The sequence below is a fragment of the Biomphalaria glabrata genome, chromosome 14, assembly GCF_947242115.1.
Source record: "Biomphalaria glabrata chromosome 14, xgBioGlab47.1, whole genome shotgun sequence".
In the NCBI taxonomy this organism is placed as follows: Eukaryota; Metazoa; Mollusca; class Gastropoda; family Planorbidae; genus Biomphalaria; species Biomphalaria glabrata.
The window spans coordinates 15,935,394-16,079,572 of record NC_074724.1 but is presented as its reverse complement, the minus strand read 5'-3'; the positions used below and the strand labels follow the sequence as shown (position 1 = coordinate 16,079,572).

Below are 144,179 nucleotides of genomic sequence, written 5' to 3'. Positions count from 1 at the left end.
TATGATCGACAGTACAGTCACTAATAGCGCACAGTTTCTATGATCGACAGTACAGTCACTAATAGCGCACAGTTTCTATGATCGACAGTACAGTAACAAATAGCGCCGTTTCTATGCTCGACAGTACAGTAACAAATAGCACACAGTTTCTATGCTCGACAGTACAGTCACTAATAGCGCACGTTTCTATGATCGACAGTACAGTAACAAATAGCACCGTTTCTATGATCGACAGTACAGTAACAAATAGCACACAGTTTCTATGATCGACAGTACAGTAACTAATAGCACACAGTTTCTATGATCGACAGTACAGTCACTAATAGCACACAGTTTCTATGATCGACAGTACAGTAACTAATAGCACACAGTTTCTATGATCGACAGTACAGTAACTAATAGCACACAGTTTCTATGATCGACAGTACAGTAACTAATAGCACACAGTTTCTATAATCGACAGTACAGTCACTAATAGCACACAGTTTCTATGATCGACAGTACAGTAACTAATAGCGCACAGTTTCTATGATCGACATTACAGTAACAAATAGCGCACGTTTCTATGATCGACAGTACAGTAACTAATAGCACACAGTTTCTATGATCGACAGTACAGTCACTAATAGCGCACAGTTTCTATGATCGACAGTACAGTCACTAATAGCGCACAGTTTCTATGATCGACAGTACAGTAAGAAATAGCACACAGTTTCTATGATCGACAGTACAGTAACTAATAGCACACAGTTTCTATGATCGACAGTACAGTCACTAATAGCGCACAGTTTCTATGATCGACAGTACAGTAACAAATAGCGCACGTTTCTATGATCGACAGTATAGTAACAAATAGCGCACGTTTCTATGATCGACAGTACAGTAACAAATAGCGCCGTTTCTATGCTCGACAGTACAGTCACTAATAGCGCACAGTTTCTATGATCAACAGTACAGTAACAAATAGCACACAGTTTCTATGCTCGACAGTACAGTCACTAATAGCGCACAATTTCTATGATCGACAGTACAGTAACAAATAGCACACAGTTTCTATGCTCGACAGTACAGTAACAAATAGCGCACAGTTTCTATGCTTGACAGTACAGTCACTAATAGCACACAGTTTCTATGATCGACAGTACAGTAACAAATAGCACACAGTTTCTATGCTCGACAGTACAGTAACAAATAGCACACAGTTTCTATGCTCGACAGTACAGTAACAAATAGCACACAGTTTCTATGCTCGACAGTACAGTAACTAATAGCACACAGTTTCTATGCTCGACAGTACAGTAACAAATAGCACACAGTTTCTATGCTCGACAGTACAGTAACTAATAGCACACAGTTTCTATGATCGACAGTACAGTAACAAATAGCACACAGTTTCTATGATCGACAGTACAGTCACTAACAGTTTCTATGCTCGACAGTACAGTCACTAATAGCGCACAGTTTCTATGATCGACAGTACAGTAACAAATAGCACACAGTTTCTATGATCGACAGTACAGTCACTAACAGTTTCTATGCTCGACAGTACAGTAACAAATAGCACACAATTTCTATGATCGACAGTACAGTCACTAATAGGACACAGTTTCTATGATCGACAGTACAGTAACAAATAGCACACAGTTTCTATGATCGACAGTACAGTCACTAACAGTTTCTATGCTCGACAGTACAGTAACAAATAGCACACAGTTTCTATGATCGACAGTACAGTCACTAACAGTTTCTATGCTCGACAGTACAGTAACAAATAGCACACAGTTTCTATGATCGACAGTACAGTCACTAACAGTTTCTATGATCGACAGTACAGTAACAAATAGCACACAGTTTCTATGATCGACAGTACAGTCACTAACAGTTTCTATGCTCGACAGTACAGTAACAAATAGCATACAGTTTCTATGCTCGACAGTACAGTAACTAATAGCGCACAATTTCTATGCTCGACAGTACAGTAACAAATAGCACACAGTTTCTATGATCGACAGTACAGTAACTAATAGGACACATTTTCTATGATCGACAGTACAGTCACTAATAGCAAACAGTTTCTATGATCGACAGTACAGTCACTAACAGTTTCTATGCTCGATAGTACAGTAACTAGTAGCACACAGTTTCTATGCTCGACAGTACAGTAACTAATAGCAAACAGTTTATATGATCGACATTCCAAAAGTCAATGTAAAGAAACACTTCACTATATACTGATGTCAGATATCAGTATATGTTTCTTAGTTGATGTCAGACATTAGTCAGCTTGTGTTAGTTGATGTCAGACATCAGTCAGCTTGTGTTAGTTGATGTCAGACATAAGTCTGCTTGTGTCAGTTGATGTCAGACATCAGTCTGCTTGTGTTAGTTGATGTCAGACATCAGTCTGCTTGTGTTAGTTGATGTCAGACATCAGTCTGCTTGTGTTAGTTGATGTCAGACATCAGTCTGCTTGTGTTAGTTGATGTCAGACATCAGTCTGCTTGTGTTAGTTGATGTCAGACATCAGTCTGCTTGTGTTAGTTGATGTCAGACATCAGTCTGCTTGTGTTTGAACGAGAAGACATCAATCTTTCTTTTACGACTTTTGTTTCATTTTGTCTGGACGTGTTCTACTTTACCTGGATGCAGATACCATCGACAGTACAATAACTAATAGCGCACAGTTTCTATGCTCGACAGTACAGTCACTAATAGGACACAGTTTCTATGATCGACAGTACAGTAACAAATAGCACACAATTTCTATGATCGAGTGTACAGTCACTAATAGGACACAGTTTCTATGATCGACAGTACAGTAACAAATAGCACACAGTTTCTATGATCGACAGTACAGTAACAAATAGCACACAGTTTCTATGATCGACAGTACAGTCACTAACAGTTTCTATGCTCGACAGTACAGTAACAAATAGCACACAGTTTCTATGATCGACAGTACAGTCACTAACAGTTTCTATGCTCGACAGTACAGTAACAAATAGCACACAGTTTCTATGATCGACAGTACAGTCACTAACAGTTTCTATGCTCGACAGTACAGTAACAAATAGCACACAATTTCTATGATCGACAGTACAGTCACTAATAGGACACAGTTTCTATGATCGACAGTACAGTAACAAATAGCACACAGTTTCTATGATCGACAGTACAGTCACTAACAGTTTCTATGCTCGACAGTACAGTAACAAATAGCACACAGTTTCTATGATCGACAGTACAGTCACTAACAGTTTCTATGCTCGACAGTACAGTAACAAATAGCACACAGTTTCTATGATCGACAGTACAGTCACTAACAGTTTCTATGCTCGACAGTACAGTAACAAATAGCACACAGTTTCTATGATCGACAGTACAGTCACTAACAGTTTCTATGCTCGACAGTACAGTAACAAATAGCACACAGTTTCTATGCTCGACAGTACAGTAACAAATAGCGCACGTTTCTATGCTCGACAGTACAGTAACAAATAGCACACAGTTTCTATGCTCGACAGTACAGTCACTAATAGCACACAGTTTCTATGCTCGACAGTACAGTAACTAATAGCGCACAGTTTCTATGCTCGACAGTACAGTAACAAATAGCACACAGTTTCTATGATCGACAGTACAGTAACTAATAGGACACATTTTCTATGATCGACAGTACAGTCACTAATAGCAAACAGTTTCTATGATCGACAGTACAGTCACTAACAGTTTCTATGCTCGATAGTACAGTAACTAGTAGCACACAGTTTCTATGCTCGACAGTACAGTAACTAATAGCAAACAGTTTATATGATCGACATTCCAAAAGTCAATGTAAAGAAACACTTCACTATATACTGATGTCAGATATCAGTATATGTTTCTTAGTTGATGTCAGACATTAGTCAGCTTGTGTTAGTTGATGTCAGACATCAGTCAGCTTGTGTTAGTTGATGTCAGACATCAGTCTGCTTGTGTTAGTTGATGTCAGACATCAGTCTGCTTGTGTTAGTTGATGTCAGACATCAGTCTGCTTGTGTTAGTTGATGTCAGACATCAGTCTGCTTGTGTTAGTTGATGTCAGACATCAGTCTGCTTGTGTTAGTTGATGTCAGACATCAGTCTGCTTGTGTTAGTTGATGTCAGACATCAGTCTGCTTGTGTTAGTTGATGTCAGACATCAGTCTGCTTGTGTTAGTTGATGTCAGACATCAGTCTGCTTGTGTTAGTTGATGTCAGACATCAGTCTGCTTGTGTTAGTTGATGTCAGACATCAGTCTGCTTGTGTTAGTTGATGTCAGACATCAGTCTGCTTGTGTTAGTTGATGTCAGACATCAGTCTGCTTGTGTTAGTTGATGTCAGACATCAGTCTGCTTGTGTTAGTTGATGTCAGACATCAGTCTGCTTGTGTTTGAACGAGAAGACATCAATCTTTCTTTTACGACTTTTGTTTCATTTTGTCTGGACGTGTTCTACTTTACCTGGATGCAGATACCATCTTACAAATCCTGATTCTCAAGCTGTTTTATCCAAACAGTGGAGAGAAACTAGGGCAGTTTCAATAGAGCTTAGTACAGAGATTTTGTTTCAGCACTGATTGGCAGATTTGACTTTTGACCTGAACTTATTTGGAAAATGCTTTAAAGAAAACCTCAAAAATCGCAATTTAACGTTCAGAATACATTTTGTGCTTGTGTATGCAAAGCAAAAATTGCAAAATGTATACGCCTCTTTAGCCACGTCTATGATTGTTTTTATTATTTAATGGTATTGCGACTAACATATGGGAGTCTAGACTTCTGACATTGGAATTAGAATTTTAGATTGATTACATTTAGTACATATGTATAATTAAACGCTTTTATTTAGTTTTAGAAAAGGGAAATAATCTTTAAAAAAAATTACTAAAGATATTGTTATAAACCTGGTGGTGGCACTGAGAGGGGTAGTGGTGTGTGTGTAGTCAGCCGACGCAAATCGCCCCCAGGCCAGCGCTAGACGAGCGATCAAGCGTGACGAGTTACGACTGTCAGCCGAGTCGAGCGTCAACAGGACAGTTCGGGAAGGATCGCCGACGTGAACAGAGCTCAGGAGCGTCACGAGAGTTATAGTCATCTGACCACCTAGAAACGTCGATGGGCGTTCTGTCCGGTTCGAGAAGGCCAGTAGGGACCCTATATAAGAGAGGAGGTGTCGCAGGGGCTCAATACAGCAAGGTTCACGGCAGGGGTTCAGAGCCCGGTTCACTACAGTCCGGTCGACTACAGCACAGTTCAGCGGTGTGGTTCTGTACGGAGCATTACGACGGTTCAGTGCGGAGTACTATCAAGTACAGTTGAGACGAACGGCGTCTTGATCTTGGTCTGTGATCGAGTCCGACACAACGAGCCTAGTGTGTGAAGTCAGTCCTGAACTGTTGAACCCAGTGAAAGCCCGGAACGAGACGGAGAGGCCAGTGCAAGAGTTGATACGGCGGAACGGTGTTATCGAAGAGGTATTTGTACGGTCTTGTGTTACGTGCTGCCAATTGTACAGTATTGGCTGTTATTTCTTCAACTATTAAAGTGTTACGTTACTTTGGAGCCCTGAGTTGTCAAGTTCTTTAAGTTGGTGGTGTATGGTGCAGTTTGCAGAGAGCCTGGATAGTGAGATTCGTAACAATATGTTTTCTCACTAGAAGAAAAGCCTTCGTATATTAATGTAAGTTTATAAATGTTTATTAGTTTTGTTAATTATTTTACAGCATGTGTCCAATTAAAAGATAATAAAGTATTATAAATTGATTTTTAAAATGAAACTAAAGAAAACATGTTTCATAGCCATCTATAAATAATGTACAAAATTAGTTTGTATTTGACTATAGACATCTCTACCATAAGGGCCACACCGAAAGGCACGCATTAAACAATGGTGGACAAGACATTTTAGCTGCCTAGCATGTTTCTTAAGGTGGATACGAGGAGCTCGAATTATGTTTGAAAGGACAACAAATCGTTTGCGGCAATGTAAGGAGGAAGAAAAGTTTATTAAAAGACACGTACTTAAGACCTTCAAGAATTTATACTGGTTTTAATAGTGGCGTCTGCAACAAGATCAAACTCTTTTTTTTGCTAAACACATTTCATTCTATTATTTCAGCAGCAATTAGTCTATGTAGTTAGTTATGTAATATGTGTTTTTATTTCATATTTGTAAACATTTATTGTCTTTTGTTATTGAACTATATTTAGTATATAAATATTCATTAGTTACGTAAGGCATATAATTCCAAATATAAGATGAAAAACAAAGTTTCATACTATTTTCCGAAACTGGTCATTCATTAGTCGATTTTCTGAGTCCAACTTCCATGTTAAATATTTTATTGAAAACTATAAGAGAGCCTAACATATAATAATGACATTGTGTAATTTAGAAATCTAAAAAATGTTTAGTTTAATAAAATGTTTGTTTCACTAACTTTTATATCTTTGATAGTACATTTGGATTCATTGTTGTAACATAGATATCTATATATATAATTCTCTTCCTCCCTCAAGAATTTGGTCGAACAGTAAAGGAAACATAAATCTCTCTTATTTCTACGGATAGTCCACGAGAAAACAAGGGAAGGGGGGGGGGGTAGAACACGTAGGTATTCACACGCCGCTGGACTGTCAAACCCTGCCCGCTTCGTCTTGCTGGAGGTTTGGACTAAAATAATCTTCAACTCTGAAGGAACATCCGAAACATGTAAAATATTTTATAAACAAACATTTATTTACAAACACTAAATAGCAAGGCCAGACTTAAGCATTGTGGGGCTCTATTCGAAACGGATTTTGAGGGGTCACGTTTGGGTAGGAAAGCGGACAAGAGTGAAATTTAAGAGTCAGTATTAGAAAATAAATTCGTCTTTGCATTTTATTCAATCTTTAATACAGAATTACTTAACGAGCCTTGCGTGTAGCAAATTCATACAGTATATCATAATACTTCTGTTTCCTATATAGATCCCGCTCTATAGCAAGAATTACCAAATGTTTTCAATCTATCTTTGAGAATTGTTGATCTCAAGTAATTCTTCATTAGTTTGAGGCGCGAGAAGCTTCTTTCACGTGATTACTCAATTACGGCTGATGCATAATGCTTATTTATCGCGGGTAGGATTGGCGTTTTCCGTATTGAATGACACCCCAAAATGTCAATTTTTTCTATGTATTTCCGTATATTTTAAGGACTTTTTCGTATATTTTGCAATTTCGGGAGATTTCCAGGAGCTCCTGGTAAATCGACAGGAGTGCGCGGGAAATCTGTTTTAAGTTATAAATGATTTAATTTAATAATTTATACACCTTGAATTAGCGCGGGTTCCATAAAAGTGCGGATCCTTCGGTCACATAGGTTGCAGTGGCCTAAGACCGGCCCTGCAAAATAGCGGCGTATGCTATGCATCCGGCCGACTAGTATATAATATATATATATATATATATATATATATATATATATATATATATATATATATATATATATATATATATATATATATAATTCTCTTCTTCCCTCAAGAGTTTAAACGAGAAGTAAAGGAAAGATCACTCTCTTATTTCTACGGATAGTCCACGAGAAAACAACAGTAGTATTCACATTACGGATGACTGGCTGCGCGCTTGACTGTCGTTTAAATTTATCAAACCCTGCCCGATCCCACCCCCCTTTGTCCAGCGGTGTCATGTATCAGTTTTAGAACCCCTGTAATATTTGGTGACTAGTAGTCACTTAACTATTCCGTGCGGTCAACACGAGATTTTGCTTGGTCAAGTAACTGACCACGAGGTGGACACCTCAGTTGTTTTATGACTCTTGTAAATAGAGGAGCGTATTTATCTCCTCAGGTATGTTATATGAGCACTGAGTAATTATTATGTAGTGTTCTGTTCTATTTTATTGTCCTCCTTTGTTAGGCTTTGTCTATTTTATTGTCTCCTTTGTTAGGCTTTGTCTATTTTATTGTCCTCCTTTGTTAGGCTTTGTCTCTTTTATTGTCCTCCTTTGTGAGGCTTTGTCTATTTTATTGTCCTCCTTTGTTAGGCTTTGTCTCTTTTATTGTCCTCCTTTGTGAGGCTTTGTCTATTTTATTGTCCTCCTTTGTTAGGCTTTGTCTCTTTTATTGTCCTCCTTTGTGAGGCTTTGTCTATTTTATTTTCCTCCTTTGGGTTTGAACGTGTCCGGTAAGCCTTAGTGTGGTGGGGGTTATTCAACGTAAGATAATGTATTAGAAATGTTGGAAGTGCGATAACACTTTTACAAAACGTGTATATGGTAGACGAGCCTTTCCTTTGTCGGTAGATTTGTGTTATTCTTATCTAACGTATTACACTTTTTGTCATTGAAGTATTGCTCATTTCATGATTTTTTTTTTACAATTAATATTTTTTAGACAAAATGATCAGATGATGAAAATAACAGGGGTAGAAATGACCAGGGGATGAAGTGACTTGGGATGAAATGACCAGGGAATGAAATACCGGGGATGAAATGACCGGGAACCCGTAATTACTTTTTTTTTAAGTGGACATATTCATTTATTTCAAACCTTATTGGGGCTACTTTAAAAGTAAATGTTTATAAATAAACTTAGACTTTCGGTTGTGGCGGTATACTTTTAATTTAGTTTAACATAACTATTTTAAACCTATTCACTTTAGGTCAGTGGCGTAGCTAGCCGTGTGCGGGTGGTGCGGGCCGCACAGGGCATCACGTGATGAGGGGCATCAAACTGAGCACAAAATTTCTCAGTAAAAACTGCACACCTTGTACATACGGTACATGAACAAACATAAACTACTGTATTTGGTTTTAAAACATTTTTTATTTTGCCAATCTGTTAATATTATGGGCGATGCTCAAAATTGATAAGTATGGCTGGCGCTCATAGTGCTAGCTCAGACGAGAAATTGTCTTCTCTGGTTAAAATGGTTGACGGCAATGATCAAAGGAACCTAAAGGTAAAAATCTGATATTTAAACGAATCTTGGATATCATTCCTTCTCTCTCAAAACAGATTCTGGCCCTCAATGGAAATTAAGAACGAGTTGAAGAAGAATTGTAAAGTAGGCGGATTGTTAGTTGCTATGCAGTCTTAATTTTCTCACTTAGTTTGGATTCTTGGCCCCTGAATTAACTGAAATAAACGACGGGTAAGTCTAGCTTTAAAAACAATGATCGTCAATTCGAGACTGCGCACTTTAATAGAAAACATTAAAACATCGATAACTACTAGTCGGAAGGGCTACGCTGAAGCCATTATTACCTTCAGCGAAAGTATGTGCTCTGATCTGAGGATTAATGCAGAACATCAAAGACGTATGGCCACAATAAAAAGAAGCCAAGCGAAAAAGGTGAAGATACTGTATAAACACATAAGAACGAGGTACGGATTGAGATTTAATCTTCCTAGGACGTGATAGTTCATGAAACAATCACCCAATTTGATAATATCATGATGTGGTAGATGAATATGAATTTTGTCGCTATCCCAACTATTAAATCATCAGATTGAAATCAATCTCGATGGTGCTCATTGACGAAAACAAATTTCATCTGGAGCGAAAGAAGCCTTTGAACTTTTCAAACAAGGACCCGTTTGAAATCTTGATTTTTTTAAAAATTAGAGATATCAGAATGCTACTAGATGATACAGTCCTAAATAATGTCTAAATATACGTGATTATCAAATGCCAGATTCTGCTTTGAGAGAAAAAATAATTATGTCCAAGATTCTATTCAGGTAGCTTTATCAGATTTTTACTTATCAGATTTTAACATATTTCTGACAATTGCGGTAAGTATAGCTTTATGCGAGCGTTTTTTTTTTGTTTCAGACTTAATTAAGTTGATCAAGAATTAATACCAATCAGCGATGCGTTTCACTAACTTGGACATTGGTGGAAAACAGATTTGGATAACATTATTGATAGTTTTGTGACCAAAAATGCTCGTTATATTTATTTGTTTTTGTAGTATATTTGGTTATTGTATAATAACATATCTTCAATGTTTTATACCCGAGGGGGGGCATCATGAGGAGATGCTGCACTGGGTATCAAATACCTTAGCTACGCCACTGCTTTAGGTCTCAATGAGAATTTATCGCTTGAATCTGACACTTACACTTTTACATCATTGACATTGTCCTCACCCACAAACCTCGTTGTTATGGAGTGTGTGCATGTGTATGTATATACTTATTATTAGTCAATGTTACCCTAAAAGACCCGTACATTGACCTTTGAATTATGGTATTTCGTCTTATAAAGTGGAAAACTATCAAATAGTTACTTTTATTAAGTATATAAATAATAATTATTTTTCTCATTACAGGTCAGGGACAACACAGAAATAATAAATCATTATGACCTAGTCTATAAGTCCATGAAATGTATTGATTAACGAAGTAATACAATACGACTGCCCTCCTAAAATGAAACTCACACACATACTTTTTAAAAGATTTTAAATACACAAATGCATCAATGAGATTAACTAAAATTATGACCCATTTAGCACAATCAGGCCACGCATTAGCCAATCCGTTCCTCAATCCTTACCCACGACATCATTGCCCAATTGCTCCTTCACCTTCCTTGGCCCTGTCTATTTCCTTCCTCCATTTTCCTCCCGTGATAATAACTTCATCAATATAACGCTGTTATCCATTTAAGGAAAAAGCCATGGCATTTAAAAGTTTTATTTCTTGCATTAATTTATTGGTTTATGGGATTTTTTTTCTTCAATAATTTAAAGGGCTTATAAAATATATTTGGGGTCAGCTTCTGCCTTGCAATTTATATTTTCTCTGATGTATAATGTTATTTAATGAAAATAGGTTTATATTCATATTTTAAATAATTGGTCATTCGCGTTTTAGAGAATGTACTAGAACGAAGCAGGAGCTTTTCACATTAAGTAAGTGCCTCTGAAAGCAAGATTTTTTTTAGAAAAAAAAAGTTGTTTTTTTTATATTTCATCTTGCTTTTATTCTGAAAAATATTTAATATGTATATTGTTTTGAGTTTGTGAAAGTTAAGTCCCTTGGTAGATGCACTGTCCTAAATCCGGAGCTGTATTTACTTATTCCAAGCATGCTACAAGCCTACTGCCATACACTTCTTAATCACATTTTTTGTCAGACGTAAACATGCGAAAACAAAAATATGCATATGAAAAAATTTCTGACCAGTCAAAATTCGAACTTATTATTATCTCTTTCTTAGAGGCTCGTTGTAGAGTCCCCTGGGCTGTAGCCCCGATTGCCCCGCTTAAATCCGGCCATGATTAGACTGTATGCATGCATATCGTCTCAATACTTGTTTTTTGTTTTTAGCTATTTAAAGTAGCATGTTTACGGTGTAACTATTTAAAGGGAGATGATCGTACTAAAAGAATATACATATAATTTAAATTGCAAAAAAGTTTCTGTAGTATTTTTTTTTCGTATTTTAATTTTTTAATAACAAAATTTATTGTTATTGCTTCTTTTAATGTCAAGTATATACTGAACACATTTTTGTTAGATAAATATAGATAAGAATGTAACTAAATTTCTATTACATTTATAAAATAAATAAATATTGAAGATACTTATTTTTCATTATCTATAAGGAATAAGGTCGATATACTTTACCAATTTGTAAAGACCTACAAGATAGGTCGGAAAATGTTCGAAGTATCGTTTTATACTTCATTTCCTATACTTTGACCTACTTCGTGATTGACGCTGTCACTGGTCTCTTCTTGCATCACTTCCCACTATACAAGAGTAATAAAACACTTTCACTTTAATGTCAAGTATATATTCAAAACATTTTTGATAAATAAATATTGATTAGTTTGTAACTTTGTTTTTCATATCTTATCTTATTTTATATTTATTAAATGAATATACATTTTCATATTCAATCATGATGTCACCATTCTATATCATTTCTTATTCCCACTTGTGAAGGCCTACTTTGTTCAAAGGTAGCTAAGCGGAGCGAAGTTCGAGCGTACTTAGCCTCTCGACCATGCCAAATTAGAAAAACAATATTCTGTACCAGTTTTATACGCTGATATCTGAAAGTAGTAATACATCCTTTTGTTTTGTATTTATTCATTTCATATGTTTTTAAATTACTTATAACCCATGATTCAATTGTGTCAAGAAACGTTTCACGTGAGAAATCAGGTAAAAATAAAGTCTGATGAAATCAGTTCTCTGAGACTTCATGGTCCACAGTGAACACACATGCTTCGAGGGTCGGATAGAAACGTATTATGGGCAAGACTTAACCCGTGCTCCGTGGTTTGGACATCACTGCAATGAGTTATCGGGATAGAAACACTCGGAGTTAGCTTTTTTAATTCCTTATTTCTTCTAAAGCCATGAAGAAGTTAAATTCATTACATTTGTTGTCATGCAAATACTTTAGGATAAAAATAGACATTGATAACATTGATAGTTTTTTGATAACATTGATGTGCTATCACGTCATTCACGGTAAGAAAGAATAGCATATGTTAATAAATTTCAATATTTAATTAGATTTCATATATTTTATTATATTTCAACACACTATTTATTGTATACATCTCGTATTCATTAACTGTTTTTTAAGTATCTTTGGGCAGTTGAAGCCAGTGAACACTACTTATATTTCTATTACTTTTTCTCTACACTGAGAAGTGGATATGTATTATTGATGTATTATTATTACCCGCTGTAATGCGGACGTTACTTGTAGTTTATTCTGTAACTAATCATCTTGGACATTCAATACCGCTGTTATGCTGTTTTATGCGGATGTAATTATTGTTACGAATCTCACTATCCAGGCTCTCTGCAAACTGCACCATACACCACCAACTTAAAGAACTTGACAAGTCAGGGCTCCAAAATAACGTAAAGGTTTAATGTCCATAAATAACAGCCAATACTGTACAATTGGCAGCACGTAGAACAGTACAAATAGCTCTGCGATAACAAATATCTCTCCGATAACACCGTTCCGCCGTATCAAGTCTTGCACTGGCCTCTCCGTCTCGTTCCGGGCTTGCACTGGGTTCAACAGTTCGGGACTGACTTCACACACTTGGGCTCGTTGTGTCGGACTCGATCACAGACCAAGATCAAGACGCCGTTCGTCTCAACTGTACTTGACAGTACTCCGCACTGAACCGTCGTAATGCTCCGTACAGAACCACACCGTTGAACTGTGCTGTAGTCGACCGTGTTCTGAACTCCTGTCGTGAACCCGCTTTCTGAACCTTGCTGTATTGAGCCCCTTTTCTCGACCGTCTTGACTGCGACACCTCCTCTCTTATATAGGGTCCCTACTGGCCTTCTCGAACCGGACAGAACGCCCCTCGACGTTTCTAGGTGGTCAGATGACTATAACTCTCGTGACGCTCCTGAGCTCTGTTCACGTCGGCGATCCTTCCCGAACTGTCCTGTTGACGCTCGACTCGGCTGACAGTCGTAACTCGTCACGCTTGACCGCTCGTCTAGCGCTGGCCTGGGGCGATTTGCGTCGGCTGACTACACACACACCACTACCCCCATCTGTGCCACCACCAGGTTTATAACATTATGTTTCACATCGGAAGTCTTGATGCAACTGCCAATAAGATGCAGTATTGTTATTATTGGCATTAAATAAACATTATATTTGTCTGCCAAAGAAAACTTGAGTCAATCTGTAATGTCTGTGTCTGTCATGTGTCAAGCGTGACTCCAGGAAGCACGAACCCAGCAGTCTACGCATTCGAGACACACTAATAGTAACCAGCCTCATGTGTATGTAATATTATAATGCTACGTCAACGCACATATAACTTTTACAGAAATAAATGAACATTGATCGTCAAACGGATGATTAAGTATTGAAAACACTTGACTATTTTAAGCACTCGCTTTCATAAAATGGACAGCACTAACGACGTCAATCTTGTGACAATGTCGTCGATGTCACAGTGAGTTACGATGAAGTTTAGTGACGTCTAAAATACAGATCTCCATCCTTGTAGCACCAGCTGTACAGATGTCGCAAATATTTTTCGAAGAGACTTTCCAGAACTGAAGCAGATTTGTCAAAATCTTACTGTCACTACCAGACCTACACTATAGTACAATAAGAAACATGTAATGTCACAACCAGTGAGTAAGAGTAATACAAGAGAAGAAGCTACGTCGGCAGTTTCCTTGCATCTCGACAAAATCATCATACTGTTGGAGAACCTTTTTGAATCAACAACTGGAAGAATGGACACTAGAAGCAGTGCACAGAATCTGTTCTGTTGTCACAGATAGATATTAACATTAACATACTGTAGACATTAATTAATAATAATGATAATTATAACGGAGACTGATTATCCAAGTAGCCTCTTCTTTTATTTCCGGCCCCCGTAAGGGGAAAAAGCCGCTATTATGTTTGTTCAAAATGTCCGTCTGTCTGTCTGTCCGTCTGTCCGTCTGTCACACTCAGATCTCGAAAACTAGAAGAGATATGAAAAATATTATTTCATCATTAAATGCGGCTTGAAAAGTTTAGGTGCAACGGCAACGGCTACAATATGCTAACAAAGATGGACAATTTTTGTGTATTTTCAGTATCAAATATATTTTTAAAATGTACAGGAAATGTTTACAACAAATATAAATAATAGTTAAAGATGTTTTTTCTGGTCAACTAGCTGCTAAAATTAAAAGAAAACATTTCTGTTTGTTTATAAAGGCTAATAATGCATTTTGTATGTAAATATCACGCACAATTTTTTAAATGGACTTTTTATGCAGCGATTTTCGTGCAGTAGTGTAACGTCGCAACATGATCAGGTGCTAAACCAATTCCTTAAACTTTTTTAAAAAATCAGATTTTATTTATTTTTTGTTTAGTGCCCCCATCCGAATAAAAGAAGATTATTTTTGTGCGTTTTGTCTGTTAGTCGGTCCGTCCGTCACGATTAGATTAAAAAAACTAGAACTCTAAAAGCTATTGAAAATCTGATTTACCCTTTAATGTTCCTCCCGTAACATCTCAATAGTTTTAAGTATCTAAAATTGATTGTTCCGGATTTTTTTGTGCAAAACTAATCAACGCCAACAAATGTTTGTTTGCTCTTCTAGCTTATATTACATTCAATTTCCATGCTTAAACGTTGCAAAAACACATTATCAATAATATGCTGTTCTGTTTTTTTATGTAAATAGCATATTAATGCTAAATCAAAATCTCTATACTGACTTATATTTCATTAAGTGTAAAAATGTTCCGGATATTGTTTTATAAAACATGAATTATGCCTAATGATTATTTGAAATCGCATAATTTACTAATATTACACTTATGTTATTTGACAATGCGTCACAATAATTTGGTTATCAATATCAAATTGTTCCGTATTTTCATCTTTAAACAAATTTTTAAAATATCGACAATAGGTTGTTCAGGGCTTTAAAAAAAAAGTAATTTACTAAAATTGATTACTGAAAATTACTTTTTAGACATTTAATTTTCTTGCTGAAACATAACATAGAAGTTTTGTAATCGATATAGAATGTTCCGGATTTTGTTTCTTACAAATCGTCGCCAGAAATTTCCGAATTTATTTAAAAATCTACTAACGCCAAATAATTGTTTCAACTCCCTCTTCTAATTAATAAACAAATAATCTTCTCATTTACGAAATAATGTTTTTACGGATTTTTATGAAAAATATTTTAACTCACTTCTCTCTTACAGTACATTTAACTTTCTACCTAAAACATTAAAAAATCTAATTATCTTTAATATTATGTTTCGATTTTAAAGGAAAACAGAATCCAAACACCAAAGTAAGGTATGAAAATCTCTCCACATGGCTGTAGTACATATAATTTTTATACGAGACCATCCAAAAAATTTAATTAACGGTATTACATTTATCTGAAATTCTCTTTTTCTTTTACTATTTATACAAACATCCGGAACAATCTATTATATAAACTTTTCAATTGTGTTCATACCTAAAAATTATTGCGATGTTTTGAAACGTAAAATAAAGGTTAATCAATTTTTAATAACTTTTAGTTGTTGTTGTTTTTTTATATCAAGATGACGGACAGACCGACTGACAGACTAAACGCAAAATCAATGCGGCTTTGATCCTCTTTAAATAAATTCTATTAGAACTCAGTGCACCAATGTCTATGAACCCTCGTTAAATATCTCGTGTAAATAAAGACATTTTTTTATGGTACCGGTACTACTACCCTATTGTGAGGTAATGGAATTTTTTTTTCCACGACGTCATATGAATGGACTCTTTAAATGTAATGCTAAAAGAACGCAGTCTGTGCACCAATGTCTAATAATCCTCGAAAAATTGCTCGTATTGATGAAAACATATTTTAGTCTAACTAAGCCGTGTGACGTAGTGTTTTTTTTTCTTTGACGTCATATGGAATGAATTCTTTAAATGAAATGCTAAAAGAACTCAATCGGTGCACCAATGTCTATGAACACTCGATAAATGGCTCATATTGATGAAGGTGATTTTTAGTCTAGCTAGGCCGTGTGACGAAGTGTTTTTTTTCCCTCTGACGTTATATGGAATTAATTCTTCAAATGAAATGCTAAAAGAACTCGGCATAGTAATGTTTATTAAGCCTCGTTATGTGACTCGCGTTTTAAAAAGGAATGATATCTTGATTTAGATCTAATCTAGATTTTTTAAACTAGATCTAGATTTTTATTATAGTATATCTAGATCTGGATTTATATTCTAATTAAAATTATTTTAGAGTCTAGATCTAGTATTTCTAGATCTAGTTTAGACTAAAATAGACTAGATTAAGATGTAGAATTTCAATTTCTAAACTTAAAGTGTAAAAAAAAGTGTATATTTTCATTTCCAAACGTTTTGATCAATATTGCAATGTTATAATGTACTAAAACTAATCTACTATTTTTTATTTAATTTAAATTTACGGCACATGAATCTTTGAAACATTATTACTTTTGACCATCAAAATTAAATCACCTCTTGAATATTATTTGCGAATATACAGATGCGACAAGGATCCGACTTCGACGGGGGCCGCTTCTGAGTTTGTGTAACACAAACTCTCTTTGTAATCTTGTTTCCGTCAAATCCTTTTGCTTTAGCACAAAACATAAACAACAAACAATGACGTAATATCATATAATATTAGCACATCCTTCCTTTTGAACTTATTATCACATCCTTCCTTTTAAAGTTCTTAAAACTGATATCTACTAGAAACTTTAACAATCTGACCACTTATGGTTGTCTTGACTGGCACAACAAGTTCCCTAGACGTTGGTCTATAACTGTCTGTTTCGTATGTTCCAACAGTTTGCTGTTCATTGTCTTCATCGGTATCATAGTACCCAGAGATGTCTTCATCGAAACTCTTATTCAAAAAGCATTGATTTCTTCTGTTTGTTTTTCCATCGTTTATCTTTATAATGTAAGATCTGGGTGATAAATCAATTTATATTTAGTGTTCCTCCAAGAAATGTATTGTTACGAATGAACAGTGACAGGTAGAGGTCACTATGTGTGACCCCGGCGAGATGACACAGCACCGAGTGTTATCTGGAATCTATGCATGTAAACAAAGACAGGATGGGACGTGCCTCACGTGTTGTTCCAGAGGACGAACAGATTTACGAAGGGGGGCATTGTGACAAATGAACAGTGACAGTTAGAGGTCACTACGTGTGACCTCGGCGAGATGACACTGCAGCAGGCATCCTCTGGTATCGACATGTATAAACAACAACAGGATGTGATGTTTCCTCCCATGTTGTTCCAGAGTGTACTAGCAGTGTTTTTGCAACAATAGACAAGCGATTAGGGACTCTTTATAAACCAGAGATGTTCATGTGAAAGGAGTCAGTACAGTCGTCGATACTGTTCTCTACTGTGCGAGACAGTAGAAGAGAGTGGACTTGAGCCGTTACAGTCGATACAGTCGATGTAAGACGTATACGCTACATGTTACAGTGACAAATTGTTATAGTTATAATTCAATAAAGTTATTTAAAGCTGAAAGTTGAGTCGTCAAGTTCTTTGCAGTGTTTCTTTTATTTGTGTGCCTAGTACATTTAGCCAGAAGATTCAGAAATACGTAACAATTGGTGTCAGAAGTGGGATGTTTTTCTGGCTGAAATGTCTTCGAGGAAACTACTTAACCAGCTGTTGGTCAAAGAATTAAGGCAAGAACTTCGTGAGAGAGGTCTGCAGCTCAATGGTAACAAAGAAACACTAACAGAACGCCTAAGACAGGCCCTTATTGAGGAAGATCAAGATCCAGATGAATACATATTTGAATTAAACCCAGATATGACAGAGATCCTGAGTAACATGCAGGGCCAGATGGACTTAATGAAGGAGAGCCTCAAGAAAATAAACGCCATGAATGAAAACGTAAATGAACAGATGAGCTCTATGAACGAGAAGATTAACCAGAGAGTCAACACTGTGGAAAAAGAAATGGAAGAGATAAGGACTCATGTCCAAGAACAACTGAGTAAGGAACGGGGTACTAGAACAAAAACATTAGTGCCCGAAATCTCTGGGAAGATAAAGCCGCCTGTGTTTGATGGATCCATCTCATGGACTGTTTACAAAAGACAGTTTGAGGCAGCGGCCAAGGTTAATAACTGGAACACTGAAGAAGAGAAAGCGACTGCTCTGGTGTTAGCTTTAAGAGGGAAGGCAGCAGAACTGCTTCAGTCAATAACAAATCAACAAGATTACGCTGCCATTGTTAAGGCTATGGAGCTCCGTTACGAAGACGAACATTTACAAGAAGTTTATAGAGTTCAGTTGAAAACCCGACAACAACGCTCCGGTGAAACCTTGCAAGAGCTAGAGGCGGACATAGAACGTCTTGCTCATTTGGCATATCCAACAGCAGCACAAGACTTTCTGGACGTCATTATCACTGATGCATTCATTGATGCTATTCGAGATCCAGAACTGAAGAAGGCAATAAGAATCAGTGGTAAGCGCAAATCCAGCGAAGCTCTGGTCTACGCCCTCTCCTATGAAGCCGCCAAAGACGCCTCTAAGAATATCCATCATGGGCGTATGCTGGAAGTCCAAGAAGAAGATCTTACACAACTTCTCAGAAGGGTAACTGAAGTGCTAGAAGAACGCAGACCAAATAAGAAGCAAGAAGGACAGAATAGAACCAGTGTACGTTGTTGGAATTGTGGAGAACCTGGCCATCTACAAAGGAACTGCACGAGAAGATTTCCCCGACAAACAGAGTATCAGCACAGACCGGAGACAGATGCAAGGTCAGGTGCTCATGTCTACCAGGGAAACTAACTTTCGCCGGTTTTATGGGGCAAAAATCGGCGATCAAGAACATGACAGCCCCTGCAACTATAATTCCAGTCGCTGTGTTAGGGAAGAATAAAAGTCTGTACATCAATGGTAGAATTGGATCTCGAAATTACCGTTTTCTTCTAGATACTGGTGCCTCACGTTCAGTCATTCGTCCAGACATTGTCAAAAAGAACGAAATCAAGAGAGTGAACTCTTACTCCTTGAAGACGGCCAGTGGAGAGATGATGCCTATACATGGACTGACAAATATAAACTTTGAGCTCGGGCATCAGTCATTTATACATGAATTTCTGATCGCTAACATTACGGATGACTGTATTATTGGGCTCGATTTTATGCAGAAATGTGAATTCTCTCTGAACATCGGAGGTGGTACTTTGAAATGTGGTGATGTTGAGATTCCCTTGCTCGGGGATGAAGATGAAGAGAATGGTCAAATAAGAAGAATCCTTTTAACAGAAGATACAAGTTTGCCAGCTCAGTCTGAAGCAATTATCTGGGGAAAGTTAGAGCATGGTCAAACTGCAACGATGACGGCGATAGTGGAAGGCATTGAAAATGACAACAGCGGAATGGCAGTAGGAAAAACATTGGTCCTTGTCGGAAAAGATCAAAAGGTGCCCGTCAGAATCATGAACCTCGGCCTACAGGAGAGACATCTAGAGAAAGACAGCCCCATCGCAATATGTAATACTCTTGACCTGATAAGAAACTGTAATAATGATATCACGATCGTTAATTCCACCAAACCTTTCAATCCACAAATTACCAAGCTCCTGACAGAAATGAAAGTGAATTTATCAGATGAGCAGTACAGCAAAGCGGAACAGTTGATCATTGAGTTTGAAGATATTCTGCCATCTGATGAAACAGACTGCGGACGGACAAACATGGTACAACATCGAATAGACACTGGAAACACCAGACCGATTCGACAGCCACCACGTCGCTTGCCGCTAGCAAAGCAACAAGAAGCTATGGACATGATAGAGGGCATGACGCAGCAAGGAATCATTGAGCCCTCAAATAGTCCTTGGTGTTCGCCTATTGTCTTAGTAAAGAAGAAGGATGGATCTATGCGATTTTGTGTAGATTACAGAGCTCTGAATGAAGTCACACATAAAGATAGTTATCCACTTCCTAGAATCGACGATACTTTGGACACGCTTGCAGGGTCCCAGGTATTTTCTACTCTCGACCTAAAGAGTGGGTATTGGCAAGTTGAAATGCATCCCAATGATAGAGAGAAAACCGCCTTCTCTGCTGGCAATGGCCTCTGGCAATTTACTGTGATGCCATTCGGTCTCTGCAACGCACCAGCCACCTTTGAACGATTGATGGAGAGGGTTTTACGAGGACTTCATTGGACTACATGCCTTGTTTACCTTGATGACATTATTGTCATTGGCAAAACGTTTGAAGAGCACCTTGCAAATCTGAAGGAAGTATTTCAACGGATAAGAAGTGCGGGAATGAGACTCAGCCCAAAGAAGTGTTCCTTATTCAGGAAAAACGTTAAGTACCTTGGTCACATTGTGTCAAATGACGGAGTCAGCACTGACCCTGACAAAGTTGAGGCAGTGAAACGATGGCCTACGCCAAGTAATATCCATGAGCTGAGAAGTTTCTTGGGACTCTGTACATACTACCGACGTTTTGTGCCAAATTTCTCAAACATCTGTAAGGTCCTTCATCAACTGACAGAGCAAAAGAGGCCATTTATTTGGACATCTGAATGTCAAGAAGCTTTCGAGAGGCTGAAAAACACACTATCCTCATCACCAGTATTGGCCTACCCCATTCCAGGGAAGACATTCATACTCGACACAGATGCAAGCAACACTGGAATAGGCGCAGTCTTGTCCCAAAAGGTGGATGAAACTGAACGAGTCATCGCATACTTCAGTCGAAGCCTATCGAGAGCTGAAAGGAACTACTGTGTGACGAGACGTGAATTGCTGGCTGCTGTGGATGCAATAAAACATTTCCACAAGTACCTATACGGGCAGAAATTTATCTTAAGGTCAGATCACGCAGCTCTGCAATGGTTGCTTTCATTTAAGAGCCCTGAAGGTCAGGTGGCAAGGTGGATCGAACGTCTTCAAACCTATGAATTTGAAACTAAGCACCGAAAAGGGCAAATTCACCAGAATGCTGATGCACTGTCTCGACGACCCTGCAAAGCAGAATGTAAGCACTGCAAGAAGGCTGAGGAAAAGGAGGTAGCTGTCAATTGTCTTCGGCTCGGAGTAGATGTTTCCGGACCCTGGTGTGATAAAAGGATTCGAGAGGACCAAATGCAAGATGAAGATCTGGCTCCCATTCTTCTATGGAAAGAAGATGGACAACGGCCAGATTGGAAAGACATCTCTGAGAAGGGGGTAGCCACCAAGGCGTACTGGGCTCAGTGGGACTCGCTGACGTTGGTCAATGGTGTCATCAAAAGAGTTTGGGAATCTGCTGATGGAACATCCAATCGCCTTCAGCTGATGTTACCGAAGGTGAGAGTTGCTGAAGTACTGAAAGAGATGCATAATGGCGCTAGCGGATCTCATCTTGGTGTCAATAAGACTCTGGAAAAGGTTCGTCAGCGGTTCTACTGGTTCAGATATAGAGAGGATGTAGAGGAATGGTGTCGAAGGTGCGACATATGTGCGGCAGCAAAAGGCCCTCGACGCAAAACTAGGGGTCTTTTGCAACAGTATAATGTTGGTGTTCCATTCGAAAGGATCGCAATAGATGTAGCAGGCCCATTTCCTGAAACCAAGAAAGGAAACAAATACATCTTGGTAGTCATGGACTATTTCAGCAAATGGCCAGAAGCTTATGCCATACCAAACCAAGAAGCTATCACAGTGGCCGAAACACTCGTGGATAACTGGATCAGTCGCTTTGGTGTACCTAATGAGTTGCACTCTGACCAGGGCAGGAACTTCGAGTCCAAAGTTTTCCAGGAGATGTGCAAGACACTTGGCATCGAAAAGACTCACACGACAGCTCTCCATCCGCAATCTGATGGAATGGTGGAGCGATTCAACAGAACCCTAGAACAACATCTGTCTAAGGTTACTGATGACCGACAAGACGACTGGGACACCCATATCCCCATGTTCCTCATGTCATACAGAGGATCCGTTCATAGCACCACAGGATATACCCCAGCGAAGATGTTATTTGGTCGTGAGCTTCGTCTACCATGTGACCTGTTATTTGGGATTCCGAGAGATACGCCAGTGTCTTCAACTGAATATGTCACCAATCTCCGAAGACGATTGGAGAATGCTCATGTATTGGCCCGCAGAAACATCAAGACCAACAGTGACCTGATGAAAACGAGGTATGACAAACGGGCCAATACGTCGGGGTTCCATGAGAATGATCTAGTGTGGCTCTATAACCCACAGAGACGAAAAGGCAGATCCCCGAAACTCCAAAGAGACTGGGAAGGTCCATACCGTGTCGTAAAAAGAATAAACGACGTGGTCTACCGGATACAGAAAAGTCCACGGTCCAAGCTGAAGGTTGTCCACGTTGACCGACTCCATCAGTACCGTGGTGAAATAGAATCTGTTCGGGACGAACAGATCTAAGAAGGGGGCAGTGTTACGAATGAACAGTGACAGGTAGAGGTCACTATGTGTGACCCCGGCGAGATGACACAGCACCGAGTGTTATCTGGAATCTATGCATGTAAACAAAGACAGGATGGGACGTGCCTCACGTGTTGTTCCAGAGGACGAACAGATTTACGAAGGGGGGCATTGTGACAAATGAACAGTGACAGTTAGAGGTCACTACGTGTGACCTCGGCGAGATGACACTGCAGCAGGCATCCTCTGGTATCGACATGTATAAACAACAACAGGATGTGATGTTTCCTCCCATGTTGTTCCAGAGTGTACTAGCAGTGTTTTTGCAACAATAGACAAGCGATTAGGGACTCTTTATAAACCAGAGATGTTCATGTGAAAGGAGTCAGTACAGTCGTCGATACTGTTCTCTACTGTGCGAGACAGTAGAAGAGAGTGGACTTGAGCCGTTACAGTCGATACAGTCGATGTAAGACGTATACGCTACATGTTACAGTGACAAATTGTTATAGTTATAATTCAATAAAGTTATTTAAAGCTGAAAGTTGAGTCGTCAAGTTCTTTGCAGTGTTTCTTTTATTTGTGTGCCTAGTACATTTAGCCAGGAAATCAGAAATACGTAACAGTATTATATTGCTTCAGTGATACGTTTTCTGTATGGCTTTGTATTTATGCAACTGTATTTTCTTGTGTTTAAAATGTCCGCGTCTATACAACATAATTTTAGGTACTATACAAAATGCAATTGAATCATTACTTCAATAGTGTACCTCATAACATTGGCATGGTAACGCTACATCCTTGTGATGTCCATTGACCTAATTATGTAATATTTCACTTTTTGACGTCCTCATCTTTCAAAGTCTCTCTGTCAATAGTTTACATTTTCACCGACATGTGCACTGAGGAAAGGGAAACCATCACAGAAAGTAACATAGTCACCACCAATTTCAGCTCCCTTACACCCAACCCTACCCGCACGCTATCGTGTTGTCAGCACTTTCCTAGCCCCTTGTTCTTACCTTGTATCACTGCTCCATCTCAGTATTTTAAAATCATTGTCTCCCTTTTTTTAAAATATTTACAGACAATATAGGTACAATATGACATTATTGATAATCAACTTTGTTTGTACTCCAACTATCATCTTGCAATCTATAGGGTAGATGATGTTAAGATCATCTGTTTCTTTCGCCAAGGGTTATTGTCGCTCAGAGTGTCATGTGGCCAGCACAACGACCAACAAACCTTTACTTTCCCCATCTAAAGTAAGATACCCATTAGAGTTCGATGGACTCATGAGTTCCTTAATAATCCTGAAATTCAAAACCTAGGACCTAAGGTTCAGAAGTGAAGTGCTTAACCAGTCAACGCTCCCTTTTTTTAGATATTCTATTGGTAGTATCCCTGTACTGCTGCAATCCAGTTGGCATGTTAATTCCAATATGACCAAATGTCACATTACTCTCTTTCCGAGATTGTTCTGCCATATTCATTTACTATTGCTTTCTCTCTATGGCGTATAAAGCGAGAATAAAAGTTGATAAATTAATGTGATCCAGTTAAAACATTGTATCCATATGTATGCAAGTGTGGACACTGCCAATGTAATGGGGATAGCCAGTAATCAATACTTGTTCATGCGGCATTCAGTTAATGAGCCAGATTATATGGTAATGTCAGGGCTGATTTCTACAAACTGTCTGCCCCTTGTAAATATAATATTTTAGCGGCCCCCGAAAGGGGAAAAGACGCTATTAGTTTTGTGTGAAATGTCTGTCCGTCTGACGTCTGTCCGTCTCTCCGTCCGTCCCGTTTAGATCTCGTAAACTAGAAAAGATATTGAAAATCCGACATCCCAATATTTTAGACCATTCAAAGTTCTGATGCAACGGCTACTTTTATTTTTCTGAAAGCGAAAAATCTCATTTTTAAAAATCAGTTATGTAAGCAGTTTTTTTAAAGAGAAAAAGCTAATTAGTATGCATTATAAGTTAAACCTAATTTAAAAGGAATAGTAATCTTGTAATCTTCATTTTCCTTAACGTTTATTTTATCAGCAGAATTTTTTTTTTTTTTATATAAGAGATTGAGCCTTTTCAAAACAATTACATCAATTATAAGACTTCACTTAGGCCAGGAGAGGCGTGGTACCTGAGCGGTGAAGCACTGGGCTTCCAAACCGGGGGTACAGGGTTCGAATCCTGGTGAAGATTGGGATTTTCAACTTCGGAAACCTTGGGCGCCTCTGAGTCCACCCAACTCTAGTGGGTACCTGACATTACTTAGCACGAAGATGATCTTTAAAAAAAGATCACGCCCATTACAGAAGTACGTGTGCTATATATACCTAGAATGTCCCTTATTGAATACTACTACCAGGGCTGCCTCTCTATTACTAGATTTTTTTCTTACTTGGATGAATAGTGCGTTCTAAAAGAAAACTATTAATGTTGGTCTTTTTTATATTCTTTATTCTTATGAGTCTTATTCTCTGAGTCCACCCAGCTATAATGGGTATCTTACATTAGTTGGGGAAAATGTAAAGGCGGTTGGTCATTGTGCTGGCTACATGACACCCTCGTTAACCGTAGGCCACAAAAACAGATGAACTTTACATCATCTGCCCTATAGACCACATGGTCTGAAAGGGGAACTAGTTAGGCCAGGTTCACATCTAAATTTGCATTCACTTGCACCTATCCTTTGATCTGCTGGGGCACTACACAAGATCTGTCAACCTTCTTTCTCCATTCTTATCTCTCATTTGTCTTTGATATAATTTCATTCGGATGTTCTTTCTGAAAATATTGAAGCCTGCCTGTGTGGACCACTTCGGGGGCCGATTTTGAGTTTGTGTTTCCACATAAACTGTCTTTGTAACCTTGTTATAAGATAATTTTATCATGACGTAATCTTACCATGCATTTTCCCAATGCTATTTCTTATATGAAAAAAATAATAGAGAAATTGTAGAAATTTACTATAAATTATAGTTCAATATATTTAATCAGAAATGTAATAGGAATGATTTTTAATACATTATGTTCATACATAAATTATGGTGTTTAATTATGTTCCTAGTTTGTCAAATCATTTGGGCACCACAATTGAACTGTGGACCATCTATTTCCATTTTTTTTTCTGTCTTTGCCTTGATGCATCTCTTTCATTAATATGTTCGTCCATTCCTGTAGTCTATCCATCTCGTCTTCTGTCTGCTTCTCCTTCTTTTCCCTGGTATTTTTCCGTGTAGAAAGATGTTTGCGAGTCCTAAGACCAAATGTTAGCTAGCATATTTTGACAGTGGCTAGCAGGTCATCGTGGAATCCGATTACTGTTAGTGTTACCTGTTTTGAATGCCCTCATTATTGATGCAGTTTATGTAGGTGACATCTATATTTCTTTTATAGCAGCTTGATTTCATAGCTAGGATCCTTCTCACTAATTCTGCATTAAGAGTCAAGTTTCACAAGCGTACAAGAAAGTCGCCACTAATAGAGCACTATGATGCAAAATGCATTTAGAAATGAAAAAAAAAAAAGTCGAAGTTGTAACCTGATTTATTTTACTTTGAAACATGAACTTGTATACAAAAACTAAATATAGTATACAAATAAGGCACTGTGCATTTCAAAGTTTAATTAGGGACCCAAAATAAATCCGGCCATGATTAGACGGTATGCATGCATATAGTATCATTACTTGGTTTTTGTTTTTAGCTATTAAAAGCAAAATGTTGATGATTAAGGGAGAAGATCTTCATAAAAGTATGTAAATATAATATGGATTGCAAACAAAGTTTCGGTAGTAAATTATTTTTTGTAGTATTTTAATTATTTGCCTAACAAAACTAAATTTAGCACTGCAATGTTTCTTTTAATGTAAAGTATATATAGAAAACATTTTTGCTAAATAAACATTGATCCGTATGTAACTATATCAATTTTACTTTTAATAAATGAATATATATTGTAGATATTTTGCCTCTGTAATTTGAATAAAGCATATATTCAGCATTTCCTATTTGTGAAGACCTACAAAGTTAGGTCGTTACCCAATATATATACGTACAAACAAAGAAAACCCTTGCATGTTTATTTTTTTTTTTTTTTAACTATTTCAGTGTTATTTAAAGAAACGAAATAAATATCAATATTTCGAAGCATATCATGAAAAGTATATGTCGAATTATGAATGCCTTTTGGCTATGAAAGGCCGCTTATGTGACAGCAGTGTTCAAATGTATGCATCATTTTTTAAACTTTGTATGTCAATGGGGAGTGAGGGCAACAGTCAACGTTCTGATAAAAAGGAGGGGACATTATCACATTAGTCACGACATTACTTTAAATCTAGTAGTTCGCAACACTGTCGTAGTTAAAAAGTGTCTTCTTATAATGAAATATAACAGTAACTCGGCATTGATTTCATTGCGTGAACCCTAAAATTTACATTTCGTGTTACTTTTCAAATAAAATCCTTTGGCAAAATAATGATTTTTAATATATATTTTGGGAGCCCCTTCCTTGTGGATGTCCCTGGGTAGTAGCCCCACCTGCCCTCTCCTAAATCCGGTCACAATCAAGACAGAAACATTATGAAAGCTAGATTAATGCTTTATTCTTTTGTTATAAATTGAAAATGCAAATGTTGAATGGAAAGTCATAGAATTAAACACGTTATAGTAATTCACGAAGACTTTTATTAACGAGTTTTCATTAATTTAACTTTAACAATTTCTTTTATAAAATCAAAAGAAAAACAACAATATTTTTCTAAAAAATTAAAATGATTAATTCATGTTTGAATAGGACCCAATTAAAATAACATTATTTCATTTGCCATGAAAATTGTGTATGTGAAGAATTGATCTGTATACCAGTTGTGTACCTAGGTAAGTCTTCTCACGGTGGACGTGGAAGCTATCTGTCCCCACAAGGAATGTTTTCTCACGGTGGACGTGGAAGCTATCTGTCCCCACAAGGAATGTTTTCTCACGGAGGATGTGGAAGCTATCTGTCCCCACAAGGAATGTTTTCTCACGGAGGATGTGGAAGCTATCTGTCCCCACAAGGAATGTTTTCTCACGGAGGATGTGGAAGCTATCTGTCCCCACAAGGAATGTTTTCTCACGGAGGATGTGGAAGCTATCTGTCCCCACAAGGAATGTTTTCTCACGGAGGATGTGGAAGCTATCTGTCCCCACAAGGAATGTTTTCTCACGGAGGATGTGGAAGCTATCTGTCCCCACAAGGAATGTTTTCTCACGGTGGACGTGGAAGCCATCTGTCCCCACAAGGAATGTTTTCTCACGGAGGATGTGGAAGCTATCTGTCCCCACAAGGAATGTTTTCTCACGGTGGACGTGGAAGCTATCTGTCCCCACAAGGAATGTTTTCTCACGGAGGATGTGGAAGCTATCTGTCCCCACAAGGAATGTTTTCTCACGGTGGACGTGGAAGCTATCTGTCCCCACAAGGAATGTTTTCTCACGGAGGATGTGGAAGCTATCTGTCCCCACAAGGAATGTTTTCTCACGGAGGATGTGGAAGCTATCTGTCCCCACAAGGAATGTTTTCTCACGGTGGACGTGGAAGCTATCTGTCCCCACAAGGAATGTTTTCTCACGGAGGATGTGGAAGCTATCTGTCCCCACAAGGAATGTTTTCTCACGGTGGACGTGGAAGCTATCTGTCCCCACAAGGAATGTTTTCTCACGGAGGACGTGGAAGCTATCTGTCCCCACAAGGAATGTTTTCTCACGGAGGACGTGGAAGCTATCTGTCCCCACAAGGAATGTTTTCTCACGGAGGACGTGGAAGCTATCTGTCCCCACAAGGAATGTTTTCTCACGGAGGATGTGGAAGCTATCTGTCCCCACAAGGAATGTTTTGTCACGGAGGATGTGGAAGCTATCTGTCCCCACAAGGAATGTTTTCTCACGGAGGACGTGGAAGCTATCTGTCCCCACAAGGAATGTTTTCTCACGGTGGACGTGGAAGCTATCTGTCCCCACAAGGAATGTTTTCTCCCGGAGGACGTGGAAGCTATCTGTCCCCACAAGGAATGTTTTCTCACGGTGGACGTGGAAGCTATCTGTCCCCACAAGGAATGTTTTCTCACGGAGGATGTGGAAGCTATCTGTCCCCACAAGGAATGTTTTCTCACGGTGGACGTGGAAGCTATCTGTCCCCACAAGGAATGTTTTCTCACGGAGGATGTGGAAGCTATCTGTCCCCACAAGGAATGTTTTCTCACGGATGATGTGGAAGCTATCTGTCCCCACAAGGAATGTTTTCTCACGGAGGACGTGGAAGCTATCTGTCCCCACAAGGAATGTTTTCTCACGGAGGATGTGGAAGCTATCTGTCCCCACAAGGAATGTTTTCTCACGGAGGATGTGGAAGCTATCTGTCCCCACAAGGAATGTTTTCTCACGGTGGACGTGGAAGCTATCTGTCCCCACAAGGAATGTTTTCTCACGGAGGACGTGGAAGCTATCTGTCCCCACAAGGAATGTTTTCTCACGGAGGACGTGGAAGCTATCTGTCCCCACAAGGAATGTTTTCTCACGGAGGATGTGGAAGCTATCTGTCCCCACAAGGAATGTTTTCTCACGGAGGATGTGGAAGCTATCTGTCCCCACAAGGAATGTTTTCTCACGGAGGATGTGGAAGCTATCTGTCCCCACAAGGAATGTTTTCTCACGGAGGACGTGGAAGCTATCTGTCCCCACAAGGAATGTTTTCTCACGGTGGATGTGGAAGCTATCTGTCCCCACAAGGAATGTTTTCTCACGGAGGATGTGGAAGCTATCTGTCCCCACAAGGAATGTTTTCTCACGGAGGATGTGGAAGCTATCTGTCCCCACAAGGAATGTTTTCTCACGGTGGACGTGGAAGCTATCTGTCCCCACAAGGAATGTTTTCTCACGGAGGATGTGGAAGCTATCTGTTCTCTCCTCCTCCCCCACCCCAAAAGGAATGTGTTCTCAAGGTGTATATTAAAACAACGAACCATATTTTATTTTACTTTATGAATGTGTTCGTCTCATTTCTAAAGATGATTGAAACAGGCAAAGTTATCGGGATCAAAATATGACAGGTTGCTGTTAGATAGTAGAATTCTTTTATTGATATTTTCTAACCGTAGCCTCCCTGTTCCCTGACCTATGCTTTGACTTTATTTCAACATAAAAACCCTACTTCTCACACAAAAGACGTAGTAAGCATAATTAAAATATTAACTTGCTCTGAAATATTAAGGTACTTTTTCAGACCAACTTGACCAGAAATTATTTATTGCGGGAAAAAGATGCAGGTCTCAACTTTTTTTGTGTAGTCATTTAAAACACTGCACTCAGTTATCCTCGGAATCGAAGGCGTTGCCATTAGAGTCAAAATCTAGATAAGTTCAAAGTTAATAATAAATTTATTTTTTTTATTTAATCCAGAAGAGATAACCAAATCATTTTTGTCTTTTATATATACTTCATGCATTGGCTGTTGTCTTCCAAGATTTTCCGTTTTTCCTTAGACATTTTTGGTCAAAAGTTCGTTTTAATATGGTAGTGTTGTGTGTATGATTTCAGATGCTTTTTGAAAATAATGTTGTCTAAGAGGCGCAACAGTTTAGAGTTTTTGGGTTACTTCTTTTTAAGTCATAAAGTATTTACGTTCATTAAATTTTATTTTGTATACAAATACTTCAGGGTTAAAATTAACATTAATACCATCATTATACTATTGCGTAATTCATGGTAAACAAGTTCATATATCATTAGATGTGACATATTTTTTTTATATTTGAAGAGACTTTGTTTTATGTACACTATATGCAATCTCATATACACTAACTGTTTGATTTGTTTGAAACCTTATTAGAGTTACTTTAAAAATAAATTCTAATAAATAAACGTAGTAAATTACTATACTACAACAAATATATTTTGCTTTTAACCAACTATTTAGAACCTATTCACTTTAGGTCTCAACAAATATTTAACATTTGAATTTGACACTTCATATTTTGACATAATTTACATTGTTATGGAGTGTGTGTATGTGTATGTATCTTTTCTGACGGGCGGAAGAAGTTAGCTTTTTTTTTCTATTGAGTGTGAATGATGCAAGATTGTCGTCATGACTACAGATTGCTAGAGTGAAAAGACGTGTTATTTTAAGGTAAATTGCATTTACTCTAATTCATCCCAATTTAAAAAAAAAATTTATATTGTAGTTTAAATTACATTTACTTTTGTTCAGAAAAAAGTTATTCAAGTTTTCTAGTTTCAAAAGTTAAAATATGATACACCTGCAGCGGTTAATTTCCTACCAGCAGTTCTGCCACTTTTTTTTGCAAACTGCCTAAGCGTCAACGGTAACTGTTAATTTGTATGGATTGATTTTCAAATGTTTGGTAAAGTCTCTTGTATGGATTGATTCCTGAAGATATTTTCAAATGTTTGGTAAAGTCTCTTGGAATCAGAGGTTTGAATTCAGAGTTTTCTTTCTCCTAAAAAAAGTATCCAGTCAAAGTTAATGTTTGTAAATGTTTGTAGAATTGTAGAATGTTTGGCATGTTTCATTCAGATGCTCTTTAAAAGTTGAAGATTTACTTTCTAGTCCAAACCTTTCCAAGCAAAATTATTTTTTTTAATGACAAATTCACCGATATACAGATGGCTAACATTTGTAAAAGCGATTATTTCGCTCTAAATAATGAATGATTTATTAAAATAATGATAAAATAAATGCCGAAAAAACTCAAATGACCAATGGCCAACAGGGATTTCAAAGGGACTTTAACATTGGAGGTGAGAGGCTGACAAGTGCTGGTAGTTTTGAACGCCTCGGAGCTATCGTCTTGAATAAGGGAACACGCCTGGACTGATGGCCAGACTTGCGCAGACTACAGTGGGGATCGAAACAGACCACCTCGTGATTTCATCCTATTCTATTCAGCCCGCTCAGCCAAACCTTCAACCCACCTTTTGTTATGATCACGTCAGAATACATATAATACAAAATCAAAATAGTACTTGAGAGCTGGTGAAAAGCCACTCATTTGAACAAGCAAAAAAAAATGGATCCGGACATGACAATACACATTAAAAACATAGTAGAATTTAATGAAATCCACGGTCTTTTTTTTTTTGGTGAGTTTTTGTAATTAAAGATCAAGTAAAATTGTAATCATTTTTTTTTTATTGAAACTTAAAAGAAAATAGATCTAATATGTCATCAGGGCAAATAGGACTACTAAGAATGAATTACTTAACGATAAACTGATTTAAACATCTGATAAACTTTTTGTTCATCGTGGAAAACACAAGTGAATTTATCATGTCAATCTAGAGTTCAGTGAATTCAGAAATACTGACACATATTTGTGTGTACTCTACAAAAGTGTTTATCTCCGTATGTAACATATACGTCTTGATATACACCTTTATTTTCACATCAGTGGTTACTATTTTAGAGAAAAAGGTTAAAATAATTATAATAAGATATGTTCTCATATAAATTATTAGTATCAGGTTGTTTAATCTAATGACTGTTCAGATACAAATAAAAAGAACATAAAATAACATCACTCAATGACAAGTTGTTTTTTTTCCCACTAAAAAATACAAACTTTTACACGTGATAATTTGGTAGACGAATCTTTCCTTTGTTTTTATCGGCAGATTTTCGTTACCTTTCCGTTCTATTAGACATCTAATGGAGACATCATTATAGTGATTTTATATTTCTTTTCAACAAGAAGAATGTTTTAGTATGTAAAAAAAAGAAGCTTTCATCCAATCTAAACAGAGAGGTAGACTTGATGCTGAAGATGACATTCATTGTCCTCTTACAAAGACTTCTGCAAGAATCCAACCTTCTCCTTAACGTTGTCGTATTTACAAATGTGTAGTAATGTTACTTAACATTTTTTTAATATCATCCTCCATGTTTCGCCATGCTTTTCAAATTGTCACACAAGAATGCACATGGAAATGGTGAATACGCAATAGAAAAGTTAATAAATGCAGGTCATAAAGATAAACTTTTTGTTAGCAAATTTAATAAATAAACACATTTATTTTACACTAATTACATTTACATAAATCTTTTGCTTTCAAATTCTACCAATAAAAATACATGCGTCAGAAATTTAAAATATAGGCTACTTTACGATATCGACTTTATAACATTAGGAAAGTTCCATTAACCTATGCATACTATCCATACAAATGTATTACAACTGGGGGTTGCTTCCTGGTGTAGAATCGTATTAGGGGTTGAGAACCGCTGGATAAGAATGATCATTGAATTTTTTTTTATTTAAGCCATCAGGACATTTCTGTATAAATGTATTTATTATTTGTTTGAACGGAAGGTAATTGTTGCAATTACAATTGAAGGTTAAATAAACAAGTGCTGACATTGAAACAAATTTATATTTTAATGTTTGTACACCGCAAAATGCATCAAGTTGAAAATTAAAAGGTTTCATTTTTCATCATTGGCCTTTATTATCTCGTCTTTTTCTTTCCTTTTCATTAAATGATTGCGTCAACCTAGTTACTTTAAAGTAATACATAATTTCGGAAATTAATGCAAACAATATTGATGTGTAAATATGCTACTCATATAGCAGGAAATATTTGAATGCCATACTCCCCAAAAGTTACTTACACTTAAGCATCCGTATCTCCAGAGCCATACCATACTTTGGTCTTATCTAAAAATATTTTAATTAGATCTAGAATCGAAACAGATTACCTTTTAAACATGTTTTATATTATATTATATTTTATGATATTATCTTATACTGACTACTGAGCGATATGGATGGTATATGCATTGCAAACGCTTCTTAGTCAGTCTTTGTAAGATCATTACGAATGTATCGTGTATTTATGTATTTAGACGTGATAACTAACAAGCAGAGAAATCCTGTTTCTCAAAGATATGAAGTTAGAAATGGATGTAGAATGTGTTGTGGAATCTGCAGGTCATCCGATAATATGAAAACCTACTTATTAATTGTTGTTTTAAATTATGTGCAACTTATATGCATACTAAATTTTTTTTTCTCTTAAAAAAAACAACATTATTTTATGATACATAGCAGGATATATTCTGTTCAACTTTACAGTATGAATGTAAATATATATATATATATATATATTGACAAAAAGTCTAGAACCATTTGCATAAATATGTTTAAAATATGATGAATACTTCCTTCCCTACTTAAGAGCCTCCTGTGTTTGTTACAATTAATAGTGAATAGTTGTAAAAGTGGTGTATATTTTATGGGAAAACTGATAACATAAATGATTTTTTTTTAAATTGGATTTTTTCGCTTTTAGAAAAGAAAAAAAATTAGCCGTTGCATCAGAACTTTGAATGAAATAAAATATCGTGATGTCGGATTTTCACTATCTTTTCTAGTTTACGAGATCTAAACGGAACAGACGTACAGACATTTCACATACAAATAATAGCGTAATTTTCCTTTTGGGGACCGCTAATAAATTGTGGTATGATAGCGACAATGGAGGTAACGACAATTTAACGAAATAAATATAATTGCAAATGAAAAGCTCGACATATTATTGAAATATACATTGAATCTTAATCCACAAGTATATCTATATTAAAAATGAATGTTTTGTACGCTTAGCTTATACTTATATTAACTTCAAATATAGTCAACATTTTTTATTTAATTAAAACTTTATTGAAGTTACTAAAAATATGTAATAAATATTTCAAAATTTGTAATTCTTTTTAATTAAATAAATAAATAGAATTTTGAAAGCAATCTTCGAATACCTATTCTAAATAGGTCGCTATTCAGTATCAAACACTCGACTAACTCAAATGTAAAGACGCACACACCAAACCCTTTACAATGAGTGCAATAAAGGCAGTTAAAGAAATAACAATATTCATTATCTCCTCCATTCCCCAAACCTGCCTCACGCGACCATCGCCCTAGCCTCTCCTCATTCTCGGTATCACATCTTGACATATGGGTTCACTCTGTCTGTCTGGTAAAAAATGTGCACGCGTTATTTCTCCCACGCCCTATCTCGGATCAAGATGAATTTTTAACAGTTATTTCTGTTGTTGCTGACAAAACAATCAATGAATGTAGAGACACTTCAGGACCGTATTTGTGTACATATAAGCCTCGAGTTCTATATGTTGTTACACACGAATGTCAGCTGTGCAGGGGAGACAAATGTGTGGTGTTTACAAAATTTATTTTACCCATAAACATAACGGAAACCATGGACCCTCCGGTTGGTCTTTATACCTCCCATAGTTCACTGTGAGGCTATGAAATATACAATGGAAACATCCGGTTGGTCTTTATACCTCCCATAGTTTACTGTGAGGCTATGAAATATACATTGGAAACATCCGGTTGGTCTTTATACCTCCCATAGTTCACTGTGAGGCTATGAAATATACAATCGAAACATAAGGTTGGTCTTTATACCTCCTGTCAAGATCTTGATATCAGCTCTTGATGGCTATACGTCTAGGATGATTCTTACTGATGTAATTTAACTGATAAAACACACACACATCACAATATTCAATAATGATATAAATCATGATCTCTTGACACAAATTTGCATATGAAAAATAAATATTTAATTAACACTTATAGTTACATATAATACGACAGTCTAATATGTAAAAAGAACAACAAAGAAGTTATTAATTAAAATACTATTATAAAGTTTAACTCATGTGATTCTAGAATTAAAAGTTAATAATCAAATAATCACATAGACATTGATGCTTGGCTGTAGGTCACGATGAACGTTCCATTTCTCTTGACTCATTTCTCTTGTTTCTCTCTCTCTCTCTCTAGTCTCTGCACGAATCCTGGAACCCAACGTCACAGTCCGCTCAATACTAGAGTGATATCCCCTTGCGTAGCAGGCAAAGATGCACCATATATAGATCTACCGTCTCTGACCGTCAGAATGTCACTAAGACTGTCACTCTAAATAGACAAATAATCAAAATATCGCTAACAACTAGGTAAAGCGCCATTCTATTTAATCATAATCAAATAACATCTAATGCTGGATATATAACTAAAAAAAAACATTTCTTCTTACCCTGGTCCCTGGGAATTGGTTCCTACATGTCTCTGGCAAACAACTCACACCTCTTGGAGCCAAGATCGCGAGCCAACCTCGGCGACTTGCTCCCGATGTCTGTATGTGTCGTTCACCAGAAAACGCCTAGCACACGACACACGCCCCTGCTAACACTACATGGCGCTGTGTCCCTACTGCCCCAAAACTCTACTCTATATAGGCTGAGTATCTAGCCTACACCTAAACTAACATTACTAATGTCTGTCCCGACCCACATATCAGTCTCTCTACCGGACAAACACCAAACTGACATTGTCCTAACCTTTGTCTGGTCTCTGTCAAGTCTATCGGTGAGCTTTGATAACAACTATGAATCTATTAATAACTCACACACACAACACTGTGACACCTCCTATAGTTCACTGTGAGGGTATGAAATATACATTGGAAACATCTCTTTATAAACCTCATGGAAACAATATAGTACCGATGATAGTACCTTATGTACGGTACCTTCCACTTGCGGCGTTTATAAGGGTGCGGGTTGTACAATTTTGTTTTCACCTATTTTGTAATGTGTGCCTGGTGTCGCACCTACTGAATTGGTTGCTTAGCGCCGCGATCATCACTAGTTGATGACGTCATCTGAGTCAAATAATATTTTCTTATGTAGGTTAGGGGAATGATCTCCCCTTGTTGCTTCGTCATTATTTCTAATGACGTAGAGCCGGAGGAAATTCCAGCTACCCGTCGCCTCAGCGTGGCCCTCCGGTGGAAACGTCCAGGGGTGGAACTGGATAGGCAAAGAACGAGTAGCGAACCAGGCCTTCTAGCAGGTCTCTCTCTGTGAGCTTTTGTTTTTTTTTTATCTCACTCGGGGTGGGGATGGAACAAGTAACCTGCAACCCTGAACAAAAGTCGTCACACCGTTCTACAAAAGGGGTCGTCATCAGAACCGGATTGCTTGATTGGCGACCCTCGCACGGGACAATGGCGGTAACAGTATAGGAATATGAGACAAGCCCCCCCCCCCCCCCCGCAGTTAGAATTGTCCTCGATCACTTATAGCGGGTGAGGAAGCTCAGGGACGGTGCGCTGTGTACGCGGCACGGCCCGGTCTGGCCCAGTCAACCGATATGGCCGTCTACCACTGGGAGCCCTCAGACAGGACACGGGATGAAGAAACCCAACGTCCAGGCCTGGTTGTTAGATAAAAGCCATTCCAGCAACCAACGGGATTCACGGCGCCTTCGGCGTCTTCCCCTACTGGACTTCATTGAAGGGTGACGTAGAGTTAGTGCGCGTTATGACTTTCGACATAAGTCGCCTGTTTCATTTTCTCCATCTTGTGTTGAGACAAGTCGCATTTGGAATTTCTCCTTGGATCTGATATTAAATAGTCTTATCGTTGTTCCTTGGATATATTCTTATTGGATTATCTTTTAGGGTGAGCTTTACTTTCACATTATATAGTTGTTTGTATATGGATTCGACCGTATTTGTATTTTTATAATTAGACTGGAAGATTAGAAGAATTTGTTCTTTTATCTTTCTATAGGGTCTCAGTGTCAAGTCTCAGTCTCAGTATCAAGTTTCAGTCTCAGTGTCAAGTCTCAGTATCAAGTTTCAGTCTCAGTGTCAAGTTTCAGTCTCAGTGTCAAGTTTCAGTCTCAGTGTCAAGTTTCAGTCTCAGTGTCAAGTTTCAGTCTCAGTGTCAAGTCTCAGTCTCAGTATTAAGTTTCAGTCTCAGTGTCAAGTCTCAGTATCAAGTTTCAGTCTCAGTATTAAGTTTCAGTCTCAGTGTCAAGTCTCAGTATCAAGTTTCAGTCTCAGTATTAAGTTTCAGTCTCAGTGTCAAGTTTTAGTCTCAGTGTCAAGTCTCAGTATCAAGTTTCAGTCTCAGTATTAAGTTTCAGTCTCAGTGTCAAGTTTCAGTCTCAGTATTAAGTTTCAGTCTCAGTATTAAGTTTCAGTCTCAGTATCAAGTTTCAGTCTCAGTATCAAGTTTCAGTCTCAGTATCAAGTTTCAGTCTCAGTATCAAGTTTCAGTCTCAGTGTCAAGTCTCAGTATCAAGTTTCAGTCTCAGTATTAAGTTTCAGTCTCAGTGTCAAGTCTCAGTATCAAGTTTCAGTCTCAGTATTAAGTTTCAGTCTCAGTGTCAAGTCTCAGTATCAAGTTTCAGTCTCAGTATTAAGTTTCAGTCTCAGTGTCAAGTTTCAGTCTCAGTATCAAGTTTCAGTCTCAGTGTCAAGTCTCAGTATCAAGTTTCAGTCTCAGTGTCAAGTCTCAGTATCAAGTTTCAGTCTCAGTATTAAGTTTCAGTCTCAGTATTAAGTTTCAGTCTCAATATCAAGTTTCAGTCTCAGTAACAAGTTTCAGTCTCAGTATCAAGTTTCAGTCTCAGTGTCAAGTCTCAGTATCAAGTTTCAGTGTCAGTGTCAAGTTTCAGTCTCAGTGTCAAGTTTCAGTCTCAGTATCAAGTTTCAGTCTCAGTGTCAAGTTTTAGTCTCAGTATCAAGTTTCAGTCTCAGTGTCAAGTTTTAGTCTCAGTGTCAAGTTTCAGTCTCAGTGTCAAGTTTTAGTCTCAGTATCACGTTTCAGTCTCAGTATCAAGTTTCAGTCTCAGTATCAAGTTTCAGTCTCAGTATTAAGTTTTAGACTCAGTGTCAAGTCTCAGTATCAAGTTTCAGTCTCAGTATCAAGTTTTAGTCTCAGTATCAAGTTTCAGTCTCAGTATCAAGTTTCAGTCTCAGTATCAAGTTTTAGTCTCAGTATCAAGTTTCAGTCTCAGTATCAAGTTTTAGTCTCAGTATCAAGTTTCAGTCTCAGTGATAGACTCAGTGTCAAGTCTCAGTGTCAGTCTCAGTGTCATCTTAGTTTCCAGTCTCGTTTTCAATATTGAGATCTCAGCTTTAGTCTACAGGACTGAGGTTTTCATCTCAGTTAGTCTGTCTGACGATGCAAGTTTTGTTTCCACAAATCTGAGGTTCCAGATTCCAGACTGCGGGTTGCTGTGTCCAGAACTGGTGATACAGTGTGAACTATGAACTTTTGAGTAATGGTCGTCGATGAACAGTATCCGGGCTAGAAGCTAGATCTGTTTGTATTGCCAGATTTTGTCTTGAACGTTTATGTGGACAATTGTACTGAACCGTATAATTAAGGTGAATTATTTTTATTTAAAATAATATTACTATTATTGATTGTTCATATCATATTATAAGCACTTATATTTGCTTATCAGAAAGAAAAGACTTGATGGGGAGTTGAGTTCTAATGTAGGACTGTCAATAGAACTGTAATTCAAACGTGTTACGACATACTTTATATGAAGATAAAACAGATTCCAAAGGCTGGAAAACCATGTGGACACCTTTGGGTTTCTTTTTGAACACAGACATCTCGTGGAGTCTATTGATGATGACACGCTGATGAAAAACTGTGTTACTTTTTCCTGTTTGTATAATGAAATACAGGCTTTTTCAATGATGTCACTGATGCACGAACCCTTTTCATCAACAAACCAGTACCACAATCACCAATTGACATATTGAGGAAGTTGGCTTCGTATGGTAATGATGTGTGCTCACACCTTGCAACTTCCATCCGAAAACAGCTAACACAGGCCACTTACATTGCTTCATGTGAGAGATCATTTTCAAAGCTCAAGTTCATCAAAAAACTATCTCAGGAGCACAATGACACAAGAAACTCTTAGCAGCATGGCTTTAATGTCAGTGAAGTCACAAATACTAGACAGTATTGATGTAGAAGATGTTATAGATGCCTCTACTGTACAGAAAGCACGACATGAAGCAATATGAATTGACATTTGTAATTTGTGCATTATTTCGCCAATAAACAACCCTATTATTCATTGTTAATTTGATTGCGCAGCACTTGATTTAAGTTAGTCACATCGGTAAGACGAAGACATCAGATGACGTAGTTAACAATATTTCATCCATGAAGTGACCAAGCTAAAGAACTGGGCCTGAGGCCGTCGCCTCACTCGACACCACCTAAGGCCGCCTCTTGTAAGCGGAAATAAGCTCCTACTTCTGTTGAGTCCTAGTGGCTTCGGGATGTTTCCCTGTGTAAAGTCAGATAGAATGGAGCATAAATGTAACAATGAAACTGTGTATTCGCTACCAGACAATAGAGGGAAATCCTCCATGTATTCAATTCGTGTTACACTAAACAGCATCACGAAACAGATCTGTCTCTAATGGCGCAGTTTGGACATCAATGTCATAGTTTATTAAAATCGTCACGTCAGTGATTAGATTGTTCATTGCTCTTGTGCTGAAGTCATCAGCTGGCTATACATTTTTATCGTAAATGTCCGAAGGGAGGTAATGGACATAGACACAATGGACACAATAAGGTAAACTGATAATCGAATAAATATGTTCCGGATACTTTTTGAGACTTCTTTATAGTTACTCTAAATAAATGTTTAAATTGTGTACATTTTAACATAAGTTAGGGTTAGAAACTAAACGACTATTTAATGTTTATACAATTTTGTACGCCTTTACATTAAAGGCATCTCAATGGTGTCTAGCACTGCTCAATCAATAGAACAATGTTTACAATCTACATGTATACATCTACAAGAAACCAAGGAGTCTATATAAAGGACCAGAATCATTCTTCTGAGTTAATTTCACATTTAACTTACCCGTTCTCTAACTCTGCCCCTAGGCTCCATCGCACTGATTTCCTTAGCCCATTCATACGTCACTCCTGACAGTAAACAGACATCGAATAAACAGGGTAAAAAGCTGTATTACCAAAATAGTGGAGAGAAACTAGTGTAGTTTCCATAGAGCTTAGTACATAGAGATCTTGTTACAACACTGATTGTCAGATTTAGATTTGACCTTAGACCCGAACTTATTAGGTTACAAAAAGGGTAATGCGCTGTAGAAGCCTCAGAAAACGCAATTTGGCCACCTTAGACTAACATATGGAGAGGCCCGCAAGCGAGACATGAGAGCCACAGGCATCAACGAAAGTATGTGGGAAGAAATAGCCAAAGACCGGAGTGCATGGAGACAGACTGTGAGTGCTGGGACAACCCTCGCTGAGAGCAAAAGAATTGAAGCGACCTTTATCAAGAGGGAAAAAAGAAACCTGCCCTGTCCGCTAGCCCTGAATCAGATGCATACACATGCATGAATTGTGGCAAAGTCTGCCGCTCTAGAATTGGCCTGATTAGCCACACTAGTTTCTGCCCCGTCTCAAGACTAAACCAAAACCAGTGACTCACCTGGGCGCATCCATTGCCTTTCGAGACTAAAGGAGCCATATAAATGATTGTCCCAGTTAAAACAACTTGCTTTGATTTCTATGTTTTAAAATTGTACACATTGAAGTAAGAAAACAGTTTTCGTATCTGTCTTGGGTTGAAGTCTCTTATTTTGGTTTCTATGTCAGAAAATGTATTCGAAGCATTCCTTTCAGATCAAAATAAAAATGGAAAGATATCTACGTGTAATAGAAACAGCCATAGAGTGTGGAGTTCTTCTAATAAAAACTATTAGGCGAACGAAAGATCAGCAAAATCAATACCATATGTTTGAATATAGTTGGAAAAGGTCAATTTTCTTTAACTAAAAAAAAAAGTGTATTTTTAATTAATTAATTGATCAATGTATTGTCATTGACTATAAACATATTTATGAAAAAAATTTCAGCTTAACATATAAAGCCACATCAATCAATAAGTAGCTTTTTTATATCCTTTTATTAATACTAACTAAAATAAATAATTGATTAACTAATTAACTTTTTGACCGATTCATGTTTTGTTAGGTACAACAAATAATTTTGCAAAGTTTCAACTGGATCCAAGGGTTGAGTTCTCTTGTACAAAACATTGTACCAGACAGACAGACTGACAGACAAAGTGTGATGATATAATCTTTGTAATAAATCATCAAGACAGAAAATACACATTTGTAACATCTTAGAGTTGGATGAAACGTTTTTGTAATCGAGTTCCAGTAGTTCAAAATGTATATCAATACAAGCAATGATTTACCATTTTCTTCAGTCACGTTAAAAAAATAAAGTGTAGTCATAGCAACTTTGACCTACACATGCGAGCCATGGAAATCATCAGCAACGGTCAAGATAAAATGTGGCACAGTAGCAATGGCTACCACGTGTTTTAATGTAACAGAGATTGTGTCACATACAAATCCATTTCTAAACGTGTACTCGACCACTTAGCGAGGTTGTGACCGAGTGTCGCCTAAGGTTTGCTGGACATATACGTAGACACAATGATGTTCGTAGACACACTGAATCGCGCTCCACAAAGATGTCAATACAATTACTTCTGTCATGTTTTGAAATATATTTTATGTTCATCTGATGTAATTATACATTGATGCCTTGAAGTATGTTGAACAGAACCGCCCTTTAAAATAATATTTCTATACTTTATGTTAACGATACTGAAGTTGTTCTCTTTCTGATATGTAGCTGTCAGCTCTTCACATTAATTTACATATCTTATAAACTAAATTATTAAAATACAGACGTATCCCCAGGTCAATCTCCTTATGCATGTTAATCAATGACTTAAACTCTGCCAAGTCTTTGGTGTTCTTGGCTGACTCATGCTACACATTCCATGCTCTAAGGAAGATGGTGTATTTGTACAAATTTAGTTTACGTTTTAGTCATCAAGTTAAACTTTCAGTTCTAAAGAAGATTAAAAAAAACGGAAAATTTGATATTATTATTATAGCTTTTATATAGGTCTCCTCTAGTGGTTACATCCAGTCTCTCCCTTTACTCATTGTTATTATTATTATTATAGCTTTTATATAGCGCTACTTTCATGCTTATAGCATGCTCAGAGCGCTTTGGTCCAATCTCATTTGTGGACCAGTGGGGGGGAGGTGGTATCTAGGAGTTGGTTTTCCGTGCAGCCTTTAGGTGCTCAGTAAACACAACTCTGCCTGAGTCGGGTGTCGAACCTCGAGCCCAACATACTAACCAATATGTATTTTATTTTACTTGACATTTCATATAAACACAAATCTATCTGGATCGAAACTTCCGCATCTGACGGTTGACAATAGATTCACTTTTACTTCTTATCCTAAAAATGTTTTTTTTTCCTACAGTCGTTATAGAGATAGGTAATTGTTCCTAAAGAGAAGAGAAGAACAATATTTAAAACACGAAATGTTTACACAAAGTATATAACTTTAGTTTTTTTTATTATTTATATCACACTTTTCTCTTACTTCTTTGTGAAGAGATTCACTTTGCAGTTGTGAGATATCTGTGACATGTACATCTTGTTGTCAACTAAAAAAAACTATCAAATTGTTACTTTTATTAAGTAGATAATTAATGATACAAATAAATTCTTATTAGTAATACATTCATAAAAGTAAAAAGTTATAATTTTATAATTAAATTTTGAAGACCTAGTCCTAGTGACTAGTCTGTATGTCTAGTATTTTGCTACCTTTATTGATAAGTAAAAGTGTAAAAGTATCAACTTTCTTTTGAATTCTGTAACATTTTCTTAAATTTACTTACTTCCCATGATTCAGTTTTGCAAAACATTTTTCGACTTTCGCATCATTTAAATTTCGACACGCGAGTGACGAGTGAATGACAGAAAATGTGGAGTTCAATGACCCCTGGCTAAATATGACCTACGTGCCGAAGTTTAGACTTCACTTTAAAGTTTATCAGGATGGAAACATTATTTGTGCGTTTTGCTCTCGAGAAAGTCAATGAACTTAGGATTTTTTTCTATATTTTTTTTCTAGATTTTTTTTGTATTGAGGTTTTGATTAAAAGATTGACCCTATACAAAACAATTAGATCAATAAGATATAAATCATTATATGAAATCAGTTTCGCCAGGTTCACATCTAATTTCACATTTACTTTCAACTAACCTTTGGTCTGCTGGACCGCTAGGGCACCAAACAAGATCTATCAACCTTCTTTCTTCATTCTTTTCTGTCATTTGCCTTTGATAGAATTTCATTCTGATATTCTTTCTAAAAATATTGAAAACTGAACTTTTACCTGCTTGGGTGGTCCAGTTTGTGGGCCGATTTGAGTCTATGTGTCCACACAAACTCTCTTTGTAAACTTTTATTAGTTAAAAATATTTGATTTACATAAACTTTGTTGTAGTAACCTAAATAGAATAATTACTATTTTATGAAATATATTTGTTATGTGCTAAATTACAAATAAATTAACTGTAGTATTTAAAAGTCTTTAAAAAAAAATATAAGCCTTTGTTAATTTGAAGTGGCCATGTTTAAAAGTTAAGTTAGTGGACAATTACGTTTTAAAACGTAAACATAGAAAGATATCTTTAGGTTAGTGGACAGTCTAATTAAGAAATATGCCTTTAGGTTAGTGGACAGTCTAATTAAGAAATATGCCTTTAGGTTAGTGGACAGTCTAATTAAGAAATATGCCTTTAGGTTAGTGGACAGTCTAATTAAGAAATATGCCTTTAGGTTAGTGGACAATGTCGTTGTAAGCCTCTAGCTTAGGGAAGCAAATTGAAGTGCTAGCAATAAACACATAAACACAATATTAACATTAATTACTATTTCCATTTTTTTCTTTTATTAAAATATTTCTCTCTCTCTCTCTCTCTCTTTCTCTCTCTCTCTCTCTCTCTCTATCCATCTATCTATCTCAAGGCTAGAAATCTTCTAAGACAGCCTGAGTAAGTTGTGAGAACTAAACTTTGTAAAAACATATTCCCTACGTTTTCAGATGACTTCTGGCGAATCTTCTTTCGACACTAAGGGGTCGCGACAAACACGTTAAGAACCGCTGCATAAGTGAGGATATATTTTTTTTTAATCAACAAGATGTTAACTTCCAATGTATATTGCAAAGAATTCAAAGTAGTTTCTAGATTTGCGAGACTACACTATAAATATACTTCCCAATAAGAGAGGTTTACTTATATAAATAACGTGATTAAAATGGATACATCTTTCAACTTAATGTCCAATTATAAACAAACTCGGATTCCTTTTATATTAGATTCAATTTAAGAACTAAATAAACTTTTAGACCTCTCAAGTCTCTCCTCTCCTCCCCAGACCCGCTTGGTGAAGCTTAGAGCTTGATGGAGAGGGAACCTGTATTCTAGAAATCTCCGCAATGCACTTTTCCTAGCATAAAGAACACAAGCAACGATGGCATACTATTTCCTAACAACGAAAACAAATAGAACTAAACGGGTTTTAAATATATTGTACATATTGCAGCAAAAAAATAGCCAGTTCTGTTAAGTTTTTATTCTTTTTAAAAACATTTCATTCTAGAAGCCTTTCCTACCCCCCCCCCCCACTCCATGGCGCCGTTTAGTAAAAACTGTGCTCAAAAAGACTTGCATTTTTAAATTATATTTCCCATTGAATCACACTTGATAGAAGTTTCTTACATGAAATGAATAGGCCTAAACTATCCTTTTTTTTTTCTTTTAATAGAGTGTACACATACAAGACTGACTTTCTAAACCTTAGTATCGCCTATATACTTAATAGGTCGTATAAAAGATATCACAAGGCGTTAACGGAATAAATGTACAAATTCCTACAAAGAAGTTCCCTATGGAACAGTAAGAACCACTTTCATGTCTCACTCATCATTCCCTGCCCACCTCTGCCTCAATCCCTCATGTATGTCTCATTATTCAATGTTTACATTCCCTTGTAAGAGATACAATATTGGCAATAGTTCATCATGAAGTTAGTTGTCCCCCTTAGAATGCAATCTCACAGTTGGTTTAAAACAGTGTTTCTGAAACTCTTACTAGTGCCCCCCACCCCCTTTTCCCCCCTCTTACTAATAACACTTTCCTGCATTGAAAGCTTTCGAGATGCATTATCATTTGATCTGTTACGGATTAGTTCTTCTAATAAGAAGTTCAAAAGAACAAAGTCTCTGTTATCCACCGTGAGCACTATTGTTTTGACTGTCCGAATTTGACCCACGTGCCGAAGTTTGGACTTCAGTCCAAAGTTTATCAAAATAGATAGATGCATTATTTTTTCGTTTTGCTCACGAGAAAGTTCACAGTAAATTTGAAATAACAATTGCTTAAAGGGAGTTAATGAAACTTGTCTATATCTAATCATTAATTACAACAAATGTTCACTTATAATAACAGATTAGCATTACGGTATTTAACACCACAAAATGTATTATATTGCGAAATAAAAAGTTTGGTTTAAGTTATTTATTAAATTCTCATTTCTTTTCTTTTAAATATTTTGATTGCGTATCACTTTGTTTGAGTTATTACAAAGAATGAATAAATAATGTAAATTTCTACCTTTCTGTAAAAGACCAAATTAAGAATACAAATTGTTCTATTCTTTGAATGCCTTAGACACATAAGGCTGCATATCAATGAAACGCTTCACTTTGGGCTTTCCTCCTAGGTGTCATCTTGGTCCGGTTGGTGTTAAATTTCTCTTCCAAAAGAGTCAAATTTAATTAATTAAACAGTCGAAGTTTGAATCAAAGAACCATTTTTTTTAAATGATAGTCAATGTTAGTAGATAAATTTTTTATAGAAATAATAAGGATTAATTACAATGTCGAGCATATCTGTGGTAAATTTGTCTTAGTTCAGCTGTGTCTCAAATACTAAAAAAAACAATCATACTTAGACCTATAGAAAAATAATATTTACTATAAGGAAAAAAAAACAATATGCTGAATAATATTAAAGGTATCATTGATAAAAACCTCCTAACACTGCACTGATGTTAACAACGGCTATGTCTTTCCTTGAAATGTAAGGATAAACTCATTGCTTTTAGGCACAATTTCAATTTCTCGTGGATAATTCGATTTCTTAATTAACTTAGGATAAGTACATGCTAGATTGTAAATATCTATGTAGGACCCAAATAAGAAAAGAACAAATGCTAGTCACATCAGATATTATAAAATGATGAATTATACAACAGCATAAGCAAAGTTCCGCTTATAGTCGACAAATATTGTGGAAAAAATGAAATAGCTGGCAACTGATTACCATCTTTGGACCCAGACATCCACAAATTCCTTTACAAAGTCCAGAATCAAATTGAGCAACTCGAGCAACATGTTGAAACAAATTTAATGTTGGAAAATTGTTTCATCTCTTGAATAAAATGAATAAAAGGACACGAGAACCTCACATCATTTATCAGACATCGCAACGGTGCATAATCACAATGTTACAATTAGAAGACGCCCGCATTACAATGACCCGTTCTCAACACAATTTTCTAACCATCAAATTCTGTCCGTCTCTTTCATTCCCCACTATTATAGAGCATACACAGACACTTCTTAGACACATCAGTTTGGGAGTAAGGGAAACTTATACAATTTCCAGGTCAATACATTTCATCTGTATGTTTGGCCAACTACGCATCTTCACAGTGTTTAGGTTAGGTAATTGAATATGGATTTATAAATGAAAACATGTCGGGATGTCTTCATCAAGCACATTAAAACTGACTATCTTGTAATAATCTTTTTCCCCAATGTATTCCCATGCATTCTTTATAATTGGTTTGATCTCCATCTTATTCACTTTGTCTTTTAAATGTGCAGCTGCTGTGTCCGTCATCTGCTCGAAATGCAACAGCTGCCTTAGTATAACATCTCACCTGTTTAGGCCTGGCGAGCTCATTCTGGACATTCAAATTTCTCATCTTTCTGGACTCGGGTAGGGAACGCAGGTGCTGTATATAAACTACTTTCTGTAGATAAAAGCCCTTACAAAACGACTTGTTCATGACGTAGGTGTGGTCTACAAACGTAGATTACTGAATGAAGTCAATGAGGAGGATTCAGTAGCTGTATTAACTGGCCTTCATTTCTGCTAGTTAGATGTAAAGAAGAAATACTGTACCTATATACGTATACTTCTTTGTTTGTAGAATTGATTGTAAAGTATTTAGACGCGTAGCTATGCAACGGAAATAATGATACACATCTTATAGATGGATGAAATCTACGCTTTTGTTAGAAAGTTCTAGTAATGAAAAAAAGTATAATACTCCAAGGAATTATTTATCAATTTCTTCATTAATGTATTCTACAAATAAAGTGTAGTCACAGCAACGGCGACCTATAAATGCGAGACATGGAAATCATTAGCAAAGGTCAAGGAGGAGAAAAATGTAGCACAGTAGCAATGGCTACCACGGGTTTTAATGTAACAGAGATTGTGTCAGAAATCGCATTTCCAAACGTGCACTCGACCACTTAGTGAGGTTGTGACCTAGTGCCGCATGAGGTTTGCTGGACATGCTCGTAGACACAATGGAGTCTTGTCCTACACCAATAGCAATGCCATTACTTCTGTCATGTTTTGAAATACATTTTATGTTCACCCGATGTAAGTATACATTGAGGTCTTGGTGTATGTTGAACAGAACTGCTCTTTAATTTTCTACATTTTATGTTTACGGTTCTGAATTTTTTTTTCTTTCTGATCTATAGCTATCAGTTCTTCTAATTAATTTAATTAATTAATATCCTATGAACTAATGTATAAAATGCAAACGTTTTTTAAAAAACTGGATATATACTTTCAGCGTGTATCCTCAGGTCAATCTAGTCATTCATGTTAATTAATGACTTAAGCTCTGTCAAGTCTTTGGTGCTCCTGGCTGACTCAGGCTACCCGTTCCATACTCTAATACCACTAAGGAAGTAGGTGTATTTGTTCAAATTTGTCCTAGCATATGGAGTAATAAATGTGAGTGAATCAGTAAAAGTGAAGATTTATTCCTTCGTTAGAGTGGAGTTGTAATGTCAAATAATATAGGCCTATTTTGTTTCGTTTTAGTAAGCAAGTTAAACGTTTTTATGCTAAACACTATAGAAGAGGAGAAAAAAACGCCACAAATCCACCTGTTTCAAAACATTGATTTCATTATAAATTGTACTTGATATTTCAAATAAACAATAGTACCACAGGATCGAAACCTTGGTGTTTGACAGTTGACAATAGATTCTCTTATAATTCTTTTTTTATCTTTCAAATGTTACGAGCCGATCCGCGCCGTAGTATACGCCACCATTTAGTGACGGATAAGCACTTCCTGAAGGACACAGTTGTCCAAATAGGTTCGTTATTTGGGCGACGAAGAGGATTATATACACAGAGAAGATTACTTGTCTTCCCCCCCGCCCCTCCTCTCTTTTTTTCTGAACAGCGCTCTCTGTCCCCGTGAAAGTTACATGGGGTAACTCTAATCAGACTTTCAGAAATAAACGATTTTCTACTCTTAACACATAGGGGTTATTCGTTCCTAAAAAGAAAAGAAGAATCTTATTTAAAACACGAAAGATTTACATAAAAGGCAAGCTTTAAAATGTGTTCATGCATACGAAAGTACTGTTATACTGCTTTCTAAAGTGAAGAATCTCACTTAGCAGTCATGAAGTGTGTATGACATGTATTTCTTGTTATCAAGTTAAAAACTTTAAAATAGTTACTTTTGTAAGTAGATAAATAGTAATAGAATTTACATCGTTTTCGGTGGATCAGTCGTATGTGAAGTAATACATACATTTTGATGATCTAGTATTTAGGTTCTTGTCGTTAATGTTGATGAGCAGGTAATACATTTAGACTCCCCAATACAAAACACACACACTTTCAAAAATATTTTAAATAAACAAATTTACCTACCTTTACTTATTCTGTTGGACCGTTGGGGCACCAAGAAATATTCGTCGATCGTCCTTCTCCATTTCTTCCTTTCCTTTGCCTTGTTTAGAACCTCCTTCAATGGCAGGCCCGTCCATTCTTTTATGTTGCCCTCGCATCGCTTTCCCTGTCTGCTTCTTCTTCTCTTTCCTGGTACTTATTCCTGAAAGAAGGTCCTTACGAGCCCCGTAGACCTTGTAATATGGCCATAGATTTTAAGCTTGCGTTACTTGTTACAATAGCTGGCAGGTCATCATGGGGTCCCATCGCAGCAGTAACCCTGTCTCTTATCTCTTGGTTTGTGATGCGGTCCTTGAATGAATACCTAGGATCCTTCTGTAGCATCTTTTGTCTTTTAATGAATAATACTGTTGTTTTTTTTGGCGAGATAATGCACAAGTGACAAATCTCAACTCATATCGCTTCATGTCGTGCTTTCTGTGCAGCAAAGGCATCTATAACATGGTGTAGATCAATACTGTCAGGTATTTTTGACTCCACTGACATTAAAGCCATGCTGCTAAGCTTTTCTTGTGTCATTTTTCTCCAGAAATATTTTCAATAAATTTGAGCTTTAAGAATAATCTCTCACAAGACGCAATGGAAGTGGCCGAGTTAGCAGTATTCGGATGGAGGTTGCAAGGTTTGAGCACTTATCATTACCATATGAAGCCAGCTTCCTCAATATGTCAATTGGTGATTGTGACACTGGTTTGTTAATTGAAATGTGCTTGAGTAAGCTTGAGTTTGTTTTTAAAAAGTACTTAATAGCTGCTGATACACGCTTCAGAATAGCTCTCCAATACTCTTCAATAGAACAACCGATTTGCCTGTATTTAATCAAACAGGTAAACGTAACACAGTTTTTCATCAGCGTGTCATCATCCAGAGACCCCAAGAGGTGTCTTGGTTCAAGAAGAAACCCAAAAGTGTGTACATGGTTTTCCAGCCTTTGTAATCTGCCCCTCATCTCCATATCTTATCTTATCTTATATAATACAGACGTTACTTCAAAAAAGAAGATGATTACGTCCTATGCGTCATACATTTAGTCATGCATATTAACCAATGACTTAAACTCTTCCAAGTCACTGGTTTTCCTGGCTAGCTCAGGCAACCCATTCCATGCTCTAATAGCACTAGGGAAGAAGGAGTATTTGTACAAATTTGTCCTAGCATATGGGACGAGGAATGTGCATTTATCTCTGTGTCTCCATATGATGTCTGTCCAGCACTTTTGTCGCAACACGTTTGTTCTATTGACAGTCCTACATCAGAACTCAACTCCCCATCAAGTCTTTTCTTTCTTCAGGTTCTTTTGATTATTTTTTTTATTACTCCATAGCATTCACTACCTTCTTTTGCTTTTCATTGTATTGGGTGATCAGTTTCGTCAGTTTCTCATCATTTTGCAGAAAACATGAAATGGTTTTTAATTCTTCAGCAGCTTCCCTATATGCAGTCCAGACGTTCTTATAAACTATAAAATTCTCTGTTCTCCCACGAAATGCGCTGTTTTTTTGTTTGTTTGGGTGTTGTTGGTTTTTTTTTGGCATTTTTCTTTATGCCAAAGTGAACTGTTCAACAGTGATAGCCGAATGTACAGGCCATAAGATGATGTCTTAATCGAAACTGAACAGTATTTCGAAACCAAAAATGTCGTGTTAAGAGCTTAGAAGGTAATTGGTATCATAGAAATGCCCAGTAATAATAAGCAACAAGTTGTAGTTTATGAGAACTGGTCTGGTTTTCGAGCCTGACAGTGACAAGTGAATCTCCTATCGAGGGGCCCCACTTGACACCCCTTAAGGCCGCTATATAATGCTTATTGTAAACTGAAGTTCGCTGGATTTTGAAAGGGGTTTGTTGTTGCTCGTTTTGTTAAGCTCTTAAATACAATTTTGAATGATTTTTGTTTTGAGAAACAGGAAGATTTAATGGTTGACGATGACTTAAAGCAGGCTAAAATATATATATTTTTTATGGTAGGCATCTAACGCAAATGAATGAAACCAACCTCCGACTGCTAGGAAAGAAATGAACTTTCATTGATTATATCATTTATTCTTTTATAGAGATATTAAAATCTATAAAATCTACGTTAAAGAGTTTTATAATCTCACGTAACTAGTTTGTTAATAAATGAATTACTGCCTTAAGACACCGATATCTGCAATTCACATAACAATGCCCTATGGAGAAATCACGACTCGCTTCTAAATAAAAATAAATATAAATGACAATTATAAAACATCTGTAACCGATATTCATATTGAGTTGCAGGAAAAAATAAATTTACAAAATCATGTCTTCAGTAAAAAGAATGTTAACACAGGAGGCATGACAGAGATGTGCCTACACTTGAATGTTTCAGTAAAATTCCAAAAATGTTTTCGAAAGTGGAATTATGTTTTAGCTTTTCCATACACATACATGGTTAACCTAGATTTAGTGGGTAACAAACCTAATGAATAAGCAAAGAAATAGACTGGATGTAGCCACTAGATAAGATAAGACTAGAGGAGACCTTGGCCTTGCTTTGGCTAATTTAAAGCTTGAAATTTCTAATATTGTCAGACTGCAGGAGGCACAAGGTTCCCATTAGCTTTATTTCAATTTGTAGTAAATTCAGCAATAATTATGTTTATATTAAAAATAAAACTAAATTTGCAAACAGTAGGCCCTAATATTCAATAATTTAAAAGGGGACAATGCTTAGAATTTGAAAGAAAGTCATGATAATGAGGTTAATTTGTGTGTGTAACCACTGCAAATTATTTGATGTAATTTTTGTATAATGATAATATTAGCAATGTCTTCGACTACGATTATTAAGGCTGAGTATCGAGCAGACAAAGCCGTTGTCTGCTGACAGTCTATTTAATGTTTTCTTTCCGTCTTTTGCGCCTGTCTTTAATAATGGCTTTTCTTTGAGTCTCAAATGTTTGTCCCGCAGATTTTGTGAGAGCTCTCCAATAGCCACTCTCAGAAACGGATTTCGCTGGGTCATGTTTGGGTAGAGATACGGATAATAATAATTGAAAAATAAGAGTTTGTATTAGAAAATAAATTCGTCTTGCATTTTATTCATTCTTTACAACATACAGAACTACTTTACGAGCCTTGCGTGTAGCGAAGTCATACAGCATATCATAAAAGTTTTATTTCCTACATAGATCACGCTCAATAGCAAGAATTACCAAATGTTTCAATCTATCTTCGAGAGTTAATGACCTCAAGTAAATCTTCAATAGTTTGAGGCGGGATAATTTTCTTTCACAAGATTACAAAAGATTTTAATAATTTCCGGAGATTTCCAGGACTTTTTCATATATTTTGCAATTTTAGGAGATTTCCAGGAGCTCCTGGTAAATCAGGCGGCCGCGGGAAATTTGTTATAAGTTATAAAATGGTTTATTTTAATAATTTATACACCTAGAATTAGCGCGAGTCCTATGAAAGTGCGGGGCCCACTGCGTTGGCATAGGTTGCAGTGGCTTAAGGCCGGCTCTGCAAAAAGCGGCATATGCTACTCCGCCGGTCGACTAGTAATAATAATAATAATAATATAATAAGGCTTGTCTTCGAGTCCGAAGATTAATGAGGAATGCAATATTTTCCGTGGCTGCGCAGCCCCTGCTGGGACCTATATAATAAAAACACAAAATTATATGTTATATTATTTTAGACTTAATTACAAACAGTATCATTTACAATACTTCAGTTATATAACATGAATAAAAAGACTAACAGAAAAAGTGCAAACACACTAATAATATAAACTTTGCAAAAAAACACGAGAACACTTGAAACATTAGGACGAGGGAGACTACATAAAAAAAAAAAGAAAAGAAACATACAACATCTCTCTCTGTGGCATTTAACATGGATTCTATAATATTTTCCCTTTGCAACTTCTTGTGTGATTAAAGAGATCTCGATACATATCTACGGTCACAGGTTGGGCATCTGAAATCACAAGGCGCCGTTGTACTTTCACCCTTCCTCCTACTACTGTTGTGTATGTCATCTTCAATCCGAGACACTCATTTTAAACTCGCTCTCCATGTGGATCTATCCAGTGCTACTTTTTCCCAGCTACTAGTGTCGATTTTGAAGAGCTCATGCCGCGTTTGCATACATCCGTATACCGTAAAAGTGGGCGACCAGCGGCTGTTCTGCCTTCTGTTAGATCACCATACAGTATGTCTTGTAGGTCGACCTTCTGGCATTCAATGAACATGACCAAGCCAGCCAAGGCGTCTGCTGTCTATAACAGATCCGATGTCCTGGCAATCTGCTCTTTGTAGCAATTCCTCATTGGATATTTTATCATGCCACCTTATTTTAAAGATCCCACATAATACATAAACGAAATGCATATGAACTATAGTGTATATATTAAGAAAACTGAAGTATAATAAGCAATACAAAAGATACAAAACGACATTGAATGATAACAGTCTTTAAGTTCCAACGTAACGACAACGTAAAGAGACTGAACCAAATTTCTTATATCGCTTGATTGACCACTAGTTCTTGGCGCGTTTAGTTGTCCATGTCTAAACGTTAGAGGCAGACACGAGTATGAGAGGATTGTTAGAGAAACAAAATATAAAACTAAGACTTTTCCGTACGTTGTATCTAAAATTGATTCATTCTGTTTTATTTGACAAGCTACGCTGGGGCAGAAACCTCCCTAGCATGGGGGCTGGCCGCATCCTCCGTGTGTTTTTTTTTCTTCTGAGTTTCAAGGAGGAGAGAGCAACAAACGTTACCTCCCCTTAAACCTGACCAGATCAACTCAAGCACCATTGGGTACACACCGGCAATTCATTCATCACAAATAAGTCTCTTGGGTTTGTTAACTATTCTGCCCTGAGCGTGTTACGTAAGGTTCATGTGGCATAGAGGAAAGTAGCTAAAAGCAGATCGCATCTGAAAATGACAGATCATTCACGAAAGTCGTGGGAAAAAACACTAAAGGTCCTAAGAAACGCCCTTGCCAAAGCCTATCACAGAAGACGAAAAGAAAACGTGTGTTGACCTGACAAATAATGGCTTTGTCCTGTTGAGATATGGCTAAATAATTAGCTACTTGAATGGCGTAGTTCAGTGAAATGCAGCACTTATTAATCTTTAGAACCTAACACCTTGTCTTATAGTTCCCCAAATTGACATTGGAGTTTATGTTGGACGATTAGAAAAATAATAAAAAAGAAAATGGACACTTGAAATCCTGGCACCTGGTGATACGAACCGAGGTCAATCGTTATAGAAGACCAGCAAACTGACCCGCGACGTCGCAACCTGCTGGTAGTTTAGAGGAATAGCAATTACGTAGCAAGAAGCTAGTAGTCAGTCTCTGATGAACGAGGATTTGACTCTTGATGTTTAACATGTTTCGGATGATCAGTCAGAGCTGAAGATAATTTACTTCCTAGTCCAAACCTCCTGCAGGACGACGGGGGGATTTCAGCGGGCAGGGTATGAACCCTGGACCATTGAGACAACCAAACGACAGTCCAGCGGGCACACCACACAAGCAAAGTGTCAAAGTGTTTGCGCACCCACAAAAAAATCACGCTTCAAAACGAGAAGAAAAAATAGTGCGAAAATGCAGTCGCCTTTAAAATATGGACTTCCTTAGTAAACAAAGAAAAAAGGAGAATGAACTGTGTAGTTAGACTTTAGTAGAGATCTAGATCTAGTGCTTTACAGATAGAATCATTACATGTAGTTAGTTATATGTTTTCTTCTGTCTATATACTTACACTGCTAACTATTATGAATGGATCAGAATAACTTCATTTTAGAAATAGACCTCTATTCATCTCATATGTCCCTTGACTTTCGTTGTAGCTGTGACAGTTCACTTTACCAAATCCTCCCTCTGTCTACAGCAGTTCTTAGCAGGATATCAAGATACATTATATGCTAGAGAAATAATAGCTTATGAAATAAATAATGTTATGAAATACTCAAAAATGCACACAAATAGAGGGAGTTTCTTATTGCATACGCTCCATCTTTCCTAGAGCCTGAAGCAGCCAGGAAAACCAACGGCTTATCAGAGTTTAAGTCATTGATTAACATGCATAACTAGATTGACGCATAAAATGCTTAGGACGTAATTATTTTTTTTTAAGAATTGTCTGTATAAGATAAGATAAGATAATCTAGACTCTAAGACTAAAACATAAACAGAATTAATGTTTGTTGGTGTTGTAAAAAACACTTTGAGTGTGCATGAAGATCTAGATTCAAGTTTCTTTTTCACGGAGTTCAAATTATCCCTGCGGTATTAGTATCGTTACAGCTTTGTAGTTCAAATCTTATAGGATATAGCTCCTTTTGGATGTAATAAACTTACATTTATTTCATCTTTTAATCAACTAGAATTCCAGTGACCAGTGTTAAATGTCTCTGTCCTATGCGTTGATTGTAAAGAAGACACTAGATCGACATGGCATATACTTCAAGTTTCTGGTTACATATTTCAAGTATATCTGTTTATTGGATTTTCTTGTAGTACAAGGTATTGCCAATTTTTGTAATTACATCTGTGGATATCTTTATTAGTGAACACAATGTTTGGAGTGTTATAATCAAAGCACTTTAAGTAATGAAAAGTATCCATTTCAGACCTTGCGATAAATAGGGCAAATGATGCAAAAGCCATCTGTTTCTGTGAGCCACGGTTAACGAGGGTGTCATGTGGCCAAAACAATGACCAACCGCTTTTACTTTTCTCCAACTAATGTCAGGTACACATTAAAATTGGATGAATTCAGAAGCTCCATAAAAACCCGAAGTTCAAAATTCATCAGGATTAAAACCCGGGACCCTCTGTTCGGAAGCCAAGCGCCACTCAGCCACCGCGTAGCTTACTTCAAGTAACTACAAATTGTGATTTCCTTCTAACACAGTGGTTGCCAAAGTTCCGTCATAGACCACTTGCATTCTTTTTCCAGTTTTCTGTAGAACCACTAATTATTTGTGTATATATTTTTTAAAGATTCATCCAATACAAATGTTTTTCGTTCACGTCTTTCTATTTGGTAAATATGTATAACTCTACGCTTGTAAGCCTGCTTGAACAAAGTGCTTTGTCTGAAAGAGGTCCAAGTCAATGTCTTTATGAAACACTTCTAGTATTAATGTGTCTGACACACCGGGTGCATGGACTAGAATACATGGCCAAAGGCCGAGCACATGGGGAACCCCCGCTATCTTCCTTTGCTTTACCAAGCTAACCTTGCAGGACTCGTCATTAGTGTAACGGTTACTTAAGAAATGGCGCATGGGTTATCGACTGGGACGTGGAAGTGGTGGAAGCTCTCTTTCAACTTCGCACCGTGCAATGGGAAAGCTCTTGCATTCCTTTAGACATTCCCACAGGATTTAGCCTAATCACTTCCTCTAGTGATAGTTTCCACCCGAGTGCAAGATTGAAGTAGAATAGCGTCTGATCCGTCTGATCCACAATTGTTACTGGCACATTGCTTTTGTATTTGTTCGCGTTAGATAGAATAGCGGGCATAGTTCTGTAAAAAGGATCAATCAGGCATTGGTAAATATCAATAATTCGCATAATTATTTTTGAGAAATTTTGTAAACATTCCACATGAATAAGTTCGCCCGCTTCCAGCCAAATGGTCTGGGGGGAGGGGGGTAAGGCGCCACTGCAAAGTCTTCCCCATATTTGCTGAAAAAGGAGGGGGGAGTACATTAAGAATAATTAGCAGTGAGTCTAGGGCTCTTGGGAGTGAAGATTTGAAGCCCACACTCACAATGAATTAGATAATGAGGAGGAAGAGGATGATGAAATAAATTAATGCTAAGACTTATCATGATACACCACGTCGTGTTGTCATGTAAAGAATGTCATGTCATCATTTTCTTTGCCATTTATTTTGTTTAAACATCCTTGCCTTTGCTAACAAAATGTTCTTTGTTCAATCCATGACATTGTCAGCTTTTTCGCCATTTGACAATTGTTTTGATAGCGCTGGGGTGTGCATTGCCTGCTATCATCGCTTTCTCAAGATTAATGAACTTTCGGTAAGCAGCAGCACATTTAAAGTATTTATAAAGGAATGGTGTTCAAGGGAATTACTATCAATAGGGGTAAAATAGTCTACCAAATAAAAAATTAACAAAAAATGATTATCAAAGGGGGGAAATTTTCACATTAACAACTCATAGTCCCGATATTGTGATATTTATTTCCCTTTTCGTCATCAAAACAAAATAATTTAACAATCATTATTAAATTACCTAATTGTTTTGTGTGTTTTTTGTGTGATGATTCACAAACACAAAGTCAGAGAAAACACAAAAGTCAGAGAAAACCAAAGTCAGAGAAAACCAAAGTCAGAGAAAACACAAAGTCAGAGAGAACACAAAGTCAGAGAAAACACAAAGTCAGAGAAAACACAAGGTCAGAGAAAACCAAAGTCAGAGAAAACCAAAGTCAGAGAAAACCAAAGTCAGAGAAAACACAAAGTCAGAGAAAACCAAAGTCAGAGAAAACACAAAGTCAGAGAGAACACAAAGTCAGAGAAAACACAAAGTCAGAGAAAACACAAAGTCAGAGAAAACACAAACACAAAGTCAGAGAAAAAAAAGTCAGAGAAAACACAAACACAAAGTCAAAGAAAACACAAAGTCAGAGAAAACACAAAGTCAGAGAAAACACAAAGTCAGAGAAAACACAAAGTCAGAGAAAACACAAAGTCAGAGAAAACCAAAGTCAGAGAAAACACAAAGTCAGAGAAAACACAAAGTCAGAGAAAACACAAAGTCAGAGAAAACACAAAGTCAGAGAAAACACAAACACAAAGTCAGAGAAAAAAAAGTCAGAGAAAACACAAACACAAAGTCAGAGAAAACACAAAGTCAGAGAAAACACAAAGTCAGAGAAAACACAAAGTCAGAGAATACACAAAGTCAGAGAAAACACAAACACAAAGTCAGAGAAAAAAAAGTCAGAGAAAACACAAACACAAAGTCAGACAAAACACAAACACAAAGTCAGACAAAACACAAACACAAAGTCAGACAAAACACAAACACAAAGTCAGACAAAACACAAAGTCAGAGAAAACACAAAGTCAGAGAAAACACAAACACAAAGTTAGACAAAACACAAACACAAAGTCAGAGAAAACATAAAGTCAGAGAAAACACAAAGTCAGAGAAAACACAAAGTCAGAGAAAACACAAAGTCAGAGAAAACACAAAGTCAGAGAAAACACAAAGTCAGAGAAAACACAAAGTCAGAGAAAAAAAAGTCAGAGAAAACACAAACACAAAGTCAGAGAAAACACAAACACAAAGTCAGACAAAACACAAACACAAAGTCAGACAAAACACAAACACAAAGTCAGACAAAACACAAACACAAAGTCAGAGAAAACATAAACAATTGATAGCAATAGGAAACAAAATATGTTTACGAAACGTGTACATCTATTGTTTGTTACTCAGGGCGTATGCGATTATTCAACTTCAAAATTTGCTATCATCAACACAACGGAAAGACTAGACGAGATTGGCCAAGACTGCTATGGGAGTAAAGACGTTTTTCGTAAGTCCTTTTTTTCAATTATATTCTTTGGTAGATTCATCAAGTAACATATCATTCAAACTATTTACCAAGTACCACGTGACTGAGCCTCGCTCTGTAGAATAATTGGCTAACGAGGCAAGACAGTTGAATCCTTCCTGAGCTCATTTCCAAATGTAAACCCTTGATTAAAACTCGCTTACGTACGAAAGCGGTAATTCCCTTATGACGACATTTTAAGAAGCACTTTATAGCCTGGAAACATGTAAAGCCAAAACTAATTTTATGATTATGAAATATGTTCAAACCTTTGTAAAGGACAACCTCGAGTTTCCTAATGTGGCCTTTCAGGTGATAATGTATTTCTCAGTTCCATACATATACATTGTAGTTGTGTAATTAATTGATCCACGTAAATAAGTCCAACCTCCACTTTATAAAGTTGATGATATTTTGTAAGAGCGATTACTTTGCCTTCAATAACTACTGTATAATAAATGTTAAAAAAAAGAAAGAAAATGTTTAGTCCGCCCGAATTCCCCCCTCCCCCGGAAAAGATTCTTATTGAGTCTAATGTAAAGTAAAGATGTACTCAGGGTAAATAGAGAAGATTCTAGTTCTTTATAGTGTTTTTGGCCTCTTTTAGGCGTATTGACTATGGTTCATCTCGTAGAAAAGAATATATACACGCACAATTATATTTATATACATACATATATATATATTGTACTAAACCTGGTGGTGACACGGGGTAGCGGTATGTGTTTAGTCAGCCAACGCCAATCATCCCAGGGTAGCGCTAGACGAGCGATCAGCTGTGACGTGAATCATCTAATCTAGAGTGAATAGAGCTCAGAAGCGTCACGAGAGATGTGGTCATGGGATTAACCAGAAGGGTCGAGCGATGTTCCGTCCGGTTCCAGAAGGCCAGTAGGGACCCTATATAAAGACCGGAGATGTCATAGTCAAGTGGGTTTAGTAAGACGGCTCAGTACAAGTCTGAGACGAGACGGAGAGACCAGTGCAAGAGTTGATACGGCGGTACGGGTGTTAACGGAGAGATATTTCTACAGTCTTATGTTACGTGCTGCCAATTGTACAGTATTGGCTGTTATTTATTCCACATTAAACTATTACATTATTTGAAGCCCTGAGTTGTCAAGTTCTTTCAGTTGGTGGTGTCGTGTGATGCAGTTTGGCAGAGAGCCTGGATAGCCTGGATAGGAGACTCGTTACAATGTATATATACTATATGTTGTATCGGAGATGAGATGAATGTCTGGGCATTAGCTATGGTTGGAACTATGATATCCACACACCTCTACACAGCTGATCTATTCAAATGAACATTGAGATCACTAGCATGGCAGGCTCTATCAGGGGGTAGCACGGTGTGCTGCAAGCTGCCTAAAGATCGCTCATGATTTTTCTCAGAATTTGCCTTACAATGTTTTCCATTGGCATTTATCCACTTCTTTTCAGATTTGATTGACGTCAAAAAAATCAATAAAACTTTTGTGTGGAACTATGACAAGACGCCGCTGAACAGACAGCTATGGGCGGCTCAATTTCCCACGTCTGTCGGCGAATGTGTAGTGTTTGACACAACAGTGAAAAGACTTAAAAATGTTGATTGTAAAAAAGATTATCCTTCCCTGTGTACATGTAAGTAGCTGGTGGGTCATGTATTATATCCTTCCCTGTGTACATGTAAGTAGCTGGTGGGTCATGTATTATATCCTTCCCTGTGTACATGTAAGTAGCTGGTGGGTCATGTATTATATCTTTCCCTGTGTACATGTAAGTAGCTGGTGGGTCATGTATTATATCATCCCCTGTGTACATGTAAGTAGTTGGCGGGTCATGTATTATATCCTTCCCTGTGTACATGTAAGTAGCTGTTGGGTCATGTATTATATCTTTCCCTGTGTACATGTAAGTAGTTGGCGGGTCATGTATTATATCATCCCCTGTGTACATGTAAGTAGTTGGCGGGTCATGTATTATATCTTTCCCTGTGTACATTTAAGTAGCTGGTGGGTCATGTATTATATCCTTCCCTGTGTACATTTAAGTAGCTGGTGGGTCATGTATTATATCATCCCCTGTGTACATGTAAGTAGTTGGCGGGTCATGTATTATATCTTTCCCTGTGTACATTTAAGTAACTGGTGGGTCATGTATTATATCCTTCCCTGTGTACATGTAAGTAGCTGGTGGGTCATGTATTATATCCTTCCCTGTGTACATGTAAGTAGCTGGTGGGTCATTGTCGCTACCTGGTTTTTCGTGTAGGTGTAGCGGCGTGGGTACGTCCGTGTGATGTAGGTACCTCTTCTGGTACGGCTATAACACACCTCTTAGCGATGTACTTTATTAGACGCACTAGATTTGCAAGTGCGCAACATTACTAATATACTAAAGTCTCCAATGACACATATAGAATTACTGGTGAACACAGTGGTAGCAGACGTGGAATTTATTATGTATATAGATAAATTACAGAAAATACTGGCGACTTCAGCCGTCACAAAATATACACCAATAAATACTGGCTGTTCATGCCATGTGGAATAAGTAGTCACATCTATGAAATGTTCAAAATACAAGTCCAAAGAAAACTCTCAAGTTAACATTAAATCAAATTCATTAATATTCATTCATATTACAGACAGAGAAAATCGTACATCCACTCTCTGCTGGAGTTCTTCACTAACTAACTTTTGACCCTTATTTTAGAGTCCTTTAACTTATTCATATAACCTCGTGCTTGCACGGAATGTTACAATAGGTGACTGCGTGTCACTTCATGTCACAGAGGTTCTAAAACTGGACTGTGACATACGCCCCACACTCCAAAAAGATTTTTGACCAAAAATCTTTGACAAATATATTTTACATTAATATCACTGTACAAATATATATGAGCTTAGTCCATTATTCTATCAAGTGCTGTAAGTTCACTCCAATTGCTCATGTCATCTTATATAATCTTAGTAATTATGTATAACATCATATAAATTACTGAGTCCAAAAAATCATTTATATACTTAATTCACTGAGAGCAAAATCACTGAAATGTAACATTAATTGTAATGAAAAGTACCTCCATCAAGTGTTAACAAACTTTATGCATACATTTGTACTTAAAAAAATATTTGTACATGCAATCACATGCTAATGAATATAAAAAAGAGAAAAATATACAAGTTATTCCACATCCAATGTTTTACTATAATTGTAGATGCACAACATTATCAATGTGTATCATTTGACACACTGAGTAAATTTACTCAAAATGGTTACAGAAAAAAAATTTCATATTTATTTACAACTGTGATGTGCTGTGTCAAAATATTATTCTAAGTTTTGCCATCATCAAGAAAAATAAAATAAAAAAAAATTTTCAGATACATGTCAATCCAGTTCAAGGTTGACCTTGCATAAGACTACTATAAATAGTCTGAGTGTAGTATTGAAGTACAATAGTAAACAAATTTCCATGTTTACAAACATTCATTGTAGTATTCAGGTGTGTAAAAATTTTAGACAATATTTACATCTGTGAGTTGTTATGAAAAAAAGATTCAGGTCAACAGTTCAAGTAGTTCACTGTTGTTTACATCTCATTGTTTACATTGCTGTGCACAATCAGTAATGAAATACAATATATACACACAGAATAAACACATCTGGCATTTGTCATATTACAAGTTGACAATAGAATACAATGAGCAAATAGATGATCTGTTATTGATCATAAGCATAAATGTCATCATGACCCAAAAGAAAAGTGTAACAATAAAGTGTCATGACCTATTTGCAAGTTGACTACTACTGCTTGTTTCTAAGTGTTTTGTACTGCTTATTTACTCTATCAGAATGTCCTGGCTAATGTGTTTAATGTCATTATTTTCACTTGTTTCATTTTCATGTATTATGTATCTGGATAAAAAGTCAGCTATTACATTTTCATGTCCTGGAATGCTTTCTAAATCAAATTTGTAATCTGAGAGAATGAGTGTCCATCTGTTTATCCTGTCATTTTTTAGATCTTTTCTTTTTAGTGCCAGTAATGGTTTGTGATCACACTTAATGCTAAAAAATCTACCTAACAAGTAATTCTTGAGTTTTACAACTGACCATACAATGGCTAATAATTCTTTCTCAATCACTGAGTATTTTTTTTCTGTTTCAGACAGTGTTCTACTGATGTGTACTATTGGCTTAAAAAAATGACTCTCTTTGCTGTAGTAAGCATGCCCCAATACCAGTGTTGGAGGCATCAGTGTATAGTGATAGTGTTGCTGTTGGGTCAATACTGGCTAATTCTAGCTTCTCATTAAATTTATCTTTTAAGTTGCTTAATGCTAATCTACTTTTTTCATCTATACAAATTGTGTTTCCATGCTTCTTTTTAGTAAATTCAACAAGGGGCTCAATTATCTGTGCATAATTTGGAATAAACTTTCTATAAAAGTTGCAAAGTCCTAATAATGATCTCATGTCTTTCTTGGTCCTAGGTTCTTTTATGTTTTTAATCTTTGTTAAGTTTGTTTCAGTGGGTGTAATTTTGTCATTGGTAATGCAATATCCTAAGAATTGGATTTCAGGCTTAGCTAGGTTTAATTTCTTGGGGGCTAATGTCATGTTGTGTGTTCTTAGTCTTAAAAATATTTGCTCTAGTACATGAATGTGTTCCTGTTGTGAGTTTGTGAAAAAACAAATGTCATCTACATAAGACAATACATTATTTATGCCTTCTAATAATTTTGACATGCATTTCTGAAATGTGGCTGTACTGTTTATTAAGCCGAATTGCATGACATTCCAGACATAGATACCTTCTAGGCCTGGCATAGTGCATTTGAATGCTGTATATTCCTTAGAGTCAGGGTCCATTTTAATCTGCCAGAAGCCTCTGTTTAAGTCCATTGTTGTGAATAGGGATGATTTGCTTAAAGTTGTAATTATGCTGTCAGTGTCTGGTAGGGGTTCTGGGTCTATGACTGTGCATTTATTTATTTCTCTAAAGTCACAGCAGATTCTTACTCCACTGTCTTTCTTTTTTACAATGACCATGGGTGATGCATATTTACATGTTTCTGATCTCTCTATCTTCCCATCTTTAATTAAGTTGGTCATTTCTGTTCTAACTAAGTCCTCATATGCTTTGGGGATACTATAGGCTTTTGTCTTAGTTGGTAGTGCTTTGTTAAGTTTTATTGTGTGTTCTATCAGATTGGTACATCCTAGCTTTTGTGTAATTACATCACTATATTTAACTGTCAAGTTCTGTAACATATCATTTTCAATGTTTGGACTACTGTTGTGTGTGGTGTTTATGGTGCTTACTATATGTTCTTGTATGTTGTGTTTGGTTTCTAGATCAGGTTCAATTATGTCTGTGTCAGTTATTTGTCTCTTATCCAATTTTACAAGTTTGTCAATATTGAGTTTGCATTCTCTACCATCTTTATCAATGATGTACACTTTGTTATTAATTCTCTCTATAACTTTAAATGGTCCCTCATTCTTATCTTTACAGTGTTTGTTTTCTATCTTAACAAAAACTTGGTCACCTACATTTAGTGTTCTTAGTTTTCTATTTCTGTTTTTTATTTTCCTATGCCTTTCTAAATTTTTGTCCATGTTTATCTCTGCTAGTTTTATTCCTTGTCTAAGCTGTTGTTTGGTCTGAATTATCCAAGGATGGTACTGTTCTATGTTTTCTAAGTCTAACATGTTGTCAGCCCATAACTCTAACGGTCCTTTTGGTTTTCTGTTAAATACAAGCTCATAGGGGCTGAATTTAGTGGTTTCATGGATGCTAGTGTTGTAGGCAAATATAGCATAGCTAAGAGTCTGGTCCCAGGTACTCATTGAGTCTCTTTCTAGCTTATATATCATCTGTTTTACAGTTCTGTTCCATTTCTCTATCTGCGGTGAGTAGATAGTGCTATGGACTAGGCGGATGTTAGTCATTTCTGCAAATGCCTGGTTAAGGTGGGGCTTAAAGTTTGATGCATTGTCTGACAGTAACTTATTGGGGAATCCAAATTTTAGAAAAAGTGTTTTTAAGCAATTACATATGTCAATAGCCTTTATATCTTTTAGAGGAAATGCCTCTGCCCATCTAGTGGACATGTCAATGATACCCAAAATATATTTATTCCCTTTACTGCTGGTAGTTAGGGGTCCCATTATGTCCATGGCAATTTTGTCCCAAAAATAGTGAGATTTATCTGATTTTTCTAATGGGGCTCTAGTCACTGTTTTTTGTTTGGCACATTCTGTGCAACTGTTTACATAGTTCTTAATGTCCTTTCCCATCTTTGGCCAGAAGAATTTGTTGGCTATCTTAGCATATACTTTTTTTTTTCCTAAGTGTCCTGCTGTGGGGTCATCATGTGCCATATTTAATATTTTAGCTCTTAAAGTTTTAGGGATTAGTATTTGAAGTCTAGTACAGTTTTCTTTCCTGTTATATCTAATGGCTAAGTTGTTAATTTCTATATGGTGGTTATTTAAATTTATCTTGTTATAATCTTTGCTTAAGAGGTCTTGTATTGTGGTGTCATTTTTCTGCATAGCTATTAGTTCCTCCCTAGTTATACCTATTTCATTGAGTAATACAGTGGGGCATTCTATTTCTGGTGTTATTTTTTTATGTGATCTGGTTTGAGCTAATAGTGCCTCATGTTTAAATAGGGAATATTTTTGTCTATCTTCCGCCCATTGCATAACTTCTTCTAGTGTTGGATCTTTTACACCATCTACATTGCCTATTATTAGATCTTGTGCTGGGGTGTCCATAACTATGGCTTCTAGTTCTCCTGTAATCCAGGGTGATTCTATTAGGACTTTAGCGGTCTTGCAAATATCGAATTTTTGTATATTTGCATAGGTCACTTTTACTGTGTCTTCTAGATACTGTCCTGGTTCGACTAAAGAGGCTTTAACTATTATTGCCGTGGCTCCACTGTCCCGAATTGATCCTACTTCTTTAGAATTAACATAGGATGGAAAGACTTTTATTTTGGACTTATTTGCTTGCATGTAGGCTACATTTTCCTCTCTATGGGTGTTGGTGTTATTGCCACTGTTGTTTCTATTGTTTCCTCTATTGTAGTTGTTTGGGTGGTTGCTTGTGTGGTAGTTATATTGGTCCCTTCTAGATTGCCTGTTTCTGTTATAGCTATTGTGTTGGTAACTGTTTGCAAAATTTCTTCTTTCATTGGGACTTGCACTCTGGTGTAGTCTATATGGTCTATTATTGTAATTATTGTTGTTTTGTTTGTAGCTGTTTGGGTTGTGGTAACTAGTGTAACTTCTGTATCTGTAATTGTTATTGTAGTTTATAGGAGCTTTGCATTGGTTTTTTACGTGACCTTTTCTCCCACAATTGAAACAAGTCTTGGTGTTGGACCATTTGAATTTGTCATTGTTGTTATTGTTGAATGTTGTTGCTGTGGCTACTAGTTGGTGTAGGTCTCTTTTGTCAATCGTGTGTCCAGGGTGACTGTCTTTAAATAGATTTAGATTCGTTATCAGTTCAGTCTCTGTCTTGATCTTCTTTTCTTTCAGGAAAGTAAAAACTAAGTCTGTCACGTTGTTGAGGACATTGTCAATAAGTAGCATGTCTAGCATTTGTGTCGGGTCCTTGATGTCACATTTTGCTAGCTCTAACCATTTTATCATGTTAGTCCTCATGTCGAATATTATCCTGTTGAAGTCCCCATCTTTTTTCAATTTAGTGTCCCTGAACAACTTACGATAGAAATCTGAATTTTTTCCAAAGTGTTCTAATAATCTAGTCTTTACTGCTGCATAGTCTTTCTTTTGGTCTACAGTTAAGGTGGAAATGATGTTGAGGGGTTCTCCGGACAAATTTGCTAGTAGGTGTTTGGCCATGTCCTCATTGTTAAGACTATAGGTTGAGGCTATATGCTCAAATTGGACTAAATAGTTTTCAAGTGTTTCATCTTTAGAGTTGTATTTGTGGAATTTGGAGATGAATGGCTTTGTTGTTGACTGTTGGGTATTAATGTTGGAATTTGTTTTGGCAGCTTCTAGTTCTAGTTCTTTTTGTCTAGTTTCTAGTTCTTTTAATGTTTTCTGATGAGCTCTTTCAGCAGCTCTTTCTTCCCTATCTTTATCCTTTTCAGCCCTATCACTAATTTGTTTCTTTTCTTCCCTTTCCTCCCTTTCTTTCCTTTCTATTCTATCTTTTTCTTTTTCAGCTTTTTCTAATTCTTTTTTGATAAATTCCTTTTTCTCATCCCCTTCTAGTTCCATGACTTTCACTAGCTCTAAAATTTTGTCATAGGAAGACATGTTTAATGCTTTGTGTAGTTAATTAAGTGAGAAAGAAAAATGTACTGTGTTATACTTGTCAATACAGTGTGTGTCAATTATTTAACATGTGTATATTACACAATAATATAAAAAATTCAATCAATGGTTACAATGTAATGAAAGAATGTAGTGATAATTGTCCAATGTATAGATCTAGATCAAAATTTACTCAGTTGCTCAATTATAAACTATTCAAATTCAATATTCACAAATATCAATATATGTTATACATGTGTGCTGTTGTGCCAGAGTAAAATAGTAAAAAATGTAAATTAGTAAGAGAAAGAAAAATATATGTACAGTATAAGTAAAAAGGACAAACACAGAAACAATATAGAGAACAACACAGTCTGCTTTTAAAGAAATTAATAAAAAGTAGAAATGTGACAGGAGAAATACAGATATATGGATACAGGACTTTTAAACAAACAACAATATAGATACAGATTAAGTACACTGACAGAAATACAAACAAGACTCAACAGCTAAATAAATATTTTCCCACTATATTCTATGACCTCCGTACCAACAAGGAGAGCCTCAAACGCATTGGGCCTTATAGAGGTTAGAGAACAAATAGGATAGACCCTAATAGATCCTATTGTTATGATAGTTCATACAATAGTCCCTCTCCAGCCACCCTTAAAAAAAAATATTTAGAAGAAATGAAATCAAAATATGGCTCCAAAATGCCAAGAGTTATCAATTACTAACTCTACTAACAATCAAGTTTAATTACTGCTACATCAAGGCAAAATCCATGTACTTTATAATCATATGCATGTATTTAATTTGTTAATAGTGACTTACAGACTCTTTTCTTGTCGACTAGTGTAGTTTAATCCTCTTATAGCTTGGGTGGTTCGCTAATAATCCATGTATAGGTAATCCAATTTAAGAATGATAATCCATGTCCATGTATACTATAAGTAATCCAATTTAAGAATAATAATCCATGTATAAGTAATCCAATTTACGAATACACGTTACTATGAGCATTAAAGTGGTAGAAGAAAAATAATCCAGTTCAATGCCATAAGATGGCTCAAATGCTCAAATGCTCTGTCAAGTAATCCAAAATAATAATCCACGATGATTGGGAAGATCACAAGTAGGTACGACCATATCAAGGTGCGAGTGTGCCAATGATGAATAGTGGCGAGCACTAATGATGAAGCGGTGTATCTGTGATTAGTGTCATCAAGCGATGTCTTGACTGGTATGGCTCTTTCTTTCAGACGACATCTGTAGCTCTAGATAGGAATCGAGTCGATTTCTGTTTCACACCGGACAGGTGTCAGAGGTAGATGTAGGAACAGGGTTGGCGTTGAATGGATCTCAGGATGCAGGTGTTACTTGAATGGATCTTGTGGGCAGGCTGGATTTCGTACTTGTTTAGTTAGCCGCCATCTTGAGAAAAAAGTACCGGTCTAACGTGTAGTCTTGCGCTGTTTACTATAGAGGCGATTGAGATCCTTTTAAGACTCCTCTACTGGTCACCAAAGGCCAAATGTTGTAGGTCCATACTGTTAGTTAACAGCCATACTGGCCACCAAATGTCGCTACCTGGTTTTTCGTGTAGGTGTAGCGGCGTGGGTACGTCCGTGTGATGTAGGTACCTCTTCTGGTACGGCTATAACACACCTCTTAGCGATGTACTTTATTAGACGCACTAGATTTGCAAGTGCGCAACATTACTAATATACTAAAGTCTCCAATGACACATATAGAATTACTGGTGAACACAGTGGTAGCAGACGTGGAATTTATTATGTATATAGATAAATTACAGAAAATACTGGCGACTTCAGCCGTCACAAAATATACACCAATAAATACTGGCTGTTCATGCCATGTGGAATAAGTAGTCACATCTATGAAATGTTCAAAATACAAGTCCAAAGAAAACTCTCAAGTTAACATTAAATCAAATTCATTAATATTCATTCATATTACAGACAGAGAAAATCGTACATCCACTCTCTGCTGGAGTTCTTCACTAACTAACTTTTGACCCTTATTTTAGAGTCCTTTAACTTATTCACATAACCTCGTGCTTGCACGGAATGTTACAATAGGTGACTGCGTGTCACTTCATGTCACAGAGGTTCTAAAACTGGACTGTGACAGTCATGTATTATATCATCCCCTGTGTACATGTAAGTAGCTGGTGGGTCATGTATTATATCCTTCTTTGTGTACATGTAAGTAGCTGGTGGGTCATGTATTATATCATCCCCTGTGTACATGTAAGTAGCTGGTGGGTCATGTATTATATCCTTCCCTGTGTACATATAAGTAGCTGGTGGGTCATGTATTATATCCTTCCCTGTGTACATGTAAGTAGCTGGTGGGTCATGTATTATATCATCCCCTGTGTACATGTAAGTAGCTGGTGGGTCATGTATTATATCATCCCCTGTGTACATGTAAGTAGCTGGTGGGTCATGTATTATATCCTTCCCTGTGTACATGTAAGTAGCTGGTGGGTCATGTATTATATCCTTCCCTGTGTACATGTAAGTAGCTGGTGGGTCATGTATTATATCTTTCCCTGTGTACATGTAAGTAGCTGGTGGGTCATGTATTATATCCTTCCCTGTGTACATGTAAGTAGCTGGTGGGTCATGTATTATATCCTTCCCTGTGTACATGTAAGTAGCTGGTGGGTCATGTATTATATCCTTCGCTGTGTACATGTAAGTAGTTGGTGGGTCATGTATTATATCCTTCCCTGTGTACATGTAAGTAGCTGGTGGGTCATGTATTATATCCTTCCCTGTGTACATGTAAGTAGTTGGTGGGTCATGTATTATATCCTTCCCTGTGTACATGTAAGTAGCAGGTGGGTCATTGTCAGTGTTCTTGTCTATGCTTGTCTTTGTCTGGGCTCATTCGGCTCGTTAGGGGTTACTTAAATTTTACTATTACGAGCAATTATTACTTGAGACACTTCAACGTCAACTATAGATGTCCATGGAAATATAAACAATGCTTTAATCCAATAAGCACACAATGGCATCGAATCTCAATAAATATTTAATACACAAAACAACAGTCCATCAACTCTATGAAACATATATACATAACACCAGTCCAGGAAGCAACGTCCAACCTTCCTGGACCGGGAGCAAGACCTCACTAGCTTAACACACTCTCTCACACATTTAATTAAGACTAAATCATTCAGTTCATATCACGTGCAAAACTATTCACATTCATAACCTGGGCCTGGGAGTACCTAAGCAAAGGGATATAACTATCATAACCAAAATATTAAAGTAACATTCATTCTCGCTATACCTCCCCCTGACAATCATTTTTTTTTCTTTTTTAGTCGTTGTTGTTTTAATTTTTTTTTAATGTATTTAGGATTTTAGGACTAGGACTAAAATATTTAGACCTATATTCAGTCCTTTGGTAATTGACGTCCCGAGAGATATGATTTTCCCTTTTGCAACTCCTTGTGTGACTAAAGAGGCCAATCCTTGATACACAGCTGAGGTCATAGGTTGGGCATAAGTAATTACCAGGCGCCGTTGCATTTTCACCCTACTTTCTACTACTGTTGTGCAAGGCATCTTCAATCCGGGACCCTGCCTTTATGCTCGCTCTCCATGTGGATCTATCCAGTGCCACTTTTTACCAGCTTGACTAAAATGTATATACCTTTATTCATTAAAGAGTTGAATATGTATATAAACAATTTGTGACTAGCATTTCCAGTTCACCCGTCCTAGTCAAATCATTGGTTGGACTTTTAATGGAAGACCTTGAGTGTGTAATGTTTACTAGAAAAATGTCTTCCAATAAAGAAGCACTGCAAAGTACAAAATGAAATGCGAAATGATACGACCACTATCCGTTTCATCTAGGTGGAACTAAGACTTGATAGAACAGTGTGTATGTGTGTTTTGCTTATAAGTTTGTGTATGTAGGATGACATTTGTTTAGGCTTACGAGTGCTTATGCTAGTTGGTGTATGTGTGTTTATGTTGATTTATAAATGTCTTAAAAGGCCTGTGGCTTACGGTTTGAATGTAGGCTCGTTTTCGTTTTTTTTTGTGGTGTATTTGAGTGTGTGTGTGTGTGTGTGTATTAACGTTTAACAATACATATCGATCAACAATATATTTCCTTGCTTCTGTCCAGATCAAGGCTTTATTGAAGAAACTACTTCTATTGCCAATTTTTCAGGTAATAATACTTAATGGTTTATTATTATATATTAAGATGTACCGAGGTTTGTAAAATAAATTTAAAAAAAACTACCATACAGAAAGATGGACAGATAGAGTGGATCAAAGCTTTGTAAATTCATTAAGACCTATCTGCTCAATAACAACTTTGTAAACTCATTAAGACCTATCTGCTCAATAACAACTTTGTAAACTCATTAAGACCTATCTGCTCAATAACAGCTTTGTAAATTCATTAAGACCTATCTGCTCAATAACAGCTTTGTAAACTCATTAAGACCTATCTGCTCAATAACAACTTTGTAAACTCATTAAGACCTATCTGCTCAATAACAGCTTTGTAAATTCATTAAGACCTATCTGTTCAATAACAGTTTTGTAAATTCATTAAGACCTATCTGTTCGAAACATGTCTTAGATTTAGTTTGTCATTTGAACTCTGCTATTTATGTCTGTTACATTGCCCCTTGAGTCTACACCAGTGTCGTAGCGGGCCGCACGGGGCATCATATCATATAACCTAGCTACGCCACTGGCCTACAGTCGATATACAAATTATTATTCTTACATAAATGAGGGAGTCAACTAAGCTGCACTGTTGTCTTCAGATAATATTTTCCTTTGACGAAATAATGAGAAGCAATCGGGCGTTTTGTGATCGAAACTGTCTCCCTTATTGATATTTGGCAAAACTTTCTAACTTCCTTGGCCCTTTGTCAAAATAGTATCTATTCTGATCTCTTAAACCCCTCAACCTGGAGAGTAGCCGTACCACCACTATCATGGGATGGCATCATTGATGAACGACAATCTGAGAAATAGACCCGTAGTGAGGCTTTATTTTACGCCTGTCAAGTGTCAAAAGCTTGGTTTACAAGTGATAGATCTACAGTAAGTTGGCCTACCTCGGTTCATGGCTATTAATCGTTCCAGAAATCTTTCGAACATCGAAAATATTTGAAGACGTTTGGTTGTTACGTAGCAGATACTTTGTAAATGTGTAGAGTCTAAAACAAAGAACGTGTCACTCTAGACAGAAAGTTTGGAAACACCGAGACCATTCGTTAAGAAGGCCTGAACACTGAATTGCAACGTCACAGCATGTGGGCAGTTTAGACCAATAGCTCTTCGACACTTCACAGGTCTGTACGACATGGTAACGAGCTATTGGTCTACACTGTCCACATATTCTGACGTTGCAGTACAGTGTTGAGGACTTCTATACGATTGGTCTCTTGAAACGCACACGCTTTCTTCATACCAATCGATAATATCTTTTCAGTTGAATAGAAAATAAAGTCACGCTTGTACTCCTTTTCAACGACGACTTTCTGTAGACCCGTGATGAAAGATGAGAACTTGATCTATGAATGGAATGTGTCTATGTGAAGCAATTTATAAGCAAACTCAGGAACTGAAGTGAATTAATCATGAATGATTATCCTTTTCCTCTGCCCAAACATACCGAAAGCTACATAGACATTTTTTGCTCGCCTTTGTGAAACTATTTCGTTCGCTACATGATTAGGCTTCTAACAGTTTTAGTTCAAACATCTCAGAATGATCTAAATATGCATTATCATATACTATTTTCAACGTTACAATAGGCGGCTCTGGCGGCAAACGTATTTGGGAGGTGGAAGCAATGAATAGAATATCGACATGTTATATTAACTTTTACCAATAGTTGTGTTAAAACATTTTTTTCTAATCAATTATCTTATCGTCTAGATTAGTCTAGAAGACATTATGCATTGCTTTTAAGGCGAAGTTTGTTTCTGCATTCTATGTGTTTAGAGTTCATCATGTATTGCTTTAAAGGAGATGTTTGTTTATCTATTTGCTTAGTGTGTCGATTTCTAATTTATTTTCTGCCTTATTTGTTGATAATTTTATATTATGATTGTGGTTACATTACAAATCTTATTTTTGCTTTCAGTATATTTAATGGGCTCAAACAAAACTGGAGAAATATAAAATGACTAAAATACACTTAGGAAACTTGTATACTTTTTTTTTACTTTTAATTAACTTCAAAACATGTATAACAGTAATTCCTACTACAACATTACTTGACATATATTCTCACAAAAACACTAAAATAATAAATCTACATCGTAATGACACTTGAACGAACTGATACAACTGAGATTTTCCATCTTCTTAGCTTAAAATTTACTTTCACTAATAATTGACTTCAAAGAACCAAGGTACTCAGAGACTTATGGAACGTAGCAATTCTAGAACCTGCAACACTTCAAGAACCAGTTACAAAGGGACCTGCTACTACTCAAGGACCAGTTACAAAGGGACCTGCTACTACTCAAGGACGAGTTACAAAGGGACCTGCTACTACTCAAGGACCAGTTACAAAGGGACCTGCTACTACTCAAGGACCAGTTACAAAGGGACCTGCTACTACTCAAGGACCAGTTACAAAGGGACCTGCTACTACTCAAGGACCAGTTACAAAGGGACCTGCTACTACTCAAGGACCAGTTACAAAGGGACCTGATACTACTCAAGGACCAGTTACCAAGGGACCTGCTACTACCCAAGGACCAGCTACAAAGGGACCTGCTACTACCCAAGGACCAGTTACAAAGGGACCTGCTACTACCAAAGGACCAGTTACAAAGGGACCTGCTACTACCAAAGGACCAGTTACAAATGGACCTGCTACTACCCAAGGACCAGCTACAAAGGGACCTGCTACTACCCAAGGACCAGCTACAAAGGGACCTGCTACTACCCAAGGACCAGTTACAAAGGGACCTGCTACTACCAAAGGACCAGTTACAAATGGACCTGCTACTACTCAAGGACTACAACTAACTTACTTTCCCCCACTTTTTTTTAATAGAATCCAAGAAACTTTTACTCTAAATAGTTATCTTCACTATGCCCTTCTAGAAACTGACGTATGTGACTTTTTTTCTTGACCTCTTTCTCTGATTCGTTAATTATAATTGACACATGTTAACTCTGCGAATTCTCTGACCCGCTCCTCGTTTCTAGAAAAAAGTCGAATGAGATGAGGTCAGAGTATCGTTTCGTAACACTTAGATTCATTGCTTTGAATCATTGCTTGTACGGCCAGGTGTGTTTATCTATTTGCTTACAATGCATTAAGCATTGCTTTTAAGGCGAGGTTTGATTATCTATTTCTTATAGAGTGCGTTATGTATTGCTTTAGAGGCAACGTTTGTTTATCTGCCAACGAGAGCTGTGAGGATGGTTGCCAGGAAGGCTACTACACTGAACAATGCCTAAAAGGTAAAGTGCTCATTATTAACATACACCAAGTACTGATTTATGACTGAAAAAAAAGGTTATTTTTAAGGTATATATATGGCCTCGTTCAGTCGCTAAGCAACTATGGATCAGCTCGTGGAAATGGGCATTAGCTATGGTCAAAACCGTGTCGCCCAATCATCGATTCTCCCCTCTCTCCAGGCAGCTAATGTATCCTATGGAACGGCAAGGGCCGATACAGTTTGGTGTCATGGCGTCTCAGGCTCTGTCAGGGTGTAGCATGCACACTGCCCAATGGTCGACGGCTTTAAGGCAGATGTTGTTTAAATTCAATTTTTTTATCTCCTTGAGAGGGGGGAGGCAATGGCTAACGAGCTTCTCCTGCCCAAGCCAAGTTCAAGCGTACTTAGCCTCTCCACCAAGCTTCCCACAGTTCTTCAAAGTATGATCAAGTTTATTCTTCAATATACCCCCACCCTCTTTGTTTTCAACTAGATCGCACTAGGGAACATGGAGCACTGATAGGAATTTGTCCTAGCATAAGGAATAAGAATTGTATCTTTTCCCTGGCATGGAATATTACAGTCTGATGTTGCACTAATTGATACATTGATGTAAATAAAATAATAAAACACTCTCCTGAAACGTTATTCCAACTAGGTGATTCTAATTGAATAGAAATATAGTGTCTACTCACTGTGACTATAATACACTAAATGGCTATACAGAACACAGCTTTGTTACATGTTGTGATTCTGATTGAATAGAAATTTAGTGTCCACTCACTGTGACTATAATACACTAAATGGCTCTACAGAACACAGCTTTGTTATATGTTGTGATTCTGATTGAATAGAAATTTAGTGTCCACTCACTGTGACTATAATACACTAAATGGCTATACAGAACACAGCTTTGTTACATGTTGTGATTCTGATTGAATAGAAATTTAGTGTCCACTCACTGTGACTATAATACACTAAATGGCTATACAGAACACAGCTTTGTTATATGTTGTGATTCTGATTGAATAGAAATTTAGTGTCCACTCACTGTGACTATAATACACTAAATGACTCTACAGAACACAGCTTTGTTACATGTTGTGATTCTGATTGAATAGAAATTTAGTGTCCACTCACTGTGACTATAATACACTAAATGACTCTACAGAACACAGCTTTGTTACATGTTGTGATTCTGATTGAATAGAAATATAGTGTCCACTCACTGTGACTATAATACACTAAATGACTCTACAGAACACAGCTTTGTTACATGTTGTGATTCTGATTGAATAGAAATATAGTGTCCACTCACTGTGACTATAATACACTAAATGGCTCTACAGAACACAGCTTTGTTACATGTTGTGATTCTGATTGAATAGAAATATAGTGTCCACTCATTGTGACTATAATACACTAAATGGCTCTACAGAACACAGCTTTGTTACATGTTGTGATTCTGATTGAATAGAAATTTAGTGTCCACTCACTGTGACTATAATACACTAAATGGCTCTACAGAACACAGCTTTGTTACATGTTGTGATTCTGATTGAATAGAAATTTAGTGTCCACTCACTGTGACTATAATACACTAAATGGCTATACAGAACACAGCTTTGTTACATGTTGTGATTCTGACTGAATAGAAATATAGTGTCCACTCACTGTGATTATAATACACTAAATGGCTCTACAGAACACAGCTTTGTTATATGTTGTGATTCTGATTGAATAGAAATTTAGTGTCCTCTCACTGTGACTATAATACACTAAATGGCTCTACAGAACACAGCTTTGTTATATGTTGTGATTCTGATTGAATAGAAATTTAGTGTCCACTCACTGTGACTATAATACACTAAATGGCTCTACAGAACACAGCTTTGTTATATGTTGTGATTCTGATTGAATAGAAATTTAGTGTCCACTCACTGTGACTATAATACACTAAATGGCTATACAGAACACAGCTTTGTTACATGTTGTGATTCTGATTGAATAGAAATTTAGTGTCCACTCACTGTGACTATAATACACTAAATGACTCTACAGAACACAGCTTTGTTACATGTTGTGATTCTGATTGAATAGAAATTTAGTGTCCACTCACTGTGACTATAATACACTAAATGACTCTACAGAACACAGCTTTGTTACATGTTGTGATTCTGATTGAATAGAAATATAGTGTCCACTCACTGTGACTATAATACACTAAATGACTCTACAGAACACAGCTTTGTTACATGTTGTGATTCTGATTGAATAAAAATATAGTGTCCACTCACTGTGACTATAATACACTAAATGGCTCTACAGAACACAGCTTTGTTACATGTTGTGATTCTGATTGAATAGAAATTTAGTGTCCACTCACTGTGACTATAATACACTAAATGGCTCTACAGAACACAGCTTTGTTACATGCTGTGAAAACATTCTTACGCGCGAGTTGGAGGCTGATGTTAATATGTGATCGAGAACGTGAACAATATATCATAATTCATAGCAGTAGCTGCCCTTAGTATCTATCCTCTTATTTTTATATTAAAGCGTTCAGATGACTAGACCAGGGGTGTGCAACCTTTTTCTACCGAGGGCCGCATTAAAAAAATTTGGGGACTGGCGGGCCGCATAAATTATTATTTTTTTTTTACTCCCAATTGAGGAATTACAACAACAGTTAGCAATTTCTTGAACTAATTTTACGAATAATTTTTTAAAATTTTGTTATTGTCTTTGTACATCCCAACATTTCACCACAAATGTACAATTGTACTTCATGTGAAGCATTTCACTGTTTACATCCGTGCATGATGTTCTGTAAATGTAGTACTAGCTTACTAGTTGTTTTGTTCTTGCGACTACTATCAAATTACAGTCAGTGAGCATCAACCTGTTCTAAGACTTCATAATTTTCAAACAAACGATATAAAGCGTGTTCACAGATGAATTAGGTTCCGGATAATGTGACAGCTTCGCAGCAAATTTTTCTTCAGTATGGGAATACAGCTTCTGGCAGTCATGAAACTTCTGTAGAAGAACTCACTGGAATTACTCTTTCAGGTCATAATTTACTTGGAGGTATGTCATCTGGAGCTAAATCAGCTTCTGCATCAAATAGTGAGCTGATGGTATTGAAAACTAGTTCCAAGATCTTGACGTCTTAAAATTTGCTTTCAAATTCCACAATCAAGGAATCCAAATAAGTCTTGTAATTTCATTCATTTCACTAGAAATAGTTTCACCTTTCAGAAAAGGAAAATGATAAGAACCGATTTCACTGGCTGCCTCAAGAAGTGGAATAACTTTGTTTGAAAAGATTTAAGATGCAGATACATTTCATTTGAAACAAAACATTGCAATGTTTTCAATGATAAACATGAAGTCTGTCTTCAACTCTTCATTAGAAATATTAGTAACAAACTCAAAGTCAATGTCCTGCAATGAACCTAACTATTTCTTCCTTGAGATTCCATATTCTTCTAGGCCAGCGGCCTACTGTTTTACCGAACATCGAAATGTTTTGTTTCTAAATCTTCAAGTACTTCTCGGAACTGCCAGTTATGGCAGGCAGATAATTGGAGGCCCTTGGCAAAGTGATTTGGTGGCCTCAAATAAATTAAAATAAAATAAAAAAGAGACAACAGTAAAATTATTCAATTTATTACAAACCTATTGTACTTCAACAATAACATTGAGGACAAGTTTCGCTATTTCTTCTCTAAAATAATAACAAAGAAGATAGTGCAAGGCCCTCACCAATTGGTGACCCTAAGCACTTTGTCTATGCCTAAAGCTGGCTCTGTGCCAATAATAAGATCATTGAGAAATCAATTCCAACAATATATTTGATATTCAATGCTTTATTTTATTAAAAAGCCTGTTTTTCTTAGTCAAAGCACGAGCTCCATTAGTTGTTACACTTACCATCTTGTACAAGCCGACCCAACACTTTCAACACAGGTTTTGATAAAATTGAATAAATATTGGCTTGTGTTTGTCTTTAACTGAACGTTTCGAAATATTGCCATTAAGAATAATCTTCGTTTACTTTAATTAAGCTTTTTAGAATGACGTTTATGATAAGTGATAAGAATCAGAAGTTTCAATTATTTCTAGATCTATAGATATTTACAATTATTTATATAAATATATTTGCATTTTTATATGTGTAATGTGTGGGAACACCTGATTTCTTTAAGCGTCGGCGGGCCGCATAAAACACTTCGGCCAGCGGGACGTAAATTGCCCACCCCTGGATTAAACCAATACCTGAGATGAACTGCTCGGTGGTTTCCACATCAGGGAGCTCTCCATATAGTTTTCTTTCTATTGGGGTGTTTTAGTTTCTTTTAATGCCGTCACTCCCTCTACTTTAGAATGCCCCTAATCAGAATGTTCTAATTGTAAGTGCCCCTGATAGGAATGTTCTATTTTTAGAATGTCCCACTTCTTGCAAGTCAGGGAAATGTGAACAGTTTAGTGGCTTGTGTTATAAAGACTGTTCAGATGATGATTCCGATGATTTTGAATGCGGTAAGTCGTTTTATAGTAATAATGGAATATTTAAACACACGACAATCTAAACAACAAACTATTTCAATACCAATCAACATTTATATAATAAGACATTGTGATGCATAAACACCTTATAAATAGAAAACAGATGACATAAAAATAAAGTAAAGCAGACATTGCGATTCATAGGGCAAACCATATAAAGACAAGGTGTCATATGGCCATCACCACGACCAACCTCCTTTACTTTTCTCAAGAGATGTCAGGTTCCCATGAGAATTGGGCGGACTCAGGGACACCCTACAATCCCGAAATTCAAAATTCTTGTCATCACCGAAATTAAAGTTGGAGACCCTTGGTTCAAAACCCAAGTGCTCTACCAGACAGCCACAAGATCCTTTCGTTTGTAGCGCTATTGAAGCAGTGTAGTATTTTATTGTGTTGGTACATTATTACAATATATTTATAAATACGTAATTAACTGCTCCGTCATTTTATCCAATCAACTGTGTCCTTCTTTAGAATATTAGCGAACAGGTTTTATAATCCAGAGATTTATAATCACTATATTTTACGCAATAAGGCCATAATGAGTAAACTACCTGAAATATTAAATGTATGAAGGTAATAATTTTTTTAGTTACACTGCAAAAGACTTTCTCCCAAGCCAATACTAGGCCAAAAGTTTTACTCAAAAGATGCAATTTAAAACGGCACCCCAGTCCAAAAAGTCCGCCACACCGTTCCACAAAGGAGGCCGTCATCAGTGACCGGATTAGCTGGAGTAGCGGCTCCCGCAAGGGCAGTGGCGGTAACAAGCTGCCCATGGTCAGCACTGCTCCTGACCACTTAGAGCGTGTGAACTATTAGTTATCGGGGGCAGTGCGCCGTGTAAGTGGTACGGCCCACTCCTGCCTAGTCATTATGGCCGCTACTACTGGGAGCCCTTAGACAGGACACGGGATTGGGAATCCCATGTCTAGGCCTGGTTGTTGGATAAAACCTTTCTAACAATCAACGGGATTACGGCGCCGATTCCCTACTGGACTTCATTGAAGGTACTAGTTAATTCACAATTTATTGAGCATTAAAATATATTTACAAGGTAATTTCTTTGCATCATCAAGTCAATCCAAAACAAAAATAGCTAATAACAGCGCACAGCACCAAGTACTTCTCAATGATATGAAACACTTTCCTACTCTAAGACAATCCTATCACACACTCAGCTTCCAACTCCAACTGCCACAACTCTCTGAAAGCCCAATTGCAGCTCGCAAAGTCTTAAGTCTTTCAATCTCCAGTCACCAACTATGACTACCTCTTTCAATCTCAAGTCTAAAAGTAACTTAAAATTGTACACACCTTATATGCCACATTCAGGTGGACCTGTTGACCAACATCAACTCCCCCTCGTAAAAGTTCTGGTTAACATTTCTTTAGGGATACCATCACTTTGACCCTTTAACCATCACTTTAACCCAGTGGTTCCCAAGCGTTTTTTTTTCTTAACGGAACACTTCGCACAGTCTGAATATTTAGCGGAACACCTCGCACAGTCTGAATATTTAGCGGAACACCTCGCACAGTCTGAATATTTAGCGGAACACCTCGTACAGTCTGAATATTTAGCGGAAAACTTCGCACAGTCTGAATATTTAGCGGAACACTTCGCACAGTCTGAATATTTAGCGGAACACTTCGCACAGTCTGAATATTTAGCGGAACACTTTGATTATTTTTTAGAGAGATAAATTCACTTGGTGGCCTACTAGTTAATTATTCCAGTAGTTCGTGAAACACCAATTCAGGCCTCGGGAAACACTAGGGTACCATGGAACACAGTTTGGGAAACACTGCCTTAAACAGACAAGGTTTGTAATGTCTATGTTTCTCTATTCCAGAGGTTTGTAATGTCTATGTTTCTCTATTCCAGAGGTTTGTAATGTCTATGTTTCTCTATTCCAGAGGTTTGTAATGTCTATGTTTCTCTATTTCAGAGATTGGTAGTGAAAATACGGACGACAATTTGTTTTTTTTCGTTCTCGCTCTTCCCGTCGTCAACGTGGTCCTTGTGGCCCTAATTTGTATCTTGTACCGCAGGAGGAAGACCTATTTCACTAACGGAGAAGATGCCCATGGCAACAATAATGATGATTAAAAATAAAATTGAATATGAATCTCAAGAAGGCATTTTTTTATGTTACAAGAGTTCACGTTTATACTTCAGTTCCGTCGTTCACTTGTATGCTTCACTTCTGTCGTATTCTCAGTTTCAAGCGTTCACGTCTATACTTCAGTTCTGTTGTATTCTCTGTTTCAAGTGTTCACGTTTATGCTTTAGTTCTGTTGTATTATCTATTTCAAGCGTTCACGTCTATACTTCAGTTCTGTTCTATTCTCTGTTTCAAGTGTTCACGTTTATGCTTTAGTTCTGTTGTATTATCTATTTCAAGCGTTCACGTCTATACTTCAGTTCTGTTGTATTCTATGTTTCAAGTGTTCACGTTTATGCTTTAGTTCTGTTGTATTATCTATTTCAAGCGTTCACGTCTATACTTCAGTTCTGTTGTATTCTCTGTTTCAAGTGTTCACGTTTATGCTTTAGTTCTGTCGTAATCTCAATTCCAAATATTCAAGTTTATACTTCAGTTCTGTGGTATTCTCAGTTTCAAGTGTTCACGTTTATACTTCAGTTCTGTTTTTCATGTTTATGCTTTAGTTCTGTTGTATTCTGAGTTTCAAACGTTCACATTTATGCTTCAGTTCTGTTGTTTTCTCAGTTTCAAGTGTTCACGTTGATACTTCAGTTCTGCTATATTCTGTTTCAAGCGTTCACGTGGATACTTCAGTTCTGCTATATTCTGTTTCAAGCGTTCACGTTGATACTTCAGTTCTGCTATATTCTGTTTCAAGCGTTCACGTTGATACTTCAGTTCTGCTATATTCTGTTTCAAGCGTTCACGTTGATACTTCAGTTCTGCTATATTCTGTTTCAAGCGTTCACGTTGATACTTCAGTTCTGCTATATTCTGTTTCAAGCGTTCACGTTGATACTTCAGTTCTGCTATATTCTGTTTCAAGCGTTCACGTTGATACTTCAGTTCTGTTGTATTCACAGTTTCAAGAGTTCATGTTTATATGTCTAAAAGTAACCATTTGAGAAGTTACACTGCAAAGACTATTCCAGCCAATAGTTTAAATGTAAAACGACACAACGTGAGCTAAGGTTTTTCTAGACTGTTGGGAGACTTAGAAATCTTTCTATTCTAACTACAATGAACCTCATTCACCAATCGTAAACAAACAACATTTAGCCACGTGATTCTCTATCGTTTCTATACAAATTACGTAATACACAATGGCATTCATGTGACTTTTTTTTTCATTGTTTTATCAATATTATCACCTGGCTAAATGCTGTTTGTTTACGATTGGTGAATGAGGTCCATTAGAACTAACAGAACACAATACGCAACTCTTCATATTGATAGTCTTTACCCCATTGTTCATTTTCGTAATTACATAGGTATTTCCAAAATGATTTGGGTATATATCCTTTCTTAACAAAGTATTCAACCGTGCGAGGCTCGGACATCTGGTACTATAAGTATATGTACACAAGGTTGTCATTGCCAGAAGTGGTGATGGATAGATGCACTCAACTATCTATTAAATGCTTCCTAATGACATGAGTCTAAAATAGCCTCTGGCTACCTGTCCAACTTCTGTCCTTCACGTGTGGCTCAGATATTGAGTCCTGCAGAACTGTTTTTACAAAGAGGAGAAATGGCGAAGATAAGTTACTAGCGCCTAAACCAGTAAGCTTCGGGCAAGCTACCCACCTAGGAGAAGAAAACCTCTAAATTCAAACCTCTGCTGCCTTGCGGCTATACCACGTCATGTAAAAACCTTAGAGAGTCAACACTAAGGAAAAGTCACGAGCCGGCGACCCTTAGGAAGTTAGTAGCGTTCAGTTCTACACCATGCGATGCCGCTGACCCTAAACTGTGTCAACACTTTCCTTGGATGTGTGAACGACATTGTCCCTACCACAGCTAATGACATACATCTTAGTTTCATGAGATGATCCATAGCCCATGACGGTGGCCGTAGTAGAATAATATATAAGAAATGTGCATATATCAGAAATATAGCCAACATTACCACATGACTGCTGCTTTTAGAATAGATATAAGCTCCGTATTATTTCTATAACTTTGATCGGTTGTTTCGGTGTCTAGTTGTTGCTCTCTCAGTACTGTAGCAAAAATGTAATCGTCTGGGAACTGGACCATATTCAGAAAAGGGTCGGATGCAATTAGATCAAGTTGAGATCTAAGCGCCAAGGACTCAACCTTACCCCAGTCATTGGAGAACTGGAGTTATCTTACCATAGTCATGCTGACCTAGAGATACCTTGCCTCTGTACATCCAGACCTGGAGATACTTTACCCCCATTCACTGCTGGCCAAGAGATACCGTACTTAGTCAGGGCCGACCTAGAGTTATATTGACCCAGTCACTTCAGACCTGGAGATACCTTACCCAAGTCACTGGTACTCCCACAATTTATTGAACGGACAAGAACTCGGGTCATACAGGTAGACAGTTCTGACCAAAATGTTTATCTTTGTTCAGGAAATCTGTTCCAATGTATAAAGCGTGGGTTGAATATAACACAAAAACTCGTAACACAATGTGAAATTACAAGGCTATTAAAATGTATTATACAACCTATGGAGGATCTGATTTCATAAAGATCAATAAGAAGGAAAAACAACAACATTAGAATTATTGGACAAGGTTTGACTACTGTCTTGAGAACAGTTTTTTAAGAAAAAGGGAAGTAACTGTAATAATTTTACATAATTCGTAAGAGACAACTCATTACTTCTCTCTAGCGTTTTCATCCAATGAGGAGCCACAATCGATTACTTTCGATCTAGTCCTTTTTTTATGCTTATGTTAAATACTGGAAACATTGAATTATAAATTAAGTAAAGGATTGTTGTATAATTGTTATATGATTGTTAAAACATTTGAGTTATGGAGCTTGGTGGCTTGAGTTGTAAAACACTTGACTTCTGAACTGTTGTTCTCGAGTTAAAATTTAGAGAAAATAGTGGCTTTAAGTATTCTATCCCAGAATACCCCAGAGTGAACCCGATTTCGACGGTTATCAAACAGTAGTTAGAAAAAGTAAAGTGGACGCGGCGGCTGAAAGGTTAAGCGCTTGGGTTCCGAACCAGGGATCCTGTCTGGGTTCGAATCTAGGTGAAGACTTGGATTTTCAATGCCGGGATTTTTAGGGCGCTCCTGAGTCCATCTTAATCTAATTAGTTGGGGAAAGTCAAGGCTTGAGGTCGTTGTGACATCATGCTCGTTAACCGTTGGCAGAAGAAACTGATGACCTTAACATCATCTGCCCTACAGATGGAAAGGTCTAAAAAGGGGAACCTAACTACCTTCCATAAAGATCCTAATGACTAAATGTCCGAAAGGGGTACTAAGTATGTATAATGTCTCATTTCGGATGGAAAAATGTCTGGTAGCACATGCCAATAGCTTTGGTTTAGGGAATCAGGTTATAGAGAGAAAGTGGCTGACAACAATTGGGGACATTGAACTTGATTAAAACAAAAAACAATAAAAGTTTCATCACAATTTATTTGATATCGCCATTAAATAAAACACCTGCATTATGTACACAACTTCAATAACGAACCATATTTCCATTTCCTCTTTATGTTTTCTTATAGCCGAACGTAAAACTGACAATCCTAGACAAAAACGTTTGTGCAAATAATTAAACTTTGTAAACATTACATTCTAAAATAAATATACATAAGAAATTTACATCATCTGCCTCGGAGGCCTCTACATCTGAAAGTGGGACTTGATATATACAACATGTGGAAAGAACAGTGTGATGTGTGACGTGTGGTGATGTGTGACGTGTGGTGATGTGTGATGTGGGGTGCATTAGTCATCCTCATCTTCTAGCTCTAAACTGTCTTCTTCGTCTTCTTCCTCCGTATTTTTTTTATTTTTCTTAACCCGACGATTATCTTCTGCGTCATGTCGGGTATGATGCCGTTTTCTAAAGAACAATATAGACGTCATGGCGGCGGCTAGCACCAAGATAAGAAGAACAGGGATCAATATAAATGTCAGTAAGTTGGAACTTTCCTCGGTAACTTCTTTGGCAGTTTCTTCTTTCCCTACAAATAGGGGGGAACAAAGAACATAAGTGTGATTTTAAAAATATAGAAAAACAGTGTGTTGAAATACAAACAAAATGAGAAAATAAAAAATTTATTAAAAAAAAAAAAAAAGAACTGAAGCGCATTAGAAAAAAAAAGAAAAGAAACAGAAAATCAACTGCAAAAAAAAACAGCAAAATGTAATAAAGAACAGAAAAAAAATTAAAGAAAAAACAACATTAAAATATACATGTTTTGAAAAGACAATAACTCCCTTATACAACTTGAAATAAAATAAAACATAGAATAAAATAATGAAAAGTATACAACGAAATCTCACGAAGGAGTGACTTGAATAGAGGTATTGTAAAAAATATTTTTCTTCAAACAAATTGATTTCCTTAAGCACTTTCCTGGCACAGTGGTTGGTGTATTGCCTTGAAAAGGCTGAGCAGGCTAACCATCGAGTACGAACTCAGGTCGTTTACCTTTTCTTTTGCATCAAAAAAGCGATCACCCAGATACCACCTTCCATCCGTCTCAACATTCCAAGTGGTGAAGACGAGTGATGGGATCCGAACGTACTGAGGAAGCTTTCAGCATAAACTAGCGCTCAACAAATACGATGGATACAACAAAGCTTTCAGCATAAACTAGCGCTCAACAAATACGATGGATACAACAAAGCTTTTAGCATGAACTAGCGCTCAACAAATACGATGGATACAACAAAGCTTTCAGCATAAACTAGCGCTCAACAAATACGATGGATACAACAAAGCTTTCAGCATAAACTAGCGCTCAATAAATACGATGGATACAACAAAGCTTTCAGCATAAACTAGCGCTCAACAAATACGATGGATACAACAAAGCTTTCAGCATAAACTAGCGCTCAACAAATACGATGGATACAACAAAGCTTTCAGCATAAACTAGCGCTCAACAAATACGAAGGATACAACAAAGCTTTCAGCATGAACTAGCGCTCAACAAATACGATGGATACAACAAAGCTTTCAGCATGAACTAGCGCTCAACAAATACGATGGATACAACAAAGCTTTCAGCATAAACTAGCGCTCAACAAATACGATGGATACAACAAAGCTTTCAGCATAAACTAGCGCTCAACAAATACGATGGATACAAGTTGATACAACAAAGCTTTCAGCATGAACTAGCTCTCAACAAATACGATGGATACAACAAAGCTTTCAGCATGAACTAGCGCTCAACAAATACGATGGATACAAGTTGATACAACAAAGCTTTCAGCATGAACTAGCTCTCAACAAATACGATGGATACAAGTTGATACAACAAAGCTTTCAGCATGAACTAGCGCTCAACCAATACGATGGATACAACAAAGCTTTCAGAATGAACTAGCGCTCAACAAATACGATGGATACAACAAAGCTTTCAGCATGAACTAGCGCTCAACAAAAACGATGGATACAACAAAGCTTTCAGCATTAACTAGCGCTCAACAAATACGATGGATACAACAAAGCTTTCAGCATGAACTAGCGCTCAACAAATACGAAGGATACAACAAAGCTTTCAGCATGAACTAGCGCTCAACAAATACGATGGATACAACAAAGCTTTCAGCATGAACTAGCGCTCAACAAATACGATGGATACAACAAAGCTTTCAGCATGAACTAGCGCTCAACAAATACGATGGATACAACAAAGCTTTCAGCATGAACTAGCGCTCAACAAATACGATGGATACAACAAAGCTTTCAGCATGAACTAGCGCTCAACAAATACGATGGATACAAGTTGATACAACAAAGCTTTCAGCATGAACTAGCGCTCAACAAATACGATGGATACAACAAAGCTTTCAGCATAAACTAGCGCTCAACCAATACGATGGATACAACAAAGCTTTCAGCATGAACTAGCGCGCAACAAATACGATGGATACAACAAAGCTTTCAGCATGAACTAGCGCTCAACAAATACGATGGATACAACAAAGCTTTCAGCATTAATTAGCGCTCAACAAATACGATGGATACAACAAAGCTTTCAGCATGAACTAGGGCTCAACAAATACGATGGATACAACAAAGCTTTCAGCATGAACTAGCGCTCAACAAATACGATGGATACAAGTTGATACAACAAAGCTTTCAGCATGAACTAGCGCTCAACAAATACGATGGATACAACAAAGCTTTTAGCATGAACTAGCGCTCAACAAATACGATGGATACAAGTTGATACAACAAAGCTTTCAGCATGAACTAGCGCTCAACAAATACGATGGATACAACAAAGCTTTCAGCATGAACTAGCGCTCAACAAATACGATGGATACAACAAAGCTTTCAGCATTAATTAGCGCTCAACAAATACGATGGATACAACAAAGCTTTCAGCATGAACTAGGGCTCAACAAATACGATGGATACAACAAAGCTTTCAGCATGAACTAGCGCTCAACAAATACGATGGATACAAGTTGATACAACAAAGCTTTCAGCATGAACTAGCGCTCAACAAATACGATGGATACAACAAAGCTTTCAGCATGAACTAGCGCTCAACAAATACGATGGATACAAGTTGATACAACAAAGCTTTCAGCATGAACTAGCTCTCAACAAATACGATGGATACAAGTTGATACAACAAAGCTTTCAGCATGAACTAGCGCTCAACCAATACGATGGATACAACAAAGCTTTCAGAATGAACTAGCGCTCAACAAATACGATGGATACAACAAAGCTTTCAGCATGAACTAGCGCTCAACAAATACGATGGATACAACTATCTGTTATTGCACAGATTTGTATTTGTTAGTCTAGATCAGTGGTTTTCAACCTTTTTACGGACTACCTCCCCCTTTTCGTACTTTTTGTTTAAAATCCGCCTCCAAGAAAAATACTAATAAAGAAGCGTGAGAAGACAAATTTGAATAAAATGTAATTTGTTTCTTAATTTTCATGCTGTCAAGAAGAGATCGTAAATTTTATAACTATTGTTCAAAAATGATATCAAATTACTTGCAGTGACTTCACACAAAATTTAATCTTAAATTAATATATATATATATATTATAACTGCTGAATTTACTAATAAAATTATGAAATTATTAAGCTGGGACTCTTGTGTATCCTTCAGTCTGATACTATTAGAAATGTCAAGGTTTAAATTAGCCAAAGCAAGGTGAAGGTCTCCTCTAGTGGCTACATCCAGTCGCTCCCTTTACTTATTGTGAGTAAAGCCCTATATCCAGTTTAACCTTGTAAGTTAATAGAAAAGCTAACAAATAATTCCATTTTTCGACCCCAGTTTTGGAATGTACAGGAACATGGATGTGCAGTCCTATCTCTGTTGTGCCTCCTGTGTTAACATTCTTTCTATCAAGACTTAACTTGTCAATCTATTTTTTTCATGTAACTTAATTTAAATATCAGAAACAGGTGTTTGAACATTGTCATTTATATTTAGATCTTTTAATTCATTGCATCCTAGAAGCGAAACATCATTTCTTCAAACAGCATTGTTAAGTGAATTGCATAGACACAGATGTCTTTAGGCAGTAATTCATTTGTCAACAAACAAGTTATGTGAGATTGTAAAACACTTAAAAATGCATTAAATAACTCAACAAAATAGAAATTGATTAAATCAATAAAAAGCCATCTCTTAGAGTCATAGTTTGGTTTTATTCATGTGTGTTAAATGTAAAACTATGTAAAACTAATCTTTTTATTTAGCCTTCTTTAAGTCATCGCAAACCAATGAATATTTCTATTTCCCCCCAAAAAAAATCAAAATTGTATTAAAATGCTTAACAAAACAAGCAATAAAACTCTCTTTCGAAATCCAACGATTCTCAGTATACATAAAGAATTGAACAGTTTGCTCATCATTTGTTTCACAAATCTGTTGAAAGATGCTTTGATTTACGACGTGGGTTGGTTTATTTACAGTGAGCTAAATATTACCATTTGTTTTTGTTTAGCGCAATTGCGTACTTTTAGCTTTCTCAACGCGCTATCACTTGTCTGGACCTATCATTTGTCTGGACCTATCATTTGTCTGGACCTATCACTTGTCTGAACCTATCACTTGTCTGGACCTATCACTTGTCTGGACCTATCACTTGTCTGGACCTATCACTTGTCTGAACCTATCACTTGTCTGGACCTATCACTTGTCTGGACCTATCACTTGTCTGGACCTATCACTTGTCTGGACCTATCACTTGTCTGAACCTATCACTTGTCTGGACCTATCACTTGTCTGGACCTATCACTTGTCTGGACCTATCACTTGTCTGGACCTATCACTTGTCTGAACCTATCACTTGTCTGGACCTATCACTTGTCTGGACCTATCACTTGTCTGAACCTATCACTTGTCTGGACCTATCACTTGTCTGGACCTATCACTTGTCTGGACCTATCACTTGTCTGGACCTATCACTTGTATCACTTGTCTGGACCTATCACTTGTCTGGACCTATCACTTGTATCACTTGTCTGGACCTATCACTTGTCTGGACCTATCACTTGTCTGGACCTATCACTTGTATCACTTGTCTGGACCTATCACTTGTCTGGACCTATCACTTGTATCACTTGTCTGGACCTATCACTTGTCTGGACCTATTACTTGTATCACTTGTCTGGACCTATCACTTGTATCATTTGTCTGGACCTATCACTTGTCTGGACCTATCACTTGTATCACTTGTCTGGACCTATCACTTGTCTGGACCTATCACTTGTCTGGACCTATCACTTGTATCACTTGTCTGGACCTATCACTTGTCTGAACCTATTACTTGTATCACTTGTCTGGACCTATCAATTGTCTGGACCTATCACTTGTATCACTTGTCTGGACCTATCACTTGTCTGGACCTATCACTTGTCTGGACCTATCACTTGTCTGGACCTATCACTTGTCTGGACCTATCACTTGTCTGGACCTATCACTTGTATCACTTGTCTGGACCTATCACTTGTCTGGACCTATCACTTGTCTGGACCTATCACTTGTATCACTTGTCTGGACCTATCACTTGTCTGGACCTATTACTTGTATCACTTGTCTGGACCTATCACTTGTATCACTTGTCTGGACCTATCACTTGTCTGGACCTATCACTTTTCTGGACCTATCACTTGTCTGGACCTATCACTTGTCTGGACCTATCACTTGTATCACTTGTCTGGACCTATCACTTGTCTGGACCTATCACTTGTATCACTTGTCTGGACCTATCACTTGTCTGGACCTATCACTTGTATCACTTGTCTGGACCTATCACTTGTCTGGACCTATCACTTGTCTGGACCTATCACTTGTATCACTTCTCTGGACCTATCACTTGTATCACTTGTCTGGACCTATCACTTGTATCACTTGTCTGGACCTATCACTTGTCTGGACCTATCACTTGTATCACTTGTCTGGACCTATCACTTGTCTGGACCTATCACTTGTCTGGACCTATCACTTGTATCACTTGTCTGGACCTATCACTTGTCTGGACCTATCACTTGTCTGGACCTATCACTTGTATCACTTGTCTGGACCTATCACTTGTCTGGACCTATCACTTTTCTGGACCTATCACTTGTCTGGACCTATCACTTGTCTGGACCTATCACTTGTATCACTTGTCTGGACCTATCACTTGTCTGGACCTATCACTTGTATCACTTGTCTGGACCTATCACTTGTCTGGACCTATCACTTGTATCACTTGTCTGGACCTATCACTTGTCTGGACCTATCACTTGTCTGGACCTATCACTTGTATCACTTCTCTGGACCTATCACTTGTATCACTTGTCTGGACCTATCACTTGTATCACTTGTCTGGACCTATCACTTGTCTGGACCTATCACTTGTATCACTTGTCTGGACCTATCACTTGTATCACTTGTCTGAACCTATCACTTGTCTGGACCTATCACTTGTCTGGATCTATCACTTGTATCACTTGTCTGGACCTATCACTTGTATCACTTGTCTGGACCTATCACTTGTCTGGACCTATCACTTGTATCACTTGTCTGGACCTATCACTTGTCTGGACCTATCACTTGTCTCGACCTATCACTTGTATTACTTGTCTGGACCTATCACTTGTCTGGACCTATTACTTGTATCACTTGTCTGGACCTATCACTTGTCTGGACCTATCACTTGTATCACTTGTCTGGACCTATCACTTGTCTGGACCTATCACTTGTATCACTTGTCTGGACCTATCACTTGTCTGGACCTATCACTTGTATCACTTGTCTGGACCTATCACTTGTCTGGACCTATCACTTGTCTGGACCTATCACTTGTATCACTTGTCTGGACCTATCACTTGTCTGGACCTATTACTTGTATCACTTGTCTGGACCTATCACTTGTATCACTTGTCTGGACCTATCACTTGTCTGGACCTATCACTTGTATCACTTGTCTGGACCTATCACTTGTCTGGACCTATCACTTGTATCACTTGTCTGGACCTATCACTTGTCTGGTCCTATCACTTTTCTGGACCTATCACTTGTCTGGACCTATCACTTGTCTGGACCTATCACTTGTATCACTTGTCTGGACCTATCACTTGTCTGGACCTATCACTTGTATCACTTGTCTGGACCTATCACTTGTCTGGACCTATCACTTGTCTGGACCTATCACTTGTATCACTTCTCTGGACCTATCACTTGTCTGGACCTATCACTTGTATCACTTGTCTGGACCTATCACTTGTCTGGACCTATCACTTGTATCACTTGTCTGGACCTATCACTTGTATCACTTGTCTGAACCTATCACTTGTCTGGACCTATCACTTGTCTGGATCTATCACTTGTATCACTTGTCTGGACCTATCACTTGTCTGGACCTATCACTTGTATCACTTGTCTGGACCTATCACTTGTCTGGACCTATCACTTGTCTGGACCTATCACTTGTATCACTTGTCTGGACCAGTTTGAAAAAAGGGAGGGGGGTGGCGAAGTAACCATTTATCCAATATTACCGTGATCGCTTTTTCAATACACAAAAAAAAACTCACTCAAGGTTTAAGCCTCCTGAAGGGAAATAATTCAACTTATACCACCACATCTGTCAGTACGAATTCTTTCCCTTGTTCGATACCAAACAAAATAATTGATTACCAATAGCAAATTAACTAATAAGTCATTTCCTATTTCAAAGTGATTCAAAAATGGGTGTTGGAGAAATAACGCGTACACAATTATTACCAGACAGACAGGGTGAGTTGATTTAAGCTTTGTACAAATTAAGAACAGCCTATTTTTTTTCTTGTTGTGACAGAACGCAGTGTCTGAATATATATATATATATATATGTTTCTCTGCTTTAACTATGAAATAGAGTTGTGTGCCTTAACTATAAACTACATCTCTTTACTGAATAGGTAAAGTTACGTTTCTATCACTCAGCCCATTGAGACACTTCCACGAGCTATTGGTCTAAACTACCCAGTGATCAGGCCTTCTCTAACGATGGGTCTGGCTGTAACACTTACCACATTCGGCGCCAGTAGCGTTTTCAGTGCAACCCTCATCACATAAACCACTCTGCTGCTCACACTTGTTATTTTTACAGAAGGGTTGACAGGCTGTAGGATGGTTGAGATAGTAGTTTAGATTGCAGTTTATGTACAGTACTTTAAAGATAGCAGTATATGTACGGTACTTTGAACAAGTAAGATAGCAGTATATGTACTTTCAACAGGTCATTGAGATAGTAGTGTTATGTACTTCGTGTTATGGAGTGTGTGTGTGTATGTGTTTCTTTGGTGACAGTGGGAAGAGGTCAGCAATTGGTTGTGAATGATGCAACATAGATGGCATTGTCGTCATTTGGTGTTATTTAGGGGAGACGACTCCAGGGCGTGAGACTGAAAGGTTGTGTTGTTGTAGTGAGTTAGATTTTTGTTAAAGAATAGCATTATTAAAGTCAAGTACAATTATTTTATTTCTTAACAAGTTGCTTTTGTCTATATATAATTTAAGTTATTTTAATATTATTTACAAGAAGTTATTCAAGTTATTTGAAGTTTTATATATTACGCCTACAACGGTTTAGTGGTCTACCAGCTATTTGATGCAACTAAACAACACGCGGTAACAGCACTCGAGATAAGCCAATAATGAGCAGTTTATGTGATTTAAACAAGTTGGTAGGATAGCAGTCTAAATACTGTAAACAAGTCAAAACTATAGCGCTCTAGGAACTTTTAAAAAGTCAAACGTTTTAGCAAGTAAAAGAAACTTAGAAAAGATAAATCAAACCAATATCTTCTTTTAAAACAAACCACTATAGAGTTAGTTTAGATCAGTGAGTCAGTGGACGAGCTAACTATGGCCTACCCTAGGAAGTAATATTTTAAATTTCAATTGATATGATTCACACTACTGTGTCTTTCAGCTGAATTCAAACGTGTACAAGCGCAATAATATCCGTGACATGCTTTTCAAACAAGCAGCTGCTAACTTCATGTTTTGTGTTTCTATGCTTCACTGCATATATTAAAGCTGCATAGTGTGAGCTTCTTCAAACATTGCCACTTTTAGTGTTGAATTCTAAAACGTCGTGATATTACAGATAAGCTGACATGGAATAGATAATTGTTTATAAATTGTAACAGAAAAAAAGCATGATGTCTCATTTGCAATGAAACCGTAGTCTCAAGTAGTTGACTTTAAATCTAAGCCTAGCAACACTCTTGGTGCATTCATGACCGACGAGGATAAAAAAAATAAACAGCAAAAGACCACAAAAAGATTTATTAGGCCAACAAAATCTGTTTCAAAAAAAATAAATTTCTCAGAAAGCTGCTAGTATTTTTGTCTCGTAAATATTAATCATATAAATAAATATATGACCTATGTGTAGATCAGCACTATATGGGTCGGAATATTAAAATGTGTTTAAAACTGTAAGTGTATTTAGACTAGCTGTAAGTGTATTTAGAAAAATGTCACATCTAGAATTCATTCCATTGAGTTTACACCACAGTTAATTCAAAAGATAAGTTCTCTAAAGTTCTACTCCATTACCAGGAACGAGGGTTCTGAAAGATACTACACAACAAATAATATTTGTACGAGACATTGATGACAATGTGTTGGTTAATGAGAAATTAATTCGATAATTAAAGGAAACAACAGAGACAGCATATATTTTTATTCATTTGTAGACGGTCTTAGAATTTTGAAAGTAGATAAATCATTACTACAATAGATGGAGCTCCAAAAGAGATTTTAGGGATACAGCTGGATTTGCTGGGATTTTAAATTTAAACTACTCCGAAAACCGTGTTATTAACCTACACTGCACTATAATTAGAGACATCGTCTGTGTAACTGTCTTTAATGTCATAGTAAGATATGGGCTTACTAATAACCATTTAGAGAAATCCTTAACTTTTTTGCAATTTGAATAGTCTGATGTGGTGTACTTCAAGAAAGTAAGAGGACTTAGTGAAGGATAGGACTTCGAGTAAGCTTGGGAACTGAATCACAAATGAGTATCTTCTTGTCAAGAGAAAACTGATCTTTGGAAAGTAAAATATTTGAAACTTCGGCAATATGTCGAGATTTTGGTTTCAAGATGAAAGAGTTCATTGTTTTATTTTGGGAAGTATGCGCTGCATTCTTCTTGGTGTTATGACATAATTTGTATGACGTCATTAACATTTTTTTGTGTGTGCCACGTCGTGACGTCAATTTACACTTTTTTTTTTTTTCGCCATTGTAAGCTTATTACAATAAGCTGTGTTTTTGGTCCAGAAAAGTTTATTGGTTTTTAAACTTGTGAACAGCCTTAAACGTATTGCCTTGGATCTAGTACTTGGTAGGGTATTTCGACTTTTTAACCCCTATTTAAGGTGAGGTTTTTATTATCACTAGTATATTTTCAATGTGGTTTTGATTCGTATTTCTAGTCTTTGATTTTTTTTTTTTCTATAGAGCGCCATTACTGGTTTAACATTGCTCGTTTTGGATTACCATAGCTGGTGTTGGCGTTGAATTTTCAGCATAGCATAGTCCGTGTCAGTCTTTGAGTCTTTTTCTCCAGTACAGGACTGCTAATACCAGTGGAGTATGATTTTTAAAAATTTGTATACCGCATTCTGAAAGGTGCTTAGATTGTTACTTATCAATGATATAACGTAAGTTTACATTAGATACATATCTGAAGTCTAGATATTGAAATAATTACTTTGAATGTAAATATATCATAGTCACAGTATTAAATTGATCATTTTATTTTCAATCCTCCTACACTGAGTTGATTACTTTATGTAGATGTATAGAGTGTCAGGGTGAGCACCACAAGTCGCAGAAAGTATGATGAGTGGTAAGTCTGCAAGTCTAAATATTCTCTTTCTTATGAGAAGGTACCTATTTCACATCTGCCGCCATAGTAGCCTGTAACACAACCATGCGTACACGGTACTGTAGGCTTTTTACAGATATCTTCATTGAGACAATGAGCGTCACATGCTAGAGAACAGAAGAAAAAAACAAACCAAAAATAATAGTATGACATCCAATACTCTTAAGCGAGCAATTCTTGTATATATTTATATTACCCGCGGGTCTTTATTTTCGTATCACTGTCGATATAGTCACTGAGAGTGTTTTGTAAACAATTAAACGAAATAATAATGTTATTAGTAAAGCGAATGCGTAAATGTAAAATAGTGTAAATTGAGCTATCAAAATAGCTAATCGACTTAAATCCATTTAAAAATAAAAACATTTGCTTGTAGGCCTACATTTATTTGATTAAAATTTAAAATGAATAGACTTAATTTTGTATGTTCATGTGTTAAAGTATAAAGTAGATCTTGAGTTAGACATAGATCTAGATCTAGACTAATGGACCTCATTCACCAATCGTAACAAACAACATTTAGCCACGTGATATTATTGATCAAACAATGAATAAAACGTATCACGTGACAGCCTTTATGGATTGCCTAATTTGTATAGAAGAGATAGAGAATCACGTGGCTAAATGTTGTTTGTTTACGATTGGTGAATGAGGTCCATAGGCTTGGATAGAGTTCATTATGTGCGTGAGTGAAGGCTTCGCTCTGCGCATGCGTAACCTTTTTTACTAGATGTACGCAATTTATATATGAAACTATTAGAATATATCTTAACAAGGTTTTCCAGCTTTAGCGAACGAATGTATGAAAAATGCTTTAGAACAGCGGTTCTCAACCTTTTAAGCTCGGCGACCCCTTTTTACAATACCCCACTCTGCCGCGACCCCCCCACACACACACACACATACATACAGCAATAGAAGAATAGACAATAACAATTCATATTTTCGATGGTCTTAGGCGACCCCGCGCAAATCATCAATCGACCCCCAAGGGGGTCGCGACCCACTATTTGAGAACCCCTGCTTTAGAAAAACAAAACTGAATGTTAATTTGATTAAAATATAAAATGATTCGACTATATTTAGTATGTTCATGTGTTCAAGTATAAATCTATATTTGCGTAGAGAGGTATTATCATCTTAGAGTTGAATTAGAATTTTAGACCTAGGAATTAAAAGATGTGTAACATTACGGTATTGTCTTATGGAATAATGTACGTCAGGAATCCTAAATTCGCAGATATGAATACGAATTTATATTAAAAAAATGGTTTTGAAACACAAATTTGAAGGTTAATTTTATTAAATAAAGAAATCAATGGACTATATTTTGTATTTTCATGTGTCAACGAAAAAAACTAACTGCGCAAAGTGTAGTTCTTAAAACTAGATCTAGATCCTTTCGATGTTTTCTCATGTAGACATGGGGAACACGGCCAGAATCGATGAAATTATAATGCTTTCTTAGAGTTGGTCAACTTTTTTTTTGAGGGTCTTAAGTTTGTTTAAGGGTGACAATATATACACTACAGTACCAGTTATTATCCAAGGAACATTTATGCCAAGTTTTATCAAGATTGGTCAAACGGTTTTGATTTCTATTCTTAACATACATACATACATACATACATACGCCTTACTTTCTACTTTATAGTATAGATATATAAATTTTCGAATACGACTCTAACGATATTTTTTTTTATTTTATGGTATTTGCATATTTATGGGGAAAAAAATCTCATTGGCCACATCGCGAAATAAAAAAAATATGTTGACCGTTATATTGGTTCGAAAATGTTTCATTCTCGAAAATATAATGTTGTGTAGAATGTTTAATGAATGAAAATTTTCCATGTAACATCAAAGGGAAAAAAACTTAACACCGTTTACGTCGCTGGCTTACAGCTGTACACTAAAACATTTCTTTGCAAACATGAACAAGTTGAATAGACCTAATGAAACATTTGCCCATCATCTTAGTGTAGGCTCCATTAGCCTTGTCATCAAAGTAAAAGCTGTCTACAAGGCTCTCCTCACTTTAAGTGTAAACACTTTATAAAGCTCTTAAAACACAGTAACTAAACATACCTCGGTAAATTTAATAATTTTTTTTCGTCCATAAATCTGATAGGTCAAGATTTCATTTCAAAGCAAATGACTAACTATTTCCAGTTAAGATAGTGTTATGTATTTCTGAATCTTCTGGCTAAATGTACTAGTAGGCACACAAATAAAAACACTGTAAAGAACTTGACAACTCAACTTTCAGCTTTATATAACTTTATTGACTATTAGCTATAACAATTCGTCATTGTAAAATGTAGCGTATACGTCTTACATCGACTGTATCGACTGTATCGGCTCAAGTCCACTCTCTTCTACTGTCTCGCACAGTAGACAACAGTAACGACGATTGTACTGACTCTTTTTACATGAACTCTCTGGTTTATATAGAGTCCCTAATCGCTTGTCTATTGTTGCAAAAACACTGCTAGTATCCTCTGGAACAACATGGGAGGAAACATCACATTCTGTCGTTGTTTATACATGTCGATTCCAGAGAACACCTGCTGCAGTGTCATCATGCCGGGGTCACACATAGTGACCTCTATCTGTCACTGTTCATTAGTAACTGCACCCTCCTTAGATCTGTTCGTCCCCTGGAACAACACTTGAGGACACGTCACATCATGTCTTTGTTTACACGCATAGATTCCAGAGAACACCTGCTGCAGTGTCATCATGCCGGGGTCACACATAGTGACCTCTAGCTGTAACTGTTCATTCGTAACAATAGCTTAGAATAATTAATATAGTCCTAATTTTATTTTGCTGGTGAATTATTACAATGTGTTCAATCTTCAGTCTACTGTCCCGTACCAAAACAAAAGATATGGTCATAACACAGCTTCTCTACGCCTTACTTGCGCACACTAAACATGATATCTAGTTCGCGGTCAACGTATTTGCGTACGCTGCCACCTCTTTTAGTTTAACTATAAACCTCGGAAAAAAACGGAGGCCATGTTCCAAAAGTCACACAATAAGATCTACATAGCTCCAAAGATCACAGTGATTAGACATCCCCTTAGAGTGGTAGCAGTGTATCGAATGACGCATTGCTTTTAATGGAGATTGGTCAGGGACGCCTCCAAGCGAGAGTGTGGCGAAATAAATCGCTCCACCTGCCAACAAAAATAAATGTCTACCAAGCAGTGGTTCTCTCAACCCCTCTATCTGGATCTGAGACTTGGGTACCTTACAGAAAGCAACTAAGACTTTTTTGAACGCTTTCATCCAAGATGTTTGCACACCATCAAGGACATACGATGGCAAGACTGCACTACAAACAGCGATCTTTATAGTCCGACGTTCAAGCCTAAAAAGCTTATCAAGGACGTATCGCTTATAGTGGACAAACAGATGCCAAAGGCAATCTTTTTTAGTGAGCTGAAAGACAGAATATCAGAGATGTCCCACGGAAACGCATTTTTGGAATACTAACGCAATGTTTTCAAGTCTCTTATAAAAAAAAGCGCCATTTTACTTTGTTTCAAGGTGCATGTTTTACCCAATAACGTAGAGATTTTGCATCCCTTGATGTTTTGTACAGAAGCCATAATGAATATATATAAATTGCTTTATTAAATGTCTAAACGTAACCATTTGAGAAGTTACACCGCTAAGACATTCTCCGAAGCCAATACGAGGCCAATAGTTTTACGCAGATTCAATGAAAAACAACAATATATATATATTGTTACGATTCCCTCCTACTGAGGCCTTCTATAAACACTGCTCAACACAACACAACACATCAACACATCAAGAACTTGACAACAAGGCTCCAAATAATCTGGTACTTTAATAATGGTCAAATCAAATAGCCAATACGACACAATTGGCAACACAATGGACCTCATTCACCAATCGTAAACAAACAACATTTAGCCACGTGCTGCTCTATCTCTTCTATATAATTTACGATCTCATGTTTAATTCATGATGGTTGTCACGTGACCGTTTGTTTCGTTGTTTTCTCAATAAGATCACGTGTCTAAATGTTGTTTGTTTACGATTGGTGAATGAGGTCCATTAACTGCTACAACATTAGACCGTATATCACTGTACTAAACTCATAACTCTACTGTCTCTTCCTGGACTCGTACGTTTCACTGGAGGACTGCACCAGGACCGACTTCATGGCTGACTAACAGTCCCTGTCTCAACGCTCTCCGGTCTTGAACTTCCGCTTTCCTACACACTGTGTCTGGTCTGCGCAGGCTTATGATCAGATGACCATAACACGGGCGCTATTCAGGTGCAAAGTTCATGCCAGTACTATCCCTTGCCTTTCAATATAGCACGCTAAACTGTATTACTGGTCTGTGTCACATACGTCAGCTGATCACACACAGTTAACCCTTTTGCGTCGCGAATAGGGTTATAACAATATATATATTTAATGAAGACTATTGTACGTTTATCATAAAATCCTTTCACATGTATTCTGTAAAATTATATGTATAATGTAAAATAGTTCAATATTCCCCAGACACTCCGAAATTGTTTACAATCAAAATGAAAGTATTGCAAACGTCTATACTTACGCTTTACTGTAGTGTTCGGAGCTTTTAGCTCACAAGAACCTGATGTTTTATTGCACGGTAACAAACAGGAGCTATTACAAACTTGAGAAAGAAAGAAAAAAGAACAGGAGTAGAGCTATAGTTTGTATTTGCTCAAAAGTAGAATAGATGATGTATACCAATGTTTACTGTAGAGTACTGATAAATGAACTATATGGTGACACTAAGTAAACCATAATGTACCAATAAGTCCATCATATAGTGCCTAAAATAAGCTATGGCGAACTAACAAGTATCATTGATTGCTATGAGTATTCTTTGGTAGCTCTCTGACGCACACAAAAAGGTCAGCTCTGCAAGGGAGACTCTCTGCTGCTACCCAATCTATCGGAAACGCTTCTTTAGAATACTAACGCATTGTTTTTAATAGATATGTCTTGGACCGAGCCTATTTAATTCTACAGTCTGCAAAGACTTTTGCTGAAGTATTGTGGTTTCCAATGGCTACTGTCTGGGTTTACACGACGGCTTCCGCCCTTTGAGTGTTTCGTTTATTTCCTGTTTCCTTCTTTCTGTTTCTTTCGCGCTGTTTTTAACTTGTGAAAGACACTCTCTCTCTCTTTTTGACTCTATTTTTGTTTCTAGTGTTGAAGGTTTCCTAGGAAGACGTTCTTGTCAAGACATGGTCAAGAATAGTAAAGATAAACGCCCAATAACAATAGCAATCTTTCCTTTTTTTGGTAGATCAATCATCGTCTTCTTATTGTTGGCTTTAAAGTTAACTTTGCATTAACTAATTCGTCTCCATTGTTACGTCTGTTATGGCCAGGTAATGCTCCTTTCTCAGAATTAATGCCAAATTAATGCTCTTGTGGCCACCAGACACCACATCGACTGCTGGCCAGTCTTCATTAGTTTTCCCAGACAGATAACTGGCACTTTATTATTGACTATTGTTTAAAAAAGAAAACTGTCAAAGTGTGTGTGTGTGTGTTTGTTTTATTTAGATTTACACAATTTCTACAAGAAAAAAAAAACATTACCAATTGGTAAATGATAATATGTTTGTAACAAAGAGATTTTATGTCTGTTTTCGATTAGACTGAAGGTAATAATAATAATTATAGGTTTTCTATAACGCTACTTTCATGCTTATAGCATGCTAACAGCGCTATGGTTCTATCTCATTTGTGGGGGTATCTGGGAGAAGGTTTTCCGAGCTGCTTCTATGCGCTCAGTAAACAGATCTCTGCTCAAGTCGGGTGTCGAACCTCGAGCTCCCTTCATAGGTAGCCAAGCCAAACCAACTTAAAGCGTACTTAGCCTCTCGACCACGCTTCTTACGTCAATATAATAGGTCTTCATTGTTTTATAAAATTTTAGAAAATCAATGAATAAATGGCTCAGAAAACTCATAAATAATAATATTTATATCACTTAAAGACCAAGTACTCCACAAAATCTATATTTTTGTACCTATCTATTGGATATATTGCGAACTGATTTATAGTATTTGTATTGAACCGGGAGTTCTGAACCCCTCAAGTCCTGTCTAAGGTTCTACAATGACAGTCATTATTTACGTTTTGGGTCCTACTAAGTACGTTGCGCAAGGCCTCCAGATCCGACCAACTCACTATAAGCGGTCGAAGACCGCGCTAACCACGGGGGATTTTTGTCATACTCCTGTGCTCCCCACAATACCGTGGAAGGATCGACTTATCTGCTTACCGATTGACGACGATCCCTTTGTAGAACGGCGTGGCGGACTTGTTGGACTGGGTGGCCAGGCCTCTGTTTCATCCCTACCCCGGAAGAGACATAAAAAAAAAAGCTTAACCATGGTAACCCAAGGGAGGATGTGCTCGCTTTACTCATTGGCCTATCTAGGTTCTAGAAACGAGGCGCCACGCTGAAGCTACGGGAGATGGAATGGCCAGATTTTTCCGGGAGTTCTTGGGAAGTTTTGAAAAACAAGACGGTAGGGACAGAGAAATATTTTTGGAGGCAATACAAGTAAAACAATGCGCGGTTGGTTGAGTGGTTAAGCACTTAGTTTCCGAACCTGAGGCCCTGGCTTCGAATCTCAGTGAAGACTGGGATTTTGAACTTCTGGATTTTTAATGCGCCCAACTCTAATGGGTAGCTGATTTTAGTTGGGGAAAATTTAGGCGGCTGGTCGTTGCGTTGGCAACATGACGCTGTGCTTGTTAACTGTTAGCCAAAGAAACAGATGACCTAAACATCATCTGCCCTACATACCGCATGGTCTGAAAGGGGAACTGTACTTTTTACTTTAAGGCTAGAAATATCGGGGTCGTTGGTCATATCATCATAAGCCAGTGAAATTGTACTCATTTGGCTTTATTTATTTAACTGTAATCTTGTTTGTAATCAATTATTCTACCTGTAACGAGGAATTGTGTAGATTAAAGGAGGAAGAGATTGTCTATATTGTGTTTGAAATAGTGATAAATTATGATCATTGTTAATTATTGATGTGTTCTTTCAATAATCCCTCGGATCACTCAAACACCATCGTATTGCCGAAGTAACTAGTTTTTAAAAAATGTACCTCTACTCAAAAAAAACTTGGAATCACACTTAAAAAATAAGCAATACATTTACATTTCAAACCATTTAAATCAGTCACTCAAAACCCAAGACATATAATGCATCTACTTGTATAGTCTTTACAATCTATGTCTTTCCTGGAACTATCTAAGCTATTTTTGGCACATATGGAAAATTCTAATGTCTTAGTTTTAACTAACTGGTGTAAACATCTTCTTTAACTAACTAATATAAACATCTTTTTTAACTAACTAATGTAAACATCTTCTTAAACTAACTAATGTAAACATCTTCTTAAACTAACTAATGTAAACATCTTTTTTAACTAACTAATGTAAACATCTTCTTGAACTAACTAATGTAAACATCTTTTTTAACTAACTAATGTAAACATCTTCTTGAACTAACTAATGTAAACATCTTTTTTAACTAACTAATGTAAACATCTTCTTGAACTAACTGATGTAAACATCTTTTTTTAACTAACTAATGTAAACATCTTTTTTAACTAACTAATGTAATGCACCACTAACAAACGACATACTACCTTGACGCGTATATTGTATGTCCTGTGACACTACTACTTATAGTATTTGTCAGTCAAGCTATTGTACTTCTTCTAATATTAGTCAGTTCAGCTGTACCCTACCGCTACTTATAGTATTTAACAGTCAAGCTATTCTAATACTTATATTATTTGTACTATTGATTTAACATTTTATAACAGTGTTCGAGGTCAAATGAAGATACAAATGGGTTGGTAGAGTGTGTATTTCGAGCCGACGCAAATCGCCCCAGGCCAGCGCTAGACTAGCGGTCAGCCAAGAGGAATGTCAACATGACGGTTCAGTCAGTGTTAGGTGTTGCCAATTGTACAGTATTGGACATTAACATCAAAGTTTAACGTTACTTTGGAGCTCTGAGTTGTCAAGTTCTTTGAGTTGGTAGTGTCGTGTGGTGCAGTGGCAGAGAGCCTGGACAGTGAACGACGTTACAATATTTTTGTTTATAAATGAAATAAGTTTTTTTTTAACTGAATTGAGAATGAAGATATAAAAATCAAGAGCAATTCTTTTCTGTTTTGTTATCACTGTGTTTATATTGAAGTACCACCAAACCTGTACGATAGATTGAGATGAAAATGTTCCTATCGACTGTATGTAAACTTCTATTCTAATACCAAATTGTGACAGTCTCAAATAGTATCTTATGTATCAGATCATTTAGCTATATCTTCCAAGAACTTCTCTTTCATGTTATTTCAATACATTTACTTGTGTAATTTTTGACTTATCAGTAGCAGTATTGTGTGTACACAGACAGATAGGTAAACGTAGTTTTACTTACTGAACGGTAGCTCGTATTCTGAGACTTTATTGCTTATACATTTCCAGTTGCGTAGCTTTTTTTGGGGGGAGGGGGGGATCCAAATTTGAAAATTCCCCGGGCCACAGCTAGACGGGGGCCCCCCAAATGATTGTTTTTACATTTAATATTTCGCCATCGTCTCGCGTCATGATGTCGATTGTCAAAATGCAGGGGCCCCTAAAGAGTTCAAGTCCCCCAGTCACCAAATTCCTAGCTACGCCGCTGCGTTGGCAATATAAGGGAAACTTAAGAGAAACGTACACAAAGGACAAGAGAAAAGTGGCAACTGATTTAAAATAAATGGACAACATAATAGCAAGTGCGCCATATTGAAAGATCACGGTTCGCCAACTTAACTTTTATATTAAAAAAATACTTTATGCTAAAAGTTCTTAGAATTTGATTCTATAGGATAAAAAGTGAAGAAAATAATTGTAATAGTTTACTATTTATTGAAAGGCTTCGCTTATCAAAGCTTCCGCATTCACTGGAAACACTAGAACAATGAATGTAGTTGAGAGGTGTATAGTAGAGCAGGGTAGACATTAGAATTACCTGAGTCGCATTTCTCGCCATAAAAGCCCATCTCACACTCTATAGAGCAAGTTAGACAACTCTGAGCTAAGCAACCTGGGCACACTGTCATGGAGAAACAAAAGGAAAGCATGAGTCAAAGTTTTAACATTCAGACCTGACCATCTAGCAGGCAGGTGATGTCAAGCTAACATTTGTCTACGGTCAAAAGAAACGAAAGTGGTATGTAGCTATCCACTGTCTTTACTTTCTAAACCTAGGTCAGATACCAAGTAGACCTGGGGTGGACTTAAGGGTGTCTAAAAAAAAACATGGTCAAATCAAGGTGGTTACAGGAACAAAGAGAAGAATGGACCAAAAAAAAAAAGAAAATATTAAATCGACTAAAATTAGTGACAGAAAAATAGGGAGAGAGTGAGAGAGAAATAGGGAGAGAGTGAGAGAGAAATAGGGACAGAGTGAGAGAGAAATAGGGACAGAGTGAGAGAGAAATAGGGACAGAGTGAGAGACAAATAGGGACAGAGTGAGAGAGAAATAGGGAGAGAGTAAGAGAGATAGGGACAGAGTAAGAGAGAAATAGGGACAGAGTAAGAGAGAAATATGGACAGAGTGAGAGCGAAATAGGGACAGAGTGAGAGAGAAATACGGACAGAGTGAGAGAGAAATAAGGACAGAGTGAGAGAGAAATTGGGAGATAATAAGAAGAGGGTGTAAGAAAACTGTACTTCTTTGAAACATGACCAAGCTAGCTAGAAAGCAGTTGAGAAGATAGGTTCTAATATAATACACCAAAGGTGGCACAATAGGTTAAAAGTGTCGGTGACATTGTGTCATGAACGTATTGATGACGTGATGTCATGAAAGTGTCGACGACGCGATATAATGGAAGTGTTAATGACATGATATCATTTTTAGTGCCGATGACTTGATGTCATGAAAGTGTAGAAGGCATATTGTGAAAATTCTTGGTTACGTGATGTCATGATAGTGTAGATGACTTGATCTTATGACATGTTTAAGATGTTAAGTGTTGCGAATCTTTATTGTATAGTTTCAAGAGAGTGACATGTGCATGGGCTTGAAGGATAGGGTTACGTAATGTTAGGATAGTGTTCGCTTATATCGGTTTATTTATCTTTTTCTATCTGCCTAACAATCTATCTATCTATCTATCTATCTATCAATCTATCTATCTATCTATCTATCTATCTGTCTGTCTATCTATCTATCTATCTATCTATTTTTCTGAATTTCTGAATTTCAAACAAAATTTAAAAAAAATGGTTTCTCATCTCATTGGTTTTTAGTTACGAAATTTCGATGTTATATGTATCTTAAAAAAAAATCTCAATTAATGTAATAGCTTTACCTTTTGGAGGTGGCTGTGTTGTTTCTTCTGATAACAAAATCAAACCAATGTATTAGTTCACATATAATAGCAATAACTAAAAGATGATACAAATGTGTATTACCACCATATGCTATTTGGCACACAATAAAACATGTAGAACTTTCCATAGTAAAAAAGCTTCTGTAAACGTTACTCTGTCCGCCTGTCCGCCCCATCTGGTTCACATCTTTACACATTCTTTTTCCCATGTTTCGGAACATATTGAAACAATTGTTCATTGTGTGGACTACAACATCATACATCGGATGTTTCCTCAAGGTTTTACCCCGAAGCTTTTCCCATGTTTGGTCATAGCTATAAGGCAACCTATGAGTGAATTAGTTAGCCAGCCAAGGCTGCACGAAGCTTACAAGTCTGGGCACCTTTGACTCGCCTTTGACCCTTCATGTTAAAGAAAACCATTCCGCCGGTTCTATCATTTGAGCCCCGCCAAAGGCCATGAGCTGGACATTGAATCTAAAATAACTGCAAACATTTGATTCTTCTCGTTCATTAGACGGTGTGCCACTGTGTGGAGAGAGGTGGTGACAAAGAAAGAGATGCTCACTTACAAAAAGCAATTATCCCAGGTATCGAACAAAAGGGAGGCAATAGTAAAATAGCAGTCGAAAAATGGTAGTTTCTCTTACCACCAAATCAAAAGAAACCGACTAGAAATGTATGTTCGTTAAAATGCGCGGTTACCACTTACAAACAAACATAAATACATTAATCTTATCAACCTCATACACTTTCTTTTTAAAATCTATAATCTCAAGAAATTGTTTTGTAAGTACATTTTTTTTCTTTACATTTGTAATCTATATAATATGCATTTATTTATCTTTTTTTTCCAGGGTCCATATATTTATAAGGGTCCCCGGATCAACAAAGTTGGAGAACTTCTACGCCACGTGACACTTTTATTATCATCTTAACAATTCTAAATGACATACTAACCTATAAATACTTTTTCTTCTGCTGAATCTGTGAAAAAAATATTTTTAAAACAAGTTAAAATAAAATAAAATATTTTTTAAAAAATATATAAAAATAACATTAGCTCAGATCCAGGGATGAAGCTCATTTTATTGACACTGTCAGCTTCTTGATCGAACGATTCTACCAAAATTAGGTCAGCGGGCTTTATATTGCGTAAAGATTTAATGGTAGCTTCATTACACGTATCTAATTTAGAACTCGATATAGAATCTAGACGTAATCTATATTTAACTAGCAGTACCCACCGGCTATGCCTGATGATTTGTACCCAGGCTATAGAGTGGTTATTACGGCCGGAACACCCCCCCCCTCCTTTTTTTAAAAATAAACAGGCCACATTATAACGTTTTAAAAGAACCTACACAGTGTATTTGATAAAAAAGAAATTTCACAGCCCGCTCTTTTTCTTCTTCTCTATGTCTCTCTTTTTCCCTTTTGAAACACACATTTCTTTTATTCTACGCATCGTACATTCTCTGACATAGACTTTTGACTTTATTTGGAAAGACCCGCATCATTACCGCACTCATATTTGTGGCCCGTTAATTCTAGAATCACTTTTACTTATCCGCCCCCACCACTGCTAACAACGTTCTATGACTTGTAATGGTCTTCTCAAATTCAAACTGTTGTTCATGTTGACCGTGACACCTCCCCCCCCCACACACACACATATAGTGACACACACACACAGACAACGGATTTCACACTTTTCGGCCCAATTTTATTACAATGATAACTTTTAACTTTTCAAGCTTTCCCCGAATGATCGACTGATCGGCACGTTTCAGGCCTAGAGCTAAAAAAAAAAAAAAAAACAACAACAGCATTTTCCGAAGTCCCCAATTTAATGCTACATTTCCGATCCCAGCTCTACATTTATTCCGCCCAAAGGGGTTCTTAGCAATCGTTTAGGAGGTCAAAGAAACTTGTGAACGAAATTTCATGCTAATCTGTTCCACAGTTTAAGAGATCTCGTGATCAATGGGTCTGTGACTTGTAAATATAAAGTCAATTTACGTAAAAATATAAGCAAAGCTTAGAAAATCTATCAATAAACTTTAAGCAACTTCAAATTTAATAGACATATCAGCCATCGGTACTTTACGGCTGACTACGACATGATGTTTTTTTTACCCCAATTTATAGCCAAATTTAAATTGCTTTCTTTTATACTTTTATTGTGTTCCCCCCCCCCAGTATGAGTGGGAGGGGGCCGATCTCCTCTAGCTCCCCTACCCGAGTGGCAGGGTGGTTTAATTTTTGTTCAGAAATCACAGTTTGTGAATAGAATTAATCAAGTAGCTATATTCTGTTTCTTGATATTTTAACCTATTGTTATATTGGGGGTAACGAAGGATGAAATGTCACCCTCCCTGACCTGCTCTGACAGGTCCTTACCTTTTTTTTTTTGGGGGGGGGGACGAGTATTAGTGGAGAAATTTTATAATTTTGTAAACTGTCTCTTATACAAGCTAATAAAATAATGGCAATGTTTTCGATTTCCAAGATTAAAGACGATTGCAGTGTTTCTCGTAACTTCTCATTTTTGACATGGAAATTTTTCCGTATCACTTCCAGACAAAGCCGTTGTCTCCCGGCGGTCTATGAAAGTTTTTCTTTGTCTTAGGCGCCTGTCTTTAATAAAGGTTTCTCTTTGGGTCTCAAATGTATGCCCAGCAGCCTTTCTTAGAGCTCTCCAACTGTCTCTTTCAGATGCCATCTGCTGCCATCTACTTTCTTCTATGCCAGTGAGGGCGAAATGAAGCCTGAGTTGATCTTTTAGCTCCTATGTAACGTTGCCCTCCTTTAAGATCTCTAAAGAAGATTGACTTTTGGAATGCGGTCTTCTCCCATGTGGGATAGGTGTCCGATAAAGCACTCAGGTCGCAGAGAAATACATATAATAGATACAAAGAATATATGTATAACCTTCTAATATCGGATCCCCCCCCCCCACCCCTAGCTAATGTCAAATGGAAACATTAAAAACATTAAAAATATCAAATGGATAGAGGATCTTTACCTGATTAATAAATTTCGCTATACGGACCATTCCACCTTAAGCTGAAGCTGAAAAGATGACTTTTAAAACAGCGACAACAATTACGTAATTCTTCAGGTTATTTTTGTTTCTATGGATCATTTTCTCGCATATTTCTCACACAGTATCGGACATTGCCCACACCTTACTGAATTTCTCATAGTTTGACCTGCCTTTTTTTTGATTGGATGGATAGTGTACTGTAGACGTCAGGAAAATTTGTGTGTGCATCTATTATTGAAAAAAACAAAGGTGGCGTCAGGGCTCCAATCCCAACCCTTCTGAAGGAACGTTCTGCGAACCCCCAGAACCCTTAGCTATTACAGAAGCCCTTTACTTATTTTAACATACCTTTTTTAGCGGCCCCCGAAAAGGGAAAAGACGCTATTAGTTTTGTGTGAAATGTCTGTCCGTCTGTCCGTCCGTCCCGTTTAGATTTCGTAAACTAGAAAAGATAGGGAAAATCCAACATCACAATATTTTAGACCATTGAAAGTTCTGATGGAACGGCTACTTTTTTTTTTTGAAAGCGACAAATCTAATTTTTAAAATCAGTTATGCAAGCAGTTTTTTAAAGAAAAAAAAGCTAATTAGTATGCATTATAAGTTAGACCTAATTTAAAACGAGCAACAATCTTTTAAACATAATTTTTCTGAACATTAACACCACTGTTGTGGACATTGTCATATTGCTTTTGTTTGTTTTAATGAAAAGTGTGCTGGAGACGTCAGGAAGTGAGTTGGTTTTACAATGCAAGAAAACCCTTAGCGTCAAGGCTTCATCCAGAACCCCGCTGGAGGTGAGTTAACAGCGCTAACCAGACTCCCTAGTTGTCTAAAAGCAGGGGAACAAACTTGGTTTTCCACCGAAGATAAAAAAAACTTTGCTCTTATATATATTTGTGTTCCGCAAGGTTGTTAACGCCGGAAATAGTAATGGTCTTAAGCCCATCATTACCTATAAAATGCTTCCGATGGCATGCGACTCAAATAGCCTCTGACAACCAGTCCAACTCCTGGTCTTCACGTGTGGTTCAGATAATGAGTCTGGCGGAACCATTACCACAGACAGGAGAAGCAACTGGCGCCTAAACCAGTAAGCTTCGGGCAGGAGGGGCTCGTTAGCCTTGGTAGGCTACCCATCTAGGAGAAGGAAAACTCTGAATCCAAACCTCCGCTTCCTTGCAGCTATACCCAAACGCGGGAAAGGCTTCGGGAGACAACCCTGAGGAAAAATCAGGAGCTGGTGACCCTTAGGGAGATTGTGGCGCTACTGATCCCAAACCGTATCGGATGTTCCGTTCCTTTGGTCACATCAGCTGCGCGGAGAATGGGGAACTGCTGTGCGGGCGACATCGTTCCGACCATAAACAATGCCCAGGCTTTATATATATATATATATATATATATATATACAAGAGATGAATTGCAACGAAGTGAAGAGATGAATTGCAACGAAGTATAGCTAACTGTAAACTGACAGATATTGTACAGTCTTCTACGCTACATGTTACATTGACGAATTGTTAGGGTTAATAGTCATTAAAGTTATATGAAACTGAAAGTTGAGTCGTCAAGTTCTTTGCTGTGTTTTTATTTGTGTGCCAACTAATACATCTAGCCAGAAGATTCAGAAATACGTAACAATATGTTACCCGCGACCCGCGGGTCTTTATTTGCGCATTACTTTCGATATAGTCACTGAGAGTGTTTTGTAAACAATTAAACGAAATAATAATGTAATAAGTAAAGCGAATGTGTCAATGTAAAAATAGTGTGAATGAAGCTATCAAATCAAAATAGCTAATAGGCTTAAATCCATTTTTTTTTTCAAATTAAAACTTTTGCTTGTAGGCCTACATATATTTGATTAAAATTTAGGATGAAAAGACTAAATTTTTTATGTTCATGTGTATAAAGTAGATCTTGAGGTAGACATAGATCTAAATCTACACTAATCTAGAGTTAAAAAGTGGCTTTTATAGAGTTCATTCTGTGCTGCGCATGCGTGAACTTTTTTTCATGAATGAACATAGGCCTATCTCAACACGGTTACGCAGCTTTAGCGAACAGCGAACGAATGTATTAGAAATGCTTTAGAAAAACAAATTTGAATGTTAATTTGATTAAAATATCAAATGAATGGACAATAATTAGTATGTTTATGTGTTAAAGCATAAAACTATGTTTGCGAAAAGAAGTTTTATCATCTTAGAGTTCAGTAAGAGTTTTAGACCTAGGCCTAGGAATAGACTCAGACCTCAGAAGAGAGATGTGTTAATGTGTAACCATTTGGTAATGTCTAATGAAAGAATGTTCGCCAGGAAATCTGTAGATATCAGGAACTAATTTATGTAAAAAATGCTTTTGGATAATCTAGTGGATTGGATTTAGATGTATGTTAAACGTAGCTAATGATCCTTTCACGTTATTTCTGTTTCGCTACGAAAATAAAATTAGTTTTGAGAAAATGGGTTTACCCGAAGGAAGTCGATACATTATTATCTATTAAAAACGAAAAGAGCGATAGCTTTGTTAAATGAATGGGATTATAAAGTGAATAATTAAACGAAATAATGTTTAGTACGCGATTCATGAATGAATATAGATCTAGGCCTATCTCAACTCGGCTTCGCAGCTCTCGTAAACGAATGTAGCTTTAGAAAACCAAATTTGAATGTTTGTTTGATCAAAATATGAAATGAATGGACTTTAATTAATATGTTTATGTGTTAAAGTATAAAACTATCTGTTCGAAGAGAAGTTTTATCATCTTAGAGTTGGATTAGAGTTTTAGATCTAGGGATGGGATTATAAAGTAAACAATTAAACGAATTAATATTTAGTACGCGATTCATTACGGAATTGTCTAATGAAAGAATGTTCGTCAGGAAATCTGTAATCACTGATATAAGGAACTAATTAATGTAAAAAATGCTTTTGAAACACAAAATTGAAGGTTAATTTTATTATATAATGAAATCAATGGATCTTCTTTTGTCTTTTCATGTGTCAAAGTAAAAAACTATCTGCGCAAAGTGTATTTCTTAAAATTAGATCTAGGTCTAAATCCTTTCTATCTTTTCTCATGTCAACATTGTAGACATGGCCTAGATCCATAAAATACTATAGCTGTAATAGAGTCGGACAACTTTATTTTTTTTTAGGGTCTTAAGTTTGTTTTAGGGCTACAATACATACACTACGGTCTAAGTTAGTACCCAAGGAACATTCCTGCCTAGTTTTATCAAGATTGGTCAAGCGGTTTTGATGTCTATAAGTAACATACATACATACATACCCCTCACATTCTACTTTATAATATAGATATATAGATATATATATATATATATATATATATATATATATATATATATATATATATATATATATATATATATCATGGGCGTAGCCAGGATTTTTTTTCGGGGGGGGGTTTAGGGGTGGGATTTTTCTTCCCCCCACCCCCCACCCCCTCGCGAAAAAAAAATATTTGTATATATGTATGTGTGTGTGTGTTCATAATCTTTATTACATTCTGACCCTTCATTCTTTTGGAACACGTTTATTGTGCCCTAGAATAGGTTCTTCCTGTAGTTAGTGAAAAAATTGTTGACTCCCCGCCATTGCCAGCAAGGGGCTCTGGGGGAGCTCTAGGAGCTCACCCAAGCGCGGGCGGAGCCCCGCCGCCAAGCACTATTTCTGGCATAGAATGCCAACAAAATGCATATTCTGAGGTATCTACAGTGCATTTTCCTGCTATTAAAAAGTCTTATTTCAAAAATGTATGTGCTATTTTTACTGACTAAGACCCTGCAGCGCCGTTCGGCGCATTAGCCGTCAAGCTGTTTCCACAAAAATCTGTCACTGGTAATTTCTGAAGCCTCTTCCCACCTACTCTGAGGACCTCCATGAATGTGTGGTGCCAAGTTGTACTAGGATGTAATCGCAACTCTTATTATGCGTAATTTATTTAGTCGGAGAACATGTCCCGCAAACCTCATACAACGCTCTGTCACAATTTTACTAAGGGGTCGACTCCCAGTTCGGCATAGGATTTCCTTGATTTAGACCCTATCTCAATAACTAACTCCTAAAATCTCTCTTAGCCATCTTTGTTGAGCCACATTTAGTGTTTTTCAATTTCGGAAGATGACTATTCACTGCACATTATTAATGGAGCCCCGCCACTGGTAGAAATGTGTAACCTCTCTTGGATACGCTCTTGGAATTGGGTGATTGTAGTTTGCTTTAGATTTTATATCGAAAAGTGAAGTTTTATCGTCAAAATCATCTGTTAGAGGTTTTAAACTAAAAATCTCAGGACTTTGTTGTTGTTTTTTAAATTCAAAACCCCATTTAGCTACGATCATAGAATTTGGTAACTGTAGTTTGCTTTAGAGTAATATTGAAGATAGAGGTTTTCCACCTCAAAACGCTCTGTTGGGGGATTTTAAACTCAAAATCATCTGGAGGAAAGGAGTTTAAACTCAAAACCCCCTATTCGCTTGGCTACGCTCAAATAATTTTAGTGTGTAATTTTTTATTTTTTTTTATATTGAAGTGATATTTTTTAGCATCAAACCCTTGTGAAGGGGAACTCAAAACCCCTTTTGGCAACGCTCATAGCATTTTAGTGCGTAATTTGCTTTTTTTTTTTTTAAATTGAAGATGTATTTTTTAACTTCAAACCCCGCTGGCGTGGGGTTTAAACTCAAAATCCATATGGCTACGCTCTTAGATTTTAGAGTGTGTAATTTGCTTTTTTTTTATTGAAGATGTATTTTTTGCTTCAAACTCCACTGGAGGGGACTTTAAACTTAAAACTGAGTCAAAACCCATTTAGCTACGCTCATAACATTTTGAGTGCATAATTTGCTTTTTTTTCATATTGAAGAGGCGGTCTATCGTAAATTTTGGAAGGGGGTTTTAAATCAAAATCTTCCTTAACTGTGCACTTGGAATTTGGGGATTATCGTTTGCATTTTTTGTGTGTTTTGTTTTATAGAAGAGGGGGATTTAACTACAAAAACCCTTGGTAGGGGGCTTTAAACTCAAAACCCCCATGTTAGGGGTTTTAAACTCATAACCCCCTGGTAGGGGTTTTAAACTCAAAACCCCTTTAGCTGTGCTGGGGCAAGTGATGGTTTAGTATTAAAATCTCACCTAAAATTAACAAAATCAAAGCAAAAAAACATGTCACTAAAGTGCGTCTTCCCCCCCCCCCCCCAGTGGAAGGGGGTTTCAAACTCAAAACCCCATGGTAGGGGTTTTAAACTCAAAACCCCTTTGGCTGAGCTGGGGCAAGTGATGGTTTAGTATTAAAATCACATATAAAATAAAGAAAATCAAAGCAAAAAATCAGTCACTAAAGTCCGTCTCCCCCCCCCCCCCCTGGCTACGCCCATGATATATATAATTATGTACACACACACACATAAATCTATATTACTCAATTACTTTCTGAACCTTCGTTCTTTCTGAAGACGTTTATTGTGCCCTAGAATAGGTTCTTTCTGGAGTTAGTGGAAAAATAGTAGTCTTCCGGCTCTTGCCAGCATAGGGTCTAGGGGAGCAATAAGCACTATTTCTGTTATTGAAAGCCAAATAAATGCATATTCAGAGGTATCTACAGTGCATTATCTTGCTATTAAAAAGTTTTATTCCAAAAACCTAATGAGCTATTCTTACAGACCTAGACCATCTCGCGCAATTCGGCGCATTTGCCGGCAAGTTGTTTCCTCGAAAATCGGTCACTGGCAATGTAAGAACCCTCTTGCCACCTGCTCTGAGGACCTCCATGAAAGTGTGGGCCAAATTGTACTAGGATGTCATCGCAACTCTTATTATGCGTAATTCATTTTGTCGAAGAACATGTCCCGCAAACCTCATGCGACGCTCTGTCACAACCTTACTAAGGGATCGAGGCCCACTTCGGAGTAGGATTCCCTTGATTTAGACCCGATATCTATAACTGACTCCTAACATCCGTCTCAGCCATCTTTGTTGAGCCACATTTAGTCTATTTCTATTTCGGCAGATGACTGACTATTCATTGCACTTAATTATTGGACCACAGCCAATGGTAGAAAGTTGTAACCTCTCTTGATTGTGCTCTTGGGATTAGGTGACTATTTTGCTTTAGATTTTATATTGAAAAGGGAAGTTTTATCGTCAAAATCATCCGTTGGGGGTTTTAAACTAAAAGATCTCTGTTGTTTTTTTTTTTCTTTAATTCAAAATCTCATTTAGCTACAGTCATAGAATTTGTTGACTGTAGTTTGCTTTAGAAATAACTAGACATATGTTACCCGCGACCCGCGGGTCTTTATTTGCGCATTACTGTCGATATAGTCACTGAGAGTGTTTTGTAAACAATTAAACGAAATAATAATGTAATAAGTAAAGCGAATGTGTCAATGTAAAAATGGTGTGAATGAAGCTATCAAATCAAAATAGCTAATAGGCTTAAATCCATTTTTTTAAAATTAAAGCATTTGCTTTTGAATAATCTAGTGGATTGGATTTAGATGTATGTTAAACGTAGCTAATGATCCTTTCACGTTATTTCTCTTTCGCTACGAAAATAAAATTAGTTTTGCGAAAATGGTTTACCCGAAGTCGATACATTCTTATCTATTAAAAACGAAAAGAGCGATAGCTTTGTTAAATTAATGGGATTATAAAGTGAACAATTAAACGAAATAATTTTTAGTACGCCATTTATGAATGAATATAGATCTAGGCCTATCTCAACTCGGCTTCGCAGCTTTCGTAAGCGAATGTAGCTTTAGAAAACCAGATTTGAATGTTTATTTAATCAAAATATGAAATGAATGGACTTTAATTAATATATTTATGTGTTAAAGTATAAAACTATCTGTGCGAATAGAAGTTTTATCATCTTAGAGTTGGATTAGAGTTTTAGATCTAGGGATGGGATTATAAAGTAAACAATTAAACGAAATATTTTTTAGTACGCGATTCATGAATGAATATAGATCTAGGCCTATCTCAACTCGGCTTCGCAGCTTTCGTAAACGAATGTAGCTTTAGAAAACCAAATTTGAATGTTTATTTGATCAAAATATGAAATGAATTGACTTTAATTAATATGTTTATGTGTTAAAGTATAAAACTATCTGTTCGAAGAGAAGTTTTATCATCTTAGAGTTGAATTAGAGTTTTAGATCTAGGGATGGGATTATAAAGTAAACAATTAAACGAATTAATATTTAGTAAGCGATTCATTACTGAATTGTCTAATGAAAGAATGTTCGTCAGGAAATCTGTAATCACAGATATAAGGAACTAATTAATGTAAAAAATGCTTTTGAAACACAAAATTGAAGGTTAATTTTATTATATAATGAAATCAATGGATCTTCTTTTGTCTTTTCATGTGTCAAAGTAAAAAACTATCTGCGCAAAGTGTATTTCTTAAAATTAGATCTAGGTCTAAATCCTTTCTATCTTTTCTCATGTCAACATTGTAGACATGGCCTAGATCCATAAAATACTATAGCTGTAATAGAGTCGGACAACTTTATTTTTTTTGAGGGTCTTAAGTTTGTTTTAGGGCTACAATACATACACTACGGTCTAAGTTGGTACCCAAGGAACATTCCTGCCTAGTTTTATCAAGATTGGTCAAGCGGTTTTGATGTCTATAAGTAACATACATACATACATACCCCTCACATTCTACTTTATAATATAGATATTCAAGAGAGAGGCTTTTAACCTTAAAACGCTCTGTAAGGAGATTTTAAACTCAAAACCATCTGGGGGGGGGGGAGGGGGTAAACTTTTAAAAAGCCATCAGGAGGAGGGAGTTTTAAACTTAAAACCCCCCATTGGCTTGGCTATGCTCAAAGAATTTTAGTGTATAATTATTTTTTTTATTGAAGAGGTAATTTTTAGCATGAAACCCCTCTGAAGGGAGATTTAAACTCAAATTTAAATTGAAGAGTTATTTTTTAGCTTCAATCCCCGCTGGCGGGGGTTTAAAATCAAAACCCCTTGGCTGCTCTGGGGCAAGTAAAGGTTTAGTATTGAAATTTCACCTAAAAAAAACAAAATGGAAGCAAAAAAATCAATCACGGGAGGGGGGGGGAATTTCATTATTTGGGGGGGTGAACCTCAACCCCCCCGGCTACGCCCATGATACATATATATATATATATATGTGTGTGTGTGTGTGTATTTGTACATAGCGTAGACTTTACATGGGTTTAGGGTTAGGTGAACTAAATTCCACCACCCCCCTGCGGAGGGGATTTCATTGGGGGGGAGGGGTTGAACCCCCCCCCCCGGGCTACGCCCATGATAAATATATATATATATATTAATATATATATATATATATATATGAGTGTGCGTGTGTGTTTGTACATAGTGTTAGACTTTACATGGGGTTAGGGTTAGGTGAACTAAATCTCCACCCTTCCCCAAGCACACACACACAGTTCCGGTTCCACCAGTTGTACCATGCATCTTTTCTTTGTACAATACCTCTATCCAGGTCGCAACTATAGGAGGGTGGGGGGGAACCTAGGTGGTGAAGCCTTGATCTCAAAAACAGTACAACAATTTTTCCTAGAAATGTAGATGTATATCGCTGAGAAAAGAATTACGCGACAGCCACGCTGGGAAAGAATTAGTTTGACCGTTGTAATTTTTCAAAGTAAAAACAAAAAAGAAATAGATTTAGATTTGGCTAGAGAAGTAGATCTAGGACTAGAGCCTAAATCGGTTTCGAAGGACTATCGCGTTCTTGAGAGAACTATTACGTTTGGAGATTATGAAGTTTAATGTAAAAAAAATAATAATTGTGTAAGTAAAATGTGTACATCGTCTTCTAGGTCTACCTTTAAAGATCTATCATTGGATTACTATTAAGGGTCGTAGATCTATACATTCGCTCAATCAATACTCTTTCTCTGGGGAGGAGGGAGGGAAGTAGCTATTGTACAAAAAAAAATGTTTAACTCTTTGTTAATCTAACACTCATTATTTATTAAGACAAAATAATCGCTTGTTTGTACGTTCAGAAGGTAACAGGCATTGTGATTTATGGGGACAGATGATTTCAAGTTCATCTATTTCGACAGCTAGCCAGGGTGTCATGTGGCCAGCACAACGATCAACATATCTTTTTTTTTTCTCATCGTATGTCCGGTCGTTTAGAGTTGGATGAACTTAGGGGAGTCGTAAAAATTCAGAAGCTCAATATCCTAGTCTTTACCAGGAGTTTTACTTTTGGAGCTCAAATTCCCCTCGGTTGGAATGCCAGCCGATCATTATCTCAATTTGAAAAAAAAAACACAAAAAAAAAACTAAAAAAATGTATATCTTGTGTAAGCTTACATATACACATATAACTGGATCTGTATCTACAATTAGACGTTCTTATTTTGGCTTGGTTTTTGTCATACAGTGCACAGAAATGATCTTCTGGAATGACTTTTAAAAACATCATCGTAGGAAGGATAACACTTTTATCCGCTGTCCACCAATACGCTGTATCATTATATCTTGTAGCCTCTATGTTATCTGAAAGAATTGAAATTTAGTTTTGCTTAGACGAATAGGAAAATGAAATAGCACGATATTAGGAAGCATTGTGTGTAGCGATAATGTGTATACAGTTACTGTTTGGAGAGCTTTGTGTAGAGTTACTGTGTGGAGGGTGCTGTGTGGAAAGTTAATGTGTGGAGGGTTTCCGTGTGGGGAGGGGGGGTTGCTGTGTAGAGATTGTATGTGCAGAGGTTGTTATCTTGAGTTACAGATGTATTGTTGTTGATCTAGATCCATTACAAATTTAATTACATGACTGATCTTCTTCTAGCCAGCGTTTTACTGCTGAGCTGTCAGCTCTTTTGCAGACTGTGCCAAGGAAAGATAGCATGCTGTTTTCTTCAGTTGTTCAGCACTGCCGTACAGGGTGTTGGTTATGTTGGGCTGTAGTGGTAGTAGGGTCTGCCTTAGGTGGATTAGGAAGGGACATTCAACTAGGATATGGTTTACGGTTTCATAAGGGTGGGCGCAGTGTCTGCAAAGGAGGAGTTGTGTGGGATTTATTTTACTGAGATGATAATTTATCAGAGGTGTGTGTCCTGTCCTTAGTTGGAAGATTGTAGATTGCTCTTTGAGGGGGAGGAAGTTAATACTTTCAGTTTGTTAGGCATGTCCATTTATTTGTACATTGCTCTGCCTGTGTTTCCTGTTGCCCATTGGTTGAGCAGGAATACTCTGACTCCAAACCTCCACTTTGTGGCGATACTCCGCCATGTGGGTAACGGGGCTTGGAAATGACTAAGAATAATAATAATCTTTCCACTTGCATTTCATTTCACTAAGGCGAATAATAGTGGAGTCCCCCCTCCCTCTATGTGTTTTTTGACGGAGGTCTGGACTGCACTATTCCAGACGTAGGTATATGTCCCACTACGCTCTACTACTGGATATAAACTGGTAAATGTGATAGCATGAAGGGGCCTGGATCCAGGATGTGACAATTCCACAGGGCATACCCAGGGCACAGTCCACCTTAATCTTCTCTACTGCAAAATAGCTTCATTTGGAGAGCCCCGTTGATGGCGGAGAATTGGCCAACCCCACCTTATCCCATGGATATTCCAGTTACAGTGTCAGACCCAGGTGTTCTTTTAATTCAGTATTGGAGCAGACTGCCAGGGCCGAAAACTCCCTTAAAAAGCGGGGATTATATATAAAAAGCCTGATGAAACACCCAGCCTACATCAAATGACATGACTGATCTAAGCTAATTGATACTATAACACAAAAAGAAATGTTATATTGAGATTGAAACGACTGGATGAATGTAATAATATGTGCGTAGTGTTCAACCCTTGTAAGTATATCTTAAGCGAGGTCCAGTTGGTTAGCTATCGGTGGTACAGAAACAGAATAAAATAAAAACATTTAAAAATATATTTTTTTTTTTAAAGTGTACGTCACCAAATAATTTGACAAGAGAAGATAAGCGAGTTTTAAATTCGTCTATTGTTTTTGCAGTATGCTATTAGGGTATGACCCGCGGCCTGCGGTTCTTAGTTTGCGCATTACTGATCTAGTGCAGTTGTTCTCAGTCCGTGAACCTGAAATGGTGCACGTATGGGGTCCAAAGAAAGATGAATAGTGTATACTTTTAACATATTGTCTTCCTTCAAAGCCAGTTTATCCGATCGTATGATTTGAATGATAATCAACTCAATCTCATTGGCTGCTTCAAATGTCTATTAGGGATGCTATAACGACCAAACACACCAACTCTTCACTTGGATATTCTCGACTACGTACAGAACCGCTATGCGCGATGACAGACTCAGATCCCAGTCATAGATAAATCCATACTATTAGAAAAACAGCTTATCGTAATATATTTTTACAAATTTGAAACTTAAAACCAATGTTTGAACAAGGATACCATAAACCAGTGATTCCCAAAGTGGTCTATATAGGGATCTACGAGTACTTCCAAGGGGTCTACGATACGAAAAAGTTTGGGAACTGTCACAGTCTTAGTTGACATTGCATGATCTAAAGTTCACGTCATGTTAATAGTTTAAAAGACACGTGGAATTCCTGATGTAGAAAACAGGAAGTAGAGTGAACAAAGTTGACTTTGAGTCAAGTCAAGTCAGTAAGGTCTTGCTCCCGGTACAGGAAGGTTGGACGTTTCTTCCTGGACTGGTGTATATATATATGCATATAGCATGAAAGTCGATGGACTAGTGATTGTTGATTAATTATATTTGAGAGTTGATTTCATAATGTGCTTATTGGATATTAAGGTATTATTCGTATTTCAATGGATATCTATAGTTGAAGCTCCAGTGTCACTAGTAGTAATTGTTCTTATTGTTACCCGCTGAGATGCGGACGTGATTGATACTTTTGATACCGCTGTTATGCGGATAGAATTATTATTTCTTGACTTGTAGCACTAACAAGGAGTGCAGTATATTATTATTATGTTGTAAATAAAATCTTCATGTTGTCTGCTGAACGGACTTGAGTCAGTCGTATAGTGTTTGTCTCGTCACGTGTCTAGAGTACTTCAGGAAGTAAGAACCCAGTATTACACCATTCAATCAGTCTCTAATATTCAACGTTCATTGACATTTTTGGTAGCCAGTATGTTGTGTTCTAGACACGCACGGACTCAACTCAAACACCACTCAAGCGAAACCAGTCACAAGTATTCAAGTAGATCATCATTGAACTAACCTGAGCCTGCACGTTTTCACCAGTTGACCTGACCCGTATTTACTAGAGTCCACTTTATCATTGACCAATTCGAACTTAATATCAATAGCTTGTATATTTTAAACCTGGTCAATGCCTATTTCTCCACTTGAGATTTAGCACGGCGTGACATCACCATCGGCAGAAACCGAAGACAGTTGATACATTTGTGTGGATGAAAAACTGAAGGCGTCGCTCGAAGACAGCTGATACATTTGTGTGGGTGAAAAACTCAAGGCGTCGCTCGAAGACAGCTGATACATTTGTGTGGGTGAAAAATTCAAGGCGTCGCCTGAAGACAGATGATACATCGTTTCCACGTGAGCGCTCGTCACCAACTTTTGACACGCTCTTGCATTGTCGAGGTTTCACCTTACATTGCTATACAGCAGGTCCTCCATTTAGACCTCTGTTCACTTATGGTCATTCTAATTTTTCAGAGACTTTACATATTTGGATTATCTAAGCTGAAATTTTCCACTTAAGTACTGTTGGATTATTTGAATTATTTATACGAATGTTCAAGCACTTTTGGATTATTGATCTTTGACGTTGAAGTTGGACTAACTTGTACCTATTGGCGCTCTCCTAGTCATCGTTGTACGCAGAAGAAATAACACGTGCCTGCATTACTACACTTAACTCTTGGATTATCTTATTGGATTATTTGGATTACCTGTTGGACTTGTGTTAATTGTAAAGGTCAAGCGGAAATATTTTTTGACATTACTTGAGCATTTGAGCAATCTTATGGCATATGACTGGATTATTTTACTACTATTTTGATGCTCACATTGATGTGTATTCTCAATCGGATTACTTAGTTACCTTACCCATGGATTATTATTGAACTATTCAAGCTGTATTTGTATTTGACAAGCTACAAGAGAGGATTAATCTACATCAGTCTACAAAAGAAAGTCTGTAAGTTATAATTAAGGATTGAATATATTTATATGATTAATAAAGTACATTGATTTTGCTGTGGTATAGCAGTAATTGAAGTTGATTATATATAGAGTTAGTGATTGATAACTCTTGGAACTATATTAAATTGATTTTCATTTTTTATATTTGTTACCTTAAAGGGCGGTCGGTGTGGGTCTGTCTTATGTTTTGAGACTGAAGCGGCACAATTTATTTGTTCCGTTCCATTTCACTTCATCTGATAGGAATCTTTAGGGATTTTCTTTTTGTTCTCCTAGTCCTAATAAGGTCCGAGTAGACCAGCCTTGTTCGGTAGGGACTTCTAGATCATTTGGAAATTTTTTGTTTAGTCGTATATAGTTATGTTTGTACAATCGTAGTGTGATTTCTCTTCGTATTCATATTGTTTGTTCGTGTAAGTCTTTTATTTACACATCTGTGATTCTCCTGTCAAAGTCTTCTATTTATTGATTTCTTTTAAAGCAGACTGTATTGTTATCTGTATTGTTTTTGTGTTCGTCACTTATCCTTTAATTTATCTCTTTATTCTCTTATTAATTTATTTTTTTCATTTCATTTTTTTCACTGCACATATAACATGTCACAAAGATATATTTGAAGTAATACTATTGTGTACATATATACTATCACTTGATTTGCTTTATTATTTGAGCTCTTGTACTTATTTCTATTGATACATTTTTCATACTATGATCATATTTTGTGTTGACACATTTTTGACACAACACTCATCACTATTGATTACTCATCCATGAAATTTATTGATGCCATATTCTACATATAAATTTGATTGTATTCATACACATGACACTTCAAAAGGTAATATTTGTCCAATTTTTTTCATGTGTAAAATTTTCAAATGCACACAGTCATATTGGAACCTGAGTATGTGACACTATTTATTGAAATGTATTTTTCATTTTTTTCAAATGTACATAACCTTTGTAAATTGTATAGATTTGATTGTGACATTGATCTTCACTGATGAATTTATTTTTCCACATATCATTTTTGAAGACTATTTGAGCTTAATTCATGGCTTGAAACGATATACTTGATGACATGTAATACAAACAATGATTTTTTTAAAAGAATATTGTATTTAATTAGTAAGATCTATTTGAGCATTACTGATGGCTTGAAATATAATTGATACTGTGTAATGCAAACTGAATCTTTGAAAGAGAAGATTGTATTTAATGAGAAAATTATTGGAGCATTATTGATGGCTCGTGAAGCAATATATTTGAAGAGTGTGATGTAGACACTGATTTTTGAGGAGAAGATTGTATTTAATTTGAGAAAACTAATGGAGCATTATTAATGGCTCAAAGCAACATAAGCACTGATTTTTTAAAAGAACATTGTCAATATTTTTCATCTGATTATGTAACCATTGTCAATATTTTTCATCTGATTATGTAACCATTGTCAATATTTTTCATCTGATTATGTAACCATTGTCAATATTTTTCATTTGATTATGTAACCTGATTGGATAAACTAAGTATATTTGTATACGAGCATTTTTCATGGCTGCTCATTCCTTTGTAAAATTAATATTGAAAGCATTCTATTGATGAATTGAGAATTTACTTTGAAATTTTGTGTAAAGAAAAAACAACTTGCTTTTTCAAATAATGTTGACAACTATGAGTACTGTCTACTCTGACAATTTTTTTTGAAATATTGTAAGGTCAAATGAGACCATATATTAGTCTCATCAAAAATTTTTGATAGCATGATAAGACATGTGCAAGATGTTGTAGAACAAATTGTACATTTGTGTATATTATTTTTTCTCTCAAAAGATGTGACTATACATTTAATAGTATTATTACTTAAATTTTAAAAGATTTTTACAAAATCTTTTTTTTGAGGGAAAGGGCGTAATGTCACAGTCTTAGTTGACATTGCATGATCTAAAGTTCACGTCATGTTAATAGTTTAAAAGACACGTGGAATTCCTGATGTAGAAAACAGGAAGTAGAGTGAACAAAGTTGACTTTGAGTCAAGTCAAGTCAGTAAGGTCTTGCCCCCGGTACAGGAAGGTTGGACGTTTCTTCCTGGACTGGTGTATATATATATATATGCATATAGCATGAAAGTCGATGGACTAGTGATTGTTGATTAATTATATTTGAGAGTTGATTTCATAATGTGCTTATTGGATATTAAGGTATTATTCGTATTTCAATGGATATCTATAGTTGAAGCTCCAGTGTCACTAGTAGTAATTGTTCTTATTGTTACCCGCTGAGATGCGGACGTGATTGATACTTTTGATACCGCTGTTATGCGGATAGAATTATTATTTCTTGACTTGTAGCACTAACAAGGAGTGCAGTATATTATTATTATGTTGTAAATAAAATCTTCATGTTGTCTGCTGAACGGACTTGAGTCAGTCGTATAGTGTTTGTCTCGTCACGTGTCTAGAGTACTTCAGGAAGTAAGAACCCAGTATTACACCATTCAATCAGTCTCTAATATTCAACGATCATTGACAGGAACCACTGCCATAAACCATCTTATCTTGTTGTTTGGTGTTTGTTTTTTTTTACTTTGGGCTCCGTGTGCAAATTTTGACTGAATTAAGGGTCCAAAAAGTTTAAGAAACTCTGATCCAGTGGATTGGATTTAGATCTATGTCAAACATGGCGAATGTTTACTCACATTTATTTAAAATATTTTGTAACGAAAATAAAAATAGAGTGTGACAATAGGTTGACCAGTTTAACCTACATGTACTTATATAACATACAGTGAAAACTGGTTTACCTGAGTTGTTTACAAATATTCGTTGTTTAACAGAGATAAATTATGGGTTTTTATTTAAGGTATAGGGCCTTATGGTTTGGGGGAGGGGCATAAAACATACAGTTTGCACACTAATCTAAGGAACATTTATGCCTAATTCTATCAAGATTGGTCAAACGGTTTTCATTTCTATTTGGTACATACATACATACGTACATACATACATATATACCTGCATACATACTTACATACATACTGGGAAAAGAATGATTATACTGGGAAAAGAATGACTACACTGGGAAAAGAATGACTACACTACGAAAAGAATGACTACACTGGGAAAAGAATGACTACACTGGGAAAAAATGACTACACTACGAAAAGAATGACTGCACTACGAAAAGAATGACTACACTGGGAAAAGAATGACATCACTACGAAAAGAATGACTACACTACGAAAAGAATGACTGCACTACGAAAAGAATGACTACACTGGGAAAAGAATGACTGCACTACGAAAAGAATGACTACACTACGAAAAGAATGACTACACTGGGAAAAGAATGACTACACTGGGAAAAGAATGACTACACTACGAAAAGAATGACTAAACTGGGAAAAGAATGACTACACTGGGAAAAGAATGACTACACTACGAAAAGAATGACTACACTGGGAAAAGAATGACTACACTGGGGAAAAATGACTACACTGGGAAAAGAATGACTACACTGGGAAAAGAATGACTACACTGGGAAAAGAATGACTACACTGGGAAAAAATGACTACACTGGGAAAAGAATGACTACACTGGGAAAAGAATGACTACACTGGGAAAAGAATGACTACACTACGAAAAGAATGACTACACTGGGAAAAAATGACTGCACTGGGAAAAAATGACTGCACTGGGAAAAGAATGACTGCACTGAGAAAAGAATGACTACACTACGAAAAGAATGACTACACTGGGAAAAGAATGACTGCACTACGAAAAGAATGACTACACTGGGAAAAGAATGACTACACTAGGAAAAGAATGACTACACTGGGAAAAAAATGACTACACTAGGAAAAGAATGACTACACTGGGAAAAGAATGACTGCACTGGGAAAAGAATGACTGCACTGGGAAAAGAATGACTACACTGGGAAAAGAATGACTGCACTACGAAAAGAATGACTACACTGGGAAAAGAATGACTGCATTACGAAAAGAATGACTACACTGGGAAAAAAATGACTACAATGGGAAAAGAATGACTACACTGGGAAAAGAATGACTGCACTGGGAAAAGAATGACTACACTACGAAAAGAATGACTACACTGGGAAAAGAATGACTACACTGGGAAAAGAATGACTGCACTACGAAAAGAATGACTACACTGGGAAAAGAATGACTACACTGGGAAAAGAATGACTACACTGGGAAAAGAATGACTACACTGGGAAAAGAATGACTACAATACGAAAAGAATGACTACACTACGAAAAGAATGACTACACTGGGAAAAGAATGACTACACTGGGAAAAAAATGACTACACTGGGAAAAGAATTGCTGTGGTCACTGACTCAAAACCTGTGCTGCAGGCTTTGCAAAGCTCTGGATCGACACTGTTTTCATGGCTGCTTTCATGGGCATCACACGCTATTGCACCCCTGTGATAAAGCAGTGGGTACTGAGTCACATAGGTGTGACTGGCAACACGATTGCAGACTCCACTAGGGAGGGCAAACACCAGCCAGCGAGCAGGCTGTTACTTTTTATCATGCTCTGGCTATAATCCAAACATTAGAAACGGAAAGTAGTTTCTTATCTTATACAATACAGACGTTACTTCAAAAAAGAAGATGATTACGTCCTACGCGTCATGCATTTAGTTATGCATATTAACCAATGACCTAAACTCCGCCAAGTCACAAGTTTGAGTGCTAGGACAAGTCCCAAAAAGCCCGTGAAGTCTGGAAGCGCATGAGGTTCCCTGACTTTCCAGTGGTGCAGGCAGTCCAGGCCTGAGCAAGCTATTATAATAGTGAGCTCATATTTCTCATGGCTATAGAGAAACTTTGACTCATGGTGCCCCCGCTGCGGGGAAGAAGAGGAAACCGCGCCTCATATTCTTTTTATCTTCCCCGAACTTTTTGATCTCCGTTTCAACAGGTATGGGAGACCAAAATTATCGATCTGTATGGTGACATGTATGCCCTACGCAAAACAGCAGGGTTTCGGTCCAGGGCTTTTGCAAGAGAGGATTAGAGCTTCTCAAGCCCTCACTCAAATCCAGTTTGATGATGATGGCGTTTCTCATAGTTTTTTACTTTTTTCTCTTAAGAGTTTCTTTTTTATTTTTCTATTTTTAGAGTTTCTTTGTTTTAATAATTTTTTTTAGAGTTTTCTCTTGTTCTATCATTTGGGCTTTTTCTCTATTTTGACGATTTACTCTTTTTTTGATCTATAGTTTCTCTTTTTATTTAGAGTTTTATCTTCAATATTTAGAGTTACATTTTTCTATCTTTACATACATATTAAAATGTTCTAAAGATTTAAAAAATAACACTAATTTTTTTATCTTGTAAGACCTCATTATAAAGTGATTAGAGACAGGGTTACTACTAGATATTGCTATAACTTAGCCAAATAACCTCAACGAAAGGATTATATAATAATAAAACGCAATGTTTAATAATCAAAAAAGAAACTAGATCTAGAACTACACTAATCACATCACAAGCGTCCTTGTTTTTATCTCTAATCATCGGCCATCTGACTTCCTCTCTTATTTCATGTCTGTCCTATGTCTCATGGTGCGCAGTCTCACACCTAATGACAGCGTGCATTGTAGAGTCATAACAATATTGTAAAAAAAAAAACCACTAAAATTCAAAGGCTATATCACAAAGTCTTTGTGGCTTGCAATGACCTTCTTTCAGGGAACAGCACCAGTAAAAAAGTAGAAGAGGCAGACAGAGAAAGCGATAGGAAGACATCATAAAAGGGGTGCTTTCCAAGACAAAAGACATGGAGGTATGGAGAAAGACTGTCGACAAATTTTGTGCAGTCCCCCAATGGTTCAACAGACTAAGTGATGGATAAAGGTGGTGAAAGAATTGGTTATCTAAATATCTTACATAATCCGCGTATCCCAGAGCAGTTATCTCTGATTTGCAAAAGCTGTTCAATCGTGGTTGGGTTAGATTTGACACGTGTTGGATCCTCACAGCTTTCCTGGAATTGATAGAGAATTTTCGTCCAATAAAAACATGAACCAGTTCAATGTCAAAAGCTTTTTTTAAGGGCTAAAATCGACTTTTCACGACTTCATAATATATATATATATATATATATATATATATATATATATATATATATATATATATATATATATATATATATATATATATATATATATATATATATATATATACTGGAAATTTTAAAAAAAAAATATGGTACATATTTCAATTAGAGCAGTGCTGATAATTTTCAGCACAAAAAAAAAATACGTTGGCGACCTTTCTCTTGAGAGCAATGGGGTTTAGGGTTTAGGGGAGTGACGTTCGCTCCCCCAGCGGGGTTCGAGGCGAAGCCATGACGCCAAGCGTTTTCTTGCATTCTTTACAACAGAAATTCATTCTCCTGACATATTGTTATAAATCTGGTGGTGGCACAGATGGGGGTAGTGGTATGTGTGTAGTCAGCCGACGCGAATCGCCCCAGGCCAGCGCTAGACGAACCATGTCAGCATGATGGTTCGGGAAGGATCGGCGTCGTGAACAGAGCTCAGGAGCGTCAGGAGGAAAATAAAGTAACGCGTGAAGCAATGATCGATAAGTAAATGTGACTGACATTTGAGGCTGAAGTATATCTTATTATCTTTATAGGACGTTTTTTCGTATTAGTATCATCATGATAAGCGAGACCTCTTGCGGAACTCTAAGTCAAAGCTCTGAACAAATTAATTTCGAAAGAGTGAGGAGAAATACAGTGTCAGTGGATCAATTAGATTCTACTCTACATTTTGTGTATATTTAGAATCTAAGTATAAATTGTGAATTATAGTCCCAAAATTATTTAAACAATAGAAGCATCTCTGATTGAGTAATGGTTCGGAAAAAATATTTTAGTTCAAAACTCATATGACATGTTACTCGTATAGGCCTACTTAAAATTCTATATCTCCCTTAACAAAGTACTTTTAAAATAATTATGGCTAATTCATGCGTAATTACACAAAGTCTGTCGCCATACTTGAATATTACGTTTGAACAATCATGTTTTTTGTATGAAAGGGGGATAAGTGGTGTGGTGAAAACGAGGACCATGTAAAAGTCATCTCCCCATTGCATAATTATAACTAATGATTACATTGGACATTAAAGAATAGGGGGCGACTCGACATAAGAATTTAGCTTATATTATATAGATATTCAACTAATTTTGTCCATATACTATGATTTCTGCATAACATTAGACCACCCCTCCCCCAATCCAAGGGTTAGGGTGAGTACAGCAGTAGATGCAATACCCCCTCCCCCAATCCAAGGGTAAGGGTGAGTACAGCAGTAGATGCAATACCCCCTCCCCCAATCCAAGGGTTAGGGTGAGTACAGCAGTAGATGCAATACCCCCTCCCCAATCCAAGGGTTAGGGTGAGTACAGCAGTAGATGCAATACCCCCTCCCCCAATCCAAGGGTTAGGGTGAGTACAGCAGTAGATGCAATACCCCCTCCCCCAATCCAAGGGTTAGGGTGAGTACAGCAGTAGATGCAATACCCCCTCCCCCAATCCAAGGGTTAGAGTGAGTACAGCAGTAGATGCAATACCTCCTCCCCCAATCCAAGGGTTATGGTGCATACAGCAGTAGATGCAATACCCCCTCCCCCAATCCAAGGGTTAGAGTGAGTACAGCAGTAGATGCAAGAACTCCTCCCCCAATCCAAGGGTTAGAGTGAGTACAGCAGTAGATGCAATACCTCCTCCCCCAATCCAAGGGTTAGAGTGAGTACAGCAGTAGATGCAATACCTCCTCCCCCAATCCAAGGGTTAGGGTGAGAACAGCAGTAGATGCAATACCTCCTCCCCCAATCCAAGGGTTAGGGTGAGTACAGCAGTAGATGCAATACCTCCTCCCCCAATCCAAGGGTTAGAGTGAGTACAGCAGTAGATGCAATACCTCCTCCCCCAATCCAAGGGTTAGGGTGAGTACAGCAGAAGATGCAATACCCCCTCCCCCAATCCAAGGGTTAGAGTGAGTACAGCAGTAGATGCAAGAACTCCTCCCCCAATCCAAGGGTTAGAGTTAGCACTGCAGTAGATGCAATACCCCCTCCCCCAATCAAAGGGTTAGGGTGAGTACAGCAGTAGATGCAATACCCCCTCCCCCAATCCAAGGGTTAGGGTGAGTACAGCAGTAGATGCAATACCTCCTCCCCCAATCAAAGGGTTAGGGTGCATACAGCAGTAGATGCAATACCCCCTCCCCCAATCCAAGGGTTAGGGTGAGTACAGCAGTAGATGCAATATCCCCTCCCCCTTTTTCATGCCACCGAATCGTCCAAAAACAAGAGAGGAGCGACACAATATATAACAATTATATTGTATAGAGGTTCAACTAATTGTAATCACAAACAGTGATTTCTGAAGGAATATGGGATTCCCCCTCCCCACACACACTCAAAGGGGCCCAAGGAATCGGCCTTCGTAGCAGAGGGGGGCGACGTAAATTACAGACTGGTTTAAAATATCAATCAGTAGCTTATATCGTTTTCAACTAATTCTGTTCACAAACTGCGATTCGTAAAAAAAAAATAAAAAAAAAACACTGGACCGACACCCTCTTCATCAGCACAAATTGTTTAACATATTTAAGGGGGTGGGGGCGGCATAATCTAAAATTGGTTCAATATAAATAATCAGTATATATTATTAACACGAGTGATGAATTGTTATACAAACTGTGGGATTTCTCTACTGAAGTTCGCCCCCCCCCCAACAGCCCTCCCCCTCCGCCAGTAGTTAAAACCAAGGTGCCATGCAGTGGGCGCTACCCATGTGTGGGCGCTTCCCTTTGTAATTTTTTTAAATAGCCCTACAAAGTTTATATCAAGAGACTTTTTCTGTTTGTCTGGCAAAATGTTTGCACACGTTGTTTCTCCCACATCCAGTCTCAGATCAAGTGAACTTTTGGCACAATAATAATTTTTTTACCAGACAACATAACAATCAATATAAAACAAGAATATGTATTTTTTAAAATATTTTTTTAGACTTTACCTCCGTTATTTAAACTTCAAATATAATAAAATAATTTTATAACATTTTTAAAAAATATTTGGTTTAATCTGGGTATCGTACCCGTAACACCACCAGCGGCTAAAAATACGCATTATCTGATTTGGCCAGCGATTTTTTATTGATATGTTCATTGTATAGTTTTCTACATCTAACACAAGACCTAACGTCACGTTGGAGACGTTTTTGAGCTCAGAGTTCAAGTTCCTGAATCCAGGTTCCATTAATTTCTGACTTGAAGAGATGTATTGTAAAAATAAACTAATAAATTAACTATTGATAGTATCTTATTTGGTATTTCAAACTAAGGAAAGAAATCGTACTTGATTGAAATGGTGGTATAAGCTGAATTAGTCCCCTTTTCAGGTGAACGCTCTAAATTGGAAAATACAATATATAACTATAATATCTCCTCTAGTCAAAAGTAACTCACTAGCAGAATGGTTAGCAAGTCGGCCCGAAGAGGCGTGAGCCTCGAGCTCGATTTCAGGTCGTTTTCCCCTCACCTTTTTTTTAATGCTTTTCAAAAACCAATTACGTGGACATCCCCGTCTTTCTCCCCCCTCCCCCCCCCCCCACCATTATCCCAACTGGTCCAGAGAAGTGATAGGATTATAGCGTATTGAAAAAGCTAAAAGCGTGAAATAGAGATAAACAAAAACAATTGATAAAAATATTATTAATCGCACAGATTTATTGTTGCTGGTCTAGATTTAATTACTTGACTGATCGAAACTAATTGATACAATTACTCTTTGCATAGTTTTTTTTTAAAAGTATTTTATATGTTTTGCTTAGTTTATTTTTAAAATCTTTTTAGCTCTCTTGTAAATGTTTTTCTCAGTTTCCTAAATTTTTAGCGGCCCCCGAAAGGGGAAAAGACGCTATTAGTTTTGTGCGAAATGTCTGTCCGTCTGTCCGTCCGTCCCGTTTAGACCTCGTAAACTAGAAAAGATATTAAAAATCCAACATTACAATATTTTAGACCATTCAAAGTTCTGATGCAACGGCTACTTTTTTGGTCTGAAAGCGAAAAATCTAATTTTTAAAATAACTTATGCAAGCAGTTTTTTAAAGAGAAAAAGCTAATTAGTATGCATTATAACTTAGACCTAATCTAAAACGAAAAGTAATTTTGTAAATTGCATTTTCTTGAATTTGTTTAGCGATAGTACACGTACAGGAACATAAAAGGTTGAGTCTTGTCAAAATAATTACATCAATTATAAGACTTCAGTTAGGCTAGGAGAGGTGCGGTAGCTGAGCGGTAATGCGCCTGGCTTCCGAACCGGGAGTCCCGGGTTCGAATCCTGGTGAAGACTGGGATTTTCAACTTCGAAATTCTTGGGCGCATCTGAGTCCACCCAGACCTGACATTAGTTGGGGAAAAGTAAAGGCGGTTGGTCGTTGTGCTGGCTACATGACTCCCTCGTTAACCGTGGGCCACAAAAACGATGAACTTTACATCATCTACCCTATAGACCACAAGGTCTGAAAGGGGAACTAGTTAGGCCAGGTTCACATCTAACTTTGCATTCACTTGCACCTATCCTTTGATCTGCTGGACCGTTGGGGCACTACACAAGATCTGTCAACATTTTTCTCCATTCTTATCTCTCATTTGTCTTTGATATAATTTCATTCGGATGTTCTTTCGGAAAATATTGAAGCCTGCCTGGGTGGACCACTTCGGGGGCCGATTTTGAGTTTGTGTTTCCACACAAACTGTCTTTGTAACCTTGTTTTATTTTTATTTCTTTTGCCAATGATTTTTGTTTTAGAAGTGCAATTGAGTTAATTCTTACCTCTACATACGAGCCATTAATATAACTCCTAACAAATTTGATGCACATGTCATCTACATAACAACAGTTTGCCGCTAGGAGCATCTCTGTGGAGTTGACAAGACAGAGCAAATAAAAGTGAAACTGAAAATGGTAGAGAATCCATCGTTCACACCAACTGGCCATTACCGGGCATACCTTTCCCTACCCGCATGTTTCAACAATTCTTGACATTTCAAGGTGCGACTTATATTCACGTGCTGGAGAATAGTTCATCGCTCGCCCCCTCCCCCTCGTCTTTAACTTCCTCAGGGCCGGTCCTACAGATTGCGGGGCGATACATTCTATCCCTTTTTATTCTCCCTATTTCTTATTGCAATGGTTCCCAAAGTGTGGTTGGCGGACCCTGAGACGACCGTAGGGGCTTCACAGAAAAAAGTTGTATACAATTATATATTTTTTTCGCCAGACGCTAGTTTAATTCTATCGGATAATAATCAACTGGTCCTTCACTACTGTTTAATATGATTTATACAAGCAATTATTTGACTATTGTTGGTGGAGCTTGGCAAAACAACAATGATTAATAACAATCTGACAATATAATAATTGTACAAACGAATCTAAGTTATTCTTTCCATTCCTCTGATTTTTCACGCCATTGAAAGGAGTAGGTCAAGCCTCGTTTTAAACTTTTCGACCGATTCCCTGATATACCGACATCAGTCTGCTCAGAGGTAATTCGTGTTAGTTCAATTGTTTTTCGCAGGCCCATCTCACTTAGCTTATGGTTCGAGAGGCCAAGTGCGATTGAACTTGGCTTGGCTTGGCTACCTAGAAGGGGGCTCGAGGTTCGACACTCGGGCACAGTTGTGTTTACTGAGCGCCTAATGACACGGAAAACCAACTCCTAGATACCCCCTCCCCCCCCCCCACTGGCTAAACAAATGAGATTGGACCAAAAGCGCTCTGAGCATGCTATAAGCATGAAAGTAGCGCTATATAAAAGCTATAATAATAATAATAATAATAAATAGTCGAAGCGTAAACAGACATCAGAGTACGAGCAAGAGTGTAATGGAAATAGTGACTTTGAACTGAGACATGAGGTCGTAATAGAGGCCGTACCACATAAGGCAAAACTACGTAAATATACTCCTGAATAATTCCAATTTGGATTTCTACATTACAAAGTTCAACAGTGATTAGCCAATATGTGTCAGATGTTTCCAGTGCGTTGTCGCATAAAAATGTGAAATTCGCCAAACTAAACAATTCAAACTAAACCTTCAACAATTTGTCTTGATTCATAATGAGCTAACAAAAACAAACCCGTAGATTATTTGAAACGTAAAGCTAAAGGCAATGCAAATAGAAAAGGTTGTAACTAGTGTTTGTTTTACGTCGCCCCCCCCCCCTCCCTTCTGCTATGAAGGCCGATTCCGTGGGGTGGGCGGAGCGTTGTCGATTACATTTAAACACTTTTGGTGTCTGTGGGGGGGAGGTTCCCATATTCCTGCAGAAATCATTGTTTGTGATTAGAATTTGTTGAACCTCTATGTAACATAATTGGATAGTCTAAATGATTCTTAGCTTGTTTACCCTTGTATTGTATGTAACTCATTTTCCATTTCCCATTAAGTAAACTTGTAGACCCCCCCCCTCTCTCTCTCTCTCCGACCTTTTATTTGTTCTCTTCCCCATTAGCATTCATCATGTTCACCAATGTTACTATACCATGATGAAAAGACGTAGAAATATATTCTTTCGACACATTATGTAGCTATTGACGCTTTCACTAATTCGATTACCCCCCTTGACCACATTTACATTGTATCGCACAGCAAACATTCTTAGTTCCTCCATTGCTTATTTTGAATTCGGTAATGTTATGTCCCTTGTTTTGTTCTTGTATGTATGTAGTTGTTATGAACAGACTCTTTAAGTAATTCTATTTGGTCATTGTCTCCCCTGTTTGTAAGCACAAACAATCTTATCACTATGAAAAAGCACTTCAGTTGAGGGCATTGATAAGATGTGTGGAGGTATAGGTTCTAATCCCAGCCTCCCTTAGGTGTCGGCCTACTCGCCACTACGTCTATGCCTACTTGATAGCGCGGGATACTACTTAGCATTACCTACGACCAGTGGCGGACTGGGTGTTAAAATCGGCCCGGGCATTTCTATACAATCTGGCAAACAAATTGTGTATCATATGATGGACATCCTATTCAAGATCTACCTGCCCTCAAAATCATTCTGTTAAGTTTGATAATGTGTCGATAACTGAACGCATGCATACAATAAACTCTGTATCTTTTTAAGAAATATAGTAGGCCTTAATGTTGCTTTTCAAGCGCTAAAAGTGTGGCCCTAAAAGAATGAAGTCACTAGTAGCAGTGTCTACGGATGTAGACTATTACATTATTTCGGAAAATGTGTAAGCTTAAATTAGCATTACACTGTAGAGACACGACGCTCAGAGGGACTTGCCACAGCTGCCTATGTGGTACTGCTCACTACAGATACTACGATTGCAAACTTGCTGCTTCCTATTGATAATACTGCCCATGGGAGTAGCCAGGGGGGTGATCGGAATTTAGTGACTGATTTTTTGCTTTGATTTTGTTTATTTTAGGTGAGATTTTAATACTAAACTATCACTTGCCCTAGCACAGCAAAGGAGGTTTTGAGTTTAAAACCCCCTACCAGGGGTTTTTTAGTTTAAAACCCCTACCAGGGGGGGTTGAGCTTAAAACCTCCCCTACCAGGGGTTTTCACAGTTAAATTTCCCTCTTCTATAACACAAAAAAAAATGCAAACGACAATCCCCCGCCCCCTCTTCATTAGGGTTTGAAGCTGGAAAAATACCTCTTCAATACTCGGTATATAAAAACGCAAATTACGCAAATTTTATGAGTGTAGCTAAATGGTTTTTGACTCAGTTTTGAGTTTGAACCCCCCTCCAGTGGAGTTTAAAGCTAAAAAATACCTCTTCAATATTAAAAAAAAAAAGAAAATTACAAACTCAGAAATATATGAGCGTAGCCTAAGGGGTTTTGAAGCTAAAAAATACATCTTCAATGTAAGAAAAAAGCAAATTACGCACTCAAAATACTATGAGCGTTGCCCAAAAAAGTTTTGAGTTTAATCCCCCCTTCAAAGTGGTTTGATGCTAAAAAATACCTCTTCAATATAAAAAAAAAAGCAAATTACACACTAAAATTATTTGAGCGTAGCCAAGACAATTAAGGGTTTTGAATTTAAATCCCTCTCCTACAGATGGCTTTTTAAAAGTTTAAAACCCCTCCAGATGGTTTTGAGTTTAAAATCCCCCTAAAGAGCGTTTTAAAGTGGAATACCTCTATCTTCAATATTATTCTAAAGCAAACTACAGTTACTAAATTCTATGACCGTAGCTAAATGAGGTTTTGAATTTAAAACTAACTCCAGATATTTTTTAGTTTAAGACCCCAAAAGATGACTTTGACGATAAAACTTTACTTTTCGATATAAAATCTAAAGCAAACTACAGTCACTTAATTCCTAGAGCGTATTCAAGAGAGGTTACACATTTCTATCAGTGGCGGGGCTCAATTAATAAAGTGAAGTGAATAGTCCTCTTCCGAAATTGAAAACACTAAATGTGGCTCATCAAAGATGGCTAAGACAGATTTTAGGAGTCAGTTATAGAGATCGGGTCTAAATCAAGGAAATCCTATGACGAACTGGGAGTCGACCCCTAAGTAATGTTGTGACAGAGCGACGCATGAGGTTTGCGAGACATGTTCTCCGACAAAATGAATTACGCATAAGAAGAGTTGCGATGACATCCTAGTACAATTTGGCGCCACACATTCATGGAGGTCCTCAGAGCAGGTGGGATGAGGCCTCAGACATTACCAGTGACAGATTTTTGTGGAAACAGCTTGACGGCGAATGCGCCAAACGGCGCGGGAGGGTCTAAGTCAGTAAGAATAGCACATTAGGTTTTTGAAATAAAACTTTTTAATAGCAGGAAAATGCACTGTAGATACCTCAGAATATGCATTTTGTTAGCTTTCAATATCAGAAATAGTGCTTGGCGGCGGGGCTCCGCCCCGCGCTGGGGGAGCTCCTAGCGCTCCCCCAGACCCCCTTGCTGGCAATAGCGGGGAGTCTACAATTTTCCCACTAACTCCAGGAAGAGTCTATTCTAGGGCACAATAAGCGTCTTCCTAAAGAATGATGGGTCAGAATATAATAAAGATTATATATACACACACACATACATACATATAAATATATTTTTTTCGCGGAGGGGGGGGGGCGGCGGGGGTTCAAACCCCCCCCCGAAAAAAATCCTGGCTACGCCCATGATACTGCCCATGGTAGATCAGTTCTACCTGCAGTACTCCTCGTGCCCATGGTAACAGGCCACCTACACTACTGTGCCCACAACCGACCCTGATGACTTTGGATTGACACTCCAACACAAATACGGAGTCACCGGCGACCCTCTACCCGTTAGTGCGACACCTCCAACTGCAAACCCTACACCAAGGGGAACAGCCAGCTAGCACGTCAACAGGACTCTACGATAAGATAAGATTTAAGTGACGCACTCTCTATCATGTGTGCTAAGAGTGATAAAACATTTACACTAAGGGAAAGATGCACCCCCCCCCGCACATTTTCTTAGCTGTGTGAAAAAAACATTTCACTGTAAATTTTAATGTGTGTATCTTAACTTTATAGTCTGTGTATTTCGTGCTTGTTTCCGATGTCTCTTTGATGACCCAGCACTTTCACACAAGCATCCTCTAGTGGACCTCTAGACACCAGACAAGCCACACATTCAAACAATACACACGGGTTGTCACAATCGTCACGCTCAAAGTCTCATTTTTGGGGCTCTGGATTTTCTAATAAAAATAATACGGTTAAATAACGACTCTAAAGTGCTAGTAGGATGTCGTGTGGCTACTTAGTTGTAGCAGTGGCTACAACGTTGTCTACTAATAGTTTATTCGTAGTTTTAAACGCTAAAATAAACCAGATACAAAGACATAAATGGTTGTTGTTTTTTTATTTTAAACTCCTCGGGTTCCTGTTAAAACCCAACAATTTTCTGTACGATCGTTCCAATATGAGGTTTAGTCAACGATCATCCGCAATGGTCAGAGAAACAGCGTACTTGTACATCTTTTTTTTTTCAACATAGTCTACTAGCTATTTAATGCACCTGGTTCAACATAGTCACCTTGCTATTTAATGCACCTGATTCAACATAGTCACCTTGCTATTTAATGCACCTGATTCAACATAGTCACCTTGCTATTTAATGCACCTGATTCAAGATAGTCTCCTTGCTATTTAATGCACCTGATTCAAGATAGTCTCCTTGCTATTTAATGCACCTGATTCAACATAGTCTCCTTGCTATTTAATGCACATGGTTCAACATAGTCTCCTTGCTATTTAATGCACCTGATTCAAGATAGTCTCCTTGCTATTTAATGCACCTGGTTCAACATAGTCTCCTTGCTATTTAAAGCACCTGGTTCAACATAGTCTCCTTGCTATTTAATGCACCTGGTTCAACATAGTCTCCTTGCTATTTAATGCATCTGGTTCAACATAGTCTCCTTGCTATTTAAAGCACTTGGTTCAACATAGTCCTCTTGCTTTTCAATACACTTGGTTCAACTTAGTCCAATTGTTTTTTGATGCTCTTGGTTTAACATGGTTCCATCACTTTTCAATGCAATTTGTTCATCGTTGCACTTCCTAAATCTTTCTGAAGCCCTCATAATAGATTTTTGGTTGACCTCCCACCACTTCTTTAACTGATTCAGAAGTTATTCTACAGCCCCTTTATGACTCATTTAAGTGGACCAGACAAGTAGAAGACCAATGAGGCATTGTCAGAACAATTTGTACGATTAGCCAGTACTTCCTAGTGTTCAACGAATATCGGTCTCCGGTAAAACCTTCGGAACAAACAAATATATCACCGAACGTTTTTCTTTTGCTGTGCAGAGAACGGAGAAGCGATTGTTTAACGACACGGCAGACACAATGGAACTAACCCAAGAAGAACTAACCAGTGCAGACATAACAACTAAATCACGCATGCGTCATCCATGCTTCCCGACAGAACTACCAAACATAAAGAAACATAACCAGATAATTGCAAATTTACTTTCGTATTATTGATTTATATTAATGGCATAGAAGAAGTTGGAAACGAAGCCGTCTTTTAACAAATTAGCAAAGGCGTTATCCCAACGGCGACCCACGCTTAGGAGACACGGAATAAAGTCATGAAGATCTAAAGCAAAGAAATACTCAGCCGAAAAGTCACGTGATCTCTTGGCGATTAGTTGACCAAACGCAGTTTGAAATTCAATGGACATATCCACAGACAGTAAGAAACGCGTTTCCCATCCCCCTTCTTAGACCCAAACATCGTGGTCACAAGATAACTTGAGGCTGTGGACCTCGATGGGTGACCAATATTTGTGGACAGTGCTTGCCACGTATGCAATTAATAGCGTGGTACAATATAGGTGTAAGTTTTAGGATTTGGTAAACAATGTCGATTCCTGTTTTGAAAATACAGACATCTGATAGATAGCCTTATATATTTTTTGTACGCTTTTAAACCATTTATTTACAAGAATTTTCCCTCATTATAAAACCTTTAAGAACGACCAGGTTGTATGATACAAACATTTTCATATTTTGTCGTTTTGTCAACTTTCTCTCTATGCTTCCCAGCTGAAAATATAAACATGTAGGAATGTTTCTAGTTCTTTGTTTTATAACCGTATGCCTCCACCTTCGCTACCACACATGATTTGAATTAGACAAAACAAAACAAACATAACAAAAGTGTACACACCATTCTCTTCTCCATGTATCAGTTTGTAGTCGTTGTTCATGAAAAAAATAATGACCGCACAGTAGCCTGTCCATTCAAATAATAACTTGTATGACCGCCACATTCTAGACAAGAAAAAAAAATGCTTTTTCTAAAAACAAAACTTATGCTAATTGTAAATTGTATCAATTATTTTGAATTAATCATGTAATTAATTTGTAATCGATCTAAACTAACAATAATAAATACGTGTGATTAGAAATAGTTTCAACAATTATTAATTTAATCTAGCGCTGTTTCATGCTCATAGCCTACCCAATGACTTATGGTCCAATCACAGTGGGAATTTGTTTTTAGGAGGGAAGTTTCCGTGCTTACTTTTGAAAAGCTTTTTTTTTTAAGTTCTTCGTTTTGAGGTCTAGGACCTCCTCATTTCATCACACTAGCCACAGAGCCACCCAAGTGCTCTATAGGGCAGATGATTTCATCTGTTTCTGTGACCTACGGTTAACGATGGTGTCATGTAGCCTGCACAACGACCAACCGCCTTTAATTTCCCAACAAATGTCAGATATCCCTTACAGCTGGGTTGCTTGGTTACAGAAAAGAGGGAATCGAGTTCCAATCCCGATGCTGAGCAAGCAACTTTACATTTGATTGAGCTGACTTGTGTTTCTAAGAGCCCAGAGGCAGGTCATGCGTACATTATACGGGATATACAAGATAACACTTGTTACAACCTGCGCGGCCTCAACTCGAACTCCAACGTCTTGGACTACGAGCCATCCGTCATAGTGGGACATGTGACTGAAAGGCTTTACGACGGTTTGGCTACCTAGCGAGAGGGCTAGAGTTCAAATCCCGACTGGAGCTGAGTTATTTGCTAATCGCCTTATACCCCCTCTCCTTACTGTCCCACAAAAGAAAGCGTACTGAGCAAACTGTAAGCATGAAACTTGTGCTATAGAAAAGCCATTTATTTAAATTAGTTTGAATCTTTCTTTTAAAAAAAAAAAGATATTCCGACAGGCAAATGGAGGCGAGCTTACGTGGGCCTAGATTTTCAAAAGTCTTCAACTCAGCTCTTACGACAATGGCGAGGAAGATACGATAGGACAGCGTATAAGACTTACAAAGATATAGACCATTGGCTAAGACATAATGTGTGGGGGTGTCACACAATAAGGAGGATTGGTAGGTGCACATTATTATTATTATTTCATATAGCAAGTCTCCTATCGTGTGCTCAATGTGGTCTAATTTTTTGTGAACATCTTGTACAAGGTTTCCAGGTTGCATTTAGGAGCTCAGAAAATACAGCTCAGCTCGATTCATATTTTAACTCAAGCCCTCTTTTATCTTATCTTATCTTATATAATACAGACGTTATTTAAAAAAAAAGATGATTACGTCCTACGCGTCATGCATTCAGTCATGCATATTAACCAATGACCTACATTCTGACAAGTTTTAATAAGATAATGTAGTCTGCAATTTAATCCCACAAGTCACGCTGACATCAATGAACAAATGAATACCAAGGTTATGGACCAATGTTAAACTATAGAGTTTGTATGGACCAATGCTTGGGAAGCTAATGACCGATTTCCTAATAAATTTAATAATGAGCAGTAATAGTGTCCTTTTAGGCTTTTATCTAGATTTAGTATCTAAATTCTTTTATCAGAATTTAAGAAAAATTATTGTACCTGATAATCTAGATTCAGACTACTCTAGTATGCTTCAGCATCAAAGACGAATAATCTAGATTTATATCTGGTTTATAAACACAAATAAATCAATTAGATATAATAAATATATTTTATAATGTATGCTTGTTATTGTCAATTAAGTTTTGTTTACATTTTTATTTTGTGCCTTTTTTTTTAAAGTAAGAAATTTAATTTTTTAATCTGCTCTTTTGATTTCCTTTCATTAATCATATCGTAACGCAATTATTTTCTACTTAATTTGGTGTGTAGCGAGTAGAACCATTTTCCTTAAATACCAGCTTAGGCGCCAACTTGCCTTAGCTGACAGAAGAGAGCACCTGGTTGCATGCGGCCTCAGAACGAGACAGCTGGAGGTCACTCACAAAGGTCGCAGGATACACATTTGAGACAAAAAGAAAATCCGCTGCCGACGAAAGACGCAGACGGCAAAAAGAAGATTTTAATCGACCACCGGCGGACAATGGTTATGCTTGCCCTGGATGTGACAAAATATATAGGTCACAGCTGGGTCTGCTTATACGGGTATACTGCATTCCTCAATAATCTTCGGGCTCGAAGACAAGTTTTATTACAGGGGTTATATGGTTAAGATTTATCGCACGCCGTGGTTCAATTATAATTGACTATAATTAATAATATGCCATGTTATTGAAGGTAACGTTTTCATTCTGTAGTAGCCCATAAGAAACGGACATCGAATGTTAAAAAGAATTTTTTGAAAAAAAAAATATGTGGCGATTTTTTTTACAGTGTTTCTACTTCAATAGTTCAAGTTTTACTTCATACAAGAATTGAAAAAACCCTATGGAGTTCTATCTCCAAATCTATGCATTGACGAGTTTCTGTTGTGCAAACTTGAAACGTCTAGGCCTGAGAAAGTTAGTTCCTCTGTGGACAAGTATCAAATCTCTTTGGAAACAAAAATGTTGTCTGCGCAGATGATGCAAATATGTTATTCTTGATTTCAACCTTTAGTACAAAATGAGAGATCAAAAGTCATCAGAACTCATTATATGATTTATCGACATCTATAAGTAACGAAAGTACTGCCTCAAGAATGACAAACATTTTTGTAAAAATTCACAAGGGTAAAATGCAATATGCCTTGATTTGTCACACACAAAAAAATCAGTTCCTTCAAAATGGAACTTTTGCTTTGGCTAATAAATATGCAGAAAAAAAAAAGTTTACATGTTTGCAACTTTATCTACTCGATATGAGGAAATGGTTATTGAGCGTGAGAAAACGGATGATAGAATAATTCCTGTTGAAAGCACATTGGCGCATGCTTGAGGACGACACTTCATCATTCGTTCCAAATCTACCCACCATGCAGTTCAAATTTCCCAGAAGTCCATTCACAGTCAAAGTTGAACAATTTCCCTGAGACTTCACAATGTTTATTGAACTCATTAATAGTGATAAAGCGAAAATGATATTTCTTCATAGTCATTGACACAATTGTAGATCAAGTGTTTGTTTCGTAGGCCTACTTGTTGCGCCTATTCTTCTATTTCCTTGAACAATCTTTTGCAAAACATGGCTTTCTAGAAGTAGACTTGATGCAAAAATGACATTCGTTGTGATTTTGTCTCAAAAGCATGCACCATAAAATATGATGAAT

General features: G+C 37.0%; 3 protein-coding genes across 6 annotated transcripts; 2 read left to right on the top strand and 1 right to left on the bottom strand.

Moving 5' to 3' along the window:
• The first annotated feature begins 27,921 nt into the window (after nt 1–27,921).
• On the top strand, nt 27,922–29,244 carry LOC129922924 (loricrin-like). Its single transcript, XM_056011163.1, has one exon. It carries the CDS (start codon nt 27,922–27,924, stop codon nt 29,242–29,244), a length of 1,323 nt encoding a protein of 440 aa, XP_055867138.1.
• A 26,198-nt stretch (nt 29,245–55,442) lies between these two features.
• Nucleotides 55,443–81,928, top strand: LOC106051175 (uncharacterized). Of its 3 annotated transcripts, none has more exons than XM_056011245.1 (9): nt 55,443–55,518; nt 56,239–56,377; nt 57,818–57,903; nt 59,332–59,431; nt 60,893–61,075; nt 71,921–71,965; nt 75,142–75,243; nt 79,677–79,772; nt 81,755–81,928. In XM_056011245.1, the coding sequence occupies exons 2-9, from the start codon at nt 56,260–56,262 to the stop codon at nt 81,913–81,915; spliced, it is 891 nt and encodes a 296-aa protein (XP_055867220.1). In that variant the 5' UTR covers nt 55,443–55,518; nt 56,239–56,259; the 3' UTR covers nt 81,916–81,928. The 3 variants fall into 3 exon arrangements, with proteins under 3 accessions (XP_055867220.1, XP_055867218.1, XP_055867219.1); XM_056011243.1 differs by having other exon boundaries at nt 55,451–55,578; XM_056011244.1 differs by having other exon boundaries at nt 55,462–55,575.
• Nucleotides 81,929–85,404: 3,476 nt separating this feature from the next.
• Nucleotides 85,405–142,663, bottom strand: LOC106051182 (uncharacterized). Of its 2 annotated transcripts, XM_056011539.1 has the most exons (12): nt 142,532–142,663; nt 140,844–140,947; nt 133,979–134,064; nt 129,010–129,106; nt 119,261–119,446; nt 107,806–107,832; nt 106,825–106,851; nt 105,476–105,559; nt 101,000–101,080; nt 96,395–96,496; nt 93,511–93,603; nt 85,405–85,978 (listed from the first exon to the last, which is right to left on the bottom strand). In XM_056011539.1, the coding sequence occupies exons 2-12, from the start codon at nt 140,944–140,946 to the stop codon at nt 85,740–85,742; spliced, it is 1,125 nt and encodes a 374-aa protein (XP_055867514.1). In that variant the 5' UTR covers nt 140,947; nt 142,532–142,663; the 3' UTR covers nt 85,405–85,739. The 2 variants fall into 2 exon arrangements, with proteins under 2 accessions (XP_055867514.1, XP_055867515.1); XM_056011540.1 differs by lacking the exon at nt 101,000–101,080.
• Between the last annotated feature and the right edge of the window lie 1,516 nt (nt 142,664–144,179).

Coding starts and splice junctions, on each gene's coding strand:
- LOC129922924 (XM_056011163.1), top strand. CDS start 27,922: ATGTTTTCTCACGGTGGACGTGGAAGCTATCTGTCCCCACAAGGAATG.
- LOC106051175 (XM_056011245.1), top strand. CDS start 56,260: ATGTCTCTGTCCTATGCGTTGATTGTAAAGAAGACACTAGATCGACAT. Junction 59,432..60,892: donor TGGGAGTAAAGACGTTTTTC/GTAAGTCCTTTT, acceptor ACTTCTTTTCAG/ATTTGATTGACGTCAAAAAA. Junction 79,773..81,754: donor TTCCGATGATTTTGAATGCG/GTAAGTCGTTTT, acceptor TCTCTATTTCAG/AGATTGGTAGTGAAAATACG.
- LOC106051182 (XM_056011539.1), bottom strand. CDS start 140,946: ATGTGGCGGTCATACAAGTTATTATTTGAATGGACAGGCTACTGTGCG. Junction 107,833..119,260: donor ATCCAGTTATATGTGTATAT/GTAAGCTTACAC, acceptor TTTTTTTCACAG/ATTCAGCAGAAGAAAAAGTA. Junction 96,497..100,999: donor TCCGAACACTACAGTAAAGC/GTAAGTATAGAC, acceptor TCTGTTCTCTAG/CATGTGACGCTCATTGTCTC.